Source organism: Candoia aspera, chromosome 1 (genome assembly GCF_035149785.1).
Source record: "Candoia aspera isolate rCanAsp1 chromosome 1, rCanAsp1.hap2, whole genome shotgun sequence".
NCBI classification, from domain to species: domain Eukaryota; kingdom Metazoa; phylum Chordata; class Lepidosauria; order Squamata; family Boidae; genus Candoia; species Candoia aspera.
In genome coordinates this window covers 23,861,922-24,006,100 of record NC_086153.1, presented here as the reverse complement: position 1 = coordinate 24,006,100, position 144,179 = coordinate 23,861,922, and the positions used below count along the sequence as shown (strand labels likewise).

The following is a 144,179-nucleotide window of genomic DNA, read 5'->3' as shown; positions in this document are numbered from 1 at the left end:
ACATTGATAGTAAAAGGAATGTAAGACGGTGGATGGATTCAATAACAGCAGTGATAGGTGCACTGTTGGAAGGCCTGAAATACCAGCTTAGGAACAGATCATCCTGGAGAAAACCTTTGTGGATGCTAAGAGCCAACACTGACCTGATGGCACATAATCAGTCAATCAAAAAAGGGGTAAGAGTGTTTTGGATGAAGAGTCCGTTAGTGGCTACTAATGATAAGTGAAACACCCCAGAGCAGAAGCAACATGCTGTGAAGGAATTTAGAGATGACTTGGCATGAAAGAACTCTTAAGGAGGGACTTGGAGAAGTGGTCCTGTGGTCCCCAGGTTGAAGCAAGTGTGAGAAAGAAACTCAGAATAACCCCACCTTGATTTTGTTAGTGTAAGAGGAGACAGAGAGAAACTTGGACAAGGTTTCAAGATTCTGTCCTTTTGCCCTGCTGTAATATAGTAGCTTTCCTGGAATCCCTGCAGTGTCTGTCTTTTGACCTGGCCTACCTCGAAGGGCTGACACAATTACAAGGGAGGTTGGGAAGCACTATAAAAGGACCTTTTTTCCCCATAATGCTGAATTCCTTTGATCTGATTTAAGAGGGCTCTTCTTATGGAAGAATTCAGCAGGTAGTTTATCTTGCTAAATGACTCAGTTTGAGCTGGATTGGTTTTGTCTTAGCAGAGGGGGGAAAAAAACCCTGCAGTTTGAACAGGAGATGCTTGGAAATAAATCCTGCTTTCAATAGTAAATTTGTTTGGAGTACATTTGGAAAAAAAAACCCTGAGATCTAAAATTATGTATTTCTTCTTTCCTGTATATATCAAAGACTTTTTAAATATATATATTGCAGTCATTCCATTTGTATGCCAAAGAAGTGGAAGATGGAACTGGAACTGATGGAATCAAGTTTAGGAATGAAACTAGACGGTTTTGTAAATAGGTGGGCGCTGTCCAACAATGTTTAGATGATACCAGTCAAATCCTCGCCACGTTTAATCTCTCTCTCCTTTCTGTGCAACTGCAATTAGCTTTCCTGCCTGCCAGAGAATCAGGCTATGTTCTTAACATGCCAAATGTTAATGTATCTATTTGCAAGTTGGTGATGACGATTTCAAAGAAGCTACAATGAGATATCCCCCCAAATCGCAGATCGCATCGCCCAATTACTCTCAAAAACTGATAGCAATCCAGATACTTTTTTGGGGGGGGGGGAGATTTGTTGGCTTCAAAGTATAATAAATGTGGGGTTCATTTCACTGCAAGAGCACTGGAACTTTATGGCATTTTAATGCAGTTCTGTAATGTGAGGGTTCAGTCTGCGCTGAAATTTGGGCAAGTACAGCGCCTTTGCATTCTTTCACAACAGAGCCCTGAAATTCACTCTGAATCTGTATTTGCCACACATTTCTCTGGAAACCAACAGAAATGCAAGCAAGCCAATGCTTACTGGGTTGAAAAACCGATAATAATTGCTTACACTACACATTGCAGGGAAAGTTGCAAACCAAGATCAGAGGCTGAGGTATAGAAACGCTGTTCTGGAAAAGCAGAGATGAGAAGGGGACACAAATGAAGTTTTGTCTTGTCTAGTAGAAACCACTAAGGGTCTGACCCTCCAGTTCACTCTTCGATATCTTCAAGCAGTGATCTCTTCTGTTTGCAGTTTAAAAAAAAAAAAAAAAAGCTGTGTTCCTAGTTAAATCACTTCTTGGAATACACCTTTAGTATCCATAATAAAGTTCCCAAGTTTAGAGGAGAGGAAGGTGACAATTGGTTCATATATAGGATGAAAACATTTACAGTAGGAAGATGATAATACTGAAAAACTAAAAGAATCTACATTGTAGAGAGATTGGTAGTAGGAAATCTACAATGGCATCTTCCTGGGGGCTTTATAATCCCTTCTCAAGAGAATGAAGCAAGGGGAGGGGACCCTGAAAGCAAGCAAGTATCGTGCGTGTTGTCTGATCAGTTCAAAACAGATTTTCAGTATCAAATGTGTTCTAAAATAAATAGTTTAGTGGGAACTGAGAAGAAAAGAGCAACAGAAAAGTAAGAGGTGGTGAGGCAAGATAAATACTTACACTTACCCCCCCACCGCCCCCAAAAAGCAACAACCATCTTATTAGCAAACGCCTGTCACCACTTAATACATTTCAACACAGAGAAAGATGTCTTTTCTCCTCTCTGAATTGATGAAATCTCTCTCTATGGCTCCCCTATCCTGGTCCCTACTTTTCTTTCAAAAGGAATCACTGGTTTGTCAAAGACAAATTCTTTTTTGAACCATCTCGGGCAGAACATATTCAGCAAGGAGGCTTTCTTTCAACTCTATTCTCAGACCAAAACATCTTGAAGAGGCTTAACCCCATGAAGCAAGGATTTGGACACAGGAAGAAGGTCATTTAAAAAAAACCAAAGGACCCCCCCAACAAATACCCTCTTTCCAGTCCACCCCATTCAAAGCGCTGTGTTGGCAAAACAGAATCCTGCAGTGCTAGAAACTCATTTCCCAAGCTGTTAAAAGACACCCCCAAGACAAAGAGAACACAGCAGCATGCTGGCAATTTGGCTGAGCAGCCGCCTACCTGCCGGTGCACTCCGAATCCCAAGATTTCTTCTGATGTCCAAACCTTGCACTGTGTCTCTGTCAGCGTGGCCCCTATATATGTACAGGGAAGGCACACACAGAGAGACACACACACCTCCCCAGCCCATTAACATGTGTATCTCTGAGTCCAACCCTCTCAAGAAGCCACCTGACTTACACACTGCCTAACAGCTGGATACCCCTTGGCACCCTCCAATGAAACCCTCACAGAAAAGGTTTGTCACACTTCAAGCAACTGGAACAATGGCACACACGTGCATACACACACACACACACACAAACACACACACCCCTCTCATGCCACCACCACAGCCATATGGGCAGCCCTAAAGCAAGGTTTTTGCTGCACGCTTTGTTCTAGAGACAACATGCTCAGACCTCTGGCTGCAAGGATAATTATGGAGTGGCTCACTCAAGCATCCCTGATGAGGTACCCGGATAGAATTTGATGCTTCCAGACCCCTTTGAAGCTGCTGTAGACCAGGACTCATGATTTCTTAATCTAGACTGGGGCAGGCAACATTTCAGAGCCCGAGGATTACCCTTGCTTGAATCTTTGCGGCCAAAGATTGCATTCAGCTGTCAATAATGTGACTGTGATTGTGGGTGTGGCTGTGACACGAAAGTGGGCATGATTAGAAATAAATATTAAGGAAATAATTTCCCCCCTCCCTCCCCAAAGTCTTAAAATAGTGAAAGAACAACAACCAAAGATAATTATTAAAAGGGTGCTAAATTCAAGGGTTCCTCCAGGGTCAAAAGGTTGAGAAAGGCTGAGCTGGAGTAAGCAAATCCAGTTTCATTGGAGGGTGCCAAGGGGTATGCCAGCTAAATTCTGGGAACAAACACACTTCTGAATTTCTATGGCATGGTCAGGAGGCACTCCAAAGTCTGCAAGATGGGCAGGCTGGGTGATCCCCCCATAAGTGTCCTCTCCTAATCTATTCCTGCATTGTCACACTCTCTAGCTCTGAGGCAAATGCCCTTCCAATAATCAGCTACATAATTTTTTAACTGGAGACCCCAGGAACGGAAAGCTGGCACCTTCTGCATCCAAAGGATATGCTTTAGGTGTCCTTCATCCATTAAGGACAACAAAGTGGAGAATCTATGAGTACAAGCAGGAAGTCCATCTAACTCAAATTCTAAGAAATGGCCTCAGGCATATTCTATACCTTAGCTCTAAACATATATTACAAAAAGAACATTTTCCTGTTTCTTTTTCTTTTTTTACTAGTAATGATTTAGTCCAGTAACTAACTAACTAACTAACTAACTAACTCTCTCTCTCTCTCTCTCTCTCTCTCTCTCGTCTGCCTTTGAGTCAATCTTGACTCCTGACGACTGCCTGGACAAGTCCCTGCAGTTCTCTTGGCAAGATTTTGGAAGTGGTTTGCCATTGCCTGCTTCCTTGGGCTGAGAGAGAATGACTGACCCAAAGTCACCCAGCTGGATTTGTGCTTAAGGCAGGACTAGAACTCATGGTCTCCCAGTTTCTAGCCTGATGCCTTAACCACTACTCCAAACTAGCTCTTTCTTCTGTTGCTAACATGTATTAAATCATCATACTTGTAATGTATTTTCCAATTGATCTCATCCTCCATTTCATTCTCTTTTCTCCCTTGTGTTGAATTATACAATATAGACCCCCAAAGGAAGTAGGCAGGCAAAAAAGTATCAACATACATCACAGTTTGGCAACATTCTTCTGGTCAAGGGATCCATTTTATTTACTTTTGCATCAGAAGGCCACAGTGGATATAATAGAAGCAGAGTGAAGCCATGGGAGGGAATGGAACTGAAACATTCAGCCTGGCGGGTTGTCGGTTTTTAGAATGAGGGGATTTATGGTTTTTTTTTAATTAAAAATAAGCACATCAAGCCAAATGACATATATGGTATATCTATCTTAGGGATTAAATCTTTTAAAAAGAGTTTTTAAAAATCCAACAAAAAATTGCCATTTTACTGTTAAATCCTGGCAGCGCAATCTGAAGTAGCTCTTGGGGTTATAAAAATAGTCAAGGGTCTTTTAGGTTTCCCACCCAAGGGGTTCATTGATGGCAAACTAGAGATGCACTATGAAATAAATGCTTTTTTCCCTTCCAAGGTTTCCTCAAGTCAGTGCTCCAAGTTCCCCAGGCAGAGAGATATGAAACCAGTCCCAAACAAAGGGTCAGGACCATGGACAGATAGTTGAGGGGCTGGATTTACTCCTGCTCAGCCTTTCTCAACCTTTTGACCCTGGAGGAACCCTTGAAATATTTTTCAGCCTCAGGGAACACCTGCACATTCAGGCTCAAATATAGGCTAGAATTGACAAAATTATTATATTGTATGTGTAGGCCTCTGTATATGCATTCACAGTGTTCTTAAACTAAAAATAAAGAATGAAACTTACCTCTCTAATGTGAAGTTGCCTGAATTTGAAATAATTTTTAAAATAAATCATGATCTTTCAGGGAATCCCTAGTGACCTCTAGCAGAACCCTAGGGTTCCACAGAATCCTGGTTGAGAAACCCTGGTCTAAACATTGCTTTGTCTGGATTACTGAGGAGGACCTGCAAATGCTCCATCTAGCATTTCTCATATGGGATTTGGGTTTGGAACCCTGGTTGAGAAACCCTGTTCCAGCTTCTTTGATCTGGTGGCTCCAGGAGATTTGGATTATCATTCCCATTGATCATTCTGGTTATCCAAAATATTTGGTAGGAATCAGCTGTTCTACCCTGCGTGACACATACTGATTGTATTCTGGAAATACTGAACATTTGAAGTTGAGATGCAGACCTGTATGGAAAAGTCCAGTGATATATATCTAAACCATGATCTAGATTTCTCCCCAACTGCAGGCCAATATTGGGGTGACAAAGTTGGTGCAAAAGATAACCTACAATAAGCAGTATAACAATGCTCTTCACAGTGGCATGTTTGTGGAATCAGTTTGCAATTAGAACAGTGCCAAATACTAGTCAAGCTTTTTAGGAGGTAAATGCAGGTACATGTTGGCTTCTCTAAGGGGTTTTTGAAATTCAACATTTGCAGCCATGAACATGGATTCCAAATATCATTCTCCCTATGCAGAAAGACAAATTGAGCTGGGAGAGTATTGCTAGAGCTTCTGCCAAAGTAAGCCCTGGCCCACTACCCTTTTAGGTCTCCTTGTTTCTTAGAATGTCAAGAGGTATGTGAATACAGGTGGACACTGTTTACTTGGACTTTCAAAAAGCTTACAGCAAATCCTTCTATAAAGACTGCAGGGCAAACTGAGGTTATACACTAAGGAAGGTCCTTTAATGGTTAAAGAAGAGATAGTAGATAAGAGCCAGTATGAGATAATGATTAAGGTGTTGGACTAGGACTGGGAAAACCTAAATTCAAGTCCACATGTTGTGCAAACTGATTGGTTGACTTTAGGCTAGTCATAATACCTTTGTACAGATGTATAGTGCAATGACATTTAGGTTACATACACAAGTCTGACTTAAAGCCTTCAAAAAGAATACTGTAGAACTGGAAAAATATGTAGAAAACAAAACTTTGCAAGAGAGTTAAGGGAGGACCTGATAGAGATGTAGAAAATATGGATAGGGGTCTCTCTTAGAACACTAGAACCTGGTATAACCAGGAATGTATATGTAAATCTGTGTTATTATAACTGCTTCCAGCTAAGAGTTAGATTTTAGATAGGATGGGTAGGTAGTCAAAAATTGTTGGGTTTTGGTAGTTATACCATTTTGGATGGCCCTAATAAAACTCTTTACCTGCTAAGAATTTAGGGAATATTCTTATTTCGGAATTTGCATGTTCTATCTTACTGTGTACACAGACTAATCTTCTGAAAAGAAAAATCTCTTGAAATCTTCTGAAAAGAATATATCTCAGCCCATCAGGTGGTTTGCGACCCTGACAGAATGACAAAAAGAAAGTGATCTCTTCCCAAATGATTAGAGACAGCTAGAGACTCTAAAGCAGCCATCCCCAAATCTTTAGACTAGTACCATAGTTATATTTGGAATTTTGAGAGCATCTTGTAAGTGTTCTCACAATATGGTAGCCATTGTGGGGCCTTGTCCATTCATCAGTGGTTGCCAAGTGGTGGGGGAAATACTGGCGTTGTTCTTCAACACCTCCTATAAGTTCACCTTCTACAACCACTACTATTTCTTTCTGTTCCTTTCTGGGCAGTAGTCACTTGTTACTTTTATTTGCTAAGAATGCCAGCAGGGATTAAGTAAGGCCCAGGGATGTGTAAAAATGATGCTGGAGGTTGACACTTTCTTCCCGGGCATTCCTCCTCCAAAGGCACTTTTTAAAATTAACATTCTAATTCTTTTTTTCTTTCTGAGTTTCTAAAGAGGTTGCAATGTCTAAACCCAATTACAATTACTGTATTCCCATAACATGATATGCCCAAACAAATACATTGTTCTGCTCCGAATAGACTGGTTCACGCAACACGCAAAGACCATGAGTGGGTTCTCCATAAAACATTTGCTGTGTTCATGCACCTGTTATCAGTGTGGATTTGCAGCACTGGGCAGGTGACTCTGGATCACTGGTGGATTTGCATGGTAGTATCCTGATGGCTATGAAAAAGTTGGAGAACAATAGGCATATCAAATATATGTCTGTTCCAATAATTTTCCTAGGCATTGCAGCTGTGTTATGTTATTCCATTGGCATGGCCAAAGGATTCCTTGCACAGTTACAGGTCTCCCATATGATACATGGTGGACTCAGGAAACAGTGGAATTGTGTTTAAAAATCAAACAAGGAAAACCTACTTTATCTCTCTTTAATGCTGTCTCAGGTTCTTGGTTGGAATAAAGTGTGTTGAAGGCAAAGCACTGCTGCTAGAATAGTGTTGAGGTCTGCTATGAGCTGCAAAACAAAAGGTTCTTATTAGAATATTCAGTTGATCAACTAATGTGGCTTCCTGGTGCCCTCTAGGTGTGCTGCAATCAGAGGTGTCCACAGTGTAAGTTAAGAAAAAGCCAAGCTGCCAGCTTTGATCATACAGTTGCAGACACCATCTTGACTTTTTTGACCCGACCCATGGATGTTCTTGATTGGGTTTAAAACCTCTAAAATTCTCAGCTATCTGGGCCACGTTTATTGTGAGTTCTAGAAATTATACTCCCCAAACTGAAAGAGCCCAAACTGAGAAATGCTGATCGAAAACTTTTGAGTAACTTTCTTTAACAGCGAGCAGACTAAAATCTTTATTTTCTTATCTTGTAGGGAGTCTTTTAGAATGAGGAAGAAATGTGTGAGTCCATTCTTCTTTGTCACCAACCACAATGAGGTGTCCACAAAAGTCTGCTACAAATTAACTGTCTATTAAAAGCCTTGCACTGCTTTTTAAAAAATAACAACTATAAATCAATGTCAAAACTTTCATTTGTTTCAAAGGGCCCATGACTTCCACTGATAGCAGATGTGACTTCTTTGCCTCAACCAGTGAAATTACACAATAAAACTGCTCGTAGCAGAGAGATTTTTATCTCTATAATTTCTTGGAAAATACGCAGAGAAGGTGTAGGTGGATAAGTTTTGCAAGCCTTTGGGATGTTATTTTGTTTTTGTTGCTGTATAAATGATCACACCTTGAGTGAATTTTGGTCATTAAGTCTTTTCCAAGAAGATGGAGCTTATCAACTTCTGTTGTGGGAGGGAGAAATAACAGAATTGTGGGGAGCTACAAATAGAACTGGAAGCTCAGTAGAAAAGCCGTGACTAAGAATTTCTTTGCTTACTTTGTGCCAACCAGGAAGGGACCAGCAGCCACTGTCTAACCTCATTGCTGCATATTTCTAAAGGATACTCTGAAGATGTTCTTCTTCTGGCTACATTTAAATTATATTGTACTTGAGGCATTTTTTAGCTGCTGTCATTTTAATGCAATGCTTTCCAAAGTTGACACAGGAATAATTGCATTTTAAATGTTATATGTGCTTTGAAAGGCTGATTAGAAATTTAATCCGTCTCCTCTTCTCTCTACTTCTGGCCTTCAGGTTTTATCCGCTTCCACTTATTGCCTGAGATCCAGCAGTAGCCCCGGGGATGGCTGCTCATAAGCTATGTGAAACCTAAATGACTGACTTGATCTAACACATTGCTGCTTCTGATTGGCAGAGATTCTCCAAGATCTGAGGCAATGGGGAGCTTTTCCTGTGCTGTTGCTTGTGGCCCTTAAGTGACATTGCTGGGGTTTGAACCCAATATCTGCTGTAGGCAAAGCAGATGCTCTACTGCTGAACTGTAGCTCCTGCCAAAGCTCCAGAGTTCCTGCCAGAGTCCATAGCCCTTTGCCATCATCTCAAATGTGAAGATTATTTCATTTGAAGGTCGATCAGTCTCATTTGCTCAACAGTAGCAAATCTCCAGTGCCTCAGATCTTTTCCAGCTTGGCTGTGGTGAAAGGTCCCCTGTGCAAGCACCGAATCATGTCTGACCCTTTGGGGGGATGCCGCTTTCACAATGTTTTCTTGGCAGACTATAGTGGGGTGGTTTGCCATTGCCTTCCCCAAAAAAGCTGGGTACTCATTTTACTCACCTTGGAAGGATGGAAGGCTGAGTCGACCTGAACCGGCTACCTGAGAATCCAGATTCTGCTGGGATCAAGCTGGGGTTGTGGGGAGAGTTTCAGTTGCAATACTGTCGCCTACCACCCTGCGCCACACTAGGCTGTTCCGGCTTGGCTACCTGGTGCCTTTTAACTGGAGCAAGTAGGCAGGAATCTAATCTAGGATTGTGCGCCTAGATTCATTTCTTGCCCCTCCCTGGATGTGAGTGGTTTTTGTGTTTCTGTTAATATTTTCAAAAGTATAAAAACAACAACAAAAAAAGGCATCAGTAATGGCACTGAGAAAACAGTGATTTCAACAGCTTCACCTCGTTCCACTCCACTCCCTGATTCTCATTCATTTCCCATGACTCCTCATCCCCATTTCCCAATAGCTGGATGAGTCATATACATCCTGATAAATATCAGGGTCTGCAGTTAATGGGAGCCAATGATTAGAATAACCCACTAAAGAAAATAAATCAACCTTCTTATTAGAGGGCAAATATTCTTCCCACCTCCCTGTTTCCTTTTCCATTAGTATTTTAGCAACAGATTAGGTGGCAATCAAAGTCCTATTTACTCTTCTGAAGTTCAGCTAATGCTATAGCAAGTGAGCGAGGAAGAACAGCATCTTACAGTCATATGGGTTATCTTGCAGTCATGTGGGTCACAGACAGCTAAGGAGATCCTTTAAAATCCAAAGAGGACCTGCTTCAGCAGAGCACAGCTGGTCTGAACATTCTTAAGTTTGGGGGTCAAGGTGACCTTGATGCTTTTGCAGACCTTGTGGCCATGAGCTTCTTTAAGTGGGCCAGTTCTCTCATGGAAGCAAATTAGATAGTAACCTACAGCAGTTACAATTCAAGGATTATTTTTCATATTAGAAGCAGTGTCAAGAGCACATTTCTTCTGGCATAATTCATAAGAAGTGCATCCCAACTCAGTTCTACCTTGCAACTCTTCTTCTGAAATTGAGCTGAACACATTGGAATTTCACCACAAATTTGTGGGCAGAAAAAATGGATACTTTTCTCTGAATTTCTCCAGGGGGAAGCAGAATTTTTCCAATAACTTTTCAAGAAGAGGACTTGCCTTGGCAGAAACAGTAGTGTTATTGAAATAGCCCTATGCTACGGGAGGAATTCCTTCATGATTAAATCTCCACTGGGATTTCACTGAAACATGGGAAGTTGAGGAAGCTGCAGATCACTAGACACTTAGACAAACCCTTTGACTAACTTATAACTATGTACGAGAACATTATGAGAATGTCATCAACACTGTTTTCTTTGAAAGCAACTTCTGAAGCAAGTTCTTTTTCTTCTAATTGAATAAGAACTGATAGAAAAATGTATGAGAATTTTTTTGTGTAGTATTAGAATCTTAGATCATCTTCGGAGATGTTTGTGATTACAGAGGGTCCATGGCCTTGATGGTTTTTCCCACATCACAAACCATGATTCAATTTTGCTGTGATGGAATTCTGGAGCTATGTCTCCTTGCATCAGAAGGTCCAAACCCACTTAGCCAGGGGATAACTAAGATCTTTACCCTGCCCTGTTCTGAACAAGTCAGAGTCCATTCTGGGATGCACAGCCCCAGGTGAAGTTCTGAGGAAGACTTTGACCTCCAAAGTTTGCAGTACACAGTCTCAGGAATTTGCATTGTCCATTTCACACTTTATAGGACAAAAAATTACACAGAATTTTAGGAATTCTGGAATGTTGTTCCTGCAGCAATTCTTAAAGTTCCAGACTGAACCCCCAGCTACTCAGTCCCAAGCATCTTCCAGACTGAGTGACCACCTGCCTTGAAACAAGCACACTTAAGCTAATGTAATGTGGACTGTTGTTCCTGCACTTTTGCAAATGACACAGCAGACTCTATGACACCCTAAAAGGCAGGAACTCTTATTCTTCAATCTTCTCCATTTGACATCAGACTACTGATGATATTGTTGTGAAACAGGCAGTCACCAAAATGGAATGAATAAATGGATGGATGGATGCATTTTAGTAAGCTCAGGGGCTATGTTTGCGCAGCAAGCTATGCCAAAAGTGTGAATGCCAATATCTTACTAACTGTGTCATGCCAGACTTTAACCAACATTTAGGCTTATTGTGCTATATCAGGCCAGTGGGATTGCTATTTTGGGTTTGCAGAAATTAGCATTTGTAACCTATAAAAAATTTCTGTTTGCAAAGTCTGATTTGCATGAACCACACTGGTGGCCTTGAGTGAGGATCCAAGCCGCCCAGTCAAATTGGTTTTCCCGGTTTTTTGGGCTGCTGGCTCAGGTGTGAGAGAAAATCCTTTTTAAATGTAGGAAAGAAGTTCTTTTTGCATCATTTGGTTAAAACAAGTGAATAAAAAGCCAGTTGCCTTCTTCCTCTCTGAAAATATGTCCTTATCTACTTAGGACCATAAAACAGTGTATCCTGGAGCTTTGGAGATGTTGGGGGCTGAGGTCCAACATATTTGATAGCACTGTTTTGTGGGAGATAGTTACAGTCATTCCACTTCTAAACAAGCTATCACTTTTATAGCATAGCCACTTGTATTCTGATGTGACCTTGCCTCAGAACCTGGACCTTGATGGGAATGGGGGTAGGGGGAAGAATCTATCCAATTTGTTTGGAAAGGTGGAGGTGGCTACAAATAGAAGGTTTGGGGAGGGTTTGATTCAGAGCTAGAATGCCACACTCTGTCAGGCCCAGGGCTATTTGTTTGTTTTTTAAATGGTAACATCAGCAAAGCTTTCTTCTTTTTAAATCAATGCCTTTCAAACTGGGCAACTGTTTTTCAACTCTTTGAAAAACACTGTTTTAAATGCTTAATGTAATGTGAGTTTTGGCCCTTTAAGGATGCATCTGACAAACTGTGTTATGGGCCAAGATAATTTCTATCACAATAAATCTCTAAGGCTTTAAAATTTCTTTAAAGTTCCTTTGCTGCATCACTCTAAGTTTGCATCATTTCAGGTTTGCAACCAGAACAGAGAGCACAATTAATGCCTTATGTCTGTGTTTCTCAGCCTTGGCCACTGGAAGATGTGTGGACTTCAACTCCCAGACTTCTCCAGCCAGGCATGATGGCTGGAGAATTCTGGGAGTTGAAGTCTACACATCTTCCAGTGGCCAAGGCTGAGAAACACTGCTTTATGTGGATGGGGGTGGGAGAGTTTGCACTGAGTTCCCTAGAAATCATTTTAAGAATCTCTGGCCATGGTAGCTGGCCAGGCTGTTGTCTCTGCACTGTGCAGTCATCTTGAAGGTCCTCTTCCCTTTCATCTCTCCTCCAGACTCCCCATCCCAGTCCTATGTCCCAAGTCCCAAGTCACATGAGGCTGCTATATTTCTCCTATCTTGTTGCAAAGTGAAGTTTCACTGAAAGACCAGATTGTGCTCATTTACCTGTCACTGCACGGATTCTCATTAGTTTTACCATGATGTCATGGGAATGGTATGGTCTTTGACATGCCTACAGGGAGGGAGGGAGGGATATATGTGTGTGTGTGTGTGTGTGTGTTTGTGTGTGTGTATCTATATATCTATATGTGTGTGTGTGAGATAGATAGATAGATAGATAGATAGATAGATAGATAGATAGATAGATAGATTTTCTTCTTTGGAAATTGCATTTTTGAGTGATAAATTACACTTGCCAATGTCTCACTATCTAATTGCTGTTTAAAGAACATACATTTCAGATTTGGAGGCTGAAATGAATTGTTATTTGAATTATGAAATCTAGATAATTCTTTCCTTCCAATACTAGATTTCTGTATGCCTGATTTTATTAGTCTGTTGTCCTTTAGTTGAATTCTCCATCAGCATTAAATTCCATGGGTTGTATTCCAACACATATGGAGACCACCAGATTGGGAAAGACTCTTGTATGCAGATGGAGTGATTATTTACTTCTCTTCATACAACTGATGTCCTTGGTTATTGGATCTTGATGTTTCTACCAAGTAATCTTTTTAAAAGACAATTTCTCCAAGTGTTGAGCTCACATTTTGAAATCTTAATCTGCAGTTGAAACTGAAATCAATATTGGAGTGTTTTCAGATTACAAATTTAGTGATTTTAGCAGGCATCAGATACACAACCTGTCAGTAGGGATGGAACAGAAATTTATTCCAATTGCATTTTAATACAAACTTAGCTAATTTTGCACTTCCAAAACTAATAAATTGAAAAATAATTATACTTCAACATTCACACTTTTCCTGATTTTGCAGTGCATTTATTTATGCAAAAGTCTGCATCATATGGGAAAGTTCACACAGAAATTTGTGCATTAGAGAAAGCATATTCAGGATTTACTCTACAATCAGCTTGTTGTCACTGGTTTTTGAATCAGAGAGTATTGATTGTAGCATTATTTATTTTTTAAAAGAGCTAAAGAATTAACTCCAAAGTGGTTAAGGTGCTGGGCTAGAAACCAGGAGACTGAGAGTTCTAGTCCCACCTTAGGCATGAAAGCCGGCTGGGTGACCTTGGGCCAGTCACTCCCTCTCAGCCCAACCCACCTCGAAGGGTTGTCATTGTGGGGAAAAGAGGAGGAGGAAGGTGTAATAGGTATGTCCCCCACCTTGAGTTATTTATAAAAATAATAAAAGCGGGATAGAAAAATAAATAAATAAATAAATAAATAGATAAATGTGTTGAATTGGTTGTACTGTTTACCATAGTTCATTCAGGACTGTTTATTATCTGAATAAGCAAATGGATAGAAAAGAATCGGGCTTTTGGAGAACCAGCTGCATGATATTGTCTCTGCACTTATTATTTTACTGACCTGGGGCATTAGAACTAGAGATAGTAAATAAGGATCCCCTCTTGTTGGCTTTGATCTGCTTTCACCTGATTGAAAAAATCATACTCTTAGGTTCATGTCTTTAGCCTGTATGGAGTACAAGTATTTCCTAGTTTTTTTCCTTTGCTTTGTTTCCCCACCAAGAAAGTTGAAGTTCTCTAATGCAGGTGTTTTACAAGAATGGGCAACTTCTTCAGAAAACCTTGTCTGGACATTTAACATTTGTCTTTAATTACTCTTAAAATAGCATACAGTATATGGCTATTGACTCATATACACTTTGCTAACTATGGACTCCAATGGGAATTTCAGTGATTTCAAAACTTTCCTTATATTTATGTTCATCTGTAATAAACTCATGCTCTGTGGATGGAAACGAGTCATTATGAGGAAACTTTAGTTGATTTCTCCATGGGAAGGAAACTGTAGGAAGGGGCACAACTGTTGGATATGCCTTGTGCCTCTTCCCTTCCTACAAGGATCATGTGTATCTCTGATTTTTTATGTTGCAGAGGAAGGATAAATCTCTCATGCTTGTCCTGTAGTGGATGTCTGTCTCTGTGACTCTTCCCAATTGTGAAGGATTGCCAGGGATCTGTGATAAAAATGCAGATGCTTCAGAAATGCATCAGTGTTGATGCCGAATACTTCCCTCCCCCTGCTTTTGAAAGACCATACTTTGCACATGAATAGAAATATTTAATCAAATTGTGAGGTTTGGCTTTCATTGACTTTGGGAAGGGCAGCCCAAAGACAAAATGTCTGTGGCATTAGAAATGAAGTCCTGTAATGCAAGTGTTTTACAGGAAGGTGCAACTTCTTCAGTAAACCTTGTCCGGACATTTAACGTTTGTCTTTACTCTTTCCTGCTGCTTCTCCAAAAACAGGCTCCCCATGGCTGTATTTTCAGTTGTTTTGATTACTTTAGATGCTTTTACTATTTCTGAGGATTGGCCAAGAACAGTACAACTATCAACCTGATCAGACAATGCTCCGAGAATCAGTCTCATGCATTGTTTCATGCAACGCATCCCGGTTACTAAGGTCCACCTGGGGGGATGGGATGGAAGTGGGTGTATTATACACGTTCCATTCTGACTTGGGAAGCCCTTGATGCCCATGGCAATTTTTGTTTTTATGTGCAGGTAAAGTGCAGGATATAAATCAACGTTATTCCATAAAAATAGGGATAATATTTGCTTGATATTTTCGTGAAGCTTAAGCAGGATTGTTAACAACAAGAATCAAATGTAGGAAGTTGTTTTTCTTTTAAAAGGACACACACACACACACACACACACACACACGTTTCTATTGCTTTGCTGTTCACTTGCTGCTGGCCCCAGTCTTTCAGTCTTCAGCTGGGTCAGTGCAGCTGCTGGAACCTTCTGAGGCCCCACGACTTTCTGGCTGCATCGTCACAGAGCTGGGCAGGAAGCAGCTCTGCCTTGATTCAGGGAAGTCACAGGGGGAGTTTCTCTGTCATGAAGGTCTCCCATTTAGCTGAACAAGGGCACTGTTGCTCACCCTGAGCATAGAATTATGGAAATGATTCTGGAAATGAGGATGTGCACATGACTCTGAAGGTGATGTTCTTTGAAAGTCTCTGTAGCATCTGCAGATGAGTTGTTTTGCAAATGTGGAATGGAATTTCAGACACAGCCTGCATTTCAAATATGCAGACACAGCCTAATACCCAGTGTTGCTCAACCTGGGCAACTTCTAGCTGTGTGGACTTCAACTCCCAGAATTCCTCAGCCAGCCATGTTCACAGAGTTTGAATTGCCAAGGTTGAGAAACACTGCTAATACAGAAAACAGTGGCAACAAAGTTCCATCTCAGTGACATACCTCAGCCGGGTCCTGCTTTACACTAGAGATGAGACATACCACCCTGTGCCAGTCTCCAAGGGATCAGGTTCTCTTTAAAAGAAGCTGGATCTCTAGTGGAGTTAGGTAGAGAATTTCCACATATTGTGCAGTGCCTATTGCCCTGTCTTGTAATGCTACAGAGGCAGATAGAACAGAACTCCATTTCGTCCTTCTGTTGAACTTTACTACTTTATCCCAAGAGCCCAAAATTTTGCTCTGAAAAGTGCCTCCATGAATTACACAACATAGCATCTTTCATTTGTGCAACACTTAATTGCAGTTGCTCCTGTTGAATGTGGAATTGTAAACCAAGAAAGCGCAGCAGCGTACTTGCCAGAGCCATATCCTGTATAGCTGCCGGGGCTGAAGGATGTGGAGGAGCAGGGCTGCTGTTTTCTAATTAGAAGCAATAATAAGCATGCCATTAATCTGAAAATGCAACTGAATGCCTCAGGAGGTGATGGCCAATCCATCACTGTAGGTCTTTAAGATTCAGCTCAGAAGGGTAGACAATCTTTACCCAGTCCAGAGTGAGGATGACAGAAGCCTCCTTTTAACCTAGTTGCTTTCTTTGGTTTCCACCCAGTTTCTTACTCTGCCAGCTCTACCTCTTTTTGTTTTGTGTGGTTTTTATTGTCCTGTTTTCATGTGTTCTATCAGCTGGAAACTGCTCAGAGTTGCTGGGAGTTGGGCAGCAAATAAATTTTAATCATCATCGTCATCATCAATTGGGGAAATACATGTTTGGAGAGCCTGTTATGGGCATTCTTGCAAAATGGGTGCCCTGGTGAATGGTTGCAGTGGTGAGTGTGGTCAGTCAGAAAATATACAAGCTACCAGAAGGGAAACTATACATGTTTCCTGCCCTCCAGGATGCTCTCATTCCCATCTCAGCTTTTCACTTTCACTTTTCCTAGAGAGTTGGGCACATAGCTGTATCAAGCACTAGCCACCCACCATTTTATTTGCAGGTAGGCCTCGGGTTACAACCAGTTGTTCAGCAACCTTTCAAAATTACGATGACGCTGAACAAATGGTACTTACAACCAGTCCTTGGAGTTCTGGCTGTCGCAGCATCCCTGCGGTCATGTGATTGTGATCTGGGCACTGGAAGTGCCATTGCCAAGTGTCATTTATTTATTTATTTATTTATTTATTTATAAATTTATTCACTGCCCATCTCCCCCTCATGGGGGACTCTGGCCGGTTTACAATAAAATGCAGTTAAAATTTTAAAACCATTTCAGTACAACAGTACAATAAAATAAGAATACAGTAAAATCTAAGTGGCAAGAGATTTTAATCAGTCCGTGAGTGTAGCAAGCCCCTCAAAATCACTTAGGGCGCTAGCCATCCCCAGGTATAACTATTCCCCCTCCTGTTCCAAGCCTGCTGACAAAACCAGGTCTTTAGTCTTTTTCGGAAGTCCAGGAGCGAGGAGACTTGTCTCACCTCTGGGGGAAGGATGTTCCAAAGGGCGGGAGCTACAGCAGAGAAGGCATGCTTCCGAGACCCCACTAGATGGAATTCTTTTATAGATGGGGCCTGTAACATGCCCTCCCTGCATGACCGGGTGGGGCGGGTCGATGTAATAGGGATGAGACGGTCCCTCAGATATCCTGGCCCCATGCCATGTAGGGCTTTAAAGGTAATAACCAACACCTTGAATTGGACCTGGAAGCAAACTCGGACACAGTGCAGCTCACGCAACACAGGTGTTACGTGTGCAAATCTTGGAACACCCAAGATTGTCCACGCAGCTGCATTCTGGACCAGCTGAAGCTTCCGGATACTCTTCGAGGGTAGCCCCATGTAGAGTGCATTACAGTAATCTATCTGGGAGATGACCAGGGCATGAGTGACTGTTCGAAAGGCCTCTCAGTCCAGGAAGGGGTGTAACTGGTGCATAACACGGAGTTGAGCAAAGGCACTCCTGGCCATGACTGCCACCTGCTCTTTGAGCAGGAGTCGTGAGTCCAAGAGGACCCCCAAGTTACTCACCAGGTCTGTCTGGGGCAGTGCAACCCCATCCAGCACTAAAGATGACAAATTCCTGGCACGTGAGGTGCCATTAATCCACAGCCACTCCGTCTTACTAGGGTTCAGTCAAAGCCTGTTGCTCCCCATCCAGGCCCCCACAGCCCCCAGACACTCAGAGACGGTGGTCACAGCATCACTTACTTCATCAGGGATAGAGATATACAATTCCCATGGTGACAAATGATCTCACCCAGCGTTCATGTAGATGTTAAAAAGGAGAGGGGAGAGTACTGATCCCTGCGGAACCACACAAAGAAGGGGCCATGAGGCTAATCTCTCCTCCCCTATCAACACTGACTGGGACCGGCCCTGAAGGAAGGAGGTGAACCAGCGCAAGACTACGCCACCCACCCCCAACTCCCTGAGCCGACCCAAAAGGTTGGTTGATGGTATCGAAAGCTGCTGAGAGGTCAAGAAGAGCCAGGATGGATGCACTGCCTCCATCCCACTCCCGCCAGAGATCATCCATAAGTGTGACCAATGCCGTTTCCATCCCAGAACTGGGCCTGAAACCTGACTGAAAGGGGTCTAGATAATCTGTTTCATCCAGGATCCTCTGGAGCTGCAGCGCCACCACTTTCTCAACCACTTTCCCCAAAAAGGGGAGGTGGGAGACTGGGCGAAAGTTGTCCAATACGCTAGGGTCCAGCAATGGTTTCTTGAGGAGGGGGCACACCAGTGCCTCTTTGAAGGCTGCCGGGAATACCCCCTCTCTCAAGGAAGTATTTACCACTGCTTGGACCCAACCACATGTCCCCTCCCAAGCTGCCTTCACTAGCCAGGGCATGGGTCTAGTTGACAAGCGGTAGCGTTTACAGTCCGGAGGATCCTGTCCACTTCCTCGGGCTCCACAGGCTCAAACTGTTCCCAGATAACAGAGTAAGAACGTCCCCCAGGCATCTCCCCAGACACTGTCTCACGCTCGGAGTCCAACTTGGAATGGGTAGATGCCCAGAAAACTCCTCAGCACGGCCCTGTAGATGGAGTTCTGAATCCCCTTTCCCTAACAGGGATTGTGTGATCCTAAACAGGGCCACCGGGCGGCATTCTGCGGATGCAATAAGGGCGGAGAAATACTGACATTTCGCCGCTCTTACCACCACAAGGTAGGCCTTAATAGCGGCTCTAGCTTGTGTTCGGTCAGGTTCGGTCTTTGTCTTCCTCCAGCAGTGCTCTAAGCATCTCTTAACCCTCTTCATAACCCTGAGCTCCTCCATAAACCACGGGGAGTATCAGGTTCAATGGGATGAGAGAGGCCGCATGCGTGCAATCCTGTCCAAGGCCCTAGCCGCTTCCCTGTTCCAGGCCGCCACCAGGGCCTCCGCTGGACCGTGCAGCAGATCCTTGGGTATAAGCCCCAGCTCCCTCTGAAACCCTAACGGGTCCATTAGTCACCAGGGGTGGACCAATCCAATAGGTCCTGCCTCCCTGCAGAGGGGGGTGGCATGGGAGGATCTCAGGCTCACCAGGGCGTGATCTGACTATGACAAAGGGGAGAGATGTACTTCTCCCCTCAGATCACACTGCCATTGCTCTGACCAGAAAACTAAGTCCAGGGTGAGGCCACTGTCCCGAGTTGGGTCTCGGATAATCTGAATCAGGTCCATGGCCACCATGGTGGTCATGAACTCCCAAGCTGTCTCCGAGGCATGTCCCAGGGAAGGCAGGTTGAAATCCCCCAGAACCATAAGCCTGGGGAACTCCACCACCAATCCCAAGATGACCTCCAGCAGCCCAGGCAGGGAGGTTGCTACGCAGTAGGGAGGCTGGTACACTAGCAACACCCTCAACTGTTCCCGAGAACCCAACTTGAAAAACAGGGTCTCACACCAGGCCTCTTGTGGAGCATGGCCCCTGAAAGCCACAAGGGGTTCCCGGATGACAACAGGCACCCCTCCTCCCCTGCCCTGGGGTCTCGGCTGGTGCCATACTCAAAACCTGGCAGGGCACATCTCCGAAAGAGGAACACGTCCTTCCATGCCCAGACAGGTTTCAGTAATGCACACCAGGTTGGCCCCCTCCTCCATGATCAAGTCGCTGATGAGGGAGGCCTTGTTGTTAACAGACCTGGCATTGCAGAGCAGCAGCCGAAGCCCAGGGCCTCCATGGGTCTGCTGACCAGGGTCTGGGTTTGAGCACGGAGGGCCGGAACATGTCACCGGTAATAAACAGAGTTCCTGGTCCCAATTGCCATCATAGCTTGGGGACTACCTGTATTACTAGCACTCCCACAAAGATGATGCTAGAGACTGGATTTTACTTTGTAGCACGCCCACTTCCCCTTTATTTTTAACTAAAAGGGTTTAAATAATAACAGCAGCAACAGGAACAACAGTGCACTAATGGCAGCTGTTTTAACTGCTGTCTTATATCAGTTCTGAAAGAGTTCAGCTGGTTGTTAATTCACTTCTGAGCCCAGTTCATGCTGCTGGTACATACTTACAATACTAAATAATTTGGGTCCTAGTTAAGTGAGTCTCACTCACAGAGCATCTTTTCAAAGGAGAGTATATTTGGTTGACGTAAGTGTAAAGACCTTTTACGTAGTGGCACTTTGTGCAACAGGGATATAATTGTTACTCCAATGCCAGACTTTTGGGCCCAAGGCCAAAGCATCCTTACTTCCCCACCCATCTCAAATTGGGCACTATATTTTAACCTGCTTTGTTGTTTAAATGGTTGCTTAATTATCTCTCAGCAAACTGGTATTAGCCTTCCACTCACCAGAAAATGCACCTAACAGAGAGAGTCAATGACCTTTAATGTCATTTCTGATATTCAAGACATGCCTATTCCCCCCAGAAACATCTTGAAATCAGCAAGCTCACTTTTATTTTAAAAATTAAAGTCAGTCTTGAAAGCAAGCTTTGAATAGATTTGCTGGGGGGTTTATAATCCTCTCTTTTGTCAGATGAAGAGTGTTGTGAAATGGGAAGGGGATAATTTAAAACCTCTCTGGCAGAGGTTTTTCCAAGGGCTTCCTTGTGAAAGGTAATTACAATGGGCTGCCATCAGTTAGGCTGAGCCTTCTGACATGCTCCACCCTTCTTTTTTCAGCAAAGCTCTGGGAAAAATATAAAGGAAGATGCTTTGGAACTTTCTGCCCAAAGCCAGCAATATAGGAATTAAGAAACCTTATGCCAATTCTTAACACAAATAATAGCTTCGGAATTGTGCATACTTGGTTTTAGTGAAAAATTTCCTTTTTAAATCAATGAAACTAAACATCCCTCCCTCCTTCCCTCCCTCTTTCTTTCTTTCTTTCTTTCTTTCTTGGAAAAGAGAGACACAGGAAAATGGGATAGCAACAGTCACAAAGCCCGAATTCCAAATGCAATCACTACTGTCAGTCTAGCTAAACTAGTGACTTATCATTGATTAAGATCTTGGGTTTCAGCACATATTCAGAACTTATTGCAAAAGAGAGTGGTTGGAGAGGGATCATCTGGGCCATCTATTTGAAGGCTGTTAGGCAGACCTCCTTGTTCCTTCTCATTTCTTCAGAACCATCCACACAGTTTTATAGGATGTGAAGGATAAAAGAAAGCCAGCGCTGGGGAGAAGAATGGCCATTGCTTTACCTAATCAAGCAAAATGCTCTATGTCTGATGGCATAGATTAGCCAGCAAGTCAGATAATTATGTGATCGTTGGCCCTCTTGTTGAATATAAAAATGATGGCTATTTATGCCATTGTAGAGAAAAGATTATGTGTGAAAGACTGTGAGGTGAGAAGTGGGAGGTACGGTGTTACAGTGGTCCTCCTTCCTCCAGGGTTGGTTCCATTCCGTGTTGGTAGTGAGAGAGAGGTCCATCCCTCAGCCCTTGCTTTGTGTGATCTTTTCAGTTCTTTCTCCACTCCTGTTTAACATCCACAGGAGGCTAGTGAGTGAGGTCATCTTTCAGCTTTGACTTGGGTTTCATTAGTACATTGATGATACCCAATTACACATTTTAACTCTTGACTGTCCAAGCAATGCCACTGAGGTTCTGTCTCAGTGTCTGGAGGCTGTGGAGGTCTGCATGGGAGAGAACAGGGTCAATCTCAATCCTAGTAAAACTGGATGGCTGTGAATTTTGGAGCCACCTGGATGTGGTCACTTTCCACTGGTTCTAGATGGGGTCACACTACTTCAGACAGAACCAGTGTAGTCTGGGTGTCCTCCTGGACTCATGTCTCAAAGAGCAGGTGGACTTTGCCCAAATCAATCTTGCGCACTAACTGCACTGATTCCTGAACAGGGAGGCTCTTCTCACAGTTACTTATGCCCTGGTCACCTTTCATCCGGATTACTGGAATGGACTGTACAAGAGCATGCCCTTGAGGACTTGGAAGCTACTGCAGGTCCAGAATGCAGCAGCATAAGTAATTATTTTATTATTTTATTATTTATTTATTTTCTATCCCACCTTTATTATTTTTATAAATAACTCAAGGCAGCGAACATACCTTCCTCCTCCTATTTTCCCCACAACAACAACCCTGTGAGGTGAGTTGGACTGAGAGAGAGTGACTGGCCCAAGGTCACCCAGCCAGCTTTCATGCCTAAGACAGGACTAGAACTCACAGCCTCCTGGTTGCCCTGACCACTAGACCCATTACGGGCACATGTAGTTATGCCTATGTAGCAGTTCTGCTTCACGAACTGTACTGGTTACCAGTAGGCTTCCAGGAGCAATTGAAAGCACTAGTTGTGACCTATAAAGCACTTGTTGGCCCAGGGCCTTGTTTTCTGCAGGACCTCCTGTCCGAGGGTGGGTAGGTTCCAGATCCCATCACTTAAGCACTGTCATCTGGTGAGATCCAACAGATGTGCCTTCTCTGTCATCAAGCCTGTCTTACGGAACAGCATTCCCTGTGAGATTTGGATGGCCCCAACCCTATCTGTCTTTTAGAAGACCTGGTTTTTCTCCCAAGCACTGGGTCAGGAGGTTTTGTGCCTAGCTTAATTGCTTTTTTTATTATTTTTGCTTGGATGAAGTTCCCTCTGACACAATACACTTTATTTCACTGTAGTATGTTTGATGATGCTGTGCTGTTTTGATCTGTCTATGCTACCCTGAGTCGCATGTTGATTGGGCAACTGTATAAATAGATAAACAGCTAACATTCTTTAAATGACTCTTGAGGTTTTAACATGACTGTGGTGTAGGTCCAATAGTACTTAAGTAATTTGATAGTCTTTCTGCACCTTGATATACAAGAGGATACATGTTTGTGCATACAGAAAAGTCTGGAAATTTAATGAACAAAACAACTCAACAACTTAGGATGAATAAAAAGCCCAGGACAACAGGTTGTTGTTATGGGAAAAAATAAGAGGAAGGACTACTACATACGCTGCCTTGAGCTCCTGTACAAAAGGCAGGGTATAAATCAGATAAATAAACAAACTCACAAAAATGTTGACTGGATTGCTTGAAAGTCCTCTTCCTTGTCCCTTTGTCTAAAAGATTAGTTCAAATGCTGAGAGATACATGTATCAGCAATATATTGCTGTAACAAATCTTATGTATTGGCCTTTCAAAGTTGTTTAACAATTTTTTTGGTCATCTTCCTTTACAAAAAGTCAATTGTTCTTGGTAGATTCCAAATGTTGAGGATGCATCCAAGCAGAACATACACATCCTTAATAAGCAATGATCACTGTAAAGTCCTATAGATTCCTGTGGTATCCTGTAGATGTCAGCACAAAAGGTGGCACTAGTTAATGTTCTAGGTTCTGAATGGCATTTTCAATAGCAACTTATTGCCTCCAATCCTCAATAAACGTTCTCTGCTATGTCCTATATATATAAAATAGAATTTTCTCTTGAATTACTTTCATTTTAAGATTCTTTAAGAGAGTCTTTGTTGGTTCACAAAAACAGAGCATACAAACTTATTATTTCAAAGTTCAGTTAAATAATGATGGTTATATCAACTTCCCTTATCTTCTTATATGTCACTGGCTTATGAATCTCAATTGATTCTAATAAAGCTTTTCACAGTTGTGGAACCAGAGGCAGCAGTGGCACCAGGATCAAACAGCTGAAATGCACAATGCTTAGGATGAATAAACAGCCCAGAAGTAGTTTTAGGTAACTCAAATTCAACTAAAAAATGATAGCTACTCCAGAACGAAGTCGGAACTAAGTTGGTCCAAAATAATGCTCTGGAGTATGCTAGAGTAAAGGTTCTACTACAAGATCAACTCTAACTTCCTCAGGCTCAAAATGAGCTGAAATTGCATTCTAGTTTGTTTCTGACTTGGTATAATACAGTATTGCCTAAGGGACAATTTGGCCCTATCAAAAGCCAGGTCAAAGACTGGGTGCTAAGCTAACAATAAGATGATTAATGTTGATATTTTATTAACCTTGTTAAGGAAGCTGAATTCTCTTGCTGTTCCGACAGGAAACAAATCTGTCCACATTTCTCCATATCAAGAGACCATGGCAACTTTTCCAAATACCTATTGAAGTTGTGCCCCATGACCAATTTTTTTCTTGTGTGTGTGTTTTCTGTATAGTTAACAGTGCACACTCCTAGTGATTTTCCTGGCACACAGCCCATTTCTGCAGAGGGGAATAACAGAAGGGTGAGCTCTCTCCTTTTCTTTCAGACATTTTTATTTACTGAAAAGCTTTGTAAATGTCAAGGATTGCTTGCTTAATGATTTCAAACTTATCCTGAAAATGGGCTAAATTCCTCTTAGAAAATACTGCCTTTTAGGATTTGCCCAGCTTTCCATTTTCCTTTCTTAGCTAGTTTTCTCATCCTCTCCAAAACCTTTGGGCGGGAAAGATTGGCATCTTCCAGATCCATTGAAACAATCAAAAGCGTGTTGGTGTGCATAGTCTCACCAAGCCCAGTCCCAGATCAGGAAATAATTTCTGGGTTTGGTCTGGATTCTAGGAGACTAAAATTTTCCACCTATTTGGCTACTCTAGCCTCTGTTATTTGTTCTTTGGACAAAGGTGATTGAAATAGGCTGATTTTAAAAAAGAGGCCATTAAAGTTTACTCAAGCAATAGAATTGGGATCCACTTTGATTATTGACTGACATTCTGTTATAAAGATCTAATAAACTGGATTGAGTAACAAAAGAGTGAGTGTGAAATCAATGGGGTTTATCTTGGAGTCTTGGGTCCTGGTCACCCCATCCCTTACTCTGTAGGGATAGCTGGTAAACCACTGTCTAGTAATGGTTACTAATAAAGTTGATCAGGTGTTAATTGCAGCAAGCAGAACTGTACTTAGATAAGCCTACCTGGAACTAAGTCCCATTAATTTGATAAGGCTCACTTCTAAATGGAAAGAAATCTCTTATAAACGGTGCATGAACTTTGTGTACACATTTTGGAGAAAAATGAAACAGCAAAGGATTATTAAGATAGCTTTCAGCATCCACTGTCTGGATGCTGATGTTGGAACTATAGTCCAAAGCAGTGTTTCTCAACCTTGGCAAGCTTAAGATGGGTGGACTTCAGTTCCCAGAATTCTGGGAGTTGAAGTTCACCCATCTTAAATTTGCCAAGGTTGAGAAACACTGGTCTAAAGCATCTGAATATTTCTCTCTAGTTACATAAAGAAAAGCAGGTACCTATGTTCCAGAGGAGTGACAGCAAATCTGGAAGCATTACTATTTTTTTTTTTGCCAGCAACTGTATGAAGTACTAAAAGGAAGACAAAGGTAGAAAAACACACAAATGCATACACATTCACTTACAGGAACCCACAAACAGTACCTGACACTCTGCAGTGTTATTAAAAAAGGATAATTCATTTGGCACCTGCTGCTTTGAGATAAGGCTCCTGTGCATCCTTAACCATTTCCACAGACAGATCAGTCACTTCATTTGACAAACCAACCCCCCCCCCCCTCCGGCTTCCCAACATTCCTCTCTGGGCCAAGCAATTGGCAAAGCAAACTTCCCCAATTATTCTTCTGAGTGTTTGTGCAAACTGTTTGATTAACAGAAGCAAATTTACATTTCTCTTCCTTGTTACAGTATAAGGAGAAAGATGCAGCCAGCAAAGATATTAAAATGTGTTAAATGGGATCTAACATCTTTGTTCAGTCCAATAATGTTTGCGTTTAAAACACCTGTGCACATAATGATTCTACAATTTGCAGATGCATTTAGGGAAAACAAGAGGAGGAAAAAGAACATCTTACTTTTCCACTGGTAGATCACATAAGCCAAGCTAAGCAAGAAATTCCACAGAGGACAGAGCTGTGTGATCTGGTCAGTTGTCTGGTCTAAACATATGTCAGCCTCGTAGCCATCAAGAAGACATAGCAGGACTACAGTAGAGTAAACAAAGTCCAGGATCACTGATTTTTTTGTTTCATTTAGTTAAGCAGCGCTCAAGGATAAGAAAAAAATGTCCCGACCGTGGAATAATCTACTTTACCTACAGTTTGAATAATCTACCTAATCTGGAGGTTTTTAAGAAGAGGCTGAGCACCCACCTCTTATAACTTTAAAAAATTTGGTACTTTGTTGTTAAAATGGTGAAATACAGGCAAATAAGAAAAATAACGGGTGAACTAGTGAGGTGGCTCCATTATTATTAATATCCCTTCATCTTTTTTTTTGTTCGGTTTTTATAGTTCTTAATGTTTTTCAAATAATTAATAATGATAATGGTTTTAGGTATTTAAACTGTTTTAGCTTTGTTGTATGCCACCCAAAGTTGCTTACTTTGTGAGATGGGTGGCTATATAAATTGGATAGATAGATAAATTATTATTAAATATGAATTTAAAGCTTTGTGAAAAGACTTTCTACTAACACACCGGATTAGCAATTCCCCAATTGCTAACCGCAGTTAAGGTATCTGTACTTTACATTAAACATTAAGGATCGTTACTGGTTTCTATTTAAATCCTGGAAGCCACATTCCAAATGTTTGAAATCCACCTTCCTGTGTAACGTGCTGTATCTAGGGGAGCCATTCCTGCTTGAGTTTGGTTCTCATGAATGGTTTAATTGGTTTTCCTTCACAATGCAGTACTTTAGAGTAGCTGGTCCTTGTGGTGCCTTTCATTTCTACATTTCTATGATCAAACCAGTCCATCCTCCAGGAAATAAAGCCAGACTGCTCACTTGAGGGAATGATATTAAAGGCAAAACTGAAATACTTTGGCCACATAATGAGAAGACAGGACACCCTGGAGAAGATGCTGATGCTAGGGAGAGTGGAGGGCAAAAGGAAGAGGGGCCGACCAAGGGCAAGGTGGATGGATGATATTCTAGAGGTGACGGACTTGTCCCTGGGGGAGCTGGGGGTGTTGACGACCGACAGGAAGCTCTGGCGTGGGCTGGTCCATGGAGTCACAAAGAGTCGGAAGCAACTGAACGAATAAACAACAACAAACCTTACAATAAGGGTAGCATTAGTACTCATGATTTTAGTTTCCTGTCTGGAATACCTCAAAGGCTGACAGGTACCTATAGGAAAAACACTAATTATTAGGGAATGTAATTAGGGGTTCTATTGCATTTCTGTCCTGCTTCTCAACTGTAACTGGAATTTTGACAGCAACCTGTCCAGTTTTCTGTAAATATTAGCAATGAGTTCTCAGTGGTGATGTGCTGTGAAAGGAGAAGTTTTTCATGGCAGTTCTTACCTGCCCTGAGATATGCTGAAGATCATTGAAACAAATGGGGCTGGATTTCTCCCTGGCATCTTTTTTTTCTTTTGCAATAAAATAGAACATGAAATGAGTTTATCCAATGTCACAACAAAAATCACAACATAGTCAACATACATAATTGGAAGAGACCAGAAGGTATATAAAACAGTCAAATGACAGAAAAGAATATATTGTTCCAGATCTGATGATGTTATAAAAAGAGAGACAGGGGTGTAGGAATGCCAGCTGGTTTTGGAAACACCAGTGATTTGTTTTCACCGAGATGCAACGATACTGTCATTCTCAGGCATTCAGTTAAAATTTAGTCCTCTGACAGCAAAAGATAAAAATGATGGTGGTAATGGTGGAAACCAGCATATTAATGAGGAAGTTTACTGCCAAATAAAAAGCAATGTAACAATACAGTGTGTGCTGCTTTGGGGTTTAGTATTGCTCAGAGGCTTCAAGTACCTTTGGCTGTAAACACAGCTGCTGTCATGTTTCCAGAGTCAGCAGCCTAGCAAGGCCTTGAAGAGTATTCAGAGTACGATGATCCTCAATTCACCTCAATTCAGAGGAAGACCTCACTATTCACTTTTGTGCCTTCCTGGCCTGGAAATGTAGGTCTCTGTTGTCTGAGAGCTCATATTCAAGATGATCCTTCTATAGCCTCTCCCATTGCACAGCCATGTAGATATCTGAGCTTCAGAAAGAGTGAAGGGCCCTTAAAGTGTGGAGTCAGCAGCAAACAGGAGTGGAACTCAGGTAGCATCTGGCTTTACCAGCCTACTTAGAGGTTCAGTAAATAAATAAATGCTGGAACAACACCTCTCTTCCTGAGCATTAACGGCCTTGATACAGCCATGTCACAGATTTTCTTGTTTTTCACTTTGAGTGGGAAATCAATCTCTAGTTGGATTGCTTGAGACCTCAAGAGATTAGGCAAATCCCAAATGTCTGAACATGTGAAGCTCCACACTAAGGTGTGGGTCTGACTAATACAGGGTGTATGCATCCTGTGACCACATTATCCCTTCCTTTCCTCTCTCAGTCTCCAGAACCCTTTCTGACCAATATGGACAATAAATTGTGAGATTTCCCATTTTGAGGCAGGAACTGAAAACTCTGATGTAAGCCCTCAATATGCTTAATGTATTTTTGAAAACAAAGAAACCCCACAGAACTTGCCCCCAAACCTGCCACCCTAAATAGGGACTACACATGAGATGACACAACCTGTTCATCTTGTGTACAGTTGCTCACCCACCTTTGGTTTTGGCAAACTCCCCCAAATTAAGTGTAGCATCTGACCACAAAATATGCCCATATAGCTTCTCCAACCAAAGCTGAGTTAAAGCCAACTGAACAGGCACAATAGGACCTTAGGAACTTCCAATAAGTAGTACAGTATATTAGAGAAAAGCTAAGGAGCCATTATGAAAGAACTCTGGTGGCTGTTGTATATCAAAAGTATATCCTGTATATAGTGAGATCAATGAAGAAGACATGATAGATATATATGAAACTGTTCATGGCATGGATAGCATTGATAAAAAGTTGTTTTTTCACACAGTGTTAGAACTCAAGGTCATTCACTGAAACTAAATGCAGGGAGATTCAGGAGCAAAAGGATTCCCCCCTGCCCACACATATGCCTAATTAAACTGTGGAATTTTCTACTAGCAGCTGTGGTAATGGCAGCCCATTTGGTTGGTTTGAAAATGGGACGGCTTCATGGAAGATCAGGCTACCATGGGCTACATACAGAAGGCTCTTTACTTCCTCTTGAATCATAAGCAACATGCATTACGTAATGTTTGCTGGGAAGCAACACTGAAAGGGGGTTATCCTCAGTCCAGGCTTGTAAGCTTCCCCAATCCAATCAGTTGGCTAGTATGTGACACAAAATGCTGGACTAAATGGATCTTTCGCTTGATCCATCAGGGCTCATGTCCTCCATTCACTGACTATGCTGATCAGAAATTTATAGGAATCTCAGACATCTGGAAGGTACCCAAACTGGAGAAGGTGGATCTGAATAGTACTGGTTAGTCTGCAACCTTTCTCAGAGTGGAGACTATGGTGTAGTGGTAGAGTGGAGATGTCCTCTGGTTCACCATTATTTGTAGACTATTATTTGACTGGTATGAGGTTGATTTTTAATTGACTTGGAAGGGATAATACAGGACTTCTATGGTCAAAATGCTAGAATGTTTTGAACAGACAAGTGTCCTGCTTCTCTTGAAGACCTCCTGGGGCAATGACAGACACACCATCAATCCTAAAACTAATTTCTGCTATCTCCAGTTTTTAAAAGTCCAGTTAGCACCAATGTTAAAAGAACTTGGACAGCCACTGACCTTCAGAGTAGAAAATACTGAGCTAGGTGGACAGATAGAGTAATCCATGATGAAGCTGCTTCCCATGGAATGAAGATTTGGCCCAGCAACTGTGCACATGCTTTCCATGTAGAAAGTCTCAGTTCAGCCATTAACAAAAATAACCTTGGGGCACCCAGGACTCTTCTTTGGAGATATATGAGAATGAGCTCAGGGTGCTCTGCATGCAAAAGAGGCTTTATCAATTGTTCCAAATGTGACAGAAAGAGGTAACAGGAACTAGTTGGCCTGTTCAAGCTTCAGGAAGACATCATCAATAAAACCAAAACCTTCTCAGCCTACTACGTACAACTGCAGGACAGTCCTGGAAGTGTGCATGTAATGCATTAAAATGTAGGGAGAACAAAGGTAGAATAAGCACAATAGGAAGAGGTAGGATTGCAACTTCAGCCCTGGTGGGATCCTAATACAATAAGCTCTTCTTATTCCATTGTGTTCTGTGGCAGGATGGGCCTTACCTATCTGCTCTACCCCTCTAGACTCCCATCCTGAGCCCTTAGAGAAGATGGGACAGGGACGTTCCATTTTGACCCTGGCAGAACTGTCTTCAGGAAAGGAGATCTGGAAACAGAATAGGGCTTAAATGTATAAAATAAACAAACAATATGGGGCAGGCACTGTACAAATACATCCCAAGCATTTAATTAAAAAACAGTAGCATCCCAAGTCTTTTAGGCCTGGGAGGCTGCATGTCTACCTAGGGAGACTGAATTTTCACTTTTCTGAATAATGCTTTGTAGGTCAAAGCTGAATGTTCCTTGCTCTACAGTTCACTCTGTTCTGAACCTCTAATCTGTATTTCTTTTTATAATGTAAGGTCCAGACTGAATGGCCATTATTTTGACTCTATATTGGATATACACTATGCCGCTTTGCACAGAAAAAAAAAAGCAGAAATTGTACAAGCAGCAAATCAGGAATTGTTTCATTCTCAGTAAGGCAAATCATACACAGCTAGAAGAAAACACCTCTTGTTGCAGCTTTTTATGAAACCTGGCAGGTGGCGCTTTAAATTACACAAGCAGGTACCCTTGCCTTGCTCCAAGGCTGATGGAAGACGACCAGTCATTGCTGGTATTTTGAAAAGTTGAGAGCTATTTGGCTGGTACAGGCATGCTTTAATTTTCTCCAATCTTCGTTGGTCCTACTGAAGCCTCTGCTTCCTCCTGGGGTTGTTTTATGTATAGCTGGGGAAAGAAAGGCATCCACTGTTTCCTTTCGCCACTGGAATCAGTGGTTTGGAAGTGGGATAACAAGGATCTCAGGATTTGCATGTAGTCATGGCAATTCATTAAGTCCTTGATAGCTAAAACAATTCTGCAGGCAACTACAAACTTGCAGCAAAGGTTTGTAGTATTTGTGTCGTGCTTTCAACTCAACAAATAGTCCAATACATTTTGGGCTAGATTAAGAAAGCTCAAACTCCATCTAGTATAATTTATGGAATTTTAAAGCATTTGCATGATCATTCGTTTTACATAATTCACTCTGGTTTAGGCTACTTATAGAGCAAAATCTGTATCAGCATCAGGTGCAAATCGATAAAACTCAAAGGTCCCCCCTCTCACCACTGCAAAGTTTATTCAGCAGCCTTTGCTTACATAGTTTCAAATGTATCTGCTTCTTTTAGGTGGTTTATAGGAAACTTAACTGTGTGCCCACCACTCCCACTTCTGCAGAATGGCTACAATTGAAAGTTGTATCAATTGAACTTGAACAAGGAAGCTTGGGGATTTTCACTTTGCCTAAACATGAGATCAGGATTTGTGCTCTCCTCTGGAGGTTGCACCTTGTGGGATTTGGTCTTGTTCCACAAGCACAGAGATGGTCATTTGGAGGCTCACAGGCATCATACAGGGCCCAGCATCCAAGCTCCTTACCAAAGTGCTGTCCCTGGCTTTGACAGAGATGGTTCCTTTACCTTTGTACCTCCTTTGAATCAAACTTGACTCCTGGTGACTTCATGGCCAGGTCCATGTGCTTTTCTTGACAACACTACAGCTGTGGCTTGCATTGCCTCCTTCCTTTTCCTCCTCAACCCAGAAAAAATATTATTTGTGGTGACAGTGCTGAAAATTGGTGCTTTTATAAATTTATTTTTGGCCACATGTTCACATCTTTCAAGGAACTGCTGAGTGAGACTGTGAAGAAATGCCTCACCTTTGCTCACCTGCCCTCAAATGCATGGCCTGGCTCCACTGACTTGAACCAAATGGGTACCTTGACATTTTGTGGGAAGGAAAAGGATGCTTTCCCCTCTGCTGCCTCCTCAATGGCGAACGGATCAAGGCCCCTGTATCAGTTATGCTTCAGATTAAGCTCTTCTCTTTGTCAAGACATTGAAAACAAATCATGAAGGTGCCAGCTCTGGAAAAGCAGGAAGTAGCATGGTAGGGAAAGGCAACGGAGCCAGTTTCTTTCAGAGACTCAAGTATATTTATATTTAATTTTTTGTACTGTTTTTATTGACTGATTGTTTTTATTATTGTAAGCTGCCCAGAGTCACTGGTCTGAGATGGGCGGCTATATAAACTGAATGAATGAATGAATGAATGAATGAATGAATGAATGAAATCTCCACTAGGGTTCTTCCAGTAACTCCAGTAAATTTACTCAATTCATTGAGTACTCAATTTACCAAGTAAATGTACAACAAACTCAATTTACTGGAGTTACTGGAAGGATCCCAGTGGAGATAGTTGAGTCCCAGAAAGAAACTGGTTCCAATGCCAGGCATCTACAGATCAAGCAGGTTGTGTACATGTATGATGCTGCCTTAGAGAGAATCAGACCTTTGGTCCATCTAGGTTAACCTTCCCAACCTGATATCCCACAGGAATTCTGGGATATTGTCTGGGAGGACAACAGGATGATAGAAAGCAATGCTGCTTATAGTATCAATGGTAACCTCAAAGGTCTTAACAGAATGGCCTTTCCCTGTCTAGTGACTTGAGGTCCTTCAGATTGGAGATATTGCCAGGGACTAAACCGAAATCCTGCATGCAAAAAAATGCAATATTTTGAGGGGGAATCCTCAAAATAGTACAGTAATGCGCAGGGAAACCCGTCCGTGAAATGAGAGGGATGCAGCAATTTTGCTCCATTTACAGCCTGGTACAAAATTCTAACTCCAGTATTAGAAATCACAAATTGCATCCTAGCCAAAACACTGAAAGCCTGATATTGTATGAGTTTAGAATATATTAACTCAAACTTGAATTTTTGAATAGCCTACAGCAATTTCTCCTCATTGAGATAAACCCACCTTGATTCTGGCAAGTTTTTTAATATGCTGCTTGTTTTAAGTTGATTTATCTGTGATCCCCTCCACTGGATTTTAAATACATTTGAATGATTCTATGGTTTGATATAGCACGGTGGTCTTAAGCTTTTGTGAACCACACTGGTGCATACATATTAGAGTGGTGGGATACAGATGTTAATATAAACAATGAATGCAAAACCTATATTTAATCGGCATAAGCAGTTCTACTTTGTAGAAGGGATGACTCCTCTTCTCTTGTGTATCTGCAAATGAGAGTGTAAACTTTATCTGTAATGCTAGATATACTCTGAGAGTACCAAGTAAGCAACTGAAGGTCAGGCTAACATTGCAGATACTAAAAGTGGCAAGTTTAATCTTATACAAGAGGCAATTGTCACTTAACATTAGGCTAAAACAAAAGAAAGCCCCATGCTATCTGTTAAAAATAGCTACAGCTGATATAAAGCAGTCTATGCTGCAGACACCTTATAACACCATAGACCTGAAATCCTGAATGTTTCCAGGGCTGTTACCCATTTGTAAATGATAACCAGAGAAATGTGGTGATGGTCAGGTGTTTTTTTGCTAGTTATGAAAGGGCCAACAAAATTCATGGCGTGGATCTGAATGTGATAATCAACAGAAACACCTCTTTGATATCAAGTGATCTGAATGAACCTTGTTTTGCCAGGTCAAACAATGCTTGTAGCAGGGCCATGGCATTTCCATTCTGCTCTGGCCTTAATGTGCAAAGACAAAGCTTCGGGTGTTCCTCATAAATTGGTCAGTCCAGTCTTTTCACCATATAGGGCCCTTCTAGCCCATAGCCAATCTTCCTGTAGTAATCTCTGGTACCCACACCTGCAAGGAAAAACAAACACACATCAGTTAAGAAACAAGCTACGGAGAAGAATATGCAAATAGCCAATCTCACTGAAGGATGCTTGAAATGCATATTCCAAATTACCCCCATTACATCTTCATTATCAGCAGCAAAGTGTTAAGTTTACTTTGAAACAATGCAGCACCTGTATGTCTTGTTTGCTACCACCTGTGCACGACACCAAATAAATTTGCTTCATCTTGCCTCCTGCCTCTGTCCTCAGCTTACTCATTCCCAGTCCCCACATTACAGACACCTTCTTTTTCTAGAGTAGCGTGTTCTTCTTTCTACACCTGTAATGATTGCCTATTCTAATGTACATCAGACTCATAAGCAGGAATTCAAAGATATCTGATTTATTAAAGAACAGCATGCAGGATCACAAAGAAAGCTGAGAATGCTAAAAGCGCGGGCAAATTCAAACTAAAAACCCTCGGTGAAAATGAAATCCCTCCCCCCTTAGAATCTTCTCAAGTCCATATCCACAGGTGCTCCGAACGGTTCCTGATGGTCTGTGGGAAAAGTCCTTGAACAGACAAAATAACCCAAACACATTCCATTCTCCTGACTCCACATACAGAGCTTGGTACAAGGTTTCACAGCAGCTCCCTCCCATACAGAAACACACGCCAGCGCCTGGGCATGAGAAACTTTACGATGTTTGAAATACATTGAAACAGTGAACATGACAACACCAGGGATGGAAAACCTTGCAGCCCTTGGGCTGATTTCATTCAGTTTAGGGGCTAATTTTCAAAAATCTTATGCAAGCTCAAATCACTGGTAAGAGTGATCTGTCCTTTATCTGCAGAGATGTTATAAAGAGGAAAAAGTGGGCACCACCTCCCCCATGCACTTCTAGCAGATTACCCAAGGGAATGTGGTTGAGAGATCGGTTGCCCATCTCTGACTTAGACCAATCCTCCACTTCAGCTGCAGAGCTTTTTACTTACTCTGTGACAACTCTTTCCACATGATTAACTAAAATGTTTGTGACAATTCTGTGACAGCTGCTACATAATAATAGGTATTGTTGGCAGTAAAGTGATGTTTTGTTTGTAGTTATGATTATTAATCCTATCTAAGGCATTTTTCCAGATGCAGAACTATAACCCAGAGCATATGTTTTCCTCAAATGTATCTTGTGGAGACCGAGAGAGGCTATTAACATCTCTCTTTCTATTTTGCTGCTGGAAAACAAAGTTCTTAATCACTGATTTAGTGACTGGCTGGAGTTGCTGAATAGAAACAAGGAAATAGATGTGTGCGAGCTATGGTTTTCCTGCAAGATGGCTGCTCTAAATGTTCCGGTTTTTTGAATAATGTGTGGGTTTTATGAAAATCATATCCTTCTTTACATCAGGTTCCAGCCAAACCAGAAGATCAAGTACTAAAATCCTAAATCAAATATTTATTATTTATTTTATTTATTTTCTATCCTGCCTTTTTTATTTTTACAAATAACTCAAGGTGGCAAACATACCAAATGCTCCTTCCTCCTCCTATTTTCCCCACCACAACAACCCTGTGAGGTGAGTTGGGCTGAGAGAGAGTGACTGGCCCAAGGTCACCCAGCTGGCTTTTATGCCTAAGGCGGGACTAGAACTCCCAGGCTCCTGGTTTCTAGCCCAGCACCTTAACCACAAGACCAAGAATATACGTAATATACATAATATATGTAAGAGATAAGATTTAGAAGTTTTGAAAGGCATACTTTCTTAAATAAGAAAGGTGAATATTGAATCACATCACTTTTACTCCTGATAATGTAGGATAACTACATACATACATAAACTGGAACAATATACAGAAAGTCTTATTTGCTTAGTTGCAAAGGAAAAACAATGATGGGGCAATATACTTTTGGGAGACCAGGAAGTATTTTATCAGACACTTGAAATATTATGCTGAGAAATGGGAAATGAAATACAAGCAGTACAGATAAGCACCCTATTAATAGCGGCCATTCACAAAACAATTACTGGCTGTCAGCATACATTAATACGTGGAATATCCCAGTCCTATATGGAACGCAGAAAGGTATTTCTAGCAGATGATGGTGTGTGGAACACTGGAAGCTGGGGAAGCGAGCAAATCCTTGTCTGTTCTGGGTGACCTTCTAGCCCCATAATAGCATTGCCACAAACTCTTCCCGTAGAAAAGATTGAGTTGGTGTCTAGCCCTTTGCAATTTCTGGTTCCTGGCTCTGTTACAAGTTTGTGGTTACCTCTGGTGAGCCGCTGTTTCTGGGAGTGGCTGGCACTCATAACTAAGCACAGGGTTCCCACCCACAGGCTTTGGAGAGGCAAATGATACAATTTAGGATGGGCTGTCCATCACTTGTGCTACTTTGGAATGGTTTTAAATGGGACTTGCAAGTGGCAATAAACAAAACACTATCATTTTCTCTTCAAGGCTGGTCCTGTGATCAATTATTCCCAGATTACCCCCCCCCCCGCGCTTTTTTTCAGTTTGTTGAGTGAGCATTGTTTGAAACATAGCTGATGTAAATTCTTAAGTCAGTATTAGCAACCTGATGCTTTCTAAATATTTTGGACCATAGCTCCAATAAGCCTTAGCCAACGTGGCCAGAGCGCTAAGAGTTACACTCCAAAAAGTGGGGGGGTGTATGATCAGGATGGAATTAATTTTTTAAATCAAATGCAATTAGGAGCATCCATGGAGGGGGTTGAAACTGTCAAGAAGGCAGCTGTGACCACATGATAAAAGCCTTGCCTTTTTATGTGCATTTCATACATGATTCACATAAAGGGTGGGATGGCTCTGATCACAGCTGCCATCTTGACTTCGTTCACCTCCACTGCAGATGCCCCTGAATGCAATTATATTTTATTTAAATTAAATACAGTTAATAAAATCCCTTGTAATGGGTAGAAGAAATGACCTCGAGGAAGGTCAAGGAGGAAGAGCTGCTACCAAGACAATGGTCAGATAAGTCCCGGACAGAACTGTAACCCGGGAAAACATCTTAAACAAGCCCCTCCCTAGTTCTCATGAAGATAAAGGGAGCAAGGAAGCACATTCAGACTTGCAAGATTCTGTTACTATAACCTTATATTAAAAGTAGTATTAGTCTACATGACTTTGATTTCCTAGTCTGGTCTACCTTGAAGCACTGACATATCCATGGATTTAGTATTTTTTCCGTTCTGGCACATTATATATGTTATTTGTTGTTACTTTTAGAAAGGCTCTGGAAAACCACATCCTGGGCTTTTGGGTAGGTGCATGTAACTTTGGGACCATAGACTGTACACCTCTGCCGTATGTAAATATGGACTACTGGTATTTATAAATTTGAAAATGGAGTTCATATAACTAAACAGCCTAACTGTGAACGCTGGAAATAATACTGTCTAGAGCTATACATTTTGGGCAGCAGACAAAATATGCCTGAGGAGAACCTGTGCAGATTTAATACTGTACAGCATTCAAAATTCATTCATCAGGTTGCACAGATACATCTGGTATCTTTGAGGAGAATCTGAGAACAAGAGATCCCCTACACTGGAAAGTTGCCCTTTAGCCTCCTGTAGATTCAACATTTTCATAAGTTCCTCCCTTGGTACATCCTTTAAGTACCTGGTACCTCAGTGTTGTCTCTTAGGCTGAGTGGCATGGGTAGAATGGCTAGGTAAATGGTAATTAATGCTTAAGACTGGTAGCAGAAGCAATCCTTGTTACAACCATCTGGAGGAGTTTGTTACTACTGCTGGTGCAGTTTGTCTGCAGGAAGTACTACTGGAAGGTCAAGATATTAATTCTAAGACTTCAGAAGAGAAAGGTTCCAGGTCACTATAGGATTGTATCCTATGCCTAAGAAGAGCCCCCGTTAAATGCCTATTTAGTTTAGAGCTAGGGAGATTCACAATATTGGTTGGAGAATTCAGGCTATTCCTGTTGTGACTGAGAAAGGTGGTAGTCCATGCATTCTTTGTTCTGTAGTGAAGCTAACTGTATAGCTCATTATATTTTGGAGAACTTGGGCCAGGTACAGGAATACAAGGAAGATTGGGTCATCATGCTGGGTTCCAAAACAAAGGTTTCTTTCTTTTCTTGTTTGATATTTAGTTTTCTAATCCAGGGTTGTTGCCTTTGTTTTGGAGAGAGGAGAAGTGGCATCAGCAGCCAAGCTACTAGCATCATTACTGAGTGCTGAAGAACCCGGTGTCAGGCTCCCTTCCCTTGGTTTGCCTGCCATTAGAGGTTTCTACACGCGTTAGCTGGCTTCACACATTCACCGCATTCCCAGAGAACCAACCCGTGTTAGCTTCACATTCCTTTGCCTCAGGCATTTCAGCCAAGGACATTCTGCTGTTGATAAGATACCTGGGTTGTTAATGAGATGGGAGGGGGGAACTCAGGAGTGAGAAACAGCTTGTTTGCGAGACAGGGAGGAGGGATGAGATCAGAGGAGGGAAAGAATCACTTTGAATGTCTTGGTGCCAAATTCTCACTTGGAGCTTTGATTATTATCCTGTGTTAATCAGATCCTTAATAAAGAATTCTTTAAGCTTTCTGATGGACTGTCTGGAGAATTTCTAAGTTAGGATCTTGGTATTGGGATTGTCACACCCGGCCCCTCATAATTCTCAAGCATATGAGTTATACATCACAAAGGTAAGTGGGTTCTGTGACAACAGTATTTTCTCAACTAGAGGTTGAGCTCATTCCCATCTCTTCCTTTGTAACTTAATCAAGTCCTGTAGATCTCAAAATCTTAAGATATGCCCCACTCTGGGAAGGAATAGTAAATTTTTGTTAGCACCTGATGGAGAATCAGAATACAAGGAAGAAACAGTGACCATGGTGCAAAGCTTTGCAAGTTGAGTTCTACATGGTGTGAAGAGGCCTGAGTTCCTTGACGGTTAGGAGATCTTCATCCAACTGTCATGTTCCCGTTCCGATGTTTATGGTTCCTCGTAACGTTTCACATGTCATATCTGCAGTTGCGTGCCTGCCTGGCCACGCTGGTAAATTTCCTTTGTGCTGACTTGTGATCTTCTGGAATGTATGTTTGGGTTATCTCTGCTGTTCAAGGTTACTTTCTCAGGCCGATTCTAACGGTTGCTAGCATCTGGGGTGGGTGGTTGCTATGCTAGCCTGAGGGGAGGGTTCGCAACGGGAGCAAGGCTTTTTAAGTTTGTAATTGGCGCGCTTTTGCTCATTCTCAGCTTTCTTCGTACTTTGCATACTATTCATTCAATAAATTAGTTTTCTCTAGTAATTACTGATGAGACTCCTTTTATTGGAATAGGCAATCATTACACCAACATTGGTCTTTCAACTTAGTACCCAAAGAGCTTTAAAAGAACTCACAGATGGAAAAAAAATACTAGGGTTGGATTTTAAAATGCTGACTAGTCAATATAGCAACCCCAAACACCTCCCCCAATTACTTCTTTGAAGTGGTAAGTGCTGGGCTTGAACAGCTATGACTACTAGCAGCTTGAGAACTGAAATCTGCAGTGAAGAGGCAACTGCTGAGAAGGTCCTTCTTCTTGTACATGACCTCTCTTCACCTGAGAAGGCAGATGCAGTCTGATGGAACAACCCCCTCGGGGTTTACCAGACCACACTGTAACCTGAGGTGTAACTAAATTTTCATAAGAATACTTGTTGCTTACTCTGGGAGGGGAACTTTCTGAATGGCTCGATTGCATCGATTCTTCCTGAATGCAGATAAGGGCACCTTCACCTCTTCTGCAATAGGAAATGTTTCGACACTCTTGTTACCTGTGTTAATATTCTCTAAACCAAGAGTGGAAGAATCAGCTTTGCCTTTTATATCAGAACTTTAACATCCATCAACAAGAGCGCAAAGCAAAGAAATATACGCTCTGACATCAGACATTTGTTTTGAACACTAGAACTCTCAGGCCACAAAATTCCATTCTGGGTTACTTCAAGTTTTCTTCATTTCAGCAGAGGAGAAAAGAAATCGTTATTTGTGGCTGTTGGAGTGAAATATGGGAAGTAAAAAATCCCTATACTATTACAAATCTCCCAGAAATATACTAGTTATTCAAATCTACTTTTTGGTGAACTGGTTCATTAAAAGCTTGCCTTCTTGTTACAGTACCTGCCCTTTGGAACATCATGCCCCCTGAGATTCTTTTGCCTTAACCCTGTTGCTCTTCTATAAATCCTTGAAGACCTGGGTCCTAGATGCTCCCTTGGTCATGGGGTCTGGAGGTTGGGCGAACCCATCAATGTGACTTTTTTTCACATGGCTGTGGTTGTATGGATTAGGTTAGTTCATCTTTGGATGCTGTTTTGCTATTGTTGTTGTTGTTCCTCGTTTTTGCTTTTGTTATATTTGTTGGTTTTAATCTTATATAATTTAATTGCTATATTTGGACAATTGCAAGATGGGCTGCTACATATATCAGCCAGCTAGCTAGCTAGACAAAAGAGAATGAAGAAAATTGTAGATGTAGATGCACATAAGAAGCCCCTGCGTATATACCTGAAGCTTTGTTCTTTATCATTTCAGCCTACAAAGTGCTCAACCATCAGCATAACATTCTCCAATACGTGCTGTAACATTAAAATTAGGCAGAGAGACAGTGAGCAACTCCAAGTCACCTACTGAACAATGTGATGAATGAGCCATTTGTATCCAGGTTTCTCATTTCTGAAGCACTGCCTCATGGTAGCCCACTGAGAATTGTCCTTTGCATATGTTTTAATAATGGACTCATTCATTCATAAAGTACTTAAATTCCTCTCTCCTTTATTGTAAATTTTTCTGTTTCTAACCAGAACCATGTTGAGGATTGATGGTTTTTATTCAGGATAGGAAACTTTCCTATCACTTTTAGGACCAACAAACAGATGTATGTAATCAGTAAAAGATACTGCTCAGTTCCCAATCCTAAGACAAAAAAGCCCAGATGCTGCTTAGAAGTGTGTGGTCCTATCCCCCTACCAAGCCATGCTGATGGCGACTGGCCATAATTATGCAGTGATGAGGGAAAGGTACGTGCAGATGTTTAGAAGCATCATCTCCAAAAACGTATTTGTAGCAAAACAATCCCTAATCAAATTAAGTTCTATTAATTATGGAAAGATAATTTTTAAAGTTTTATTTATTTTTTTTCCAATGGAAAAAAGCATTGTAGCCACAAATATAGTTACAGATACAAATATAAGTATGTGCAAGTTTTTTAAAATTGGTTTTGCTTCTTTTGTAAGCACTGACTCCCACAGAGGGTGGGTTTTTTTTTTTAGGTACAGCTGGGGATGAGGCAGAGCTGAAGTGCCATTAATGAAATATTGCCATCTCTGCAGGAGCTCAGTGAGATATAATCACTCCATCTGGACGGTCTGTGATGGTTCTGAGTCTGGTTTTAATGGCACAAAGAGAAACCTACAGTCCAAGAGAGCTGGAATCTGCATTCACAAGGATGGAATTGACAGATTTATCTACCACCAAATATTATTGTCAGAACATTAATCATTAGATTCAATCATAATGAAATAGAACATTAAAGCACAGTTTATTATTTCAAAATCTATACCATGACATTTTCATCCTTAGCTCCTCCTGGTGTCATATTGAGCTCATGTGAATTTTTCTGCCTCTGAAGAGTGGAGGATAAAGAATGATTATACTTAGTATTTTTCCTCAAGTTTGTAGTAAAGCTTAGTATCTTCTCTGGCTTTACAAACTTCACCTCTGGCATCTGATGTATCCACTGTAAGTCAGCCTTCACCCTTCTTATGTGCAAAGCAAAACTTGAATTGTCTAAGGAATATTCCACAAATCTCAAATAATGGTTTTTCCACACGATTTTGGAAATGCAGAGCTGTGGACTGCCTGAATAGGCTAAGATGAATACTATATGCAACAAACTCCCTGATGGATGGAGAATTAATGGAGACCATAGCTCAGTAGTCAACCACTAGGTTTGCATACAGAAAGTCTTAAATTCAGTCTCTGACCTCTTCAATTAAAAAACAATCAGATGAATATAAAGAGTCCTGCTGAGTCAAACTAAAAGTTCATCTAATGCAGCATTTTCTTACCCAACTGGCTAATCAATACTGTTGGGAAGTCCACAAGAGGACAACAGCATCTTCCCACCCACAATTCCTAATGGCCAATATACAAACAAGAAGTGATTACAAGAAGCATTATATATCCAGTATGGCTAGTACCTGTGATAGCCTTATTATTCATGAGTTTTTCTAATCTTCTTTAAAGCCATTCAAAGTTGTGGCATCTTCTGGCAATGACTTCCTTAAGTGAACTATGTGCTATGCAAATTGCTTCGTTTTATCTGTCCTGAATCTCCCATCCTTAGTTTCTTTTGATGCCTCCAAAATAAGCAAGAAAAGTCTGTCTCCTCACCAGCTGAGATGGTGAAAAACCACTGGGAGTCGAAGCCAACAATTTTGTGCTAGACGGAGAAACAACAGGGAGCTTCCTACACAGATTCTACAGGGAAGGTGCAATGGGGATTCAAGGACATGGATCACAGGAGAATTTAATATAGAGAGACTGCTGATTTCCCATAGAAGCTAACCCAGTGACAGATTATCAATCCATTCAGGTCACCAGATAATCTCAATTTATATCTATGGAATGAAAATGGAGGAAAACACTTTCCTGGCTAAAATGAAGCTGCGCCTCTTTCTTCCAGAGACTGGTATGAATGAATGTTCCCCTGGCTTTTTTTTAAAGGATTTTCTAAATACATGAGAAAGGGAACTGAGCCCTCCATCCTGCCAAAGCCCACTTTGTCTTTTGCTTCTTAAAGGCTACTGAAGGGCCAGTCAGCTTGGATGTCATCAGTTCCCAGAAACGGCCCTCCTCTCTTCTACAGGCTTTTCAACAGCCGTGTGTGCTCAGGCATGCAACATTTCTGGCCTGTGTCCATGTTAATTTTCTACTTGATGGCACACAAATCGAAATCTGGTCTGGGGGAAAGCTGATCAACTCACTACATGGTAATTAATTCACAGCACAGACAGGCAGTGCTGCAAGGTGTCACTGCCCTCTCCCCTCCTCCCCTGTACCATCCTGCAGCAGAGGTAAGATGTCATCAAAATGTAGGAGGTGCAAAATTGGGGTATTCTTGCCCCACCCCCATACACACACACAACAAAAGCACACTTCTTCTAAACGGAGTTGGCCTTGAGTTCTCTACAAGGGCATGAAGGTGCTTACAAAATGGATGAAAATCTCAAAGCCCACCCAAGATGAAGTGCACCTAAACTCTCCTTCCTTCACCCTTTCAACGGTGAAGGTGGAACAGACAGCAGAACATTGCCTGATAACAGGAAATCTGGGCTGGCCATTTTTTTACTATGCAGTTCTATACATCGGTGCTCTGAAGGCCAAATAATTACTATGAGGAATGTTATCCTTAATCTTTTCAAGAAGACAGAGGTTTGGGAGTTGGGAGATAAATTGGGTGAGGAGACAAGAAAAAGTGAGGATGCTCCTACAAAGTTCCCCCAACCCACCCCAGTTCACTTGCTGGAGGGAAGCTACTTCCAGATAAAAAGTCAATAAAAACAGTTTAAGATTCTGGAAATGGACTCCAAGCTCCCAGATATTATTTAGCTATTTATGGAACAAATAGAAATCTGCTCTCCCAGTAGAAAGGTGTGCCTAATCCACCTCAAACTTGCCTTTTCCTGTCAGTTCATGCAACATTTCTGAGGTGTTCTGTACAGCTAAAACAAAATAATTTTATATTTAAGTGGCACTGATCTTGGTCATCATCCCTTGTTTTTCCATGAAAAGTCAGAAACGGTCATTTTAGGCCCGTAGACATGTGGAAATAGAAATGAAGAATGTGGGTCAAAGCACTGTGGAGCTCCAACGGGGCTACCCCCAGAGGTCAAGAACAAAGCAATTCCCCCTGCCACGCTGGTACGTTACTCACTCTTGGAAGAGCAAGCAAGGCTTTCACAATAAGTAAGCTGTTCCATTCTTGTTTGACTCTTGGAGACAACTGCTGAGGAAGGAGACGGAAAAAGGGACAGGAGGAGGAGGGATGGCTTTTCTGTTGCTAAGGACATGCAGCCCACCTTTGCCAGTGAGAATAACAGAGGATGGATTGGCCAAATGTGAAAGGTTGAATGAGCATCTAGAATGTAAAATTGAAAAAAAAAAAACTTTAGAAAATGGTTTCAATTGAGTCAGGGCCGCTCAGTAAGCAGTCTGCTGCCCCAACAGCTTTCTCCTGTTTCTTCCTACCATTACAGCCTGCAAATGCTTCTGCTACTGCCCAGGGTACTGATTAATTGCCCAAGACCTAGCTTGTGTCATGTGTATGTGTATGTGCAATGTATGTGAGAGAAGGCTGTTTGTAAAAGTTCTGGAAGAACAGCAGTAACAGCTTTTGCCAACCTGGTGCTCTCCAGATAGGCTGGGATCACCGTTTTAAGGGTTTCCAGTCAAACTTACTAGCCAGCCTGGCTGGAGAGTCTGTAACCTATGCTCATAGCATAACTGAACAGCACCAGATTAAGAAAGGCTAGTCGGTAAGAAAAACCATGAGGGGTTGATATGGCTGAACCAACCTCCAAGCCCTTCACATCCCTGGTACCCTTCAGATGTAGTCTAGCATCCTGTTTCTCAGAGGGACCAGCCGTAAGTCCTGGAAAGCCTACAAAAGAACTCCTAAAACACCTCTCCTGTGGTCGCTCCCAAGCAGCTGTCCTTTGCTTGTATGTTCTCTCAGAATGTGGAGGTTACACATCACCATCACAGAGAGATGACATGGGGCCTTACACTCTTTCAGCATAACCTCTCTCATAGAGCTGTTCTTGTGGGGATAAAGCCAGGGGAGACTACCAATACGCTACCTTCACCTCTCAGAAAAAGATAGGATATAAAGGCAATAAACCAAGTTTTTCTTCTCTGAATTTGACTATTTTCTTTTCAAAGACATCCAAGTTAATATCTATTGCATCTATCAGCAGAGAGTTCCATAATTACTTGCTGTGCAAAGAAATAATTCTGTTTTGAATGTCTGCCCATCACTTCATTGGATAGGCCCAAAATTCTATTACTATATTTTATATTACTGTATGACAGGAAGAAAAAGCCTTTTCTCCAGCCATCATAAGCCTCCATGTTTCACTTGTCTTATAAAATCTCCTATTTTTATTTCAGTTTTCATCACCCATTAACTCCCGTAATATTTTTAATCAGTTGCCTTTTTAATGATTAGTGCTAACTGCTTCAGAATTGCTGATGATGAGAAGGGATATATAAATACTTTTAATGAATAAACGTTGAGAATGCTGGAATATCACTTTAGCTTCTATGGACATATCTGCAGCTTTAAAGATAGCAGCTACTGAAACTGCATGAAGATGATTTCAGTAGAAACCACCACCAGGAAGCTGTTGCTGTGTCTGTGAAAGGCCCAGTTCATATCCTGTCGGATTCCACATGAAGGCACAGCCAGGGTAATGTAGCAGTCAAGGTGTTGGACTAGAAGTGGGAAGGCTCAGGTTCTATTCCACCCTCAGAGCCCCATGGCTGCAGTCAGCTAATTGGTGTCCTGAAGATCAACAACCTCCCCCAGACTCCTCCCCCATGTGACAAAGAATGCTTGCAAAGAGGGGGGCTTGTTCTGTTTTCTAATGGAAAACACTAGTTTCCTGCCAGATCACCTTAATCCAGCTTTAGTCTTGCACTGAGATGGTGGTTCCATTGTGAAGATATGTCCTCAACAAATGGTTAGCAGGATGTATTGACACCAGGGCAAAGAGAGTGTGTGGATAAGCCCTGTTCTCCAGGCATAGTTGGGTATGGAAGGAGTCCAAGAAACGAGAGAATAAGAGCAAACTGAGAAGCTAAAAGTACACTGCAATTGTGTATTATTGTATTACCCGTTGCCTGTTGCTTTCAACATTCTACTGAACATAAGTTTATATCAAAGTTTTTAGCTTCTTTGGATGTAAAGTTCCAACCTCATAAAACAGGCTAGATTTGTTTTCCAAATGAAATAGTACAGCCTAAATACTCTCCTGTCTCTGTCAACTGCACAACATCTTCTAAACACCAATCTTTAGAAGTAGCATCTGTGGACCCATTAAACAGAAGCCGCTCTAAGAAAACAATAGCTCTAGTTGGTAGCAAATAAATTCAACTTTTGTAAAGCTGACATGCAGGCATAAAACCAGGCAGGTTACCATTGCTTGTGACCAATTCATTTGGGGCAGGTAAAGAGGAAGACAGCCCTCTTCAGTGCCAACAGCAAAATGTGGGGAACAGCAAACCTACACCCAAAGGCCAGATCCTTCTCCACCACAAAAGACTGGTCAACAGTGGACAGAGAAAGCTGCACTTTAGGTCCACAGCCATCCAAAAGTTATACACATGGAAGGCAATCAAAGCACACTGACTCACTCAATGTATTCTAAGCACCCATTTTTCTTAGTACAGCACACTAAGAACCCAAACTGCAGCTGCATGGCAGGTGGCATTGACAGCAGCTAGATTTAATCAGTGACTGCCAAAACCTTCCACCGGAGTGCCTGTTCTTAGCTATCTTCTGATTTGGTTCATTTCAAGCACTGTTAATGAAGTGACAGGGCCATAATGTACTCAGTTCCTTCATGGCAGGATTCCTTAAGATCTTGTCTGCTAATTGTTTTCCCCCCTACTTTCTGACAACCCTGCCTGGGAGGACTGAGAAAACTTTAGAGAGGTTTCTTGCCATCTCCAATGGTAAGGGTTTGGGTGGGCGTGGTCTGAAATTGGAAGGGGGTTTAAGATGATGTTGTTAAGGGTCGTATGTTGCAATACTTTAGGATGGGCTTATGGTCCAGTGGGGAAAACTATGGGATGCATGAGGACAAGTTTGATGTTGGATTGGGATAGGAGAATTTCTTAGATGAGAGAGAGGCAAAGGAGGAGGAGGAAGTCATTTACCAGCCCAGAATGTTCTGCCTCCTCTCCTCCCCTTTTCTGGGGGACTTCCCTGAAAGATACACAGAAGAATCAAATACCAAGTTCTCCTTTATCTGGAGTGGCAAGTGACTGCCAGTGAAGAGTACTAAATTGGCACAGAATAAAGTTTTAAACAGTTAATGAATTTTTCAGCTGGCTTGTCAATTTTAATTTGGTTTTTCTATATGTGCAAAATGTACATACGCAATGGTCTGTCAGAAAAGCTTACTGTCTTGTTGAGGGGTGAGTGTGGGTAGGAGAAGCATCAGAAGAACACACTTTAAAGTGTGTTTTGATTTATGTTAGATTTTGATTCTGTTAAACTGGGCAGGCTACTTTAATGAATAGCAGAGAAGTGTGGTGCACACATGAGGTCCAAAGTATTTCTTTTAAGTCATTTATTAAGCATGATGAATAGGAAAACATTCTGCTTTACAATTAAATAGTAAAAAACAATATGCTAACACAGTATTAAAAAGGAAGAGAGAACCATGCATCCCCTATCTGTTGCAAGTTCAGAAAAACAGCAGTTATCCATCCTGTAATATCAATAAGCTTAACAGAAATCAAAACACTGTTAAAGATGTAAAAGTTAAATAGTATGGCTGTGTATTCTTTCAAAATTATTTGGAAGAAATGTTGGCTGAGAATTCTGGGGGCTGCAGTCCCAGTGCACCTGGACAATCTTACATTGGGGAAGGGATTTAGTAGGATCTCAAGGCAGATATGACCAAAAATGTGTCCTGAGGTAATGTCAAGGCCAGCCCAAGAACAATGTCGAGCCAGTATATTCCAAACTCCAGTTCTTTATTGCTTTCACCATACAGACAGAATCTTGCCAGACTAAGGCTACTCTAACTGACCTAAGGGTAAATAACCTGGGAGACTCTAGGGCGGAGCTACCTTGAACCTCTTAACTTTCCCAGCAACAGTCTCTGGACTGTGAATCCTCTTATCTGCCTGGAATGCGCTCCCTCCTTCCTGGGAATCAACAGCAGCACCGAAATCCACCACAGTTAAGTTTCGTTCATCCTTCCTGTCCTAAACACAAGAATAAATATTCCTCCTTTCCATAGGTTACAGCCTGCATCTTGATCTGTCTGGTCATCCTGGTGAAGAGGTCTTGAATAGTCTCATACAAGCACCAGAAATGAAGTCTGGATTATTCTGGGTAGGCCCACTAAGCATGCAGAAACGAACAAGTGGCTGCTGTGGATCTGCTCCCCTTTCCCTGCCATTTCAAATGGCTTTTATCATCTACAGAGTTTCTGCCTGGTGTTTCTGCCTGGTGTTTGTTCCAACTATAAAAAGTACAATTTGGCTTTTGGTGTGTTTTTTTTTCTTCATACCTTTATCAAGGCTGACATTTGTGAAAAGGAGAGATGGAAACTTCAGCAAAGGATCGTTACCTTGTCGTGGTGCTGGAGCTTGAGCACCTCAATGATGCCATGAGCTAAACCGTGAAGGGACACCCAAGACGGGAAGGTCATGACAGAGAGGTCAGACTAAACGCGATCCCTGGGGAAGGTAATGGCAACCCACCCCAGTATTCTTGCTGTGAAAACTAAATGGATCAGGACAACCAGACATATGTCGGTATACCATCGGAAGATGAGACCCCCAGGTCAGAAGATGGTCAAAATGCTACTGGGGAGGAACAGAGGATGAGTTCAACTAGCCCCAGACGTGATGACGCAGCTAGCTCAAAGCCGAAAGGATGGCTAGCGGCCGACGGTGCTGGTGGTGAACGGCGAATCCGATGTTCTAAGGATCAACACACCATTAGAACCTGGAATGTAAGATCTATGAGCCAGGGCAAATTGGATGTGGTTATTGGTGAGATGTCAAGATTAAAGATAGACATTTTGGGCATCAGTGAACTGAAATGGACTGGAATGGGCCACTTCACATCAAATGACCACCAGATCTACTACTGTGGACAAGAGGACCACAGAAGAAATGGAGTAGCCTTCATAATTAATAGTCAAGTGGCTAAAGCAGTGCTTGGATACAATCCAAAAAACGATAGAATGATCTCAATTCGAATTCAGGGCAAGCCATCTAACATCACAGTGATCCAAATATACGCCCCAACCACAGATGCTGAAGAAGCTGAAGTAGAGCAGTTCTATGAGGATCTGCAGCACCTACTGGACGACACGCCTAAAAGAGATGTTATTTTCATCACGGGAGACTGGAATGCTAAGGTGGGCAGTCAAATGACACCTGGAATTACAGGTAAGCATGGCCTGGGAGAACAAAACGAAGCAGGACACAGGCTGATAGAATTTTGCCAAGACAACTCAATGTGCATAACAAACACCCTCTTCCAGCAACCTAAGAGACGGCCTTATACATGGACTTCACCAGATGGACAACACCGAAATCAGATTGACTACATCCTTTGCAGCCAAAGGTGGCGGACATCTATACAGTTGGTAAAAACAAGACCTGGAGCTGACTGTAGTTCCGATCATGAACTTCTTCTTGCACAATTTAGGATCAGACTAAAGAGATTAGGGAAGACCCACAGATCAGCTAGATATGAGCTCACTAATATTCCTAAGGAATATGCAGTGGAGGTGAAGAATAGATTTAAGGGACTGGACTTAGTAGATAGGGTCCTGGAAGAACTATGGACAGAAGTCCGCAACATTGCTCAGGAGGCGGCAACAAAATACATCCCAAAGAAAGAGAAAACCAAGAAGGCAAAATGGCTGTCTGCTGAGACACTAGAAGTAGCCCAAGAAAGAAGGAAAGCAAAAGGCAACAGTGATAGGGGGAGATATGCCCAATTAAATGCAAAATTCCAGAGGTTAGCCAGAAGAGATAAGGAATTGTTTTTAAACAAGCAATGCGTGGAAGTGGAAGAAGACAATAGAATAGGAAGGACAAGAGACCTCTTCCAGAAAATTAGAAACATTGGAGGTAAATTCCAGGCAAAAATGGGTATGATCAAAAACAAAGATGGCAAGGACCTAACAGAAGAAGAAGAGATCAAGAAAAGGTGGCAAGAATATACAGAAGACCTGTATAGGAAGGATAACAATATCGGGGATAGCTTTGATGGTGTGGTCAGTGAGCCAGAGCCAGACATCCTGAAGAGTGAGGTTGAATGGGCCTTAAGAAGCATTGCTAATACCAAGGCAGCAGGAGACGACGGCATCCCAGCTGAACTGTTCAAAATCTTGCGAGATGATGCGGTCAAGGTAATGCATGCTATATGCCAGCAAATTTGGAAAACACAAGAATGGCCATCAGATTGGAAAAAATCAACTTATATCCCCATACCAAAAAAGGGAAACACTATAGAATGTTCAAACTATCGAACAGTGGCACTCATTTCACATGCCAGTAAGGTAATGCTCAAGATCCTGCAAGGTAGACTTCAGCAATTCATGGAGCGAGAATTGCCAGATGTACAAGCTGGGTTTCGAAAAGGCAGAGGAACTAGGGACCAAATTGCCAATATCCGATGGATAATGGAAAAGGGCAGGGAGTTTCAGAAAAACATCTATTTCTGTTTTATTGACTATTCTAAAGCCTTTGACTGTGTGGACCATAACAAATTGTGGCAAGTTCTTAGCGGTATGGGGATACCAAGTCATCTTGTCTGCCTCCTGAAGAATCTGTATAACGACCAAGCAGCAACAGTAAGAACAGACCACGGAACAACGGACTGGTTTAAGATTGGGAAAGGAGTACGGCAGGGCTGTATACTCTCACCCTACCTATTCAACTTGTACGCAGAACACATCATGCGACATGCTGGGCTTGAGGAATCCAAGGCTGGAGTTAAAATCGCTGGAAGAAACATTAACAATCTCAGATATGCAGATGATACCACTTTGATGGCTGAAAGCGAAGAGGAACTGAGGAGCCTTATGATGAAGGTGAAAGAAGAAAGTGCAAAAGCTGGCTTGCAGCTAAACCTCAAAAAAAAAAACAAGATTATGGCAACCAGCTTGATTGATAACTGGCAAATAGAGGGAGAAAATGTAGAAGCAGTGAAAGACTTTGTAGTTCTAGGTGTGAAGATTACTGCAGATGCTGACTGCAGTCAGGAAATCAGAAGACGCTTAATCCTTGGGAGAAGAGCAATGACCAATCTCGATAAAATAGTTCAGAGCAGAGACATCACACTGACAACAAAGGTCCGCATAGTTAAAGCAATGGTGTTCCCCGTAGTAACATATGGCTGCGAGAGCTGGACCATAAGGAAGGCTGAGAGAAGGAAGATAGATGCTTTTGAACTGTGGTGTTAGAGGAAAATTCTGAGAGTGCCTTGGACTGCAAGAAGATCCAACCAGTCCATCCTCCAGGAAATAAAGCCAGACTGCTCACTTGAGGGAATGATATTAAAGGCAAAACTGAAATACTTTGGCCACCTAATGAGAAGACAGGACACCCTGGAGAAGATGCTGATGCTAGGGAGAGTGGAGGGCAAAAGGAAGAGGGGCCGACCACGGGCAAGGTGGATGGATGATATTCTAGAGGTGACGGACTTGTCCCTAGGGGAGCTGGGGGTGTTGACGACTGACAGAAAGCTCTGGCGTGGGCTGGTCCATGAAGTCACGAAGAGTCGGAAGCAACTGAACGAATAAACAACAAAAGAGATGGAAATCTACTTTAGGGCACAGGTCAGATACATGCGATGCTGGAGACCATGAGGTCTCCCAAGAAACTTCTTCAAAAGGATGCGATTTTAAATTGGGGGAAGCTCCCATTTCTAGAAATATATCCTGCCTCCTCCATGATATTCACTAATTTGGAAAAATGACAAAGATTTGTTTGAAAGACTGGAAACCTTATATGGATTTTTTGTTGAACAAAGAAGACTGAATTGATGATTTTGGGATTCGGGGATTTAAAAAGGGATGGAGAGGTTGGGGAAAAAATAAGATAATTACTTGATAGAAAGAAGGGCAAAAAGCATAACTGTACGTTTCTTTTTTCTTTTTCATTTCCTTTTCTCTTTATCTTACTTTCTATCATTTTTTGTTTGCTTTGTGTATTTTATATATATTGAATATATATAAAGAGATTCATCAATTTTGCAGTAAAAATAATTCCCAACTGAGAGAAAGTGAGAGTCTGTATCTCCTAAAGTACATCTAACTTTCTAAAGACTGCATGGAGGCTTCTACCACAATATCATGCTCATGCATTTCATGCTGCTTCAAAATGTGCACTTAAACTCCCTTCAAGCGCTTTCTCTTCTCTGCTTCTTTATAATGAAAATGAGAATAATCAACCAAAAATTAGCATCTCTGGTATATTTGAAACAATGCGAGGGTGAGTGAGAGTGTGACAGAAAGAAAGTGAGAGAAGTTGCTGAAGGAAGTTCAAGTGGCCCAACTTGAGATCAGCAAAACATCTTTGGTAACACTTTATGCACAATGTGCTTGGGAAGAAAGGAAGGAAGCATGTATCTGGCAATATGAGGCCCTTAGTCAGAGAGAAAGCTGTTACAACACGTATTTTCAAGCCAAATTCTTGATTTCATAGAATTGGGGTGGGAAATCTAGGGCTCACCCAAGATGTTGTTAAGCTACAGGCCCCAGCAGCTTCAGCCAAGAGCTGATTGGTGCTGGAGGCTATAGATCAACATCTGAAGGGGCACAAGCTCTCCATCCTGCCTTTTCAGGTAGACCAGATAACTATGACACTGATAAGAAGCATAGTGCATAAAGTGTTACCAAAGATGTAATGTAAAATTGCCTTTTAAAATAGCAGAATTCATCTAGTCAATGGAGTGGCAACGTTCCCATCTAAAGAAGAGTTGGCTTGGCTATGAGTGCAAAAAGTTTTCTCTCAAAATGTTTTGGAATGCAAAAGTTCACAAAACATCCTAGATACAGCATGAAGTAGGCAGTCTTCAGTATTTTCAAAATATGTCATGCTTGGAACAGCTCTGTTTCATACTTAAATCATTCCCAGAATGTTTGACACATCTCTTTTCTCACTGAGGAACCATTGCATTGTAGAAGGAACAGTTCATAGCATTTCACATTCAAAACCTTTCAAAATGAAATTTTGCACACATCTAGAATTAGGCATACTATTAAACTTTTGCACATCATCCACTACTTAATTGCCCAAAAAAGACAAATCACCATGCGGAAAGGCTTGTTATAGACTTCTCCAAATCCACTGCAATCATGTGACCCCCATAATGTAGGCACTACATTGGTTACCATTAAGCTTACAAGTCCAATTCAAAATGCTGGTGTTGGCTGTTTAAGTCCTCAGTGGCTTGGCTCCTTGCTATTCATAATACTGCCTAGAGTAAGCAGAACTAACCCATCATGTTTTCTTGACCCACTTGGGATTTCTTTGTTGTACAGCCTTGTTCTATGCTGCCCAGAGTCACTTGTTGTGAGATGGGCAACTATATAAATTTGACAAAGAAATAAACAAACAAATAAATAAATTTCTAAGTGTCTCCAACCCATGGGAGGTAAGATTATGGGACACCCAGGACCAATGTTTTTATGTAGTAGCTCTCATGTGGCCTCCCTTCAAAAGTCAGATTAGCCTCAACTTTGGTGTCTTTCAGGAAGGCTGCTAAAACAGAGTTATTTTGCAGGGCCTTTGGCAACTCATTCCCTCCAGAGTAAATTTCTGCTATCATGATATGTTATGAATGTTATATTGTATTACATGGATTGTTTTATGTTTTGTTGTTGTTTATTCGTTTAGTCGCTTCCGACTCTTCGTGACTTCATGGACCAGCCCACGCTAGAGCTTCCTGTCAGTCGTCAACACCCCCAGCTCCCCCAGGGACGAGTCCGTCACCTCTAGAATATCATCTATCCATCTTGCCCTTGGTCAGCCCCTCTTCCTTTTGCCTTCCACTCTCCCTAGCATCAGCACCTTCTCCAGGGTATCCTGTCTTCTCATTATGTGGCCAAAGTATTTCAGTTTTGCCTTTAATATCGTTCCCTCAAGTGAGCAGTCTGGCTTTATTTCCTGGAGGATGGACTGGTTTGATCTTCTTGCAGTCCAAGGTACTCTCAGAATTTTCCTCCAACACCACAGTTCAAAAGCATCTATCTTCCTTCTCTCAGCCTTCCTTATGGTCCAGCTCTCACAGCCATATGTTACTACAGGGAACACCATTGCTTTAACTATGCGGACCTTTGTTGTCAGTGTGATGTCTCTGCTCTGAACTATTTTATCGAGATTGGTCATTGCTCTTCTCCCAAGGATTAAGCGTCTTCTGATTTCCTGACTGCAGTCAGCATCTGCAGTAATCTTCACACCTAGAAATACAAAGTCTTTCACTGCTTCTACATTTTCTCCCTCTATCTGCCAGTTATCAATCAAGCTGGTTGCCGTAATCTTGGTTTTTTTGAGGTTTAACTGCAAGCCAGCTTTTGCACTTTCTGTTTTATGTTATGTTCTTTTATATTGATGTTATTTTAATTTATTTTCTGTCTTTAAGAGTTTAAATAATTTGATTTGGCCACATCAAAATGGAAATAAATCAATAAATGCTTTCAGTGAAAATGTAACTCTCATTTTCAGGAAAACAATGAAAAAAGTAGATAGATTGTGATGAATGACTACTGCTTTCTCTATCCATGGAGGGTGACTTCAGAAGGGATAAACTTATAGAAAGGAACAAGGAAGTGTTCTGTTTTTTCGCAGCAACTTCAGTCCACCACTGTCTGCATTTGCAGGAGACAATGGAGCCTTCCTTGAACAACTGAAAACAGCAGCCTTAAAAACACTTTATCCAGTTTGCAATACACTTAGTGTAAATGGCAAGATTAGAATGAACAGCAACAGACGGGAAACACCCTGCTGTCATTTGCCTTTTGCTTTTTCATTGTGCAAGACATGCTCTATATCATATTAACTGCCATGAATAAGGGTCAAACTTCTCATCCTCCTTCCTTGACTGATCTCTTTACTGGGCCATCAGAAAGTGTCAGCGAGGCCCCACTTTTATCACTTACTGCAATGCAAGAAAGACTGGTTGCTTGGACAAGGATGGCAATCAGAATTTTAAAATTTTAATTAATTAATTTATTTATTTGTCAAATTTCTCTACCACCCATCTCACCCAGATAATAAAATGACAAATCACTAAAAACACTACAATATAATATAAGTATAAATACACATAAATACAGATACAAATATAAAAATACAGAAAATATAAAATATAAAATTCAAGATGGTAATAAGATCTTATCCTTCCCTTCCCCAAAGCTAAACTCCTAAAACATCCTGAAACTGAAGAATAACTAGGAAAAGTACTATTGCCTAGGCTTTTTCCTTCAGGCCTTCTCCTGGCTGTCTTACTCTTTGATGGGTTTAAATTTATTCTGGACTTTTTCTCAAGAGTGTTACCTACTAGGCTGAATTTATTAATAGGTGAACAGTAGAATGCACACATAATGGGGACTTCCCTTTCCCCTCCTTCCCTCTGCAACCCTCTCTTCAATTTGACTTTGAAGAGTCCGCCACAGTTTCCAGCAGACTGTGGGTACCGTGTGTAAATTTATGATCGTATCGGCAGATTGATGTAACTTTCAGTTCAGTGCAGAACTAGGAGTGAATATCAATCTTATTCCTGTGCAAAGTGCAGGAATTCCTCAGAATTAGGAAGGTACAGGATATGCTCCCTAGATAGATTTGAACCATAGCACCTTTCTCTTTAAAAAATAAGCATGCACATCAGGAGTATGTTCAGAAGTAGCCAACCAGATTTTACTAGAGAGCAATTCCTATAATCCTTCCCTACTAGCTATGGTGCTTAGAAATGGCTAGTATAGCTGCCCACCCCTGATTTACACAATTTGGAGAAGAGCATTATTTGGGGCTGGGGTTTGTCAATAGCCAGAAATAATTTTTCCAGATCACAACTGGACAGAGCATCCAGAGACCACCTGAGGGAGGGAAAGAGTAGCCTTACAACTGTATCCTAGATATATCATGCAGATTTAAAGGACAGACTATTCACCATTCAAATTCCAGTAACAACACAGTTGGACATTGTGGTCTGGTCAAAATCGCCAATAGTCAATTGCATGGAAAGTGTATTACAGAAGCTGTTGATTCTAGTTATCTGACCTACAGTATATTTGATGACATATTGCTAGTCCCTTTTCCCTGGAAGCATGAGCATATGTAGAAATAGAGAAATAAGAAATAACATCTTATCAAACCATAGGTACTTGATATAAATATACATTACTGCCTTTTTAAAAAAAAATAACAAAATGCTCCCTCTGCCAAAGACTAAGACTTCTGTTCTAGAAAGCTTTTTCTCGATTTCTTTAGCAATTTTCAGATATTTAGCTGTTCAACATTTTCTTTCCCATTCACCAGTTAACAAAGCCTGCCCCCTATGTGGGAACATACTTACATATTTACCAGTATTACCTGAAATGACAGCTATCTTCCATGAGCCATGCTCTTCTTTAGCAATTCTCTCCGCCTCCTCCATGAGCAGCATCCCAAATCCCTAGGAAAAGGGAATAGTATAAAGGCAGACAAATGTAAGTTTCGAGCATACAGGGTGCTTATAATTTAGAGCAGTGTTTCTCAACCATGGCAGCTTTCAGATGTGTGGACTTCAACTCCCAGAATTCCCCAGCCAGCTCTTCAATTCTGGGAGTTGGTCCACACATCTGAAAGCTGCCAAGCTTGAAAAACACTGATTTAGAAATTCGCTGGCAGAACCATTCAATTCTTAGAAGGTGGTAGGTGGGCTATGGAGAGGCAGATATGATTGAGGAAAAGGAAAAAAAGAAATGTTTAAAAATTGCTCAAACATTTGCTTGTTTCTAACTAGGGGAAACTAACTACAAATGTACCAGTTCCTATGGGATAGGCATGTTGATCTGTTATGGCAACACCAAACAAAAAACCCAAAAGAGAATGCTGAGACATCCTTTATCAGGACAACACATGTACCTCTGAGTTGGTAGGATCCCCACTATGTTGGCTTGCAAATCCATCTCTAGATTAGAGATCCTACCTTGCCTAGAATAATGGGAGCATGATTTGGGTAACACTGGGCACCTGTGGAACACTAGCAAAAATGTACTGAAATGGATGATACAATCTTCAGCTTTAGCAAATAATGCTGCCTACAGCATGGGTATGACTAAGGCTCATAATCTAGTCTATATTTTCTCTATCTAACTAAAATTACCATCTGAAAGACTCATCTGAACAAAGCCATGATGGATGGCAGAAAGTCAGGATCTATGGGCTGTATGGCAGGGTGACTGGGACAGAATTGTGAATTAGCCTGAAAGTTGAAGCTTTTTCCCTACTTGCCAAAACCCAAGTGCCACATCAACCCTAGAAGCTTCTTGTTTAATTAAGATGCCTGAGAGCAGGCATGTCTACCTTTTAGTGAAAGTGTATAAAAGAGGTAGGTTTATTAGGATATGGAGGAGGTTTTTGGACTTGGCTGGCATTGTATGTGAACTGTGTGGATTGGAGGTGGTACACGAATCCAGGCAGAGTTGGAGGAGGAATCAGCAAATGACAACCCAGCAGGTGCAAGAAGAATCAGAAAGAGATCTGGTTGTGTGGACTGGCTGGTCAAAAGGCTAGTATTTGGAAAGGGCAGACTGAAAGTCAGTGAAGAAAGCTTGACCGAGGTGCTGGAATTCCAAGGAATCTAGGAAAGAGTTATTTTCCTCTCCTTCCTGCCTTCTCTCTAGACTAAAAGCAAGTTCAAGACGTGAAAATATTGAAGCTGTCTAATGGAGTACGCATATAAAAGTTGTGATAAGTAACACCTGTGTGTATCAGGGAGGAAGAGCAAGATGGTTAAGAAATCACGAACATCTCCATATAAAAATATATGTAGTTTGTTAAGCTATGGCCACTGTATATACTACAAATCAGCACAAATTATTTACTTGAAAAGCATTGTAATAATAAACATTATTATAGTTTAGAGAAAAACAGTATGTGTGTATTTCTGTAAGTGTGTGTGTGTGTGTGTCTGGAAAGTTTCTGACTCCTTCCCCAACCTTTGACAGGCTTCTCTAATGATGTTCACGACATATGGAGGATTACAACTTGAGAGTAAATGGTGAAGAATCTGACTTAACAAATGAAATGAAGAAATAAAAATAGACTAAATGCTTGATTTAACAGACTAATTGGAAGTCTGTTAAAGCCTAATGTCCATTAAATGGGATTTTATGCATGAGTAAAATGTACATAAATTTTAGATAATGTATGAGCATTGTCCAGACTCATTTGCAAACAATGGATTTTGTTATTTGGGGTAAAGCGTAAACTTAGATTTTGCCTGTTACATCCAAAATCAGCTGAACCAAAGTCTATAAAATCAAAGGTTGACTGTGGATATGTTCTGTGTTTGTGACACTAAGAGAAAAGGGAAAGATATAATAGATCTGAATGAAGGTGGTCCAATCTTGTGAAGTTAAAATATATGCACAAGGAAATGAAGGTGTTATGAATGAAAGAGCTAAAATCTATGTCAGAAAGTATGAATTGGTATTACTTAGGCTTTTGTGGCTGCGTATCAAAGAAAGAATTCATAGGTTGAGGAAAGCATGTTTTGTGAATAATGTGATAATGGAAGAACCAAGGATGAGTTTTGGGAAAAAAACTAGGCAACATTCTAAATGAATGCAACCCAAGGGAAAGCATTATTTTGTTAGGTGAAATGGATGGATGGGTGGGAACAAGCTGAATACAGAAAAAGTGATTGAGCCATCTGGAGACACAAAATGGACAAGAATAGTGATGGTTTTGTGACTGCATAGAGAAATATATTATTTCATATATGTGGTTTAAACATAATTCTACTCATCGGTGCAGCAGGAAAATAAATGAATAGAAACGATTATTGATATGCTTGCTTATAACAAAAGACAGAACATTTGTGAAGGCTACATGGTTAGTGAGATATTCTGGATATAGAACAGACCTTTTTTTGGTAAAGTCAGGAGTATGTCTGGGAAAATGGACATGGAAGAAAAGGAAAGATGTGAAAAAAACAAGTGTGAAAGTAGAATGCATGCAGAGAGAAAATATGAATCTTATAAGAAAAAGTATTAGATTTTAAATTTCCTGACAAAATGTAGAAAGAGGATGTGGAAGCTGCTTGGAACAGAGCAAAAAGAATTATGTTATGGAATATCATAGAGGTGTCTGGAGAAATATGAACAAGGATGTGTGTTGGCATGCAGAAATGAAAAAAGGTTGTGGACATGCATATAAGGGAATAATTAATGCAGAAAATGAGAATGAAAGCTATTGCATGCCCATAGAGAATAAAATATAGTTTCAAGGAACATAGTAAAAGAACAAGGAACAAGATTAAGAAGCAGAGGAAAGGCAGAGTGGTTTTAATGGAAATAATGATTTAAGTGAAGTGGGCTAAACTATGAGCCTCCAGCAGAGTGAAAGGAATTAAAAACAACAGAGATCGAATGATTTGGAAGGAAGCTAAAATAAGAGAATGCTGAAGGAATATTTTAGAAATCTATATGGGAATGAAAGAAATATGTTGAAGTACAGAACTGAAGTGAACGTTGTGTCAGTGTCCAGGAAAAAACGGGTGAAGGGGAAGTAACAAATACAGTGAAAGTGCTGAAGAACAGTAAGCCTGCAGGGTAACTAGGGAAATTTTAAAATATGGATATGGTTTTGTCACGGAGTGGTTGTGCAACTTGTTTAATATGATTGTGAAGACTACAACTATGCCTGACAACTGGAAATCTTTACTCTTCTCGTATACACAGGAAAAGATACGAGGACTGAATGCAAAAACTGCAGACAGTTTGCTATGTGTGCTGAGAAAGCGTTTGAGAAAAATCTGACTGAAAAAGTGTAAGAGGTGACAGTGAGCAAAATCTGGGAATCGCAGTGTGGCTTTATGCTGGGGCAGAGTATAGAGCGACCAGATTTCTGCTCTTTAGTAAGTCACTGAGGAAGTATGAATGGGAGAAAGTTTATTGCGGGCTTATTGGTTTAGAGAAAGCATATGATAATATGAAAATAGAGTTTAAGGTTAATTGCTAAATAGGATGAAATGTTTACATGAGAATAAATGGAAAGCTTAATGAATGGTTCAATGTTTGATCAAGGAATAAGACAAAGATATGTGATCTCCTCTTGGTTATTTAATGTATTTATAGACAAGTACATAAATATGTATTTCATGTAAAATACAGCTTTCATGCAGGTAGTGACATTAGAAGTATGAAGATATGCCACTGATTGTTAGGCTGAGAATTCTAACAATTTGCAAGGAATGTTAGATAGACAGTATCCAACTATGTTTGATACACACTCCAAACATTATCTTTTGGTCTTTAAACTTCTCACCTCTCTCTTTTGGAGGAACTCATTGACTTCACAAACAAGGCACCAAAAAAAAAAAAAAAGCAGAAGCAAGGTTGGTTTGCAAGGATAGAAAATTGTGGAAAGGTATAGTGAATGGTCTTGGTATAAACTAGATTCAGTTAAATTTTCTTTTCTTTCTGGTCTTTAGCTTTACTATATATTGCCTCTTACTATTTTTCTGCACTGTGTATAGTATTGCTTATCCAAAAATTGAACAGTATGTATGTACAGAGTTAGTTATGACTGGACTAGGATAGAAGCCTTGTAATTAATTAATTAAATTTCAGGACAGTACTGTGAAACTACCTAAGGTACACACATGCTCTATATACTGCTGAAATCCTACTAACTACTATACTATACTCAGATGCTTTTGCCCACAATATCAGAAAACATACAGCCACATCCTACAATGCTACGTAGCTACTTAGACTTATCAGAAGGAGCAGAAGAAAGCAATTTCCCCAGGCTAGGACCCACAACTTGGTCCCTTAGTCTTCTGAAGGAGCATAAGAGGTCCTCTGGTGATGTTATAACACCACTGGAAGGAGAATGGGGCTGAGTTTTTTTATGGCCTTCAGGCGGCTGTTTTGGGTTTTATTTTTAAGTAGGAACAGGAAACCTCTGAGAGGCAAAACAATTCCATCTCTGGACAGTTTGCCACTTAATTTTGGCAGTACAATCTTGTGTGTGTGTGTGTGTGTGTGTTGTGGGCTGTTATCTGCCCACCCATGAAGCAGAGATTCACAGCAATTTACACTGGGTATTTCTCAAACTGCCATATCCAGCCAGTGAACTGAAAAAGCAGATTAGCAAGTCCAGGCTGGTACTCTAGAATAACCCACTACAGGAGAGATTTAGAAAACAAAATGACAGAACATCACTTGTCCCATCTAGTGCTCAACTAAAACCAATTCAAACATATGAGGTCCAACTCAGCTTGGAAAAGAAGCCTTCCCACTCATAAATCTTAGTGATTGGCCTGTACTTTCTTAGAAACAATTGCCCAACTCCAAATGATAACACACTAGCAATACAGGCCATCCAAGAAAGATGTAGAAGAAACAAACGCTGTAAGAAAACCAAATTTCAACTGGTGGCATCCCATGTATACTATGGTACCATTTTTACAGGATCCAGCAATGTTAATCTACTCTGTTGGGGCTTCATTTGCTTCATTCATACTATGACATAGGATTCAACTGCCAGTCATGCAATTCATTCTGTATATGACAAACAAGCTACTCTCCATACAAAAGAATGCATGCAAATCTGATATTTGTCAATAACCAATATTAACATAATCACCATTTCATTTTCCTACAGGGTTGTTGTTTTATTCCCTCTTGTCTTTGTTGTTGTTTATTCGTTTAGTCGCTTCCGACTCTTCGTGACTTCATGGACCAGCCCACGCCAGAGCTTCCTGTCGGTCGTCAACACCCCCAGCTCCCCCAGGGACAAGTCCGTCACCTCTAGAATATCATCCATCCATCTTGCCCTTGGTCGGCCCCTCTTCCTTTTGCCTTCCACTCTCCCTAGCATCAGCATCTTCTCCAGGGTGTCCTGTCTTCTCATTATGTGGCCAAAGTATTTCAGTTTTGCCTTTAATATCATTCCCTCAAGTGAGCAGTCTGGCTTTATTTCCTGGAGGATGGACTGGTTGGATCTTCTTGCAGTCCAAGGCACTCTCAGAATTTTCCTCCAACACCACAGTTCAAAAGCATCGATCTTCCTTCACTCAGCCTTCCTTATGGTCCAGCTCTCGCAGCCATATGTTACTATAGGGAACACCGTTGCTTTAACTATGCGGGCCTTTGTTGTCAGTGTGATGTCTCTGCTCTTAACTATTTTATCGAGATTTGTCATTGCTCTTCTTCCAAGGATTAAGCGTCTTCTGATTTCCTGACTGCAGTCAGCATCTGCAGTAATCTTTGCACCTAGGAATACAAAGTCTTTCACTGCTTCTACATTTTCTCCCTCTATTTGCCAGTTATCAATCAAGCTGGTTGCCATAATCTTGGTTTTTTTGAGGTTTAGCTGCAAACCAGCTTTTGCACTTTCTTCTTTCACCTTCATCATAAGGCTCCTCAGCTCCTCTTCACTTTCAGCCATCAAAGTGGTATCATCTGCATATCTGAGATTGTTAATGTTTCTTCCAGAGATTTTAACTCCAGCCTAGGATTCCTCAAGCCCAGCTTGTCGCATGATGTGTTCTGCATACAAGTTGAATAGGTAGGGTGAGAGTATACAGCCCTGCCGTACTCCTTTCCCAATCTTAAACCAGTCTGTTGTTCCGTGGTCTGTTCTTACTGTTGCTACTTGGTCATTATACAGATTCTTCAGGAGGCAGACAAGATGACTTGGTATCCCCATACCACTAAGAACTTGCCACAATTTGTTATGGTCCACACAGTCAAAGGCTTTAGAATAGTCAATAAAACAGAAATAGATGTTTTTCTGAAACTCCCTGGCTTTTTCCATTATCCAGCGGATATTGGCAATTTGGTCTCTAGTTCCTCTGCCTTTTCTAAACCCAGCTTGTACATCTGGCAATTCTCGCTCCATGAAGTGCTGAAGTCTCCCTTGCAGGATCTTGAGCATTACCTTACTGGCATGTGAAATGAGTGCCACTGTTCGATAGTTTGAACATTCTTTAGTGTTTCCCTTTTTTGGTATGGGGATATAAGTTGATTTTTTCCAGTCTGATGGCCATTCTTGTGTTTTCCAAATTTGCTGGCATATAGCATGCATTACCTTGACAGCATCATCTTGCAAGATTTTGAACAGTTCAGCTGGGATGCTGTCGTCTCTTGCTGCCTTGTTATTAGCAATGCTTCTTAAGGCCCACTCAACCTCACTCTTCAGGATGTCTGGCTCTAGCTCACCGACCACACCGTCAAAGCTATCCCCGATATTGTTATCCTTCCTATACAGGTTTTCTGTATATTCTTGCCACCTTTTCTTGATCTCTTCTTCTTCTGTTAGGTCCTTGCCATCTTTGTTTTTGATCATACCCATTTTTGCCTGGAATTTACCTCCAATGTTTCTAATTTTCTGGAAGAGGTCTCTTGTCCTTCCTATTCTATTGTCTTCTTCCACTTCCGCGCATTGCTTGTTTAAAAATAATTCCTTATCTCTTCTGGCTAACCTCTGGAATTTTGCATTTAATTGGGCATATCTCCCCCTATCACTGTTGCCTTTTGCTTTCCTTCTTTCTTGGGCTACTTCTAGTGTCTCAGCAGACAGCCATTTTGCCTTCTTGGTTTTCTCTTTCTTTGGGATGTATTTTGTTGCTGCCTCCTGAACAATGATGCCAACTTCTGTCCAGAGTTCTTCCGGGACCCTATCTACTAAGTCCAGTCCCTTAAATCTATTCTTCACCTCCACTGCATATTCCTTAGGAATATTAGTGAGCTCATATCTAGCTGATCTGTGGGTCTTCCCTAATCTCTTTAGTCTGATCCTAAATTGTGCAAGAAGAAGTTCGTGATCTGAACTACAGTCAGCTCCAGGCCTTGTTTTTACCGACTGTACAGATGTCCGCCACCTTTGGCTGCAAAGGATGTAATCAATCTGATTTCGGTGTTGTCCATCTGGTGAAGTCCATGTATAAAGCCGTCTCTTAGGTTGTTGGAAGAGAGTGTTTGTTATGCAGAGTGAATTGTCTTGGCAAAATTCTATCAGCCTGTGTCCTGCTTCGTTTTGTTCTCCCAGGCCATACTTACCTGTAATTCGAGGTGTCATTTGACTGCCCACCTTAGCATTCCAGTCTCCTGTGATGAAAATAACATCTCTTTTAGGCGTGTTGTCCAGTAGGTGCTGCAGATCCTCATAGAACTGCTCTACTTCAGCTTCTTCAGCATTTGTGGTTGGGGCGTATATTTGGATCACTGTGATGTTAGATGGCTTGCCCTGAATTTGAATTGAGATCATTCTGTCGTTTTTTGGGTTGTATCCAAGCACTGCTTTAGCCACTTGACTATTAATTATGAAGGCTACTCCATTTCTTCTGTGGTCCTCTTGTCCGCAGTAGTAGATCTGGTGGTCATTTGATGTGAAGTGGCCCATTCCAGTCCATTTCAGTTCACTGACGCCCAGAATGTCTATCTTTAATCTTGACATCTCACCAATAACCACATCCAATTTGCCCTGGCTCATAGATCTTACATTCCAGGTTCCGATGGTGTGTTGATCCTTAGAACATCGGATTCGCCGTTCACCACCAGCACCGTTGGCCGCTAGCCGTCCTTTTGGCTTTGAGCTAGCTGCGTCATCACGTCTGGGGCTAGTTGAGCTCATCCTCTGTTCCTCCCCAGTAGCATTTTGACCATCTTCCGACCTGGGGGTCTCATCTTCCGATGGTATACCGACATATCTCTGGTTGTACTGATCCATTTAGTTTTCACGGCAAGAATACTGAGGTGGGTTGCCATTACCTTCCCCAGGGATCGCATTTAGTCTGACCTCTCTGTCATGACCTTCCCGTCTTGGGTGGCTCTTCACGGTTTAGCTCATGGCATCATTGAGGTGCTCAAGCTCCAGCACCACGACAAGGTAACGATCCTTTGCTGAAGTCCCTCTTGTCTAGTCAATCAGAAATAGCTGCAGATCAGAATAGTCTTTGATGCATCTGAGGAAATATTTTTTGTGGTTTTATCTTCAAGTTTTAGATGGGCAGTCTGACTTGAAAACAAAACAAATTGCATCTAAAAATCACTGAAGAAAAACATTTTAGTTCTTAAATGTACCTGTTATAATAGGGTCAATTATTTTCTGCTACTTATCAGATACGTGTAGTGGCAATGCGGAAGACGATTGTATTTCAAGGAGTTTAAGTTAATATTTTGATTTTTCTCCTTCACATGAAGACGTTTAGAGTTTATTTTAAGTTATACTAATGTTTAGCTGGCTTGTTTTTTATTTCTGTTTAGAATGTGGGGGACAAGAGAAAACCCAAAGATTGTTTTTGTTAAGCACCAGCTTATCTGTATAGTTTTCCAGGCTCTTGGATTAAACAGGTGCTCCAGACCCTGGGAACTCTCCCGTCAAGGTCAGATCCTGCAGCCTCCGTACCGTGGAAAGAGGGTCACGAGGTTTTAGGGCCAGACTTTGGAAAAAAACCCTTAGGATTGCCTTTTGTGTTTGGGAGCTTCTGCACGGACCCGAGCGCTGGGTGCTGTGGAAATTGAGCCACCCTGGGGTACCTCCGCTGTCCTTATTAAGGGGCTCCTGACAGCCTATGGGAGATTGGGTATCAACTTGCTTGGTATGTTATGATTTTTTCTTTCTTTATATTATGCTGTGTATGCTTCTGTTTAATCTGCCTAAACTATGTTTCTGTTTAAATCTGTTTGCTTATGTTAATAATGCTTAAAACCTCTTTATCCACTTGTGTGCTTATTGTCTCTGGATCTAAAAGAACCAATTGTTTGAGCACCTGATCACCGCTTGGACACTTGGCAGAACAATACGGAAGCCTTTTAAAAGGCAATGCAGTTACAATCATCATGTCACATTTATGAACGTATAATCTGGGTTCAAAAATAAAACAGTGTTTTTACAAAGCTCCCTCGGGCCTTTTCACCATGACAACCATGGTCATGAAAGGCTCTATTTCTGGGTAAAATTGCATAGTTCTACAGCTTCTAAGATAAAAAGGATCAGGCAAAATTAGTTACATTTGTGTCCATCTTTCTTCCCAGAGCACTCAAGAAGATCTATGTAGTGCTCCATCCTCCATTTTTTTTTTTTTTGGTCTCTAGAGCCTTGTGCGACAGACTGGCCTGGCCCAAGTCACCCAATAAGCTTTCATGGCTGGGGCTGGGGTGGATTTAAACCTAAGTCTCCCTGATCATTGTTATTTCTCATTATTAACTAAGAGAAAAGGCCAATATACTGGGCTAGAATATTTGGTGAGAGCCTTATGTCTTCCGTTCTTACTATCGGTGAATTAAGCTATGCAGAGGACTAAGGATGCTTATTTCCAGCTCCTTAAACTGTCATCTTTTGGAAAATGGGAGACAGGGCAGTTAGAGAGAATTACACGCTTCTGATACTGTCCTCCATTTCAAGGAATGCTTGGAAATCCTAGTAACAGCTTGATTTCCTATCTCCCCAAATCAAGATATATCAGAGTTCTACCTGAATTATTTACTGAATTTACAAAATAGAGCAAAACACTGTTTGGTTCACAAAAGGCTTATTTTATTTAAACTAGGGGAGTGGACACTAGTCGTGGCTCTGGGCAGCTCCAGGCAGCTCCGGGAGGAGAGATCCGTGTCTTTAGGACCCTGCTTCCCTATCCCCTTTGTGCCAGTCAGGGGGTTTTGGGGAAGTGTTGTGGGCCAATTTGGCCAGTCTTAAGGGGTTCCCGGCCGTAATACCTTGGCTGGTGGTGGAGACGCTGGACCCTGGAGCACCGAAGCAGCGGGGTGCAGCAGAGCGCGGAGCGGTGAAGCAATGGGGCGCGGTGGAGCGTGGCAGGCCCCGGCGGACCTCCCGAGAGTTGGGTGAGCTGGTGACCCTCTATTGCCCCTCAATTAGCCCTGGTGGGACCTGGCGGCCTCGGAAACACCGGTGGGCCGTCCACGGGATGGAGAAGTGGGATAGGCCCTGCCGTGAGGCCTTGCTGAGTGTGGTGGAGCGTGGCGAAGCCTAGTGAAGCAGAGCAAAGGCCCAGAGGGCGAGTCGCGGCAGGCAGAGGCTCAGTAAGCTGAGGTGGAGTGGTGGAGCCTAGCAGACCTCTGGCAGGCCTGGTGGATTGGTGGCTGAGGAAGAACCGGCAGACCTCTGGCAGGCTTGGAGGACTTGGTGGCTGGAGTAGAACTTGGTGGTTGGGGATAACTTGCAACTTCACACCCCCCACCCACCCCCCGCAGTGAATCTGCCTGCTGGAACCTGAGATGGTGAATCCCAGCGGTGGGTCCCGGCCTCGAGGAGTGGGGCGTGCCTGCGCGATGGACCTCTTAACGGACATTGTAGTGGAGGAATGGTTGCTCCTCAATTACTGGGGGGTGGCAGAGGGTTTTAGGATCCCCTTGGTGTGAGTGGTGGTGCTCCCCGTCGGGTGAGAGATGGGTGGGGAGCCCTTGTTTTTATTTATGTAAGAGTATTCCCCCTAAGTGAGAGATAGGGGAGGGTAGGTGGGTGCCCCCGTGATCAGTGAGAGAGGTTGGGGGGGGCGCAGTGAGTGTGTGTACATGTGTATAGGTGGTGGCCCAAACAGTGCCGAGAGCGAGAGCTGGTCAGCGGATCCTTGAGAGCCCTGGCATCTGACTGCTGCTAACACCAGGTCAGTTAACAACAAGGCCCCCTTCATATGCGATTTAATCACAGAGGAGGGGGCTGACCTGGCATGTATCACTGAGACCTGGCTGGGCCCAGAAGGGGGAATACCCCTTTCAGAAATGTGCCCAGCCGGACTTCAGGTGTGGCACAAGCTGAGATGCCGGGGCAGGGGAGGAGGGGTAGCAGTTGTGATCCGAGAGTCTCTAGTGGCCTTCAGGGGCGCTGCTCCACAAGTGGCTGGTTGTGAGACCCTGTTCTTCAAGTTGGGTGCCCGAGAACAGTTGGGAGTGTTGCTGCTGTACCAGCCTCCTGCTGTGTGACAACCTCCCTGCCTGAGCTGCTGGAGGCCATTTCGGGGCTGGCAGTGGAGTACCCCATGCTTATGGTTCTGGGGGACTTCAATCTGCTGTCCCTGGGGCATGCCTCAGAGGTGGCTCAGGAGTTCATGGCCACCATGACGGCCATGGGCCTGTCCCAGATTATTTGGGACCTGACTCGAGACAGTGGCCTCACCCCAGACTTGGTTTTCTTGTCGGAGCAGTGGCAATGTGATCTGAGGGGAGAGTTGGATCTATCCCCATTGTCATTGTCAGATCATGCCCTGGTGACCTTGAGATTCTCTGGTGCTGCCCCACTCCGCAGGGAGGCAGGACCCATTCCATTGGTCCACCCCCGGTGACTGATGGACCCGGCAGGGTTTCAGAGGGAGCTGGGGGTTATACCTGAGGACCTACTGCACGGCCCAGTGGAGGCCACAGCCGCGGCCTGGAATAGGGAGGTGGCGGGGGCCTTGGACAGGATCGCGCCTGTGTGACCTCTCTTGCCTCATCCGACCCGGCACTCCCTGTGGTTTATGGAGGAGCTGTGGGTTTTGAAGAGGATTAAGAGATGTCTAGAGCGCCACTGGAGAAAGACAAGGAGCAAATCTGACCAAACACAAGCTAGAGCCGCTATTAAGGCCTACCTTGTGGTGGTAAGAGCGGCGAAACGCCAATATTTCTCTGCTCTTATTGCATCCACAGAATGCCGCCTGGTGGCCCTGTTTAGGATTACCCAATCCCTCTTGGGTAAGGGGGATTTGGTGATCCATTTACAGGGTTGTGCGGAGGAGTTTTCTGAGCATCTGCAGGATAAAATCGCTCAGATTCATTCTAAGTTGGACCCTAAGCGTGAGGCACAGTCTGGGGAGATGCTGAGGGGATGTACTTACCCTGTTATCTGGGAACGGTTTGATCCTGTTGGGCCTGAGGAAGTGGACAGGATCCACCGGACTGCAAACGCAACCATATGCCACCTTGACCCTCCTGGATGGTAAAGTCAGCCTGGGAGGTGACTTGTGGTTGGGCCCAGGCAATGGTTAATACATCCCTGAGGGAGGGGGAATTTTGGGCTGCCTTCAAGGAGGCACTGGTACACTCCCTCCTCAAGAAGCCATCCCTGGACCCTACTATACTGGGCATTTTTAGCCCTGTCTCCCACCTTCCCTTTTTGGGAAAGGTAGTTGAGAAAGTGCTTGCGTTGCAGCTCCAGAGGATTCTGGAGGAAACGGACTATCTGGACCCCTTTCAGTCAGGTTTCAGGCCCGTATGTGGGACAGAGACTGCATTGGTCGCACTTAGGGATGATCTCTGGCGAGAGCGGGATGGAGGGGGTGCATCCATCCTGACTCTTCTTGACCTCTCAGCGGCTTTCAATACCATCGACCATGGTATCCTTTTGGGTCGGCTCAGGGGGTTGGGGGTGGGTGGCGTAGCTTTGCACTGGTTCACCTCCTTTCTCCAGGGCCAGTCCCAATCGGTAGTGATAGGGAGTGAGAGATCTGCCCCTTGACCCCTCCATTGCGGGGTGCCGCAGGGTTCGGTTCTCTCTCCTCTCCTCTCCTATTCAACATCTACATGAAACCATTGGGCGAGATCATCCGTCATTACGGGATGAGGTGTCATCAATATGCCAATGATACTCAGTTATATATCTCCATCCCAGGTGAGGTAAGTGATGCGGTAGCTGCCCTCTCCAAGTGCCTGGGGGCTGTGGGGGTCTGGATGGGAAACAACAGGCTTCAACTGAACCCTGGTAAGATGGAATGGCTGTGGGTTGATGGCTCCTCTGTACCTGGGAAACTATCATCTTTAGTTCTGGATCGGGTTGCACTGCCCCATTCAGACCCGGTGCGTAATCTGGGGGTCCTCCTGGACTCACGACTCCTGCTTGCAGAGCAGGTGGCAGTCGTAGCCAGAAGGGCCTTTGCGCAACTTTGTGTTGTGAGCCAGTTACGCCCTTTCCTGGATTGAGAGGCCTTCCGAACAGTCACTCATGCCCTGGTCATCTCCCACATAGACTATCGCAATGCGCTCTACATGGGGCTACCCTTGAAGAGTATCCGGAAGCTTCAACTGGTCCAGAATGCGGCCGCACAAGCAGTTATTGGTGCCCCAAGATTGGCACATGTGACACCACTGCTGCGCGAGCTGCACTGGGTACCAGTTTGCTTCCAGGTCCAATTCAAGGTGTTGGTTATTACCTTTAAAGCCCTACATGGCATGGGGCCAGGGTACCTGAGGGACTGCCTCATCCCCTTAACATCGACCCACCCCACCCGGTCATGCAGAGAGGGCATGCTACAAACCCCGCCGGTAAAGGCGGGCCTTCTCTGCAGTGGCACCCGCCCTTTGGAACATTCTGGCCCCGGAGTTGAGAGAGGCCCATTCGCTCCCGGACTTCCGGAAGAACCTAAAAACCTGGTTCTGCCACCTTGCTTGGGGTGGGAGGGCTGCCAGTTCATCTCGGGGGTGGCTATTATAGATCTCTCCCCAATAAACAAGATCTATGCTGCTAGATTTTATATTTTTTACTCTGTATTTATTCTATTTTTATATAGTATTTATATTGTAATTATGTGTTTTAATTTTTATTGTAAACTGCCCAGTCCCTTTCTCGGGGGAGATGGGCGGTGATGGAAATTTGAAATATAAACAAACAAACAAACAAACAAACAGAACCAGCTTTCACAGTGGCCTGAAATGCCTCATCGTGTAGGAATTGACTTTCTAAAAGACTGGGGAGCACATGACAGCTCAGCTGGCTGAAAAAGAGAGTTTACCAAAAGATAGACAGGCAGACAGACAGACAGTTTTGGGGTGGGTGTGGGAGGGAAGAGTCCAATCATCTTGGTATTGGTATATATTTGTTGATTTCACAGTGAGATTTTTTTTTTAATCCATTCAATCGTGTCTAATTCTCAGAGACTGCCTGGACAAGTCCCTGCAGTTTTCTTGGCAAGGTTTTCAGAAGTTGTTTGTCATAGCCTCCTTCCTAGGGCTGAGAGAAAGTGACTGGCCCAGGGTCACCCAGCTGGCTTAGGAGGTGACTTGGCAGCAGAGCAGTAGTCAAAACAGCCAGCCATGGCAGCCAGCAGCCCAGGAAGAACTGTGCTGTTGAAGCAATTCTGCCCAACATGTTTTTCTGTTGTACCAGCAGGAATTGGCTGGTGCAGAGAAAAGGGTTTGTAGAAAGAATGCAGTCCATTCTTTATCAAGAAGGTCTATCCATAAATTAATACAGCCTTACATGACCTATCTGTTATAAAGTATTCTATCGTGCCCTAGGAATGCCAAGCGTGGGAGGGGGAGAGGAAGAAAAATAGTGTCATTTCTGGGGTACCGCAGCTACATTCCGCCAGCCCATCTTTGTGCGTCATGCACCCAGGACCTCGTTTCAATCTATTTCACTTCGTTAGTGCTAGCTTTATCCAACTGATTTTTCTCCCTCTTGTCTTCCATGTGCGTCAACCACTTTGCCACTCCTGGCTTTTGAAATTTCACTTTCAGGAAGTAAGAATTCATTTTCTGCTCCCTTCCCCCTTCTCTATTGCTACTGCCTCATTGCCCAGGGTTATTACTATCAAACAGAAGTCACATTCTAATGCACATAGCCAAGAAAGAATGCTTCAAAATACCTTTTTTTAAACCACAATGACTTTAACCTAAAACATTAGGTATATAAAGTACATGCTGATAATTTTTCCATTCCGGCTAAAAGCTCAAAAGTGGCCAACTAATGATCGTATTCAAGAGGCACTTAATTTAATATTTACTTAGTTGTATTCCATTTATTGGGGGGGAAAACAAGCAGTAACGGGAAGCAGCTGCACAGCCCACATTGCAGATAACTGAGGGTAAAGGAAGTGGAAGAAAATGCACTATAAACACATTTTGAAAACACACATTTACTGTGGCATGAACTTATTCCATGGATGTTATCATATCTGGGTCTGGCATGAGGCATTCTGGGTCTTGCCAACACAACCAGGCTATAAGTGGAGGCTCCCCTATGGTTGAATGAACCAGCATGCAAAAAGAATTTTCCACTGCCCAGAAAATCGGAGTGTTAGGAACAGGGTTAAGCAGGAAATATCCTTGCCAATACACTAATTTTAGTGTTATAACAAAAATGTAAATGGAGAAAACCATCCCTGCTAAGTCTATCTATAATCCAGAAATAGATAGGCTGAGCAGTTCCCTCAGTAAAGCCAAATTATAGAATAAGTAAGCATATATATGAGAGCCAGTTTGGTTTAGTGGTTAAGGCACCAGGCTAGTAACTGGGAGACTGAGTTCCAGTCCTGCCTTAGGCACAAAGCCAGCTAGATGACCTTGGGCCAGTCACTTTCTCTGAGCCCTAGGAAGAAAGCAATGGCAAACCACTTCCAAAATCTTGCCAAGCAAACTGCAGGGACTTGTCCACGCAGTCACTGGGAGTCACACACACAGCGAACATATATAACCTAGCCTTGTCTTGCCAACAGCAGAGAATTATGGCAGCTGTAGTCAAAGACATTTGAAGAATATCAAATTAGAAAAGAGTAGAATAGACCCATAAGAAACAATGACACATATCAGTCAGATGCTCCAACAATTAATTCTATGGGTATTATATGAAACCTTCAGGGGGAGGAAATAATTTTACACAGAGCCTTTCTTCAGCTCCAGGTGTGCTTGGCTACTGGTGACAAAGATAACTCAGAGTTGCAAACTTATGGGGACTATTCAGTTGGCAGAAAGTTTTGAGTTGGTTAGTAGCCTTCAGATGCTTTGTCTTCAAGTCCCTATAGAGGAAACTGAGTACTTCAAATTATACTTCTCTCTGGGTTCTCACCTGGAGGGAAGCAGGTGATGCTGTGCATAACAACATTATGGCATCTGATTTCTGAAGCTTGCATCCCGAGGTACATGGTCCTAGATTTGTATTATTAATATATTTATGTATTATTATTATTATTATTATTATTATTATTGACTCATGGTACTAACTGCTTAAGTTTCAGTTGCTCGGCTTTTAAATCTTGTTATTGGTCTAATTTTTAATGAGATTTTAGCCTCAGTGGTTTTTTGAGCACTTGTAGGATGAAGTTGGGATCAAAAAGATGCTTTAGGACACCACAACCCCCCGTTTACAAGCTTCCTGTCTTATACTGCATGAGGTCATTAGTCTGTCTAGCTCTGTCCTATTGGCACTGACGGCTAACAGTGGTCTAGCCTTACTTAGCAGCATAGAAGTGCCTACTCTTAAGTTCACTGGGATTCGCTGCAAAATATGCCTATAAAGAACAGCCTTCTGACTTCTGTAGAAGCAAAACTGCTAATGTACCAATATTGCAGACAGTGAGTGTTACTGCTACAGAAGCCCATGTTCTTTAATTCTGAAGTTGTTGTACAAGGGTATAACATGCAATTTAACTATTAAGGACCAGATTTGGATATTAAATTAAATTTTATAGCGCTGAAAACACTGAATATCCAGAATCATTGTTCTTTCAAGCTGTAGAAACTGTCTTACTGAGAAACGTGTATATTATGTAGCCTCTTTAAAACTTGATGTAAAAGGCATTTTACTCAACCCAAGAGAAAAAAAATTGTAACACTTATACATATTTTTAAAGTATTATGAATTTTTTTTTCATAATGCCCAATTTCTGATTTTTCCACCACAAAACTTGACAAAACAAAAAAAGGAAAAAAAAATTGTTCCATTTTTTTTCACCTTCCTTCAGGGACCACCATTTCTCTATACTTGGGCTCTAACCACTAGTGTTCTACCTATAAGCACTGTGCAAGGAAGTATACAGTCATTCAAAAGAAACTGTAGCAGAGGAGACTAGCATGTTAGCAGACACTGCAAGTACTGTAGCACTGAAAGATACAGGCTACAGGGATGCAAACATTATTGAAATAACATCTATGTCACTGTTTTTGAATATTGGAATGCAAATAATGCTACTGTTAAAAAGACCTCACTAGGTGCTAGTATGTAGGCTGATCTCAAAAAGCTAAAGAAAAGTGGACCTAATTTGTATTTTGATAGGAAACCGCCAGGAAATATCACAGCTGCTGGCTAGATTAAGTTGAAAAAATATCCCTAGAAGAAGGCAGTGACCAGCCACATTCAACTTACTGCCAAGAGAATTATCTAGTCAGGTCTATAAGAACATCTGGAGTTCAGCTTGACTCAAAGGAGACTTTACTTACTTTTACATTTATTATAAAATGATATCCAAAAGTTCAAAAATCAATAGGCAGATGACTTATTTCTATACGCTGCTGCTATAGTTTAATCAGCTGCAGATACCTGATGCTGGAATTTAGAGGGATCTCGGCTGCTGACAGGAACCACACTCCCATAGACATGGAGCTCCCGGACAATGGAGACACCACCCTTCAGCTCAGCTCTGAATGTCTCCTCTGAACACTTCCGCAAACGTAGAAGTCCAATCAGGATGTCCTGCTCAGGATCTTCATAGGCAAGAAAGGTCTCCCAACCACCGTTGGCCACATAATCTCTCCGGACCAGTTCAACCTGCTCAAAAGAAAGAAGAGCTAAAAGGCTGATGAATTATATCAGACAGCAGTCAATATAATAACAACTGTGCAACACTCAAAAGGGACCAAAGTCAATTTCATGGTGATGCAGGTAATTGTTTGTGCAGGAGGAAAAAAGAGCATGAAATGGTTTCACAATGTGCAGCTCACCGTAGATGGATTTTTAACAGCCCTAGATAAAAGCCAAAAATTGTGATTATTGTCTTTCCACAGAAGTAAAAACTTTAAATGAAAACATTTTTTTGTGGAAAATCGCATGAACACTTCTCAGAGACCTTAGCATTTGTGGCCTCTCAATACCTTCTGCTGGGAATATATCCAGAAGGATTGTGCTTGGCTACAATATGTGCATTTCTTGCTTGTGGCTGGACACTGAGGGAACATAGGATACTGGTCTGATCAAGTAGGTCTCTTCTTGGGTTCTTAGCACTCCAGAAGTTTAAAAAAAAGAGTTTTGAACACTTCTGGCATTATAAGCAATGTAGAAACAAATGAGACTAGGGCATGAAGACCATGGGCCCCTCTACATGTACGTCAACCCTAATCTGGGATTGGTGCCATGCTTCTGACCCCCTGATACTGTAGAGTTTCTGGAGGTTTTCACAAGATGAACCTATTAATTCCTGACTGGTTATTGCTGGTTGGTTCAGTTGCTGCTCTACAGGAAACACTCAAAGACAGCCCTACAGAGTCTCCTCTGGAGTTTTGCAGTGGTAAGAACTCTTGTCTTGTCCCATCTCCCAGAGATCCCCTCTTCCTCATGAGGTCAAGGAGCCCTCTCTCTGTATCCAGCTCTGATCAGCTGTGATTTTATCTGAGTAGAGGCCAGGAACTTCCATTATATAAGCCTCTGCTTGACAGAATTCAACCCCTAAGACAATGTCTGTGACAGCCTGTTCTTCAATGACCTGTGCTTTGTACCTATGCTTGCTGAGACTGCCCAGGTTTTTTCACTTTGCTCCTGCTTTGTTGCTCTAATTCCTGAACACCTACTGATACTGGATATTGAACTCTAGACTCAATCTTGCTTCTGCTTATGTTGATAGAGTATTATAAATTCTTCTTGTTGCTTCTGATAATCTGATTATACATCTGGCCATACTGTGTAAATTTTGGTACAGAAGATGATGTGATGTACTTGGGATTATGTCATATAAATGGAGGAGGATTTTCTAGAGTGTTGGAAATATGCTATGGCTTTCTAAAGCTTTAATGTTTTAAGCATAGTCTAGGACTTAAAGATTTTAATTTTAATTCCTACCAACACCTAATAGAAAATAACCCTGCTGCTTTTAATTAATATAATCCATTTGCTATAATATCCTGTGATATCACCCCCTGATCAGCTTGAGTTAAAAGCACAATAAGGTAAAGGTAAAGGTTTCCCTTGACATTAAGTCCAGTCATGTCCGACTTTAGGGGGTGGTGCTCATCTCCGTTTCAAAGCCGAAGAGCCGGCGTTTGTCCGTAGACACTTCTTTGGTCATGTGGCTGGCATGACTAAATGGAACACCGTTACCTGCCTGCCGAAGCAGTACTATTAATCTACTCACATTTGCATGTTTTCGAACTGCTAGGTTGGCAGGAGCTGGGACTAGCAACGGGAGCTCACCCCGTCATGCGGATTCGAACTGCCGTCCTTCCGATCGGCAAGCTCAGCAGCTCAGCAGTTTAACCTGCAGCGCCACCGCGTCCCACACCAAAAGCACAATAGAACTGTTTTAATTTGCTTTCAAAATGCAAGTAGGGTTGGAACTTGGGACCACATATACTTCCAGGGGAAGAGTGTTTGAGAAAGCAGGGATACCGCAGAGAAGACTTGTCATCTCATCTATACCCTGTATTTCTCATATAGAGGGGGAACTCTCAAAGGCTTTCTATAGATTATTGGACTAGAGAGGCATATTTAATTCTGACAAGGTATTATGTGATGAATCCTGGTGTTGTGCTATGTAGGAGTTTAATGATAATCACCAGCACTTTGCAAAGGATCCAGACACCTATTTGTAACCAGTGCAGTGACTTTAATACAGGTGTTTTGTACACCAGTGAAGCTGTCCCACCCACATTTTGTACCAGCTGCATCTTTTTGGAGGTTTGTAACCAAATTGCAGCAGCATCCTAGACAGCTCTGGGGACAATATGCAGTCTGCCATTGTCCACCCCTGACTTTAGCCTTCTTCCAAAGGTCTAAATATGTAAGGCATTAGTAGCTAAGACCTGTAGTTTAAATTAGCTGCCAGGACACTGGCAACTAGTTCAACTGGTACTGTCTGTCATATAGCCTCATGGCTGTACCACCACATTTTGTAGTATTTGCAGTATCTGTAAGCCTTCTTCAAAGGCAGTCCTATCATGAACATATTGAAACATTCAACTTGAAAGCCCTCTCCCTCTGCAGCCAGTTTATCAGCCTGAGCTAATAAGAATCATTCTAGGGCTCTGCTGCCACCTGAGCCTCTTCAGTTAGTACAGAATGCACACCTCCATTCAGAAAGGTCAGCTCCATAGCCATAGCATCTTATCTGGATTCATCCTTGGTTTGTTTGATCTCATCCACCCCTAAACTACCTTCAGGAACTGATTAAAGATTTCCATGGTCCTTCCTGGAATAAGTTGCTAGAAACAAAAGGTAAGCTCATTATCATCCACAGATGATTATACTTTAGTATGTTCATTTCATTTCATTTCATTTATTTTATTATTTTAACATGTATTTGTATGCTGCCTCATTGAAAGATTTTAGGCAGCTTTCGTCTCATAAAAACATACCACAAAGTAACATCATGTAGCCACAATACATCAGAACCCACCCGCCCCCCGCCCCCCCAAGCAGTTGCCTCCAATTAAATAGCACTGTCTGCCCTGAAGGGCTCTCTGGAAAAGCACTTTTTTCACAGCTTTCTGGAATGTTAACAAAATGTTAATAGAATGTTTTCTACCGCAGGCTCAATTATGGAAAAACATGCTTTTTGAACTGGAAAATAATTTTCTAAGCCTATAAATTGGCTGAGATGTTTGGTAACATGTTTATTTGACTTATGTTAATTTTATTTGCTGAAGTGAATTTTTTTTTAATTTTTTCTCCAAATAAACATTTTTGCTAATAAGGCGACCCTCATGTAGGTTAGATCAATGATTTTCAACCTTTTGTAACTACAACTGCATCTGCCAAAGAACCTGGACCACACCAGAAATAAAAAGCTATGGGGACAAAGAATTGAATAAAGGTCTCCCAGCTTAACTTTTTCCTGTTGGATTCTCTCAGATACTAAAATGGCTTTAGGAAAATGATAATGGATGAGACAGAAGTTTAGCCAACACTACTTCCCTTATTATAAGCTGCTAAGAGTGAAATTTCTACCTAGAAGGCAGCTGTTAAAGTCAGAGGAAAGGATTAATGCCCAATGAATCTTTGCAATAGTCAAAGTTGCCCTGTGGGAAAGGAAAGCATTTGGGTTCCTGTTGATGGGCATGCATGGATCAATGCCAAGATTGGTCCCTAACAGAATTTACAAAAGAAAGGGGGAGAGTTATGGGATAGATGTGGGACAACCCAGTTGGCTTGCTGAGAGGAATGACACATTGCCTTTCACTTCTTCTGATGGCCTCTATTGCTGCTAAGGTGCCAAGTGGCAATTGTTCAACTCTCTAGTCTAGGAACAGGCTCCGTGGCCAATGCGAACCCACAGCAGCATCATTTCAAGTTCCGGCAGATGTAAGGTAAGCATGATTTTTCTTCTTTCTTCCAGGAGTTGTAAGAGTGATGGGGATGTGCAAGAGTAGAAGTGGATGGGTTGGACAAAAAGCTGGGTGAGCCATGGTCAGGCACAGTGAGTCAGGAGATGCAGTTATGCCTTTTCCCCTCAGATGGACATTTAAACATACTCTGCATCCCACCTAAATTGGTTTGGTTTTACTTTCCTTTGATGATACATGTACCACCAGCTGAGAATCACCGGCTGAGATGTTTTATTCAAGACACATTCAGTGTTGTTTAGACTACTGATCTGGCTTGACAAAAGGCAGATTCCTTTTGTTACTTTGGGAACCGAGTTAAAGACAGTATTTCTCCCTATCTCAACCTCTTTAAGAGGGTGTCAAGTTCTTTTTTTAAACACCCACCCACACACAGAGAGCAAATCTTGTTCAGAAAAAACAAAGCATACCTGGTATGGTCTCACTTTATGATGTATCTCTTGTATTCCAACTTCTCTTGTTCTCACATCACGGCACTAGATAGGAAGAGTAAGAGACAAACAAAGCTTTAGATAAGAAGAGACAGACAACAATTATAACAGGAAGCATGTTTAGGCTAAGAAATACCACCATCACTATCACCATCACTTCCTCCAGAGTTTAAAATTAAGTTGAAATAGACTTAAGATAACAATCTGAAGGGGAGATTTCAAAATAAAAATGCTTATTTATCTATTCCTAACACATCTCTGGAAAAAAAAGGAAGGAAAGTCTGGCATATAAAATAAAAGCCCACCCACTGTATATATTACTGGTTTCCTTGAGCAATCTGCATCTCATGAAGAAATGTACTAAGTAATATTTAAAAAACCAGCAAGTTTTGGAGAAATTTCTCATCAAATATGAGATACCAATGTTAATTGCGTTTTGCCCTGGAAAAAAATGAGGACTGAAGCAGGGGTGGCAATCATGCTAATTTAAAGCAGTGTAGATAGGAGATAGGTAAAGGTAAAGGTTTCCCTTGACGTAAAGTCCAGTCGTGTCCGACTCTAGGGGGCGGTGCTCATCTCCGTTTCAAAGCCTTGGAGCCGGCGTTGTCCATAGGACACTTCCGGGTCATGTGGCCAGCATGACTCACGGAACGCCGTTACCTTCCCGCCGAAGCGGTACCAATTAATCTACTCACATTTGCATGTTTTCGAACTGCTTGGTGTGCAGAAGCTGGGACGAGCAACGGGAGCTCACCCCGCCGCGCGGTTTCGAACCGCCGACCTTCCGATCGACAGCTCAGCGGTTTAACCCGCAGCGCCACCGCGTCCCTTTGTAGATAGGAGATACTCCTGAAGAATTTGCCACAAATGTAGAGTTTGCTTTCCATGAAGGATTAGGGGTTGAAACTTGGCGTGCTTCTTTAAGAAAGACTTAGGGTCAATAGACTTTCAAACATGGTGAAAGATACCTTGTCTATTCTGGGTGAGGTTACATTAAAACAGGACAGGAAACATGTTTAATTCCTGTCAAGCTTAGCAGGATGACTTTTGACAACAGTTTAAGAGAACTGTAATACAAAAACTTCTAGAAGGCCACATGTGATCTGATCTATAAAGCATCTAGCTCACAACTCAGAGTTTCAAGTAGTTTGGGCCCTGATTTTGGATGTCCAAGTGACATCAGTGGCCCAAAGTATCCTTGTCAGCTCATTTTGGACTTCCGGGGAAGAAATGGTAGACTGAAGATGGCTTCACATTTTGCAGAGCCGATGATTGCAGCTAAAGAACAAGGAGGTGATGGGTAGATCAGGTCCTTCAATCCTCTCTGGAGAAAGAGAGGATGTGAGATTGTCCATGTTGTGCTCCATACAGTTGCTCCTCATGAGAAGGCTGCAAGGCAGTGGTCTCCTGGAGAGCCGGGAGATGAGAGAATTTGCCATTCTTGCTCCAGCTGTAGTCGGAGCCTTCAAAGGACACTAAGTTTGCACTTCCTTTGCTAACCACCTTCGGAAATGGCCTATTAACTGCTTTAAAGAAGTCAGACACTTCAAAATGACATGGCTGGAAATACCAGGTGAGTGCCTTCAATCCTTAATATAAGAAAATGGAGCTGTATCTTTATAAGCTTTAAGAATTCAAAATAAACAGCGAAAAGCAAGACAAGGTTTTGGCTATAGAAAGTTTTAAATGGATTAAGGGCTCGGAAAAAGTTGAAATGTTTGAATATTAAGACTGAAATTAATTTTAAAGAATAAATGCAAATTATTTTCAATATTGGAGACAAGATAAGCAACTTATAATGGTGTCTAGAGATATTGTTGAGGAATGGCAATGGGATTTTGAATCAACAATGTCAGCTATGTTGTGTGTTTTTATGAACAGCCTGTTCCTAGAAGAAGCTGCTACACCTGAAGATGCTGTTACAGAAAAAGATTTGGAACAAAATCTGACATGATTATGGAGAACAGTGTGAACAAGAATTTATTAGTGGATATACAAAAAAACAAAAAGGATGAGGCTCTAAAAATTAAAAAGGAAATAAAAATGCCAATTCAAGAGAGTAATCGAAATAATTTCTTCCTGCTGGACTTACAAAAAAGGCTTGTTAAAGTTTTGAAGACATTCAAGTCAAGGGATAATGAGCATTTGAATGGATTAAAGAGCAGGATTGTTTTATGTAAAAAAGGAACATAAAGTTGGCTTACGTGATGAGGGTTAAAATGGGATATGTTGTTCTTTCAGGGGGGTTCTTTCTGGACTTGCTGACATCTGGACTGGAAAAGATCTTGTACACTGGATTTGCTTACAGTTAAGAGCTGAGATACAGGATGATGGGTTTTATATTTGTCAAGGAATATAATTATTTTAGGGCTCTGGACTTTTTGCTGATACCTGGATTGGAAAAGACATTGTTAACTGAACTTGCCTATAGTTAAGAATTGAGTTATGGGATGAAGAGTTTTATATTTGTTAACTAAGAGGAGGTGAGGAGATAATGAAATGTTTACACTTGTCGTGATGAGGGTGGGAAGTTGCTTTCTTAGTTTTTCTTTTCTTTTCTTTCCTTTTTCTTTCTTTTTTTCTTTCTTGCACCTTTTATTCTTTCAATTTTTCTTTTTCTTTTCATTTGTATTATCTTTTATTATTGTAGTTAAAACTGTTAATACACACATTATTTTAAAAAAGTATCCTTGTCAGCTCAGTTTGATATAACCGTTGTGATCCTTCTTTATGAGGAAGGTGAGAGAGGGAAAGAATGTGAATTCTAGCTAGGAAGAATTCTGTCTTCCCCTTGAAGACAGTCGAGAAGTTTGATCCAATGGTTACTTAACAGAAATGTTAAAAGAACCAAAAAATCTGAGCACAGCAGACCGTTTCTTAAATAATTATACTAACTATTATTCATTTTAAAGCACAAATCAAATATTGGTTTTAACCTTAAAGCAATTTAAAACTCCTGAGTTCAGCCATTCTCAAATGAATCTGTTTGCAATGACAATCTTCTTCAAGGGATTTTCACTGGAAGTAAGAGTAACAGTACTCATCATTCTTCTTCTACAGTAGCAAGCTTGGTGTGAATCCTGAATATCCTTTAGGTGCCATGTAAATACTATTTGATTTACCCAGGATATTCGTCTTAATGCTGGCTAATTTAGACTAATAATTGTCAAAGTTTTTGTTTGTTTGGTTACTGCAAGTCACTCAGAATGCAAGCTTCTCAGCTGAGCGCACAAGGTAAAATGTGACAAATTCCTCTGTAGCAGGGATAGGACCAAAGTGCTCTTAGGAACCAAGACACTTCCAAAGTTCTCCCCTTGATGTCCTCTAGGATCCCTATTGTACGCAACATTTTAAAATGAAAAATAAATAAATAGGGTCCTGGCATGCTGCAAAGCACCAGCTTCTGTCAACGTAACTGATTTGAAGCAAATGCCTTTGGGTTTCACAAAGGCCCCACTCGTATGTTAGACAACTTGCCTCTTTGTGACTGGCCATGTCTACTGCAGCAGTCTCCTATTATAGCCAATTTTGCGGGGTGGATCCATTATATGCTCTTTACATTCCAAATGTATTTCTGGCACAAATTGTTATTTATTCATATTATATATAAATACATTAAACACACCAAAGGGGAAAAGCAACAATGAGTTCTGCTCAACAGAGGGGAAAAAAAGATTTTTCCATGAACAAATATAATTGGTGGCACTTCACTCAAATCCCTTTAGTCCTAAGAACTTATGGATTGTTTTTGTGTAGCTCAAGCTCTAAAGAAGAGCCATCTAAATATAGGAGATCTTCAGACAGGACTGTTATCTAATACACCTGCAACTATAGAATAGCCCTTTATAAATCAACTGCATGGCTACCCTAAGATCATAAAGACAGAAATTGCCACATTCATGCCAGCTCCTGTGTTTGGCTGATTCCAGACAGGCCTTTTCATATATAATATGAACCATTCATTATGGCTATTCATGAAGCATCCAGATACTGTCATCATCTTATGGTTTATGTCCCCTTCACACACACCCCGCCCAACTTTATCTGAATGAGGATTATTAATTTAGGTGGAAAAACCCAAATCAGAAGCACAGCTCTCCTACATGTCAATTCTGTGTGCTTGAAATTAGTCAGCAGGATGGAGCCTAGTTCTCGATCAGCACAATGATGAGATAACAACAGTGCAGCTGCTCTGTGATTAAGTGATTGTTTTAATGGGCTTCAGGTTGCCTATTATCTACCCTTCCAGAGAAATAAGATCATTCCACCATTTATAGCTATTCCTTCTTCAAGAATCACTATATGGCTATACTCTGGCCTCCATGCCAGGAGAAAATGGGGATCTTGCAAACCAAGTCATACGTGGCACAGATAACAGTTGACACAAGACTGGTAGACACAAGGAACACTGAATAAAATTATTTATTTTACCTCTGTTCCTAAATCTTTCATCCTGGCCAAAGCAAGTTCTCTCAGGTTACCATGTTCCACTCCAGAAGTGACTAAAGGCATTGGGATATCCCTGCAAGAAAAAGACCCCACCCCCCGCAATTGAACAAAAACACAACTTCAAAACATTAACCATCAGCACTTGAAATATAAAAATACAACAGTTTTTTGTGTAGTTTTGGTTGAATCAGGCTCAGCAGGACTTATTCCCTATGTTGTTCTAGTGCTGTTCCTCATTATTCTTTTATACCTGCCTAGGAATTTGCTTTGTTTGCCACTATGCTCAGATGGATTTACTTGTGGCAGCTGTTTTTTCTGTAGTATAGTTACATTGGTGTCAGGAAAATCCAAACATGACAGGATTTCTGAAATCCTTTGAACCTAGAGTCCAGTTATTAATGTTCTTTGTGTTTCTAATACAAAAGAATGATCCAAAGAACTGCATACATGATATGATAATCTCTTTAACTGGCAACTCCTGAGGGTCTCTTAAAAGCTATACTGCAATGTAGCTTCATTCTATAGGTCTGTCCAGTTGTACTTATGAGGTTGAAGGCAAAAAGGAAGCTGCCCCACTGTAGTAGCAGGTATGACAGCAAGACAAACCAGGGCAGGGGTGTCCCTGTGTGTGTGTGAGTGTGTGTGTGTGAGAGAGAGAGAGAGAGAGAGGGAGGGAGGGAGGGAGAGAAAGAGAGAGAGAATCCTTTTGGTATGCTTGTGTGTTGTGATACCATACCTGCCATCTTGCAGAATTTGACCCTACCTGCAGACGGCCCTGGTCCCACTTGGGACAGGCAGAGGAATTGTGTCTCTCTCTCTTACTATTTAGCTGAAAAGCTTGGCAGATAGAGAAGAGATGCTTTGGTACAGTTGGCTACGTTGTGGCACACCAGGTAAGTACAAACTGAAGAATATGTTAGAAAAGAGCTAGTCAAGAAAAGAAAGGATATGTTTTCAATGTGCTGGGCTCAATATATTTATACTGAGCATGAGTAGGAAATATGTGGCCATTAAGACGTAGTAGGAGTGGCAGAAATGCAGTAATTTACTTTCCAGAAAGTCCATCTAGCATGGCCAATGTTGAGGAATGCTGCAAGTTGTAGTCCATGAATGTAATGATTGCCTAGTCCAAATACTCAGACTCACAAGAGGTTGCTAAATGAAATCTGATTTATTAAGAAACTTATGACAAGTACAGAGAAAGCTGAGAATGACAGAAAGCGCGCCAAATACAAACTAAAAACCCTCGCTGCAAACATAACCCCGCCTCCCTACCAGCAGAGCCACCCGTCCCAGGTGCTGGCAACTGTCAGTTCTTCTAGCCTGGGAAAGCAACCTTGAACACAGGAGATAACCCAAATACATTCCGAGCTCACAGCCAAGAGATAAACCTACTCCCAGCAGGAACCGTCCTCCCTGCAAAGATGAAACACGCATCAAGCTAATGACATGCGAAACGTTACGATGTATCAAACACATTGAAACGGTGAACATGACAATGAACATCTGGAGAGTCAGAGATTTTTTCTCTTCTAGAAGACAGCAGGTGGCCATATTGTTCCACATGCCATCATCAAGCAACTGTCTACATTTGCATCCTGATTATACATATTTCTTGTAATCTTTAAGCTCATTAGCCCCAAGACAGTAAAACTGGAATTCTTCTGCTGTTAATGGCCAAGTGGGTAATTCTTTGCAATCACTTGGTGAAAGTTTCCATACCTTCTAGTTGAGAAATACTACCCTGGGTCTAAGAAAAGAATGGAACATGCCTAACTCTCACTTTATTACTAATTAGGAATGTTGAGAAAGAAAACCAGGGAGCCAGATGGAGAAAAAAGAGGCTATCACACGGAGAATGACCTTCCCTAATTACTTCTGTGTTGGAACCATTCAGTATTTGCTTCAGCCCTTAACAGAGTATCCTGAGGGAACACAATCCTTGACAGAAAAATGTGACCCTAATTTAACAACTCTGAGTGGCACCTTTGCAGATTGACCTGCTTCAGAACTAATGCAATGTCCTACAAAGAATGCTGCATTAAAATAATCCAGATTATATGGGATAATTCCAGATATGATACATTCATTCTTTTAAAGAAGGATTAGGATCTAAAATGATAATGTCACTTCCCCTGCTGCTATTTCCAGTCCACATATACTCTATTTAGGCTGATTCTGGCAACAATCATTAACTATGAACACAAGGATAGCACTGCTGATTTAGATCACAGATCCACTAATCAAAGTTTGGTTCCCAAAATGGCCAATTAAATGCCTCCAGAAAGTTTACAAGTATCCTTCCTCACTGTTTATCCCCATTAGCAAGCCTAGTGTTTGTTAACCTTGGCAAACCTGGCTGAGGAACTCTGGGAGTTGAAGTCCACACTTCTTAAAGTTGCCAAGGTCGAGAAACACTGAGCTAGACTTCAGAAAGGCATTCTATGCCTTTGGACACAGAAATATCATGCTGAGACAATTATTAGCAGCCATTCACATTCTTGAGATTCACATTCACAGCCACTCACATTCTTGAGATTTAAGAATTTGATTAACCCACTACAAAAAAAGTTTGAGACCATTTTTATATTTTGAGGCAAAAAATTCCACAACTGGACAGGTGCTAGAAACACAGATAATTAAAGAATTATTGCTATGTAATAATTCAGGTGTTGAGCTTAGACCAAGACCGAGGTTCAAATCCTCAGCCTGATGAAAGAAATCATTGGGTAATGTTGGGCCATTTGTTCTCAGCCCACTTCACAGGGCTATTGCTACGAGGATCAAATGAAGGAAAAATTTCTCTCCCTCCCTGGTATTCTGCTTTGAGATTTTAGAGAAAAGGCAGGATATCAATACAATAAATAATATAAAGAGCTGAACTGAAATCTAAGTATAAGCTTTGATCAAGTAGAAGGTAGCTGGCATAGCAGAGAGAGGAAATTGAAAAGGAAAAAATATGGCAGAGGAGTCACTAAGAGGAGGCCCCTCAGTGAAATCTGACAGAGGGTCCTATGTCCAAATTCAGTTGCCGGTTTGGTGGGGAAAAAAGTGAAGAGAATTACACTTTTGCAATAGAATTTGTTATTATAGTGGGAGATAGGAGACTTATTACCATTTACTTCATTTAAACTACCCTCCCAGGAAAATTGGCCTGGACCAGAGACATAAACATTATCTTGGGGATATAATGTTATGACTATCTGGCTTTCTTTCGGTTGGAGATGAGAACTTTGGGGTCATGCCAGACATTTCATTAAAAAAGTGACTTGAGAGAGGGATGTTAGAAGTTTTTTGGGGGAAGAGGGGTACACATGTTCGAGGGTAGGTTCAAGAGGTAGCAAGACAAAAAAAGGTGCTGTTTCTGAAAATTTATCTTAAAGTTCTAGTATGCCTGAGTGAAAACTGCTATCTTATTGCAAGGAAAATGAAAAATAAAGATCTGGAGACTCTACAAAAGTTGGGAATGTTCAAGGAAAAAGAGGCAGACTTGATGGCAATAGGCAGATTATCACAACAGATTCTCCACCCACTGGTACACTGGGGCTTCATTCCCTCACCCCCTGCTCTCTTCTACATCAACCACCTAGCCTATCCTCTCCCCAGAACACAATAATAATTAGCTCTCATTAATTTATTCAGCTGGGTCCTGGGAGTAAATACAACCTCATCTAGTCAACAGACATTAACAGTCTTCAGGCGGTAGCAGTTAAGAGTCAATAAGCACTTCCCTGCTCCAGCTAAAGGACACACTGGAGGAGAATGCAATTTCCATCTAGGCATGTTGGAACAGAGGCAGCCATCAGAGAGCTGTGCTTCTTTCCAATTACCAAAATACTGCAGAAGGCCAGGCTGTTGCACGATTCACCACAGGGATGTCAATAAAACCATTCTTGCCCTCTAGTATGTAGCCTACATAGCAGTATCCAATGAGAAAGTCTATCATCTCTGAAACAGTGACACAGTATACTGGAGTGCCCAAAGGCACTGACTAGCCATCTGCTGTGAAACATATTTGAGCTTCTGTGTATGGAGGGTATATGACTCAAGATTCATCAGCATATACATATATGCAAATACAGTCAGTTCTAAGAATGTGAAGATGAATCTCCATTCTCTCTATCTGCTGATGTCAAAGGCAATGGTTAAGAAGTCCTTCCTGGATTTTCCAGCAGCAAAGACAGCTTGGAATGTCACAGGTCAATTTGCTGAAGTCTACCTGCCCAAAGGTTTTCCTAGTAATGTTTCAACAAGGCAAATCATTGAGTCAGAAGCCATATGGTAGGTAAGGCTGATTGGGTATGACAATATTACAAATGAACATTTAAGAACAGAGCACTCCTTCTGCCTCTTCATAAGCTGAGTATTTAGCTGGTACAGGGCAGCTGTTATGTCAAAACAATAGGAAAAAAAAACAACCTAAGAGAATCTTCACCACTGATGCTTCCCTATTCATGCATTCCCAGCTATCACTACTAATGGCATCATATGAGGTATAGTCTAACACAAGCAGAAAGCACCAGGTTCAGGAAAATTGTTCCACAAGACCAACAATGGGATGTTCTTCTGACTGGTCTAGAGCCCCCCTTTAATGGTGGCCAAGCTTTGAAGACCCTATCTTCAAAACCCCTATTCCTGGTAGTCTCCTAAAAATGGTTTCAACCATCTGACAGGCAAAGACAAATTACTTGATAACTACATTGCTTCTTATTATTAACTCCCACCCTTAAGCAGACCAGCTGTTATTGGAAACGTTCTGTGCTGACAATTACAAATGGGTTATTCTTCTCTCACTAGGTGAAACCCAGTGGTGGTGATAAATATGGGCTTAATATTCTGAAATGTTTATCAGTGTTCACTGACATCTTGACTAAAGAAAGGCAATGCATTCCTCATTTTGTCTAAAACAAGTTATGTGAATAGTACAGCCATTTCTGGGTCACCAGCTGCCATATGAATGGCAACCATTCAATTGTACAGTAGTGTAAGAATTGACAATGTGTGGCCCTCCCAATACTTTAAGACTGCAATTCTTATAATCTGATATTACTCATCACACTGGGTGGGCTGCAGGGAATTGCAATTCAGGAACATCTGGAAGGTCAAAATTTCCTCATCCTTCCTCTAGAAACTGAATATCTCCTTTTGCTGGACCACACCAGGAAAAAGCACCCACTTATCTTCTCTTTCACCACACAGTAGTAAACACTAATACTATTCTCTGCTGCCCAATGTGCTCTTCTGTTGTGTGCATCCCTCATTCCTCATTGCCTAGGGGCCAATCCTCATTTGCTGAATAGCTACAGATCATCATTGCTCACTCCTTCCCAGCTTGGTTTCCCCCATTTCAAAAGCTCATTTACAAGTATCTGTCTGAGATGCAAGTGGCCACAATCTATGGTGACTCATCAGAGACGGACTCTAGTAGTTATGCATAGATGAGCTATCAAGCGCAAACCACAATTATCATAAAATTAGCCTGGTGTGTGAATTCTTCCTGAATCACATGCAGTGGCTTGATATTTGTGATGAGAATTTGAAGTGGACAATGACAGAGCAGGACAAGTACAGTATAGCCAGTCACTTTCAGGGAAGTGAGGGATGGTTAAAGAACCAGCTTTCCAGAAGCAACCTAAATTAAGAATTTATTTTGAGAGGATAATGCATTCAGAAATTGATGCGATCAAGTTGTTTTGTTATCTCAGCCCCCACTGTTGCATTACTATATTTTATTAAGCATGGGCAAAGCAAACATTACCTTTGTACTCGGTACACTCGAGTCCAGGGAGGCACAAGAGCAAGAATTCTTGCCACCAATTCCACAAGGGTGCTTGGAGGATAGCTTTTGTATCTCCCAGTTTTCCAGAGTTCATAGAGGCCAGTGCCACGGATCACAAGAGTTGGGTATAGCTTCATGCCATCTGGGCGAAAGGCAGGATTCTCAAAAAACTCCTGCAGAAGAATTAACATGTAAGAGAGATTAGTGCAATGGTTCACAACAGCTGGACAGTTCAACAAGTCACCATTCCGATAGGCACATAAGGATGGGAGTGGGGAGTTCTCATGGTGCATGGGAGGAAGAGTCATCACACAACCCCACCATGCCAGTAGATAGGCATCAGAGGGTTGTATGATGCAGTGGGAGGGAGAGTCATTTCATTGAGCCATGCATTAGGAGCCTTTCTGTCATCACACTAAAAAATCCTCCTCCATGTGCCTATCAGCTGAACTCCTGCTGCACCACATCACCCATGGGATGTCCTAAGGCTATTTTTAACCATGGGTTTAATGATATTTCAGAAGAGTACTAAACCTGTGTTTAAAAATACTTGGCTTAACAGCTGACAGGTAGTCAGACTGTGCTGTGAAGTGGGAATTCTCCCTCACTGCCCTGTGCAGCCTCTCTTCCATGCCCAACAGCTGTTAGGTGAGCTGATTGTAAACATGGGTTTAGTGTTCTCAGGGTTGCTCGCCAGGTGAAGATGGTAACCCCAATCACAACCTGTCTAGTTTTGAGTCTTATGTTTTTCTTCCATGTCCAACAGAACCATTTCTTCACACAATATTGATGGATGGGAATGTGCTACACATGTTACTGGGATAGTTACTAGCTCAAAATATCTTTAAAGGGGGACTGAAAAAATTCAGTGAGCAACAGAGGTTTGACAGTGACAGTTCTTCATAATGATTATCTAAAACTTCCATGTTCAGATACATAAGTGTCTACATTAACAGTTGCTATGGAAGAACAGCAGGAGCGAGAGTATACTGTCTTTGGGAAGTCCTCAAGCACATCTAACGAACATTAGTGTGCAAGCATGGGAAGCAAGATGATGGAAGGATCTTTAGTCAATCACAATTTTCACATTGTAATGGAACACAATCCTGGCTACTGATCATACCTGGAAGAATCCACATATGGATGTAACATTTGCTTAGGTCAATGCACTTAAAAGTCCAATGCATACAAATTCTAAATTATAAAGTCATTTTACCAACAAAAATACTGGGAGAAGGAACGTATATTTTGATCTCCAAAATGTTAAGTTTTAAATATGTTGGTCCAGAGAAGCACTACTTTTATGCCAAGCTGTCAGGCCAAATACATGCATCTGATATGGAAGGCAACTATGACCCTTTATTCCACCCACTCCAACACTGCACAGCTTTCACACTTATGGATAACTATTTCTACTGGAGCCAAGAGATCCGTTAACATAATACACCTATGGATATACTGTAGTCAACAGAAGAACAGGTATACTAATCCCATATTGGCAGAGCCACTTGCCACCTTTGCCACGAGAGAATTAAATGAGAGAATTAAAGAGCTTAGAGAACGATAATTTCCTTGTGAATTGAAGTTGAAGAATCACAAATAGGAAAAAGACGTCTCTGCTGTGTCTTCTTGCTCTAGAACAGTATTTCTCAAACTTGGCAACTTTAAGATGTGCTGCCTGGGGAATTCTGGGAGTTGAAGTCCACACAGCTTAAAGGCTCTGAAATTGAGAAACACTGCGCTAGAACAATCCTTAAAGATACTCTAACAATGCTGTCTTTTGTTCACTGAGAGGGCAGCCCTTGAATATCAGGGTCTTTTTGCTGCAAACAAAACAAAGAAATCAGTCTGCCTGCTGCTCCAAACTCTGCAGGTTCAGTGCAGTTCCAAAGGGCTCATTTTATGCAAAAATCCCAGTTAAAAACCCCAGCAGAACATAAATGCGACAAACTAGCCACGACAGATATTCTGTAAGGGCAATGATTGATTTTGCTAGCACAAGTCAATTTATTTTAATTTTTTTCAACCCTCCTCCCCCTTCCACTGTTATTACCACTAACAGCATCGACAGATCCCATTCATTCACACCCTTGTAAACCTGCTAGCATAAATAAGCAGGATGCAAATTGTGCAAATTAGTAATGCTGATGGCAGAAAACTGCTATTTTTCCATTATTGAGGGGACAGCTACTCAGCTGTGCAGCCGCAGCCTTTCTTCCAGGGGCCAGACAAACAGGTGATTATCTTGCCTTGGCAGGATAAATATCTATGGAATTGGTTTACTGCTCACTCCAAGTAACTTGACAGAACAAAAAGAGTCAAACAAGGAAAAACTGAAATGGATGAGAAAGTGACAATATTCCAGAAGACTGATCTCTGTCCCATCATTATGTGGAGATTGGTCAGGCAGGTAGAAAAAGCAGAAACTTTCAGCAGAGTTAGGACTTAAACCAGTGTTTCTCAACCTTGACAACTTTCAGATGTGTGTACTTCAACTCCCAGAATTCCCCACCTGTTGCCATGGCAATTTTTGTGGCATCAAGGACACAATGCAAAATTTGAAATATACCTATGGGCCTAAAAACTTGAAAATGTGTGGTCTTCTCTGAATGAAAATTTATCACATTAAAATTATCTCTGTTGCTAGTGTCTCTCTCTATAGTTGTGAGAGCTGCCATCATTTTCCCTCCAATTACTGCTATTTTCTCTTCTCTGGATGAGATATGTGGGTGATCCTAATTCACCAAGGACCACATATTGGAAGGGTTAAATTCACTACAAGAACAAGCTAATCATAACTGACTAGAAGTCAGTGTTACTGAGAATGTATTCTGATAAGGGTCAGATCAACTGAGACACAATGTGAGAGAACATTTGTGCATACAATACTTGAAAAATTGTCAATTAAAATGGGTGCCTTTTAATTTTACAGAAAATCTTTGAGCAAACAATATTGATGATGATGATGATGATGATGATACAAAGGGGGTTGGATTTTTTGGTTCAGCTCCAAGCAGTCTAGCATCTGTCTAGCAAAGTGTTCCTGCATGGTGATTGTACAGGTCAGACATAACATGCAGCAGTTTAATGTTATGCTCCTCATTCAGGAAGATGAAAGAACCAGTGATTTCGAACTGTACCATGCAGCCATCCTTATCTATGCCTGCATTCCTGACAAAGTAATGAACTGTGGGCTTAGGAATAATACGTCAAATAACCAAGACTGATTTTTGTTGAATGACTCCAAGGTACCAGGACATAAAACAGTCACTTGGTGTTTACATGTAAAGATGTAATAAGTTGTTTACTTTCTAAGGAGACTTTATACGAAGTCTGCTAGAAGTTAGAATTCTTTTCTGCCCCAACTAGTGCTCTGCCTCCAGATCAAACTGAGTTATGAGGCCAGTTTGTTTCGTTTCCTTTTCATTATATATGTCTGAGCACGTATATAAAAACTTTAACAATTACTATAGGAAATATTGTGAAAGACAGGAAACTATATATACATATACATATACATACATACATATATACATACATACATATATATTTCAAATTTCTGTCACCGCCCATCTCCCCCCAAAGGGGGACTCTGGGCGGTTATTTTGGAATTATGGAGGCCAAAAACATTTTTTTCAAAGCTTGCATATATCACAGATACATAACAAACACCTCAAAGTGCTTCTACATTTTAGGTATAACAGAACAGGTCTGCCACTAAGAATGGCACACCAGTATCTTCAGAGATTAGGAAGGTGTTTAGATGCAAATACAACACACTGAAAGGAATATAACTACAACACAATTACAACAAAGTCAAAACTGAACAGGTGAAAAATCGAGACATAGAGTTGTTTGTACTCTTTGCTGCCATTTCAAGCTCATCTGCATATTTGCAGCCCAGATCTGGCAGCCCTAACCTTTCTCAACCAGTCCTAAAACTCAAAACAGGCTAGCTGAGACTCCGGCATAAAAGCCCATCTGTCTACAGGGTTCCCAGGACAGGTCCACCTTTTGAGCCAGAGCAGCAACCTGCACCTTCCTAAACCTCTGTGAATATCATTGCTGAAAAGGATAGTTTTTGCAGCTGCTGAAGTATCGTTCCCTGCTATTTTGAGAGAAGCATTATAAAACTGCAATGCAACCCCCCTCAATATATTTAACATAGTTAAAACATATATGTGCACATGTGAGGACACGCACACACAGTTTCCAGAACACTCCAGCTAAGTCTGGGGGAAAACAAGAAAAATCCCCCCTCCCATCACATAGCATCCTTGTCCCATGAACTTATGGTTATTTCAAATTTGTATGCAGGTCATCTCCTCTACATTTCCTAGTTTAGTGTAGCGTTTTAAAATCTTCAGAGAATAAACTGTGGAGAGCATACCAAACCATCAGAAAAGTATTAGGCTGAAGATCTAGCAAGAACCTATTTCCCATTGGTCAATGAAACACCTCTGAAATGCACACAGTCTCTGGATGCTCCCCTATTCTTGCTCCTTGGTATTCATTAGCATTCGAGATTTTTATTAGTGAGGGAAATACCACTTTACCACTGAGGCTAACTCAACATACCTCTTTTCTCTTGTGTGGTTTTTAAAATTCCTTTTCACAGCTACCTAGGTCAGTAGCTATCATCAAATAACAGCAAGATCTATCAGTATGAAGCATATGGATTATCATCTGGTACCAAGGATAACATTTCTAAACAGCAGCAAACAGTATCAAATGTAGGATAAAAGTAGGTATTAGGATGTATGTCTAAAATGCTGATCCAAAGTGGAAAACATGAAGGACAAATGTCCACCAGAATTCCTCACCCACGTATATTCTTGAAATGTAAAAACTCCAAGTCTGGGGCTAGAATTAACATCATCTTGAGATGCAGCTTGTATAAAAAAGTTGTCAGGACAGGCTGAAGCCAGTGCTTTACCTATACATGTGTAAAGGAATGTGGAGACTGCAGAAGTTCTACAGCCTGGGCAAAGAGGCCTGCTTAGGGGGAAACATGACTGACAGCCTTAAATCTGGTTATAATTATCTGGGAATTCTTCACTGTCACTTAGAGTGCACTATCTTACTTGGCTATTAACTCTGCTTGCAAAAAAAGTAGTCTTTAGCCAAGTTGTGTGATTCCTTGGGAAGGCAAATGAGTTCCTGAACCAGAGAGTCTGACACAGCTGACTTTTCCCACTGCAGTTATTTAAGAGATTTTAAATGTCAGTGATGTTACAGCAACAATTAATCCAAAGCAGAGCAGAGAGGAGGATTGCAAACGTTTATCATTCAACTCTCAAAATTGCCCTGCGCATTTTCAGTTGATGATTCATAAGCAGCCCAAGGCGGGGGAATAGCTCTACCATTCATCAGCTGTAAGAGAAATTAAGGTGCAAGAGAAAAAGTGCAAACTGCTCATAGTTGTTCAAAGAGTGTCTTACACAGAAGGCTGCCCCACGTAGTTCATGACAAAGGCAGATGTACCCAGCACATGTTCACAGTTTGGTGAGTGCCAAAGATAAGAGATTCAAGAACATGGAACAGAACAGAACATCACTGGCTGTTGATACAAAAAAATGATACATTTTCCATGCTATAGGAAATATTTATTTATTATTGGATTTAGATGCCATTCCAATCAGCAACTTTGGGTGGTTCAAAATCCAAGTCTGTAGCTTTTTTGAAAAACAAGAAAGGAACCAGCAAACTTCTACTTATAGCCCTGTATCTGCAATAGTACAGGGAAAGGTTGGGGTTGCACTCCATGCTAAGACATGTTTTCTTTAATGATGATTTGTTGCATAAACCACAACTGTCTGGGCTCACTCATCATTCTAAGATATAAGCCACAATTCACCTGACATGCTAAATGAAAGCCAAAGAAAACACATTAAGACTTAACGTGATATCTAAACATTAGCAGTGTGATCATATATTCTATTCTGAAAGAATGTACAGTCAAGATCAAGGGAAAATGAGGAGCCTAAAAACATTTAGTGGTTTGCTACTAAGATGCTTATTTACCAAAGGCAAGAAGGTACAAGGTATAGAAGACCTGAGGAGACATTCTAAGCCACTGTCCAGAGCAGTATTTCTCAACCTTGGTGGCTTGAAGATGTGTGGACTTCAACTCCCAGAATTCCCCAGCCAGTTGAAGTCCACACATCTTCAAGCCACCAGGGTTGAGAAACACTGGTCCAGGGGCTATGCTCATAGGGATGCCCAGTGGGGCTTTTTTTCCCCTCTGCAGCCCATTTCCAAACTCCTCCTTTCTGCTGTGTTGGCTTTTCCTGCCAAACCAAATTCTTTTTGGTTTGGGAGAGTCATTCTGCCGATGGATGGATGGACAGATGAGCAGACAGATGAACAGATGCAGGGCTGAGCCCCTTTGCATCATTTATTTTCAATATTCCATTGGGCTGAAACAATAAAAAAGAAAGCTATTAAACTGTTCAGAGTTCAACCGACCGCAATTTGTTTGCAATTAAAGTTATTATTTCAGGCATTTGTGGAGTGCTGAATAAAGCTCTTGGAAATATTTTTCAAGGCATTGTGGCCAAACACCTTGTATCCTGTCTCTGTTAATGTAAAAGTGAAAAAGGCACAAGGATTTTTAGTAGAGTTACTCTTTCTGCAAAAATAGCAGGTTTTAAAGGGATGGGATGTTTAATGCCAATTTAATAAGCCTTTAAGAGACTTTCCCTGCTTGTACAATGATGGGAAAAATAGCTTTCCTCCCCGCATCCCTTTTATTTGCTTATTTAAACATTTTTAGAGGCCTATAGCTTAAGGTCCTGTGGCTTAGGAAGTAGCTAAGTAGTATGAAATATGAAGATATTTCTTGATCTTCCAGACTTATTGGAAAAGTAAAAATGCCTGCATGACTTAGGTGCTTATGACAGGGGTAGGGGTGGAGATGACAGAGGTATCCATTACTAATTATGGTCTGGAAAAACAGGATGGAGTGAAATTCCTTCTCTCTCTTGTATAATACTATCAATTTTTAACGGCATATTTTATTTACTATATGTTTATCCTACATTTCTTACAAGAGCTCAAGATATTGTAGATGGTCTTCTCAGAGTTTTATCCTCATAACAATCCTGTGAGGTTGACATGCTCAGAGATAGCACTAGGATCAAATAATCCAGCGAACATCATGGCTAATCAGAAATTTGAATCTGGATTTCCCCAGTCCTAGTTTAGAACTTGAATGATTACATTACATTTGTTCTCCAAGTTGTATGAGAATCCAGGTCATCACTGATGAAGAATGAATTTTTTTTTCACAATTTGCACAGTTAACTATGGAATCTGTTTTCAAAAAATGTAGCAATGGACACTAATTTGGACACCTTTAAACAAAGTCATGAAGGATAAGGTTACTAATGGATATTTTTTTTGTAATGTGTCTCCCTTGTCCCTCCCCAAAGTCAGCCCATCTCTCAATACCAGTTTTGGAAATATGAGTATTGTACCCATGTTTTGCTTAGAGATTTCCATAATGACTACTATGAGAAGAGAATGCTGGACTAGGAAGGCCCTTAGACTGATCCAGTAGGGCTCTTCTTACTTGATAAACCTGGATAAAATCATGAGGATTTAATGCAGAAGGCACCATGTGTTACATGCAATATCTATTGAGATGCCTAAATTCTGAAGACAGATTTTCAAAAGCAACTTTTTGTTTAGAGTATAATAATAAACTGCTACATATAAGCAACACATAATTCACAACACTGTTCCAGAACTTCTAAACAATTAACATTAATAGAGCCAAGGCTACAGAAACAGAATTCACATCCCTTCAAGTGCCTCAGATCCAGCAGGGGAGTTTATAACATGATCAGATTAATAGCTGGCATAAATCAACTGCTCACCAGAATTAATGAGGTTTTTTAACAGAGCCAGCATCTCAAGACTACATTAGGCAATAAAAGGCACACTTGTGTGTTGTCACAATGCAAGAAAAATGAGGTGACCTGGGGGAAAAATGGAAGGGGGGGTCATGAATCACACGTGCTGTCAAAACAGTATTGAAATAAGTACTAGAAGTGGGAAATACGCACTTGGGATTCCTCCTTCTGCTGCTTTGTGGGATATTAACTAGAAACTGTCCTTTCTTAGGCTTGGCTTCATTTTAATATAATGAAACCTCATTTGATCAGATCTTAATGGAAAAGACTTCACATGAAGCAAAGCAAATCTCCATTGTGATTTATAATATTTGCATAAAGATATAATTACCCAAATGATGTCATTTGCATCAAATGGACATCATTTATGTAATGTCAACATTATGCAAATGTAATAAATAATTGTAAATGTGAAATTTACATGATGTCATCACAGAAATGATGAAAGTCTCAATGATAACCTACTCTGGTTCAACTGATCTTCCTGCACAATGCCCAATCAGTCCATTAAAATGAGGTTTTGCTGAAATAACTGCCAATTCAATTCTCTGAATAACATTGTAATTGTATGAGGTGTTTTTGAAACACAAGTTTGCCACATTCACATTGTACATTTTTATTCAAATGCATTTATTTAAAATATTTCCACTAAAAACACCCAGAGTAGCTGTGCCCTTAAGATGTACCTTCAGAAATCTGCAATAGCAAAGTCTTTATTCTAAATCCATACTGAAACCATGTTGGGGAATCAATCACAGTTGAACAGCTGACAGTGAACTCTGCCACCTTTGAGCATTTAAAACTGTCTTTGCTTCTCAAACTCTGCCACAATTTTTGTCTTAGAGGCAATCTTAGTGTCCAGTTTTTTAGAGGCTCTTCTAAATCCATTTCTCAGGTACCACTGCCTGAGAAACAGTGGACCACTTGTTTTATTTACTGTGTAAACTAATGAAGGGATCTGAAGAAATCACAAAATACTTTATTAATTTATGATCTTTAAGTTGTCCTAATAAAGGAATTACTTTAGCACTGATTTTGGAATCCAGTGCTTGTGACTACCCATTTCTCTCCAGCAATGGCTGTTTTAAATTAAGATGACCCCCCATCTTTTTGTTTTTGTTATATACAGTATCTTTCCAACATACAAAGATCCCAAGCGATTGGTAGCCAACAGCTAGGGAGCTTTATATTGAGAGAAGAAATCAGCTGCCTCTACACAGCAGAAGACTTGAATTTAATAGTAACTCAGAAAATGACAAGGAAGAAGCATTTTTACTCCACTAAGGTTTGCACCTTTCTGGATGTCACACCCTTCAAAGAACTCATGATGTAGTGAAATCTCTGACACAGTTATTGATCTACTTGAAAAACCCAGAGGTAGAAAGTACCAAGGAGCTCTATCTTTAGATTCTCATTATCTCCAAGAGATATAATAAAACAAATGAAGCCTTACACAAGGTGCAGAGCTTTGAAGCAACCTATTCTATTATTAGAAGATTTATAATCTGCCTAGTCTACAATGGCAAAGCAGCAAAACCTCCCCATGGTTTCTGCTCAGTCCTGCCGCTCTCCTGTTGGTAAATGTTGGGCTGTTATTTCATTGCCTTGGTTGCTGAAAGACACTTGAATAGAAGAGCAATGTCATCCTCTGATTGCTTGGCCTTTAATACCTAGTAAGGTGGTGCTGTCTTTCAACACTGGAGATCTTGGTCAATTATAACTAACTGTGTTTATGAAATGCAGCTGGGTTCACATATTGCACTGAGCCATAATGTGGCTTGTTTGACTTGGCATGTTTTGCAAACCTAGGCAGGGTTTCTGTAAATAATAGTTCAATGGCATAGTGTGTTGTTTGATGGTTAATGGTATAGTATGTTGTCTGAACCCTGCCAATTATGGCTTAGACCACAAAGTTTGGATAAGCTATCAATGGCTTATCAAAATGTGTGAACTAAGTCATACCTTTATAGTATCAAGCTTTTTAAACTGCCACTGGACATAGCAGCCAGCGCTGCTAAAGTATTAGTAGTAAATAATTTATTCAGCTGCAGTGTAAGTGTTTGGTGAAATATTCCTTTGGCTTCTCTTGAACCTATGGCCCTGAACAGTTTTATTAGTATTAGGGGAAATAATATAATATTATGGGAAACACTCTTAAAATACAAATGCTACCATGTCTCCACCCTATGCTTTCTTTCTCTTCCCCTTTTGCTAAAGTGAACACTGATTTGACTATGATCTTGCTGAACAGAGACTTCTGCATAGCTTACTCAACCAGTTCACAAGCTTCATAATGACTCTTTGTCCATGTAATCATCAGGGCTTTGCTAAACATTTGACTTTAAGACAGAATTAGGAATGTTTTTTGTGCCAAATAGTCAGGCATCTGATGAAAAGGCTTGGTGATTGAAGGAAACCCAAAGGAAAGATCAAGCTTTCATTAGTTGCTTTATTCCTACTCCTTCCCCAGGCAAGCAAGCCAGATTGTGTCATGAGAAGCCTGAGTCCAAGGGAGCAATAATCAGAGAGAAGTAAAAAAGAGTCATTCTTACCACAAACTGGCTGATGTCTCTCTCAAGTCCCACGTTGGGGAGATCTGGCATCATATGTGCTACCACCTTGAACCCAGCATCTTTAGCTAAGTGGAATGATTCACACACAGCCTTTACTGTATGGCCCCTGGAGTAAGGAAATTGTTGAGAAACTTACACAGACATATTCAAAAAATTATGTTTTGTTTCCCATGATAACCTCTTGAGTAAGTATCTTAGAGTATCTGTATCCAAAACTCTTTACTTCTTAATTATGAAAAATAATAAAAAATCTATAAGTATAACAACATTAAAGGATCAACATAACCACAAAATTAATCAACATGGCATTAAAAAAAGGAGGGAGAAAAGCCTGAAAATTATATTCTAAACAACTCCAAAAATATTGATCATATTGGTCAAAACCTTTTTTGCCCCTTTGTCAAAAAATGGGTAATTCAAATGTTAATAAACAACATATAAAAATCAATTGCTACAAATCCAGTATAGTTTTTTCCTTCTAGTGTTGTATAGTTTTTTTAGATAAACCCTACACCCATAATTCTTGGTATCAACAGATTTAAAATACTGGGGATTCAATCAAGAAGAACATACATTATCATTAATATATGGTGATGGTCATACAAAGAAGCCAGTCAGTCCCCACAAAAGCTGAAGTCAGAACAATGTTCTGTTCAGGCCAGTATTGGGGAACAGACAAAACATTTGATTTCCAAGCAGAAATTAGCAACTTCAGGCTCCCAAATCTCCATTTAGTGGGATCAGGTAGGTTCAACTGCTAGGAAAGGAAAGGCAGCCTAGGAGCCTGGAAAATGGCTGCAAGTCAAAGAAGAAAGGAACAGCCACTCCAGCTTCATTCAGTGCAGAACACTCTCCCTTCCTGGAAGCTTCCCTTTCTATTCAAGTTTGTAGAATGAGAAGGTTCCAAGGAGGGAGTTGTTTTCCTTAGCATTTGTCCTGCATGTCTGCAGTTTCAGTTTGGTTTTGCACTGTGCTTCCCCAGTTCTTATAGCATAGCTATCAATGCATGATGCAGTGGTGTGTATGTTTATCAGCTGGCCCCTTGCAGAACCTGATGCTGATCTGGGCTGAGGGGGAGTGACTGGCCCAAGGTCACCCAGCTGGCTTCCATGCCTAAGGGAGTACTGGAACCTGGGTCTCTCTGCTCCTACTTCAGCACCTTGGCCACTACACCACACTGGCTTTCTGTTCTAAGAATGGAGTTGCCTCTCCAATTTCCATTGTTCCAAATGTATATATTAGTTTCAAGTACTACGTGAGTTTATTTCACTCACACATTTGCTGTATGCAGTATGAAGGACTGGGTTGTGCCCCCAGCAAACTGACCAGCAATTCCAGATCAGAATATACTGTAGACACATATGTGTATATACTGATGCAGTAGGTGACTCAGCTAGCCCCAAGATAGAGTAGCACAATATATGAAAATGATGTTTTGATTTCTCTTTTCCTACAGGTAGAAAAGGCAAAGAATTCAAATGAAATGTGGATGGAATGTGCACTGAATAACATTCTTTCTCTAAACCTCATTTTCTACCCACATCCAATTCCATGTCGCTATACTTATTAAATTTTCTAACTTCAATTTGGTTAATGTAGGGAAAGTCAGAGAGGAGATTATATTTACTGAAATTCAAGGAAGTTCTATCTTCCTTATTGTACTATCCTCTCTATCCAAGAATTCATTTGTCTGCAAAAGACAACAGGACCCTTGAAAGCATACAGCCACCTGGGTTAAGAACAGTATGAAAATGTGTTCATCTTCCAGATTCTCTCTTCTTTGCAGCTGAAATAACTCTTTGGGGAAAGGGCAATAAACACATATAAGACTTGGGATTATTGGGGCAAGAATGCTATATAGACACAAACACATACACAAGTAGGAGGAAAACGTTGGGTGGGAAAGTGGAGCATTGTGCTGAATCCAATTAATCATGATGATATGAAGCCGCATCTGCCAGCAGAATTTATTCTCCCTCTGGCCCACAGGATTATGGAACCCTCTAAAATACATCTAGGTTGTTCATGATGGGGAAAAAGAATTTCTGCACAGGCAGAAATTCATGAGCATTATGTTGGATGCACTGATTTATTGCAATTGCCAATTTCAAGAGGTTAAAATGAAGGCTAAGACATCTCCCACTCTGTTCCTTCCCAGATGTTTCATTAATTCCCTTTACTTTGTAGGATCTTCCTTTATATATTTTATATACATTGCTTTATAATATCGCCACACGAGTAAATTTCAAAAGTTATTGTATTTTAGATGCCTACAGTGGTGAGAAAAAATTTGTGAGCCATTTAGAATGTTAATCCTGCCATGCAGTGACTCGCACTGTGAACTGAGCTTCATCTAAATCCTGTAAGTACATAAAGAGATTCTGGTTAAACAATCAGTATCAATGTTTTACAAAATAATGTACTGTGTCATAACTTTATTGAACACACTGAGCAGAAATTCATTGTGTTTTATTTTCTTCAAGCATAACATTTCTGATTAAAGCCAAAAATACATTCTGGGGGGTTTCATCTGTCCATAGAATATTGTTCCAATAGTCTGTTGGATCATCTAGGTAGCCTTTGAAAGTACTGAGATGGACAGCAATGGGCCTTCTGGAGAGCTTTCTTCCAAGAAACCAAAGGTTTCTTCCTTGGTATCCTTCCATGAACTCCACAGTTGTTCAGTGTGAAAACTCCACCAGGCAATTCAAGAGTGGCCTGAAGATCCTTTGCTGTTATACTGGGGTTCTCTGTGACCTCCTGGAGCATTGTATGCCTTGCTTTTGGGGTGATTTTTTATTGGACAACCACTCTTGGGAAAAGTAACAATGTTGTTGCCTGACTGTGGATTGATAGAAGCCAGTCTATAGCAATGGTTTTGTAGTCCACTTCAGCCCTTTTGTGATATCTGCAGGAAACTGTTTTGATTAGTGCATGACCTGTGTCATGAAGAGCAACTCCAACAGTGGCACTGACGTGTGTGCGTGTGTGCATGTGTGTGTGTTTACAGGGGAGGGCCTCCAAACTTATGCCAGATTGTTATTTTACTGAGTGAAACTCAACTTCCTTCCCTAAGAAAGCTGGTGGCCCAAGGGCTTCATTCACTTTTTCCAACAAAGACAGTAGATGTTACTTCAATCTGTTTAATAGTCATGATACAGTGCACCATTTTGGGTACTGTTGGTTTAAGCAGAATCTTTTTCTTTTAAAAAGAATTTGATTATGCTCTGATTATACTGTAAGTCAAAGAACAGCAGAATTACAAATAGTTCTAAAGAGTTCAAAAATGTTACCTCTTTTCTTCCTTGTTAAGATTGCTGTTTGATGATTCCATCAGAATACTGTATGATGATTAAAAGCAGTCTTAACAAAGAGGAAAGGAGTAAATTGCTTCATAAATGAAAACTAATTATCATGGGAAAAATCCAAACTATACTCAAGATCTCAAGTTTAGAGGAAAATTAACCAAACTAGCAGGATTGTGATCAGAAAAAGTATTTGGTAAAAGCTCAACTTTAGAAATTTGAATAGCCAAAATTTTTGAGATCCAAATCGTATTTATTCTTAAAAAAGATCTATGTCTTTCTGAAAAATAAGTATATTCACTAGAGTTGACATTTTTTCTGTCTTCATGCATCCACTAGATCTAAGTTTTCCATCAAATTAAAAAGAAAAACCTTTGGTAATTTACCTCGAGTAATTTTAATATTCTTCGCTGATGTTCTATCTAATTGTGGAGAAATCATTCCAATCTCCCATCAGACACCAATTTTCATAAGAAAAACGTGTTAACTGCTCCATAAGTCATTTATAAACAGTTCCTTTATCCTCATTTGGGGCATAAATTCCCAATACCATAGTTTTAACCCCTTGTAGTTCAGCTTCCACTCCGACAAATCTCCATGTTCATCAGTCAGTACAAATTCTGGTTTTAGTTGGGTTTAATATATAAAACAACGCAATTTATTTTTTTAGGTCCAGCTGAAATAACTTCTTCAGCCAATTTTTTGTAAATCAAATATTTTATGTCTTTTTTTCTAATATGTATAACAACAGGATTTTGAAAGCCTTCCAGAGTTTCTCTCTTCCCCCTCTTTAGATCATACAAAGTGGAGTTATTTTGAGTCTCTTTCTCATGCTCCCTCTTTTTCCAAGGCTAAGCAGACGTTTACTTTCTCCTCTATTATCCTTTAATGGTTCTGCTAATGGCCCTTACATTTCTGTTGCTAACATTATCTCTGCAATCCTCTACTGGCTCCTTGCTTAGTCCTTTTCACCTACCGGGAAAACAATTCCACACCTGTGGATTTTGCTCTCTAGTGAATTTTTAGGATTGCTCTCTTTGAGCCTTTTACCTTTTAATAGAAAGCTGGCATACCTATAAAATGTTTATGATTATGATTACATATCGGCAGGCAGAAAGTGAAATCATTTTGAAAAGTGAAAAGTTAGTATCAGTTAAGAAGACTTGAATGGACCTCTTCAAGGCTAATCACATACTAGATTTTTATAGATATTCTTAAATGCCTACAGTTATAAACACAAAATGGGATGCCAACGTGTGCAGTTACAGATACGGTAGCTGGAATGTAGCAACTGACAGCCTCTTTTTTCTTGAATAATCAGAATCAAATTTTGTTTCTGCAAAATGCATGAGAAAGCACTATCCAGGGTAAATGCATATATAGACATATGGCACTATATATAAATATATATCTTTATATAAAATAATAATAATAAAACAACATGAAAGTTACATGCAGTTACTCTCTCATCTATATGCAGTTACTCAGATTTCTTGAAAGTATCTGCAATAAGCTCACCCTTCCACAACTTAACCAGCATATTCCTGACTCCATGTGTGTAAACATCATATGCAAGCCAGTGCATTTATAGTTATTTATTTATTTTGCTTGTACACTGCCTGTTCCCGAAGGCTCTAGGAGGCTAACAATCTCAGCATACAAAATAATGGTCACAGTAAATGCCCAATACATGTAAAAATAAAAAGATCAAGGAAGATAAAACCCAAAAAATGCAAATGCCATGCACCCATAACCCCGTCTTCCAATTACAACACACACACCTCCTGTGTAAGATGGAACTTGTAGATATCTCAGAGTTTTCCTAAAGCCCAAGAAGGACTAGGTTGACTGAATCTCTGCCAAAAGGGAGTTCCAAAGAGCAGGGCAACTGAACTTGATCAACATCTCTTTTTTGGATACAGCGTGTGAAGAAATTCTTTTGTTTTTTCCACCCACATTTCCAAGTCTTTCCTACATCCAAAGAGAGTAATTGACACATGCAAAGCCAGTCTTTCATGGTTTACTGAACTAATTTGCCCATAATCACGCCAGCGAGAGCTTTAGTTCTGGCATTTGGGCAAATATGCAGCAGAACAAGTTCAATTTAGAATTATTTATGATGACTAAGACATTTCTGGAATCCTAGGGTGGTATAAATCTGAACTTCTTTCAACTTTGGGTCCCAGTCTCTAGTATTAGTAATCCTATCAAGTCCAGGAAAGTGACTCATCTCAAAGGTAAACGTCCCTTTCTTAAACATATACCCAATTCTTACTTGTACATATGAACCCCTTAAATCTGGTTCACCCAAAAAATTATGAAATGGGCATGTTTCTTTTGCATTACCTTGGATAAAAACCAGCAAATACTTTATCATCATCATCATCTATCTATTTATTTATTTAAATTTACTGGTTGCCCAACTCCAATGGACTCTTGGTTGTACTTCTGTTCATCTGAGGCAGCTTCACAAATGCAGAGAGGGGATGGGGAAGTTACTATATATCCAGTACTAAGAATATTGCTGCGAAGAAGGATAATGTTTCCCACCATCGGCATCTTGTATGCATCATTACAGTGCCACTAAATCTGGAGGTTTCATTTAGCTATCGTAACTAATAATCATTCACAGATGGCTATGAATTTGTCTAATTCTTTTAACATCTAGTAAACTGGAGCATGTCTCATCAGAGGGTAGCATTTAACTGAACTTCTCTGGGCTCAGAAGGTAAGCAGGGTGAGCTTGGTTAGCGCTTGGATGGGAGACCTCCAGGAATACCGGGGCTATCAACTAGACCAGGATAAAACATCCCAGAAGCAGGCAATGACTACTTCTGTACCACTGCCAAGAAAACTGCAAAGATGTGTCCATGAAGTCACCAGGCTTGAGCTCAAATTGAAGGGAAGTAATTACTAAGCCAGAGGACATAGTATCTTGCCTAGAGCTGCCAAATGGCACAAATGACTTGTATACTACATGGGCATATCCTTTCTTTTGTCTATCATGAACCTACTGCCAATTAGTTTTGCTTCTGTGGACAGAATTATAATATTCTAAGGAAGGAGGGAAGAAGTTTTCTCCTTGCCTATTTATTTCAAACCATAATAAACCTCAGTGACAATCATATATGCCAAGCCACAGCATAGTCACCAAACTAAGAAGCCCTAAAGGAGTTCTTGCTGTGAAGATGTTGCAACAATCTGATCATTTTGGCTGCATCCTATATATCTGGAAGGTGGTTTTTAAGATGGAGTGACTCAGCCCCCAAAGTCCTTACCTCTACAAGAAGCATTTAGTTAGAAGCACTTCAGTTACTGCAATTTGTGAGATGACAATTATATTTCACAGACTATCAGTAGATACTCATACAACTTGATGGCCATGACTAGCATGACTAGTTAAAAATCACGTGTTTGCCATTTGCTTCCCCACCAAACACTTTAGTGCCCCAAGATAATCCCTATCATCTCAATTTAAGGGGTAGTTGCATTCCATACACAACACTGAGCTCCACCACTTTTGTCAGTTGCTTTGCACGCCTGCCATGGAATTGCATGAAGTTGCTGTTTAATGCTACACGCATCAGATTAACTACTGAGAGCAAACCTGTGTCAGCTTTTGCAGCTTTGCAGACAGAGAGAATTGTTAAGCACATTCCTTCACAAGTTGTTGCAGCCAAGGATGGGCTGATAAGACACCTGGACTCTAATTAAGTCTAAGGAACTGGGAGGGGGAAATCAGGAGTGAGAAAAGGCTTGTTTGTAAGACAGTATGAGACAAGGGGGGAGAGACTATGTCAGAGGGAGTGATTTAATTTGAACGCTTGCTACCAAAACGTTATTCAGAGCTTTGCAACTGTCCTGTGTAATCAAATTTTAATAAATGAATTCTTTAAACTTTCTAATGGACTGTCTGGAGAATTTCTCAAGTTAAGATCCTGGTACTGGGGCTGTCACATTTTCATAGAATATCAGGGAGGTATATGGGGCTCAAGTTCATTCTTAGAAATAAAGGTAAAGTGGCTTATATTTTGCCTTCCCATTTAATTTATTTGTAATTTTAAAAAGGATAACAAAAGGCAAAAAGCCTATTGATGAAGAGAATGTGATAAGCGTACTAAGCAAACTGCCCATAAGCATCACATTGCCTATCCTGTGCCACATAATGCAAGATTCCAGTCATGAGTCTTGGAAGCAGGAAACATTGAAAATATAGGCAACTTTCTATGGAAGATTCTGGCAGACTCTCCTGTGTAAGTTTGCATAATTTCCCTCTAAAAACTTCTATACCCATTTTGCCTCTGGCCCCCAGGTCTTACCTGTTAGTGTCTCTGGCCACATCCTCATAAATGCTTTGCACTCCAATCTCCAGCCTTGTGCATCCATAGGACAACATGTCACTCAAATGCCGTTTCAGGCAATAATCTGGCCTGGTCTCTATAGTAATCCCGATGCACTTTGTAAGGCTTCGCTCAGAGTACCTGTAGAAGGGAGAGTGAGGGGAAAAAGAGCTGCAAGTGAGGTGGGTTAAGTTCAGCCAAGATAATTCATGTTATGGTACACAACATACATCTATCTAAGCTAGCATAGCTCATTGTAATCGGTGGCTTCAGAGAATATCTTAGCAAATCATTTTTATGACAACTATGACAATGGTGCATTCAGAACTGTCCCTAAATCTCTGCAGTCTGCCACTGAGTTATTCTATGATCTTTTGCTGAAGGACAGTCTGGAGCTCATCTCACTTGCCATTATCCACTGCATTGTAAAAAGTATCAATATGATGTCTCATGTAATAGCTCTGGAGAAGGAGGACATTTGCTTGAATGTTTTCTCTTTTCAGGACACTGCTTCACACATGTTCCAACAATGGACTAGTTTAAAGAAGTGTTAATTCTACTTCGAGTATAGAAAACAAAGTATGGCAGTCTTTTTCCTCTGGATGAAAAGAAGCTGAGTACAATGCCAGTGGGTTTCTGGTATTCATAAATGCAAGATTTTTGCAGCTGTATGACAGACAAACCAAAATGTGAAATGTCTTGAGAATATTCCTGAAGCTCACCTAAGACATGTGTATGTCCACTATGCTTCAAAGAACCTCAGCCTTGACTTCAGTGTACATCTGTGCATGGTAACTTAATGTTTAATGGGACTGATTTACAGATACATACAGATCAGCCACCTCATTCAAGGCTAGCACAGATTAAGAACTGGCTATCCCCAAATGAACACTTGAGTCTCAGCAGTTAAATGTTTTTGGACTGCATTTTAGGGAAGTACTGACTTGGAATATCTCAATGAGAAAATCAATCAACAGTAGTGTGTATTCGTAGACATTCTCTTTTTTTCAGTTAAAAAGAAAAACTATAATTATTTTATACTAGCTTTCAGGAGCACTATTGCTTTATTAAACAAGTTATTTTGCATTTTTTCAACTGGTTTGAGAATTGTGCCACAGACTAGTACTTGGTAAGGTAGCAACAAAGGCCTTGGAAAAGATATTCAGATGCTGTGATATGTCCATACCTACAAAAGTCGGAGCTGTGCAGGCAATGCTTTTCCCTGTGACACTCTATCAGTGCGAACGTTTGTGTTTGAAGAAGGAGGAAAGAAAGAGCATTGACGCTTTTGAACTTTGCTGTTGGAGAATACTCTTGAGAATATAACAAATAGCAAAGAAAACAAACAAATGGATCATAGAACAAATAAATCCAGAGTTCTCATTTGAAGCAGAAATGATCAGGCTCAAACTATTATATTTTGGACACATTACTGTATAGTATGTGAAGACCCAGCTCCCTTAAGAAGTCCATAAAGCTGGGAAAGATGGAAGGAAAGAGAAGAGGATGACCAGCAGCAAGATCAAGATGGATAGACTCGACTTACAGTGGTGAAGGGTGCTCAGTTGGGGGACCTGAAGGACTAGACTGGGGACAGATGGTCCTGAAGAAGGTCTATCTATGTGTCTAAGAATTGAGAAAGATGTAATGGTATATGATTGATCAATCAAACTCAGTTGGTATGTTTTGTACTGTATTTTATTACTTTCATTGGATTTTAGTCACTTTATCAATTTCTTGCCTTGGGAAGAAAGGTAGAGAGATAAACATAAACATCAGCCTTTCCCAAACTACTGAACTCCAGATGCTGCTTCACAGCCTCAAAAGGAGTCCATTGCTGATATCCACTGGATGGAAAATCTAGATCCTGTTGGGGAGAATCTAATTCTACTGTCTAGAGCAGGGTTTCTCAACCAGGGTTCCGTGAGAGGTCACTAGGGCTTCCCTGTGAGATCAAAATTTATTTTAAAAAATATTTCAAATTTGGGCAACTTCACATTAAAGAGGCAAGTTTCATTCTTTATTTTTAGTTTAAGAACACTGTTAATGCATATATACAGGCCTACACCTGAAATGAATGTAATAATTTTGTAACTTCTGGCCTATATTTGAGCCTGAATGTGCAGGGGTTCCCTGAGGTCTGAAAAATATTTCAAAGTTTCCTCCAGGGTCAAAAGGTTAGAAAGACTGCTCTGGAGAGCCCTCAGCATACCATCAGGTCTCTGGTCTGCGAACTTCCTCCTAGTTACTGTGAAATCTATGCTTTTACTTTCAGCCACATCCCATGCTGCAAGGAAAAAGTAGATTCCAGATGCCTGTTTTCAATGAATGAATGGTGGAACACAAATCTTCTGCTGATGACTAATATATAGTGCACTGTTGCAAAACACAGCCTGGCAAATGAAATCAGAAGGTAATATGACTTGATTCTAACCTAATCATTCTACTTTGAAGTTGTAGAAAAAGTATTTTAAAGAGAAAGAACATAATTAAATGTAAAAAGAGATAAAAACTATGTTATTACCTACATTTCCTACTTACACTCAGGGGATCCTTTGCTCACTGCATTGCAGTAGCTATTTATCATGGCTATACTACGCAGCAAGTTAAATCTAGAAGTTAACTTACAGAAATGTATTTGCTGAGGTGTTCAAATACTGCTGCTAGATTAGAGGATTGTAATATAACTTGACATCACACTAATCCTATATTATTAATACTATATATATAGCTATATATAGATTAGTAACTACTATACCTTATTAACTCCAGACAAGTAATAGCTATTTTGAAGAAAATGGCTAAGCTCATTAGAGGGGTCACAGTGCAGACAGGTCACATAATCCACAATTTACCCATATTACAAAGTCTATTCATAGACCAGAGGGGCAAACAAGACAGTCCAGAAGTCAAGTCAGGTTCCTACCAGTGACTTCAGGAGGTGAGAAAGCAAGTGATGTGGTTTAGGGATCAGTCACAGTATGGGACACCATCAGGGAATCAATCAGGCCATTTAGGTTCAAAGAAGCTCAAGAATGACAAATGTTCCTTCCAGCACCATGCAATTCCTATGTAGTGAATTTTATGCTGAAAGTTGCCAATCCCACCTGCACCAAGCTAACTGGTATTCATTGAACCTATTCTAAATAAGGGGCAATTAAGGTATATCCAGCCAATACTGAGTGTATCTCGACAACAAAGCCGGGAACTGAATAACAACAACAACTTGCAAGAAGGAAATTCAGTGACATGACATTATTGGAGGGAAGAGAAGTATTCTTGGCCCTTTCTGGAGTTCTTTGGGGGATGTTTTAAATATGGTCTGTTAACATGCCAATTTTGTATGTTTAGATGCAGGACAGAGAGACAGAGAATGAGGGAGAGAGATAGAGGGATGAAAACTTGGCGGTCATTTGATGGAAAAGTGATAAAGGGAAGAAAACTTGGTGGTCAATGTCATTTGTTTGATCCAGGGGGTACCAAATGGGTGTTCAGACCGTCATGTCTACTCCTACAACATTTTCCTCTATAATCATTCATTTTGGCTTTTAATGTTTCTATACGCTAACCAATGCCACCATTGTGAGTTTAATGATGTATTATTGAGACTGGATCCATGGTGGAGAGTCTTGAACTTGTGGGAGATATTTCTGACTCAGATATTGTGCTGGGGCCCAGCTTGTCCATGGCAGAGAAGTTGGCAGGTTCACCTGAACCAACCTTCTAGGTGGATGATATCTATGACATCTAGCATCGAGAGATAATCATGAATCATTTCTTTATCATTTCTTCCAATAGTGAACTGAAATAATGCCTGCCAGTAACGGAAGTACAACCAAAGCATTGAGAAAGCAGAGAAGGTTATCCTCAAGGCTTGTACAACTATAAACATATTTGAAAAGAAAGCCTAAACACAACTTCCACCTGTCTTTCGTTGCTCTGCTTCAGAAGTGTTCTTCCATTTCTGCCAGCATAAGCCATGCCAAGTGGCATAGTCTTTGTCATAAAGGGATCTGAAGTAAGTTTAGGGGTGGACCTGTCCTGCTCTATTGGCCCCGAGGTTACTATGGGTACATTACCCCAGCCCCTGGCCCCAGCCGCTGCATTTCAGGGTCATTTGCCCTTTGGCAGTAGGACAGTCAGCATGTCTTTTGCTGTCAGTTTTCCCATCTCAATGGGTTTGGAGAACTGCCAGCAAAGGAGCTCCTCTCCCCTACTTCTCCCCTTTTTCTGCAACCCATGGGTTCAGGAGCAACAGTGGGAAAGAAAAGCAGGGGAAGTTGGAATTTCTGAGGCCAAGAGAACTGGCAACAGACAGACAAGCTTATCCCCATGGAAGTTCCATTTCACCACAGGTGTGCTACCTGCAGAGATTCTTTCCCTATCATACAACTGGAACACCTATGCCACGGGGGCCTTTTTATATAGGTTTCCAATGTTCTGCCAGCAGATTATTGACACATATAAAGAATACCCTGTGACTTTGACCCAGGTGCAACAAAAGCTGCAGGGGGATTGGGCAGTTATATGGAGAAAGGGGGTTGAGGGGTGGATGGGAAGTTGAATCATGAAGGTCTTCTGTAACTTCAGTGCAACTGTCCTGAAGTTGTCTAAAGGTCTATTGAATTGGCAATGGCTCTGCAGCTTGCATTCCTGCAGCAAAAAGGTGAGAATACCTGCTTCTCCTTCCCTCCCTCATTTCTGCCACCAGTGGTAAGAATGGGTAGAGAGAAGGCAGGATTGGGCCTCTCCTTTCCCTCCTGTACCTAGGGAATCAGGAAAAGTGGGGGAGAGAAGTGGTGGTGGGGAGAAGTGACAAAGAATGGCTCCTTTGATGCCGTATCTCTCATTCTACCTGTGATATCAGAAAACGTACAGGAGGGCTGTGGGTCTTTTGTTGCCAGTAATTGTTACTAAAGGGGGCATTCCCAATCCTACCTCTCTCCCCAGCATTCTCAGGATGGACAGCACTTCTCAGAGCTGGCATATTTTGGGGCCATCTCCTAACCTAAATAGAGTTTTAGAGCTATTCTGCAGAAGCTCATGGGGTGTTGAGTATCAGTGAGAAATGAAAGTGGATTATTGGGAGAGGGAATGGAGCAGTGTACCCTAGAAAAGGCACGGCTGATAGGTAGAAGTTTTGAATATTAAGTACTCCTGTTAAGAGGTATATTGCAATATTCTGTAGCAAACCAAATTGTCCTATTTAAAACTAGCAAACAGAAGTGACTGGGGGAAACTAACTACTCACAACTTTCATTGCAAATCCTTTCTCTTGTAACCTAACCAGACTTGCTGTTTGGCACTGGAGAAGAGTAAATGTCAGAACTGTGAATTTTGGCTGACAAATGTCAAAATGTCCCATTTTACATCAGCATTGTTCATGATGTGTTCCCTGTCCCAACCTGTACTCTGATCTGGTGCAATGTTTTTGCAAGTTTAATACTGTGAAGTCAACCAGTTAAAATGCTAATTGCAGGGAATAAAATCACTTTCATGGTAGAATTGATAGTATGTTCTAGAGTAAGTCTGACAGGCATGCCTCCTTGGGAAAAGGGCCACAGCTTGAAGAAAAGTAGGGTGCCTTCAACAATCCCTTCCATGAGCACTCTGAAAGGGAACAACAGGGAGTACAACAGGTACTAAAAGGACTCAGGGTGACCTTTCCACCCTAACAGTAAGCAACTATCTCCCACTACCCTTCCCATTTGTACTGCTACATACATACATACATACAATTTATAGGTTACCCAACTCCCAACAAGTCTGGGAGGCCCTATGCCACAAAGGACTTTATATGTGATAACCAGTATCTCAAATTGCATTTGGAAGCCAACCAATAACTAGTGCAGCTTGCAGAGCAGTGGTGTCACATGGGCAGAACAAGGAATGCCCATCACTGTTTGTGCCACTGCATTCTGGACTAGCTGTAGCTTCTGAGCAGTCTTCAAGTCTTTGAGCAGATGCAGTGAATCCATAGTGACACCCCAAATTGCACATCAGTCTTGAATGAGGAAGTGCAATCCCATCTAAGACCAAAGATTGAAGATCCCAGAGCCAGGGCCCCCAGATAACTACAGCCACTCATCAGGATTCAACTTCAACATATTCCTTCCCATTCAGACCTGCACAGTCTTTAGGTACTGGACCAGGACCTCAACAGCATCACCTGGTTGGCCTGGGACTAGATGTATAATTGGGTATCATCAGGTATCTTTCTCATATTTTCAATAGTATAGCCTGAATCTATATACTACTAAAACTCTTGTGTCTGTCTGATACTTTGTAACCTTTAACTGGGCAAAATGGTAAATCATAGGACAACAGTTTTTGAACCAAGGTGTCTCAAATGGGCTAACTTACAGAATGTGTCCAAAATCCAGGACCCATCACTCCTGTGGAATTGAAGTTTGACAAATTTTATAAAACATTTTATGACATTAAAGTTATAATAAAACATTTTATGACATAATACAAAATGTCATAAAACATTTCCTGTGTTTGATTCCTGATGTTTGTGCTATACAGTTCAATATGAATGACATGGGCTATTTTTAAGGCAGATACATCTCTGAATAATCTCCCTGAATTTTTAAGAACTTTTCCAGTGAAGGCAGTACATTAGAAGCTCTGCCACTGTTGAAGGTATTGAGGAATCTGGTAAGGAAATAGCTCTGAGACAATGACCCAATGGGTCATGGGTTGCCTAGTTCTTTAATAAGAATAGCCAACTCTAAACTGTATGCAATTCTTCAAGGCTTCTTTTTTCCATACAAATAGGATTTTTGAGCAAACTACAGCACGTTAGAAATCTTATTGTAGGCTATCATTTGGCTGATCTCAGTAAACAGCTCTGCAGCTACCATCTGTTAGCAGAACAATTCTTGCTACTGAATTACTTACTGACAAATCATCCTTTCCCTTCCAGGGCACATTTTATTGTTTTTATCAATTATATGCATGTTTTTATAAATGCAGCTTTATTGCACTATTTTATTATATCTTATATTTTTACCCTGAAGCTATCCTTAGGGTTATTTTAATAAACAGTTTAGAAATACTTTACAAATAAATAAAATCCAATCCCTGTAACTAATGTCTGGGGACACAAATACATAGTTTAAAGTGACAGATCCTGAATCACAGTCAGTATTTCAGCCAAAGCTGGATGGAATAGAATTTGTTCTATTCTGGTCCAAGCAAGCCAAACATTAAATGGCTTGAAATTTTTATTTTTGGATAGAAGAGAATCAGGAAAGAGACACAAAATCTGGGTCATACTGAACAATGTTATGTTAGATACTTTATACAGGTAGATCTTGCTTAACGACTGCCCTGTTTAGTGACCATTCAAAGTTATGATGGCGCTGAAAAAGTAATTTTAGGACCAGTCTTTGCATTTACAATCATAGCAGCTTCCCTGTGGTCACGTGATCAACATTTGGGCACTTTGCAACCTGCAGGCGCTTACAACCAGCCTTGGACAAGCGGAGTCAATGGAGAAGCCAGCAGTAGAATCACAAGTTGTGGTCATGTGATGTCTCACTTTACGACCCATGGTGACTCACTTAATTACCAAATGGGAAGTGACGTCATAAGTCTGTCACGGTCATGATGTTTCGCTTAGCAACTGTATCACTTAAGTGATGGAGTTGCCAGTCCCAAATGTGGTTGCCAAGCAAGGTCACCAAGCAAGGCCTACAGTACCTGTAGAGGATAGAAATCCCAAGTCACCTACTCTGTAGCAAAATTCTGCTACTCAGTGACAAGGATGAGCTATGGGATGGTCACCATCATGGGACAGAATGAGTATCTGCAGAGATAACCTTGCTTTTGGGGGAGATGGGCGGTGGCTAAATTTGAATAATAAATAAAATAAAATAAATATGCCAGAATCTAATCTACAAGTGAGAAACTTCTCCCACAAGCTACCTTAAACTGTAATCAAGTGCATATATGATTTGAACACAAACTACATACTTTCATGCTTTTTTTTTTTTACGAGACCATGGCTGGATTTAACAGGTAAGCATTCTGGGAGAGTTAAAAATGTTCTCAAAATTTTAAATGGATCTACTGACAAAGAAACACTGCTTGCCTCTGGCAATGAAAACTGAATTTAATTCATCAATAAGCTTGTTAAAGAATATATTCATGCACACAAAAAGAGGAGACTTGAGCCTACACCTGCAAGTGATTTCTGATCTTCCTCCAACTTCTTTCAATTTACCCCCATGTTAAAAAAGTAGAATTAGACATGAGTTCAAGCAGTGATCATCTCAGACTCATTGATTTTGAGAGGGCTGTTAGCTACATTGGTTGAAGAATGATGGGACCTGCAATCCAGTGCTTTTGGGAAGGGTCATGAGCTGGAAAAAACTGTTGTAGGCAGAAGCTTGGAGAAAGAGCCTTGAAACTTCATCCCCCCATGATATTGGATACCTTGACAATTCAATGTTCCTTAGAATAGGAAGCCTTCATGTGTCTAATTTTCAAAAGCATAGAGAGAGTCTAGAAACCAGGGTGACCGATCACATATGGAGTGTTGGAGTTGTCAGCCCTTTGGGGTAGTCCAGGCCAGGCCAGGCCTGGAAACAGACAGCACAACGATTACTATACAGTATGGTTACTTTATTGTTGGAATAGAAACTTGAAAGCCTGCCAATGTTTCCCTCTGCTTCCTCTTATTCCAAACAGATTCAAGGCAGGATTATTTTCAGTTACTTTCTCATATCTTCTTCTTTCCCAGGACATTATCTCTTATTTTGCTTTAACTGTTCCCGCATCCCTTCTTCAAGGTTATGTACATATTCCTCTGTACAGTAATAATATAATGTGGACTATCCTAAAAACATCATTTTGGGAGCTGAATGACAATATAGAGACAATATAACAACTGTAATACTGAAGCACTTCTCCAATTTTAATCCAGGGGGAAAAATCCTGCCTGTTAACAATCCTTTATAAAATACTGAAATGTAGCATACTCCATTGTCTAAAAAATTGCATGGCAGATACTAGTTTGTTATAATATCTCATCATCTGATTTCTATTTATTAACCATAAAAAAAAATGAAAGTGGGAGCAACTAGCAGAATGAAAACTATTTTAAAGAGCCACTGGCAGTGTGGCTGCCTCTAGGATAAATGAATGCAAGTCTTCAAAATGCAGCCAAACTGCAAGTCACAGATAGTGTGGATTTTATTTTCCAAATAAAAATAACTGACTGCATCATGTACATGAAGTTGCATAATGCAGAACTAAATCTCTGGCAGATAAAACAAAAAGCCAGTGCTCTTCCCATTGGCAGGATAAGCATAAAACCAAAAAAAAAAAATTGTTTTCTGCCAGCTTGTTTCCACTCCAATTTGTTTAGAATTCTTTAAGCCTGTTCAAAAGACACATAATTGAAGGTCTTATCTTTCTCTCTTCTCTGCCAAAAGTTACTAACAACTTTATGGCCAAGTTAAACTTTCTTGGACTTAACTCAAGTTTTTAAATCGTGAGTCAGAACTGGATTAGTTTTGGCCAGCATTTCCTCCATCCCGTAAATGAGTCAGAAGGAGAGGTAAGATAAAGAGAACCCGGTTTATTTCCATCTAAAAAGTTACCTTCATCTATGTGCTCCTGTTCAAATCACTTTCTTTTCTCCTCCTACCCGCTTCCCCCAGAATTCTACATTTCAACACCTAGAAGTGAAACCATTTCTCTAAAGAACAAAGTCAAGTCGACAGCAGAATAATGATTGCCACGCAGGCAGCTGTCCTCCCACAGAAGTGACACCCCCTGCCTTATCCATGTAATCATTAAATCCCCGGCTGGGCCTTGTTTGATAGGGATCTGGAAAGCCTACTGAAATCCCTTTAGTGGCCTCGTGTTCTCAGGAGATAAAATTAAAAAATTTCTCATCAGCCTTGCCAGGCAGTCTTTAGAATGAGAAAACCCCTTGTCACTGGGCCAGTGGCTGGTTCTGTTCTCCCAAATATCGAGGCTCCTTGATGCAATGCTTTCTGGAAAACATGTTTCTGTTGGAATTTTCCATGTAGTGGCCAGCAATACGTGGTCATGCAGGAACCCCATGGACCAAAACCATTTTTTATGTAGGCACAGAACTTAATTCTATAAGGAGCTGGGTTATCAGGAGAATTTCCAGCTCCATTCAGTGTAGTACACAGTAGATTGGCCATTCATTGGACACAATGTACATTTGAGGCTTGGGTACTAGGAGTAAATAGGATTTCCAAAAGGCAGAGATTGCTTTAATGCTCTCTGGAATAGTCTTCTCCTCAGTGCTGCTCTCCAGCTGTGTTGACTCACAACCCCGTCATCCCTAGCTAGTTTGGCCAGTTGCCACTCTTACGTGAAGGTGAAAGAAGTGTTAGTCAATGCATCTGAAAATCCAGAGATGGGGAAAGGCTGCTCTTCTCCTTTGGTGCCATTCTAAAAGCCATACTGTGTCCTTATACTGCCCCCTGAGATTTCCAATCTGCCAAATACTGAAGAATATTTGTTTAAATTACTGAAGCATCTGTGAATGTTTAAACTGATTATCATGAAAACTGACACAGAGAGAGAGAGAGAGAGAGAGGAGGTAACATTGTCTGATATATTATTATTAACAGGCATGCATACCTATATACTGATCAAGCAATTTCCTTTCAGGGTAAGCACAGAATATTGTTAACAAATAAGAAAAACACATATTCACGACAGCCTTTGCCTTTAACAAGGAATGGCCACTCTTCTAAACTCTAGTCCTAAGCTTTTATACTTCCTTAAGTATTTCAGAAAAGCATTTCTAGTAACAGGGGTGACATACTTATGTTTCATCAATTAGTTCAAATAAGAAGGTAATGATGAAATAGAAATTTGCTGTCCTTATGTAACAAAAAAGCAGAGCATTGCACTTCATCCCTATATACACTCTGTGGATGCTTTGGGGGAAAACGGTCAGGCATACTAGCTGGGTAGACCCTGACTGTCCCTAGAAAAACTCACTGGTTATCCTACCCCTGCATCTAACCTGGGCTTGAAGTATCTTCAGGAAATATAAGAATCCTCACTGCTGTTAGGGTATTGGTCCCAAGTCACATCTTTCAAACCTACTGGAAGCATCTTGAATCACTTTCAGTCAGGTAGCCTTATAAACTAAATTAATGATTAAAGACATTTAAAGATGTTTCCTCAACTCTGTCCTACATAATTGCTCTTTCAATTCGATCTCAAAATCAATATTCTTCTGGAAAACTCAACACAGCATATATATGGGGAGGTCGCCCCAAATTTAACCTTTGCAACAATTCAGTGTGATAGGTTGGACTGAGAGAGTATGACTAGCCCAAAGTCACCACTGACCTCAGTAACTGAGTGGGGACTTGAACTTGATCCATCTCCAGTGCCTTAACCACTATACAACACTGGCAGTCAATACTGTATACGTGACATTAAAAGTAGAACAGTATATTTATGGAGTCACTTGTTGAGAAAAGCTGTGGGGCTTCCTTTCTTGATAGTTCCCAACTTGACAATCTCTTTGTACTGCTAGAATATTTTGATTAATGAAGGGATCAGATATTGCAGGAGGAGAGCCATGTTAGTCTATGGTAGCCCAGTATCAGAAGGAGGCTAGTAGTCCCTTTTCAGATTAACAAATTGTATTAAGAGGTATAAGCCTTTGTAAGCTTTAGCTCTCTTCATCAGATGGAATATGACAAAAGGGTGATAATACACAAGCAATTTTTCACCCAATTGATCAGCAGGACCCCTCGGCCTTATTTCAATTTAAATCTGACATCAATCTAGCCACTCCACTGCATCTGATGAAGTGAGCTATAGCTCATAAATCTTATGCCTTAATAAAATGAGAAAGCCTTAGTCTGAAAAGGTGCTACCAGATCCTTCTTACTGAAGGGCTCAGAGACAACACAAGACTTAATCTGTAATTAGGTACATCTGCATTCTATAATATAGTTTAGCATGATGCATGCACATGCCAATATTATATTCTATCTATCTATCTATCTATCTATCTATCTATCTATCTATCTATCTATCTATCTATCTATCTATCTATCTATCTATCTATCCAATTTGTCCCCGCCCATCTCCTCCCATCGGGGGACTCTTTCTTAATATCTTGCATTGAAAGAGGACATGTCAATCATGATTAATATATTATTCATCTATTATCACCACTACCTGCTCTCTGCCTTTCCTCCATTGGGGTTTCAGCTGTAAGCTGACAACTATGTTTCTGACTGCTGTTTTTCTTATATATACGTATGCACACACCTCTACAGAAGAGTATGAATTTTAAAATATAAGAAAAACAACAGCAACGCAGCAGTAAAATAGCATAAAAACAATCATTTGATTATTGAAATGCAGGAATATAGGAAACAGACTATTCCAGCTAGTTTGGCTATGCCAACCTGGACTGTGCAGGGATCATGGGACATGTGGTCCAACAAATCTAGAGGCACTAGATTGGAGAACCTTAGTCTATGCTAACTGGCAGTAAGCTTTCACTGACTTGCATCTTTCATAGCCATACATGGACATGGGAGCATACTGCACGCAAAAAGCCCACCACATATTGATGGCTCTTCTCTGTAGAGCTGCTGTCACCCTTTTGAGTCTGGATACACACACAAGCAAATTGTCTAACTTGAGTGTTTCAAGCAACTGTCTTCAAGAAAGATTCATAAACACCAGACCCCTGTTGGCAGCATGCCAGCTCAACAATCTGAGAAACTGCTAAAGATATGGATTCTTCCCCATGCAATACTTTTTCTACTTGACTTTTGACAGTCAAGTCACACCAGAAGAGCAACTCTGGGGAATCAAATGGAAAAATTTTCCTAACAAACTATTTTAAGTATCTGCTGCCCTCCAGAGGAAAAAGCTGTTAAATTCTAGAATAAGCATTGTATCTACTTCACACAGCTTTACAGTCCTGTTTCACAAAAGATTATCTATGAAAGTTATTAAAGTGCGGCCACCATCATATCTCCAATTTTAAAGTTATTTTTCTGTTGTGCAAAGATCTACTTTCTTTTGTCGGTTCTGAGCCCATTGCTCATTACCTTTAGTGGAAAACCCACAGCAAGAAAAAAAACGTATCTCTATCTGCCTTCTCTATGAAATGGCCAATTTTAGACACTTCTACTGTGCCTTCCAAATCACTATTTTACTAAATAAAACACTACAAATGTTTCATTGCCTTTTTAAGAATTGCTGCACACTTGATTTGTTTTAGGTGTCTGATTTTTCAGCTCTACTAGATACAGATACAGACATATTTAGTGGTATCATGGAGAAAATCATTTTTTGAGCTGAATGCACCATGGATGAATACAAAGGCTTTACAATACTGGGGATTTTTCTTTTCAGTTTTCTTCCTAAAGATCTTTAACTTGGGATTCATTATTCCTGAACACTGGGCCAAAGTTCCAGGGCTGGGCTATCCATAACCACAATATCTTATCCTGGTCTGCATCAGTCTATATCTGGAATTAGGAATATTTTTTGCTAAAAATGTCTTTCACTTTATATTTACTTATAATGAACCATATTTGTTATTTATTGTCCATTCCCCCAGTTTAGACTTTCTTAGGATTCTTCAGAATTTCTTTCTGTTTTATACCTTAATTAGATACCATTAGCAAACTGGACCACATCTCTACTCATCAACTCCAAATCACTTATCAACTACTCTTAAAAACACAACCCTCCCTATTTAAAAAATTTCCTCAGTTATGGAAATGAGTAAATTTTATCTGCTTAGTCTAGACTTTGCTACCTGTACTTCAGTCTATTACTGTTCCATGAAGTTACCAACAGACATATTCCAGGAAGGCCACATTTATTCAGAAGCACTTGGTGAAGGATTTAACCAAAAGCTCTTAGAAGGGTTTATTGGATTATTCCCATCCACATCCCACTCAATGAACTCTAGAAAGCTGGTTTGCCTTACCTCTGCAAAACCTATATTGATCCTTCTTCTATAGATGTTATTACAGTTAATAAAATTAATACTGCTTTCTACCAATTTACCCGAGACAGAAGTCAATCAAGATGGCCTTTAATTAATTTAATTTCCCTGGGTCTTATTTTAAAATGAGCAATACATTGGCCACTTTTTAATTGTTGAGGCCAGTGCTGGTAGCAAGCTCAATATTTTTGTTAGATTATCATCAAGGGTGCATATCTAAGGTCTCTTGGGTAGATACTATTCTGACCTAATTATTTGGCAATTTTTATCTGCCGATAATACATAAAACTTCATCTCTTTTCCCCCAACTTTTACCTTGATTCTCATTCTCCATCCTTGAATAAACAATGGTACAGACAAGGGAAAATGAATTAGTCAGCAGGAACAGATACATTCAATAAGCTTCCATGCAAGCTCTTGATCCTTCTTTAGTAGTCTTTGGTCAGTTAACAGAAGAACAGCTTCCGTAGTTATTCATTGTTTTTTATTTATTTATTTATCAAATTTTATCACTGCCCATCCCCCACCCAAAGGAGGGACTCTGGGTGGTTATCACTGTTGGTCTTAAGGTAATATACAGTATTTCTTAAATATTTTAAACAGCACTAGAACATTTTTAAGACACCAGAGGAATTTTCATTGTTGGACATCTATATGATGCAACTATCAGGTACAACAAACAGATTAACATACAAAACTAATCAATATACCAAAATATCTGCTGCATAAGGTACCTACCTGACTGCCTCTGCCACACTGTTAGAAGTATGACCTGATAAAGCATCATGCAAATTACGGATAAAGTAATCTCTGTATTCTTCCGGAAGAGCCATGAATGTTCCACCCATCACAATGAATTCCACTTTGTCTATGCTGTGGCCCAGCTGCTTCAGCTGTAAAAATAAGACCAGCCTTCTTCTGAACCATACCAAAATCTTCTACATATTTTTAAGTGTGATCACCAGAATACTATAAAATATTTCAAGTGAGGTTACTTCACAGCTTTATATAAAACAAGCATTACAGTATTAGCAGTTTTATTGTAACATCAAGCAACATATTGGGTTTACATTGAGCTATCCACTTAACTCCCAAGCCTTCTTTCTTAACAGCCCCTCAAGTTTGGAGTTCTCTTCCCTGGAGTTCTGCTAATGCCCATGTCTATATGCCTCTCCTTAATCTCTAATCATTAATGGCCTAGGGTATACCAGGAGTGTGGAGGGATAGGGTAGAATATTTAGAGTACTCTTGCCTTCCCCACCCCAAGGATTTCATAAAGATATGAAATATATACTACCTCAACCTGTAAAGAGTTGTTGGCAGGTAATATAAACAATCTTTGGCTAAATAACTAAATGGTCTGGCTCAGTATAGGGCAACTTTTTCAATTCCTTATGAAACAAGGTGGTGGATCACGCTTAACATCTGGCACAAGAGCTCTGCTGTTGGGTTTGCAGGTCACCATTCAAAAAGTTCATGTTGACCTATGAAGTCCAAGCAGCATAGGTCATTTTAGTAGGATCGCTTTCCCTCTCAAAGAAGTTAAAATCTTCTCAATGAAAAAGGTGCAGAGTTTGGTGGCAGTTTTTAATCTAGCCCTGATCTTTGGACAAACAATTTGCTGCAGTGGCTGAGAGTAAGTATATTTGTTCTTTCTGCTATATAAACTGAATCTACTATTTCTTTTAGATATTTTTTAATCCCGCCTTTATTATCTTTAGAAATAAGGCGGGGAACATACCTAATTTTCCTTCCTCCTCCTATTTCTTGGACAGTCAGGACCTTGTAGTAAATTCATGTTGTTATAACTTCCAGTTTTGACTAATGAAATCTGTTTTATACAGGGTTGCCACACAAACATAACTTAGAAGATACAGGGTCATTATATTAATCCAGTCCTGTTCCAAATGGACTGATTACCACTATGCCACCAGGTTCCAATCAAGGCACTAATGCTCATCTATCCCTGATAACCTGGAGCACTTCTCCTCATAATGGTTATCAAATTTTATGGTTCTGCGCCAATATTTAATTTCTTAGGTCCTGCTCCATGTCTCAGCAATTTCCAATTTAAGAAGTGTTACAGCAAAGAAGCAGGAATCTTGGTATTAGTTCCAAGATTGCCAAATAACTGTTCTTCCTGAGGTTCATATTTTCCCACTTTCCAAAGGAGCTTAAAATGCATCTTTTCCTTTTGGTTCAGTTTTCATTTTTTACTGATGCTTTTCCTGTGTGAAAGAACTTTTTACCAATTGGTTAATTTTCATGAATGCTATCTTGGCTTTAATAAATACATTTCTTTAAGAGCATTATCAAAGATTAAGCTTCAGAATTTAGCTACAGGAACTCAATTGCTTTTACCCCATCATCATCCCATTCTCCCACCATAACAAATCCTTACCTGTTCAAGTCGGTGTCTGGTCTGGAGAAAAGGATCATACCTGGCACGAATGGCTCTCATGGACGTTGGCTACAAGAAAGCAAGAAATCAAAACAACATTCCTTAGGAAACTAGAAATAAGCAAGGTTGTTTTGAAGTGTCTATAATCCAAACTCCTCTCACTTGAGGTACAAATGATCAGGGTCAAATTATCCTACTTCAGCACATTATGTGGAGACCTAGCTCTCTGGAGAAGACTCTAATGCTGGGAAATGTGGAAGGAAAAAGAAGAGGACAACCGGCAGCAAGGTAGATGGACTCAGTCATAGTGGCAATTGGTACACCATGAAGACTTGAAGGCCTAGGTTAGAGACAGATTGTCCTGGAAGAAATCTATGTGATCGCTAAGAGTCAACACTGACTTGATAACACATAATCAATCAAATCCAAACTCCTAACACTGTATTGCCATATTTTATTCTACCTAGATCAGGAGTGTGTAGCTTTTATTGGACTGAGGATCACTCAGCCTTGCTTAAAATAGTGCTCAGTTCAAAAGTGAACAGGCTCAGTATATAAACTAAAATGTATGTAATGTAAATGTAAATTAATTAATTAAATGCTGTTAACAAGATGACTCTTCCATTTAATAATTAATTCTATCACATTAAATTTGACACTTAAGTAGTAATGTCCAGAAGAGTTCTAGAAACCTTACCCTTGGCTTTGGAGAGCAGCATGTGTTGTACATACCTGATTTAAACTTAGGAACTCTAGGAGCTGAATTAATTTTAATATGATACATGCAAGTTATTGCTATAAATTTCACAAATACTATCCAAATGAGATCTTATAAATAAGTCTCCATCTAATGGCCTATCTGATTATAAAAGAATTTTGTATGATCCCTATTTTCAAAGCAATCAAAAGTATTTGATGTGGATCTGCTAGATGAATAGATCCAAGCAGTTATGGGGCAAGACACCTGGATCAACATAATGTCATGAGTACGGATGTTGAGCAGGAGGAGGCCCCTATCCAGGGGGGAAAACGCATTCGTAGTTTAGAGACTTTGAGCTGTCATTCAAAGAAACCCAGAACAGACCTGCCTTGAGTTTTGGGGTTTATCTGTCTCGGTTTTTCCACACTCCTTCAGTTTGGTAGGATTTTTCTGTCTACTATAGCAGTTAAATAAAACACTAGAGACTTTCTCCTCATCTTGGCGCAGTCTTTGCTTAAGCCAGGACACATAACATGATTTCTTAAACAGTTGCTTCTAGGCTTCCTGTCAGCTCATCTTTCAGACCTGCTTGAGTCTATCAATCTAATGAGAGCCAATTTTCTTTTCAAAACAGACACCACTCTCAGTGGCTATGCTACCTGAAGATAATGGGAGTTGTAATGGAACACCTCTGGAGACACAATTTGGTTGTCTGAATATATGAATATACAGATTACTTCGCATATTTAGTTCTTCATCTATTAGAGTTTTCTTGAACTTAGGTCCTCCACATGTATTGTCCATTCTGGATGAGAATTGATGGTGAAAGGTCCCCTGTGCAAGCACTGAGTCATGTCTGACCCTTTGGGGGATGCCGCTTTTGCGACAGTTTTTGGCAGATTATAGCGGGGTGGTTTGCCATTGCCTTCCCCAGTCATCACCTTCCCCAGCAAGCTGGGTACTCATTTTACCGACCTCGGAAGGATGGAAGGCTGAGTTGACCTGAGCCGGCTACCCGAGAATCCAGCTTCCTCTGGGATCGAACTCGGGTCATAGGGAGAGTTTCAGTTGCAATACTGCCGCCTACCACTCTGCACCACATGAGGCATGGATGAGAGTTAGGGGAGCTGAAATCCAGCAGTACTCCAGTAGAAGACTAGGTTGGGGAAGTTGTTACATGAATCTAAAGGTGTCAGTACAACAATGTGGAAAGTATGCTTACCTGCACCGCCCAACCATCTTTTCATTTTTAATTGTGTTTGGGTACTTCATGAATTATCTCAGGAATGACCAACTCACATTACTTGCACTTGGGACTAATAATTACCAGACAGAAGTACAATTATTCCATACTGACAGAAAGAAAAAAAATCCAAAACCATCAGTATTCTATGGATCTAAAATGAACTTGTCCTCCCCATTATTTCTGATATTGTGCTTTGCAGTAAATTTATTATTTTCCCCTGAAATAGGACCAATAGGCCCTTGAAAGCAGTACCTCATATCCAGTGTAAGATTGTGTTGAATATTCAAAGTCAGAATCAGGCCCTCCAGGACAGTATCTGCATTTTCAAGAGAAAAATGAAATCATAACTAGAGGTTAAGTAAAAGCAAGGGTTGGCAACCCATAGTCTGTGTACATTTTAATGAATAACAGATGATTGAAGGCAAAAGAAAGAGCTGTTGCCCTGAGCTTTCAAGGTGACTGCTTTGGGAAGCAGGCGAATGGGCCGAATAGATCAAGCCCCTGGGAAAGCAGTGGGGGCAAAGGAATTTGATTTAGGCTACCAAGCAACTCTAAGACAGAAGAAAGAATTGAACCAAAGACCTGCCAGTTCAAACAGTGAACACAGTTGTTTGGGTCCTCAGATGTACTAGAAAAACCAACCCCAAACTTGTTTCATTAAGGGCTAAGCTGGCAATGAGGGTTGCTAGATGAGCCCCTGGCTGCATTATGCTACAGCATAATGTGGTTTCTTTGGTACTGGCTCAAGGTGTTATGTGCAATAGTAATTGTGGTTATAAGCCATGGTTAGTGGCTTAATGTATTTATTAGAGAAACCATTGCTTAATATAATGTGCAAACCAAATCTATGTGTAAATCGTCCCCAACTCCACAAATCAAGGGTCTATAGGCTGAAGTCCCAGGCCCATACAGATCATGGCTGTAGTCCCTCCAAAATTGTTTTTAAATTCACATATAAATAATGTTACATTTAGGCTACATCCTCTTTTTAGAGTATTCTTGTTATGCTATCAAATGCCAAGTACAGCCCTTTGCCTGAAAAAACTTGTGCACACATTTTGAATTTGCTAATAAACCAGGAAGATGGTTAGCATATAAATTAAAGAAAGAAAGAGAAAAGAAAATGATATTAAAGATTCAAGAAGGAGATGTGGAACTTTTGGATAATGAAAAGATTAAACAAGCATTTCACAGTTTTTTCTCTAATTTGTATAAAAAACAAGAAGTTTCCTTGGAAAAGATGAGTATTTGAATAGACAAAATTTACCTAAACTTACACAGTCACAAAAATCAATATTGAATGATTCCATAACTACTTTTGAAATAGCTGAAGCTATAAAAAAAAAAACTAGGGAAAGCACGAGGACCTGATGGTTTATCTGCATTATATTATAGAGGTTTTGAAGATCAGATTTTGTTACCTTTTAAAGGATTGACAAATTCTATTTTGTTAGGGTCTTCAGTGCCAGACTCATGGAAAGAAGCTGATATTGCTCTAACACCAAAGGAAGGACAAGATCCTTGTTTAGTTAAAAACTATAGACCAAGATCATTGTTGAATAACAATGCCCAGAGTCCCTCTTTTGGGGGAGATGGGCGGTAACAAAAATTTGAATAATAAATACATAAATAAATAAATAGTGACTAAAATGTTTGCATAAATAAATAAATAATGACTAAAAATATTTGCATCAGTATTGGCAGAAAGAATGAAAAATTTTTTACAAGAATTTATCCATCGTGATCAATGTGGATTTTTACCAAAAAGACAGTTAAAAGACAACGTGAGAGTGGTTTTGGATATTATAGAATACTTACAATATCACAACAAATGTCAAGCGGCTCTTATCTTTTTAGATGCAGAAAAAGCCTTTGACAATTTGAAATGGAGCTTTATGTTTAAAGTTTTGGAAATTATAGACTTTGGAGAACATCTTATTCAAGGAATTAAAGTAATTTATATGCCTCAAAAGGCAAACATTATTGTGAATGAAGCGTTAACTGAACCATGTCATATACAAAAAGGAACAAGACAAGGATGCCCTTTATCACCTCTGCTTTTTATTTTGGTGTTGGAAGTTTTTAACAGAGACATTAGAAGAGATGAACAAATAGAGGGCTTAAAGATCAAACAAGAGGAGTTTAAATTAAGGGCTTTTGCTGATGATTTAGTTTTGATATTACAGGACCCCTTGGATACTGCAGAACATCTGATGAAGGAATTGAAAGAATTTGGGTCACTGGCAGGTCTTAAAGTAAATAAACAAAAGACCAAAATATTAACTAAAATATGACCTCGTCCAATCAAGAATCACTGATGGTTTTAAGATTGAAAAAAACGGTGAGATATGTGGGGGTGATCCTCTCAACTAAGAATGGCATGTTATATCAGAATAATTATGTAAAAATTTGGAATGATGTGAAAAAAGATTTGATAAGATGGGGGAAATTACAATTGTCTCTCATGGGAAGAATATCTGTGATTAAGATGAATGTTTTGCCTAGGATGTTGTTTCTCTTTCAGACTTTACCAACTTTGTCAACAGATTTACCATTTAAAGAATGGCAGAAAGATATTTCAAAATTTATTTGGCAAGGCAAGAAACCAAGAATTAAATATAAATTGTTACAAGATGCCAAAGAACGAGGAGGTTGGGTCTACCTAACCTGAAATTGTATTTTGATGCCTGTTGTTTGCTCTGGATGAAGGAATGGATTACTTTGGAGAATAAGAAATTACCACAGCTTGAAGGACATGAGTTAAGATTCGGGTGGCACTCCTATTTATGGTATGATAAAGTTAAAGTTAACAAGGACTTCAAAAATCATTTTGTTAGGAGTGCCATACTTAGAATCTGGAACAAATATAAGGTAATATGAACCTCGTGTGGCGCAGAGGGGTAGGCGGCAGTATTGTGACCAAAATTCTCCCCAATACCCGAGTTTGATCCCAGCGGAAGCTGGATTCTCAGGTAGCTGGCTCAGGTTGACTCAGCCTTCCATCCTTCCGAGGTCAGTAAAATGAGTACCCAGCTTGCTGGGGAAGGTGACAACTGGGGAAGGCAATGACAAACCACCCCACTATAGTCTGCCAAGAAAACGTTGTGAAAGCGGCATCCCCCCAAAGGGTCAGACATGACTCGGTGCTTGCACAGGGGACCTTTCACCTTTCAAGATTGTCTCCAAATGTACCATTATGGTTGCCACCTCAAAAAGCATTTGTTAGAAGAGAAAACGTGGGAGGAATAAGCTGGTTAAAATATAAAGATTTGTTAAATTTTAAGGAGGGTGAACCAAAAATTAAAATAAGGGAAATGTTAGAGTCAGAAGGTTTTACATGTCATTGGTTCACCTATGTACAACTGGTAGAACATTTTAAAGTAGATAAAAAGAACTTTGTTCAATTTGTTAATGAAGTAACTCAGTTTGAAATGGATCTTTGTATACATGATGATTGGGTTATTACTAAGATGTATAAGGTGTTGTTACAGATGAATATGGAAGGTGAACCCACTGTCATGAGTAAGGATGGCGAGCAGGGGGCTCCCATCCAGACTGTAAAGCGCATGCGTAGCACTGAGGAATTAGGTAGCCATTCCAAGAGACACAGATTGGGCCCGCCTTAACCTTTGGGGTTTATATGTCTGGGTTTTTCCCACGCTTCTTCAGTTTGTTAGGATTTTCCTGTTATGTAGCAGCAATAAAACACTAGAGACCTGTTCCTTGTCTCAGCGTGGTTCCTGGCTGTTAGGACATCAATCCTAACAAACTCAAGAAGCGTGGGAAAAACCCAGACATATAAACCTGAAAGGTTAAGGCGGGCCCGATCTGTGTCTCTTGGAATGGCTACCTAATTCCTCAGTGCTACGCATGCGCTTTACAGTCTGGATGGGAGCCCCCTGCTCGCCATCCTTACTCATGACACCCATCAAGGACTGTATGATTAAATGGGCTAAGAATTTTGGATATAATATCATGCTGGACCAATGGGAAAATATGTGGACTAAAGGTTTGAAATTTACGCTTAATTATAACCTGAAAGAAAATTTTTATAAGATGATGTACCGTTGGTATTTAACTCCTGATAAGTTGTCAAAAAGATATAATGGTGTTACTTAGGTTTGTTGGAAATGTTTACAGGGTGAAGGAACCTTTTTTTAATCATCTTTTGTGGACTTGTGAGAAGGCTAAAAAGTTCTGGGACCAAATATGTATTACTATTCAAAAGATTCTTAAAGTAAATATACAAAGAAACCCCAGAACTGTTTCTTCTGGGGTTGATGGAAAAGGAGTTAGAGAAACAACATGGAGTTTTGCTGTTATGCATGATTACAGCTCCAAGGCTTCTATATGTACAACAATGGAAAGATCCACAAATACCTATGGTTGAAGACTGGATTGTTAAATTAATGGACTTGGCACAAATGGCTAAATTAACAGCACTAATAAGAGAACACTCTGTTTCTGGATTTATATCTACTTGGCAACCACTTTTAGAATACTTGCTTGTAATAGAAAAAAATGAAGTTTTGACTTTGAGTTTTAGTGATTAAATAGTTTGTTTTAATAGAAATAATGTTATGATAGTTTAATTAATGGTAAGAGACTAGATTTGTAAATTTATCTATATCTGTATTGGAGAAAGTTGGGAGTCACTTTCCATTTCTGTTTTCTCTCTATTGACACTTCTTTAGTTTTTTCTTTTTTCTTTAGTTCTATCTTTTTTGTATCTTAATTATACTTTGAAAAAAAAATAAAGAACATGAAGTTGTGCACCTGTGTCTTAAAGAACAGGTACCATAATTATAGAAAAGTGATGATATGCATGCATGCCTCATTTCAGATAAGTCTGTAAGGAACAGCAAAGCCTATCTATTATTTTAAAACATTTATAATTATTAGGAATTTAAATACCTGTCAATGAAGCTGAACACTTTAATATATTCCTTCATATTTATTTCCCATTCCAGTTCAAAAGACTCTAAACAAGAAGGATAAAAGTAAAAAAAAAAACACCAAGAAAATATGTTTTGGCTGCATATTTAAGATATTCTGACATACTATCGGGCATACTCACACACATATGTTTCCTGTGAAATTAATGTGTGGACATCTGTGTGGTTTGCACATTACTGCCACAACAGCAATCTGAAAGAAAGGAGTATTGCAGAGAAGTTATTAAGTATCTGGGCATATTGTACACAGCAGATACATCAATCCACAACTTTTGAAGGAAGGGTTAAAACTTCTATTCTGTTCAGAACTTCTGGAACCTACTCCATATTCACTTTAACTTTTCCTGAAAATCACCAAAAGAAACTAACCATTTACTTAAGACTACAATTCTACAACCAGTTTTTGAAAGTAAGTCACCTTAGCCTCAATAGAATTTATTTTTGAGCAGACATGTGTAGCGTTCTACTATGCCTACCTCCCTGTAGATTAATTTTATTATTTACTGCCTGAGTAATAGATGACAAATTACAGCATTTAGCAAGCCTTAACTGATCTCGTAAAGCTAACGAAGCTTGGTTAGTATTTGAATGAGACACCACTCCCAGGATAATAACAATGGGAAATCCTTTGCATACTGTTCCCAAGAAAACTATATAGAGCAAGAGTGAAGTTCAACTTAAGGAAGTCTTTCTCTTGTTTGTCCTTTATAGGCAGATACCCGTACCCCTCTGAAACGGTCTCTCCAAAGATGGGCTGCAAACTAGATTGCTGCTGCAACAAAACATTAATCACTCATGTGTTCAAATAGTAATTAACTGTCATGCTCTTAATCTTCTAATATCCAAGCTGAGACATACATTCAGCAAGACAGCGAAAGGGTTCTGTCAATACCGATTTTGCAAAAGTAGTGAGAAGTTCAGTCTATCTGAGTTCGAAACACACACACCACATTCTCCCACGGAATAGTTGCTTCAAGTACAAAACAGGCTGCAATGATTTTTTTTTTAACTGTAAACGTGAACACAAAGGGGAAAACAAGCTTGCAAGTAATTTCACACTTGAAGTGGGGCATTTCGTAGTAGGTGTTTTGAATTCAAAACAATCTGAATTCAAAAAACATCCATACCTCTATGTACGTCTGTGATACTTTGACAATTACATCTATTGGACAAGCCAGAACAGTAACTATTAAACTAATTGGAAAAGAATAACAATTTACCTAGGAAAAATATAAAGCTAGGGAAACAAAATATTCCTACAGAAGAATGTAAGAAGTTGCCTTACTACAGGGTTAGACCACTAGTCCATCTAGTATTTCTCCCGGGATGGCAATATCAGTATCTTCTGGTAGGGTTTTTTTTTTTTGGTCACAGAGCAACAAATGTTTTTTGAACATTGCAGCAACAAAATTACTTCCTCTCTCCACTTTAAAGTTGTTTGGGGCAACACAAAAATCAGTTCAGTTTTCATTCTCAGCAAATTCATGTGCTCAGCAGCTGTTCAAAGCTATCCTATTCTTTAGTTCTAAGTGTATATGTTATTTCTATGTTTGTGCATATCCTGCACCCAGTTCCAACTGGTGGATATCAGATTTTAAGAAAGCACAAACAAATTCTGCAATGTTCAGATCTCTTTTCCTTTGGTCTATTCAGGTTGGCAATACTTTTCAAGATCTCAGGCACAGTACTGATCCTTTTCAAGTGGAAATTCATGTGACTGACTGGGACCTTGTGCATGAAAAAAACAGACTTACCCCACTAGCAGTTCGGATGGGTTTTGCTTTCAACTTAGGAACCAGCACTTTGCGGTACTGAGGGGGAACAGCAGCAATGATGTCAACCAGGCGTGGCTGTGCTGAAAGGCCATACTTGGCAGATGTCTTTGTTTTTATCCTGAAATTGAAAGCCATGCAACTTAGAGGCTATACAACAAGGATAGGCAACCTGGTGCTCTCCAGATGATTTGGATTTCAAAGCAAGAGATTGTTAATGCTGTGGTCAGTAATAACCAGAAAGCTTCAGGTTGCCTCTTTTGCTATGTATGTCTTTCTTCAAATACAATTATACTGGAGTATGCTAGAACAGATTAAAAAAAGTTGGTGCTGGTAGGAGGGAAGATCTCCAGCCCTATGTCCTTGCTTTCGGGTGGTATCTTAGGGTTTTATTCTCTCCCCGATCCTATTCAACATCTACGTGAAACCACTGGGTGAGGCTATCCGTTGGCAGGGGGTTAGATATCAGTTACAGTACTTATCTAAACGCTGGTCTGACCAAGTGATCTGTTAAGCTTCTATCTCAGCATCTTGAGGCTGTGGAAGTCTGGATGGAGAGGAACAGACTTAAGCTCAACCCTAGCAAGGCTGAGTAGCTATGGATTTTGGGACTGCCTGGATCTGAAAATCTATCTTTGGTTCTGGATGTGGTGGCACTGCTCCATACATAGGTCTGTCTGTGAAGTTAATTCAGAAGCTACAGCTGGTCCAGAATGTAGTGGGACTAGTACTTACATGCACACCTCAGTATGCCCCTGAACAACCAGTACTCCACAAGTCGCATTGGTTGCCAGTGGGTTTTTGAGTGCAATTGAAGCTGTTGGCGGTCACCTAAAAAGCCGCTCATGGCATAGGGGTCTGGCTATTTGTAGAACTGCCTATCGCCAATTACCTTTTGCCATTCACTAAGATCTGACAGGGTACTGGCATGCTTTGGTCCCATCACTCAAGCAGCGGTATCTTGTGGGACCTAGGAAATGTGCTTTCTCTGTCACTGCGCCTGCCCTATGGAACAGCATTCCCCTTAAGATCCAAATGGCCCTGACCCTGTTGGCCTTTCATGAGGCCTCAAAGACCTGGCTTTTCCTCTAGGCACTGGGTCAGGAGGTTATGTAACCCATTTTAATTATATACACATATAAACTGTCTTCTGTGCAATATGTTTTAAGTCTTTTGTTTCTTACTTGCCATTTTTAATTTTAATTTTAGCCCCCCTGAGTTGCAGGGCAAGTGGTCAGTCATATATATTGAAAAAATAGAGAAAGTTTGGAACTAAAGTTTGTGTGTTTTGTTTATGACGCAGTTGCAACTTCAAGTGGCTACCTGTATAGAATTCAACCACTGTTTCAGGTTAAATATTATTGCTGTGGAGAGTAGAGTATTCTTTAATATGCAGAGCTATTTATATTTTCTAATGTTAGGTATGCAATATTATGTGCTGAACATGGAATCTTCCAAGTACCTGAAAGAAGAACCTTTTTTGTTTCTTTCAAGTAGGTTTCTAGGAGATGGCTTACAATATCTGGAGCCAGTTATAACAAGTTCTTCAAAATGATACATTTGCAAATTATATGTGGGCTGCATTACAATATTACCCATATTTTTATTGCATTCTGCAACTATGGCCTTGGAGTTTCAGGTGGGATATACATGTCTCAGAGAAATCTTGCAATATTTTCAAGTGGAGTTGACTAAGCTAGGCAAGGGGTCTCTAACCTTTTGGAGAGGGTGGGCACATTTCAAATGTTGAGAAAATGTTGGCTGCTGGGGTAGAGGTTTACCTTTTCATGAAATGGTGGGGGAGCATATTCAGTTACAAAGCACCTATTCATCAGAATACTACCTCCTATTGCCTCAAAACTCCCCTCCTGCAATGGACTTCTGAGGAAGAAATGGCAAATTGAAGCAGAGCTGATGACTATGACAGAATGAACAGCTGGCAAGTAGCCTGGTGATCCAGACAGTGGTCTCCAGCAGGTTTAGAGCTCTGGGAGATGAGGGAATAGCCATCTTGCTCAAACCATGGTCAGCACCTTTAAGGACACTGGGTTTGCATGCTTCCTTTTCTTATTGCTTTCAGAAATTGCTTGTTAACTGCTTTTCAGCTATTAGGAACCTTTGGATCAACAAATTTTATAACACTGGATGAGTTTCCTTCAATCTTTAGTGAAAGAAGTTTAAAATACAAGCTTAAAGACTTAGAAATTTTGGGGGGGAATAAATAGCAAAAGGTTTGTGTGTGTGTGTGTGTCAGAAGCACCTACCAAGGCGCTTCTGTATTGAAAGGATTTGCCGGTGATGTCACCGTTGCCCGGGGGATGCCTGAGGGGGCTCCTTTCACGTCCCTGTTATTTTCCCACCGAAGTGGTACCTATTCATCTACTTGCATTTGCATGCTTTCGAACTGCTAGGTTAGCAGGAACTGGGACAAGTTGACAGGAGCTCACTCCGTCACATGGCTTGTGCTCTTGGGTTTCAAACTGCCAAGCTGCCAACCTTAATGGTCCTCTGACTCAGCGCCTTAACCACTGAGCCACTGAGGCCCCCAGCAAAAGGGTGCTGAGAACTTTGATTTTGGAAAGTTACAAGCAGACTAAGGGTCCAGACGGATTTGAAATAAGATTTTGGAATTAATTATAAGAATCCTTCCCATGGGAAAATGCTTTTGTTTTGATTAAAAAAAAACATGATAGGATGAGACTTAGAAGGTTGGATACTAGAGGGAACCTGAAGGAACTAAACACTAAAATTAAACCAGGCAAACATTTAAATTTGACTTACTAATACAGAATGAAGCAAAATATTTTAACATTGGACATGCTGAGGGATATTTTTGAACAACGGACCCAGAATGTCTGCCTCTATGGATAGACTGTGCTTAAAAGATGTTATGGAAGAGGAACAAATTTTATCTGACAAGACTGAGACTGATCTGAAAGTGGATTTAAAAATAACAGGCTACAAGAATAATATGGAAAAAGATGCTACACTGGCCATACAAAAGAAACCAGATGATGTCTTAATAATTAAAAGGGATATACAAATAACAAACCAAGAGAGTGACCTGGATAATTTTCCTATAACAGATTTACAAAAGAGGCTTGTTAAAGCTTTGAAGAATTTTGTGAGAAGGGACAAAGTAAAAATGAAAAGAAATCAAGGTCTAGGACATTATTTGAAGGGACTAAAGATCAAGATTGTTAAAAGTAAAAGGAAGGAATATAAAGTTGGTGTATTTGATCAAGGTTAAAATAGATGTGTTGTTATCTCTGGTAACCCTTAATGGACTTTTGCTGACCAGGACTGAACAATGAGGCTTTAAGAATTTGTGTATAGGTAAGAGATGGGATATAGGAAGAAGAGATCATTTGCTGTATTTTAAGAGAAGGTGATAAGTTACTAAAATTGTTTATATTTGTTGTGATGAAGGGGGAAGTCATTGCTTCATACATTTCTTTTTTTTTTCTTTACTATTTTCTTACTTTTTCTTTCTTTTCTATTTTTCTTTCTACTTTTTCTTTTCTACATCTTTTATTTTTTCTTTTTATTCTTTTTTTAATTTGTATTAGTTTTTATCTTTGTAATTGTAATTTTTAATATAATTACTATTAAAAAAACCTTCCTTCCTGCAAAAATCCACCCCTGGGCACGTTTACAAATAAAGCACTGGATTGTAGCTACTCAGCACTTTTGTTTCCTAAAAGTCCCTCTGTGGCCTTTGCAAAATCTAAAGGCTAACCTTGGTCCTTTTTCTTCAAAATAAGCATACTTTCAAACAAAGAACTGGGCTGCAGCTGCCCACCCACAGGCATTCTTAATAATTACTATGATATTAGAGGCTGGGGTTTTGCTTTGAAACCTGCCAGCTTCCCATTTACTTTTATGAAAAGAAGTTTTTAAAAGGTCAGGTTGAGTCAGGAAACTTTGTAGGCATCAAGGAAGACATCTATGAGCACTTTGACACCTCCAGGCATCATGCTGAGCACCCCCATAGTTAGGAAATCTCTCTCTCCAGTAGGAGTAATTAGCTGCTTTGCTAGAGGAGAATCCAAGGGATGGCAGCAACCTTTCTGTCTTCTGAGTTCATGGATATAGAATTACTCTGCTGCATGATGCTACCCAAGTTATGACTATCTGCAGACTGGTTCACCACTGACCTATTCTGCAAATTTATTTGCTGAATCAATAGCAGAAACCACCAGGTGCAGTCACTCCTTGTGAGATGGGCGGCCATAAAAATTTGAAAAATAAATAATGTTTTGGTCTTTGTAACACATTCCTAATACACTAGTTTCTTTTATCTGATTAATAAGTTTTAGTGAGCCCACCCTATTTATTTATTTAACAAATTTTGTCACCGTCTGTCTCCCTCAAAAGAGGAACTTATTAAGAGTCAGAATCCTCAAAATAAGCTAAGTTTTTCTTTTTTGCACTGTCTGAAACCTTTGCCTATAAATGACTGTCTGCATGTCCATTTTACAATGAAGGTTAATCAATCGAGGCCCTTAAACTAAAAGAATATGCCACCTTCTCAACAGCAGAGATGCGACATATATCGTTCTGCATACACTTATGGTGTTCGATCTACCATACAAAACTTCTACCAAACTTGTGGATTAAAGTGTTTTATAAATGATGTGGGCAAGTGCTGTTTGACACCAGAACTAAAACATTTATCCAGTATTTATTAAGACACTACCTAATAAAGCACCAGACCAGGGCCTATCCAACCTAGTTTTGCCTACTATAACAAGCTCTCCAAAACCTCAGGTACAAACCTTTTATAGGGCTGCTAACCTGGTCCATGTCCAGGACTGAACCTTGAGCCCTTCTACATGTAAATTATGGCCTTCCCCATAAGAGGTGGGGAAGATAAAACCACACAGTAAAATGTTGAAAAGCGAAGAAAAAATAGCAGGCAACTCACTTGTTTAAGTTCACATCTTTGCCCTGGTCATGGGCGTCAATGAGCTGTTTGATGACATCAGCTATAGTCATCATCATCAGTTCTGCCCGGCTGAGATCCCCTACAACAGAAGTAAAAGGTTGTGAGAGAGTATGTGCAAAAGTTATTTCTCCCATACAAATGTAAACAGACTTGTGTTGTCTCAGGCAGTATAGCCTTTCCCTTCTCTCAAAGCACAAAGCCTATTCACTTGAGTCACAGAACACAAAGTGCCTTCAGTACTCAGCAATGTGGCATCTGCACTGCTCTGCTGTAGATGATGTGTGAGAGCTGAGGGAATGCTGCCTACAAATGAGGAAGACACTGTAGTGCATACTGCAGAGGACGAAGTGAAAATAATCAGGTCTCCCCTAGTTAGCTTTCCTCAAGGATGTCTGAAGACTCCAAGAAGGAAGGTAATAGCAGAAGAGTTCCTGGAGGAACGTTTTTCCCTAAAGCAATAATTTGTTCTTTTCCATGTGACAACTATTCACACAGAATAATCATAGACTGGAGGGCATGACAAGTAGGCAGATACCCAGCTTATTTGGAAATCATACCCAAAAAGCGCTTAGTAATGTTTTATCAAACTGAACTGAGATATGAGTGGGGTGCCACGAGGTTAATCTTGGATCTTATGCTCTTCAACACTTTCAATAATGCCTTGGATGAGAAGATGCAGGAAATGCATATCAAATTTGGGGGGGTGGGGGTGGAATAATACCTAGAGGACAGAAAGGAAATTCCAAAATGGCCTTGATATGTTAGAGAAGTAGACCAAAAGTTACAGAATTAAGTTTAACAGAGGCAAGTTCAAAGTTATTCACTTAGGTGAAAAAAATCAAATGCACAGATATAGCAAGGGGGATACTTAGCAATGATGCTTGTGGAAAGGGCTATGGAATAGATTACAAACTAAACCAACAATATGATTGAGCTGCAAAAAAACACAAATGCAATTTTAGGCTGCATCAACATAACAGAAGCATAATTTCCAAACCATAAAAAGTAATTGTTCTACTTCGCTTTGGTCAGATTCCACCATCAATACTGTGTCCAGTTTGGGGTACCACATAGTATGGATTAAGACAAAGTGGAACAGATAAGAGAAAAGCAGCAAGGATGATCAGAAAATCAGAAACGAGGTACGAAGAGACCCAGTTTGGTGTAGTGGTCATGGCACCAGGCTAGAAACTAGGAGACTGTGAGTTCTAGTCCTGCCTTAGGCACAAAGCCATCTGGGTGACCTTGGGCCAGTCACTCTCTCTGAATCCTAGGAAGGAGGCAATGGCAAACCACTTCTGAAATCTTGCCAAGAAAACTGCAGGGACTTGTCCAGGCAGTCATCAGGAGTCAATACTGACTCAAAGAGGTACAGACGAACACACACACAAATAACGAAGAGAAACTGAAGGAACCAGGAAGCCGAGAAGAGCAAGATAGGTTATGCTAATCGTTAAACACCTGAAAGGGGTTCCACAGGTTCTCTACTGCCCCAGAGAGCAGGATATGGGATAACAGATTTAAATTAGAGGGAGGCAGGTTGTGATTGAATGTTAAAAGAAAACCTCCTAATGGTAAGCGCACTTCGACAGTGGATACCAATTACCCAGAGAAGAAGTGGGTTCCCCTTCAGTGGATCTGTTCAGGTGGAAGACAGACAGATAGCCCTCTCTCTGAGATGCCTTAATGTGTATTCGTACACTGAGCAGAGGGTCCCAACCCTTCGAATCTCTGAACAATCAACCAGCATTTTGGGCCACGTTGTTACTGTTTTTTGCGCTAATGATGCCGATCACATTTAAAGCCATCTCAGCCGCAACTTCCCGTCGATGTACACGAGTATCTCTCCTATCGTGAGGCGTTACATCTGTGTTCGGACTACATTTCCCAGAATACCCAAACAGCGTGGTCCCACGCCCAATCCAATGCATCTGGAGGGCATCTACTTTAGAAGGCTCCACACCAATATCCCTTCTGCCCCGTCCGCCTTCTACCTTTCTTCTTCTGCCCCATGGCAAAGACGCCCCTCGCGACAACGAAGCGATTTCTCAACCCCTCCCCCCCGTTTCTTCTCTCCGGCCGTCAAGCAGGAGCTTCTGTTAGCCGCTCTAGGGCAGACTCCTCTTCTTTACGATAGTGCCGCAAAACAAAAGGAAAGACGGAAACCGAGCGGGCGCAGAAGGCAGGTTTTTGTGGGCGAGATATTGCCAGGGTGGAGCGCGCGTACGAGGAAAGGGGATTGGTAGATCGAGAGAGGTCCCGCCTCTTCGAATGGATGGTGTTCCGCTGCGGCCGGAGTCAAGGCGCGCCTCCCTCGTAATGTTAATGCTCTATGGATTTTGCGAACGACTACGAATCGCAAAATGCGGACGCCAGATGGCGGGAAGAAATCCCCCTTTTTGGGGAGATGGGCTGTGATAGAAGTTTGAAAAAAAGAAGGCAGGGAGGGAGGGAGACCCAGAAAACTGTAACTTGCTGCCATCTAGGAATCTTCAGGGTTTTTGCAGTCCGGATCTAGTAGATCTTCTGTTGGGCGTTCATCCTTAGAGGAAATAGGTATTCCTAAAATTTTAAAGACGATTGGCAAGTTTGCATAAACTGTTTGCTTTTTTTAATATATCCATATATAGTAATCCAGTCCTATTAAACTGTTTTCGCGTAAGCATGTATAGAACTGCCGTTTTAGGTGATCCTAAATCAGCCCCCTTGCCCTTAAAGAGATTAACTTGTACGATCACAGGAGGCTCCTTTCCTTCCAGTAAGGCCATTGATTCATTACATTTTAGTAGACAGTTTACTGTCACAATAAGTTTGCCTATTTAGCCATTCCTTACTAAAAATCTACAGTGGTTGGGATTGTTGTCATAGTAATGTATGGCCAACAAGCATTTAGTAAGTCCTGCTGCACTGCCTCATGATGGTGGTAGTGGTGGTCCTCATCCTGGTAGGGCTGAGTAAAGAATGCTGGGAATGTATGCCAAGAGTATATGTAATCCCAGTAGGTTCACTTGAGGCATGGAGGGCATCCCAGCTGCCCAGCTAGAGCAAGCAGGCACCTATATTGGGCAGCAGTGACATAGAAAGGTGCTGAAGGCAGATGATCATTTTAATGACAATGACAAAGTCATTTCATACTGCACAGGAGAAGGCAATGGTAAACCACCCCTATATTTTACCAAAAAGCCATGTGGATAAAAATATGAAGTGATTGATGATAATAGTGCTGGATGATGGGCCCCTCAGGTCAGATGGCACTCACGCTATTCAGGATCTTTTGGAGTACTAATGGTATTTATGACACGGCTAGAATAAAAATTTCCGGATCCCTAGTTGCTGATGCAGGAAAGGAAAATCTGAAACTACAAAGACAGAATTACAGCAGGAACATGGAACAAAGGAAGCATGAACATGGAAAGCTCAACATAGTGAAAGATGAAATGCATTGACTATAGATTGACATTTTAGGCATTAGCAATTTGAAATGGACTAGAATTGGATACTGTCAGTCAGAAGATCAAACTGTTTACTACTCAGGACACAAAAACGAAGAAAGCATTGCTTTCATAGTCAGAAAGGATATAGCAATGACAATACTTGAGTCCAATGAAGTCAATGGCTGAGTAATATCAATTAGACTTTGCAGATAATACTTTAATAAGGCAGTAATCTAAGTTTATGCTCCAACCACTGATGCAGAAGAGGAGATTGATGGTTTTGTGGTCAAGTTCAATCTGAAATTGGTAGAACATGCAAGCAAGATGTGCTGCTTATGGTTGGAGACTGTAATACCAAAGTTGGAAATCTTAAGAAGAAAAACATTTCGACTGAATAGCCTAGGAAACAGAAATGAAGCAGGACAACAACCTATCAGTTTCTGCCAGTCCAATGATTTCTTCATTGCTGATATAGTCTTCCAGCAACCAAAACAACACCTATATACATGGACATATCCTATATACATGGATGTCACACAGAAATCAAATCAATTGTATTATTGGTACAGGGAGGTGGAATAGTAAAGATGTTTTCAGGGGCTGATTATGGAACAGATCATGAACTGCTCATGTGCAAGCTCCAAGTCCAGCTAATGCAGAAAAGTAAAGCCAACCAATTTCCATGATATAATTTTGAGCATATACCCTTAATTTTCAAGAAGAACATCAGCAATTGCTCTGACGTCCTGAAGACACAAAAAGCAGTTTCATATTTTTAATTGTCTTAGTTGTATATTTAGATATATGCCATCTAGGGTCTTCTGGAGTGGGCAGCCATAATAAATGCAAATTTATTTATTTATTTATTTATTTTCTATCCCACCTTTAATACATACATTCTGAGGAGATGGAAAGTAGGACTAGATGGGGATTTCAGTCAAGGGGGAATCACCCAGATTTAAGGGAAGCGCTCAAAAACTGTTGTGGCATTTTTGTTGGAGTAGCAGCTAAACTCAGAAATAATCTCAGTTTGCAAGCCCTAGAACTCTGTGAGGACACAGGGATGCAGTGTGTGTCCCACAGCCAAGGAGGCCAAATAGAGTTTGGGCATCTAAACCTTCTACTGACTTTTCTGACCAGTGGCAGAAATTCTCAAGGTCTCACGCAAGATGTTTCCATTGCCTGCTTTTTGGAGGTGGCTAGTCTTGAACATTCTGCCCACAAAGAGTGCGTGTCACTGTTCCTGTCTTCTAGGAGGCCTGCATAACTTTGCTCTGTAAGGCTCCTCACTATGCTACTAGCCCAATTGACTGGTTTACTCATACTCAGCAGTGGTTGACTGAAATATCCAAGAATTGCCTCTTGTGATTTGGTTCTCTTATATTAAGTCATAATATAGTTTGTTTAGTTCTGGCTTAACGTGCTGCATAAACCCAAGTATGGTGGCTTATTCATCAAACCCAAGATTCAAAAGACATTGTCTGGAAGGCAAGCATTTAGTTCTTAGGTGAGTGCAATTTTGTTCCTGTGCACTATACTTCTGTTCCTAGTTTGCATCAAAAATGTTCTTCTGGAAAAGACCCCACAATAGCTGTTTAGTTAGGCTAACGAGGTGCTTGCACAGAGCTCATGTGAATGGGAATAATCTCAGCCAGTCATCTTTCCTCTCAGTCTGGAGGTCACGATGGTACTTACTCAGCAGATCAATGGAGTGTGTCTGATGATGCAGCCGCTGCAGCACTCTCCAGGTCTCATTTTTCTAACTGAGCAACTTGGGACTTACTGCATTCTGTGGACAAAAATTTTGTTCCAGTAGTGATGAGACACTGGATATAAGCGATTTCATTCTTTAATAAAAGTGTATTCAAATGCAGTAGTGAAAGATGACATTAATTCACATATTAATCCACACAGTAATAAAATAAGTTTACAAACTGTATCAGAAAATAAGTTTAACAGACACATAGCAACATAATGTTACAATATATTCCAAAGGCTACTAAAGCAAAATCAACCAGGATGCTGAATGGACCTAAAAATGGCAGATGTATCTCAGTGGAAGCAAATGCAAAAGGATGCCCATTAGCATAAAAAGTCCAAGTTCACCCATATATTAATAGTGTCATGTTCACCGTTCCGGTGTTGTTACACCGTAATGGTTCGCTTGCCATGGTGCTGATACGTGTACTGGCTGGGAGGGTGCTGCTGGGAACCTTGTACGGGAGACGTGCTGGATTGTGCCAGGGAGGAATGTGTTTCGACTATCTCTTAAATGTCAAGGACTTTTTGCCTGTTGATCAGCAGAGCTCGTTAGGAGCACCTGGGAATGTGGGGTGGGCTGTCTGTGAGGGAGGGGGTGGTGTGATGTTTGCAAAGACGCTATTTAGTTTGAGTTTAGGCGCGCTTTCCTCATTCTCAGCTTTTTACCTGTTTGCACTCTTTTCTAAATAAACCAAGAACCTGAATTGAGATTCTGAGTCTGAGAGTTTTATTTGGATTAAGGCAATCATCACAAATAGGACCTGAGCTGGCCATAATGATCAGCAAATGATGTTGGAGTCATGATAGCTAGGCCTATGTGCTATTGCTGTAAAAAAGGCAAATTCCAAGCTTGGAATCAGTAGGAAGGGAATAGAAAGTAAAACCACCAATATAGTGATGTCCTTGTCCACATCCATGGTTAGGCTGTATTGATGATACTGGGCACAATTATATTAACAATATTTGGAAAAGGATACTGTAGGGTTGGCAAAAGTTGGTAAAAAAGGCAGATTGACTGGGGGACCAAAGCAGCTCCCTTACGGGCAAAGACCACATGTACCTTGGGCTTTTTAGCTTGAAGTGAACTCAGGTAAGAGGAGATATAATAGAGGTATATGAAATTATGCATGGTGTGGATAGTGTGAATAAAAAACACATTTATCTCCCCATGGTGGTAGAACTTAAAGCTAAACATGGGGGGAAAATGAAATGAATTACTTTTTTACACAACGGATAGCTAAATGATATATCCATAAGATGTGGTGATAGCCAAGGGTATCTGCAGGGGCAGGACTTAAATTGCATGATCTGGACTGACTGCTCAGTAACAGAGAACGATGGATACAGGTAGTCCTTGGCTTAGGACCACAATTGGGACCAGAACTTCCATTGCTAAGCGATGTGGTTGTAAGGCGCAACATCACATGACTGCATCTCTTAGCGACGGCAGTCCCGGGCAGTCCCACTTGCTGTCATAACCCCAAGACATGCAGGTCTTTAAGCGGGAAGAGGTGGGACTCCCAGGTAAGGTACCCTGGGGGGTGGAGGAGGTTTGGGAGGGCCAGTGCAGGCCATACACAAGTTGGGGGAGGGGTGCTGTGGTGTGGCACGAGCTCAGGAAGGCCAGGGAAAGAAGACACTGTGGCTCGGAGGCTTCTTGGTGCACTGCAGCTCTGGGGCTGCAAACGTTTTGCAGCCTCAGAGCCATGGCACGCCAGGAAGCCCCTTTGCACCATGTGAAGCTCAGCCCCAGCCCAGCCCAGCAGTGCAATGCAGAGGCTTCCTGGGGCACCATGGCTGTGGGGCTGCAAAAAGCTTGCAGCCCCAGAGCCGCGGCACTCCAAGAAGCCTCTGAGCCACAGTGTATTCT

At 40.8% G+C, this 144,179-nt stretch overlaps 1 protein-coding gene across 1 annotated transcript; it reads right to left on the bottom strand.

Moving 5' to 3' along the window:
- Positions 1-31,502: 31,502 nt before the first annotated feature.
- On the bottom strand, positions 31,503-139,215 carry ELP3 (elongator acetyltransferase complex subunit 3). Its single transcript, XM_063300645.1, has 15 exons — positions 139,109-139,215; positions 137,094-137,193; positions 132,149-132,287; positions 130,517-130,587; positions 125,692-125,755; positions 123,494-123,562; positions 121,831-121,985; positions 107,079-107,240; positions 99,434-99,560; positions 88,945-89,138; positions 83,169-83,259; positions 78,717-78,782; positions 74,297-74,524; positions 56,426-56,507; positions 31,503-34,064 (listed from the first exon to the last, which is right to left on the bottom strand). The coding sequence occupies exons 1-15, from the start codon at positions 139,125-139,127 to the stop codon at positions 33,988-33,990; spliced, it is 1,644 nt and encodes a 547-aa protein (XP_063156715.1). The 5' UTR covers positions 139,128-139,215; the 3' UTR covers positions 31,503-33,987.
- Positions 139,216-144,179: the final 4,964 nt, after the last annotated feature.

Bases quoted from the DNA above. Each gene is read 5' to 3' on its own strand.
- ELP3 (XM_063300645.1), bottom strand. The intron at 121,986-123,493 runs GTAAGGATTTGT...TTATTTTTACAG, and splicing joins CCAGACACCGACTTGAACAG to CTGAAGCAGCTGGGCCACAG. The intron at 78,783-83,168 runs GTAAAATAAATA...CTTCCTATCTAG, and splicing joins TGAAAGATTTAGGAACAGAG to TGCCGTGATGTGAGAACAAG.